At 39.8% G+C, this 139,038-nt stretch overlaps 5 protein-coding genes and 1 long non-coding RNA gene across 12 annotated transcripts; 5 read left to right on the top strand and 1 right to left on the bottom strand.

The window, feature by feature from the left end:
• The first annotated feature begins 40,191 nt into the window (after positions 1 to 40,191).
• On the top strand, positions 40,192 to 43,539 carry LOC146568726 (uncharacterized). The gene is made up of 4 exons (XR_014893638.1): positions 40,192 to 40,952; positions 41,311 to 41,463; positions 41,836 to 41,921; positions 42,524 to 43,539. It is a non-coding gene; the product is annotated as an uncharacterized LOC146568726 (long non-coding RNA).
• A 5,761-nt stretch (positions 43,540 to 49,300) lies between these two features.
• On the top strand, positions 49,301 to 53,965 carry LOC146568725 (uncharacterized). The gene is made up of 6 exons (XM_085284958.1): positions 49,301 to 49,739; positions 50,050 to 50,312; positions 50,508 to 50,698; positions 50,832 to 50,925; positions 51,107 to 51,300; positions 51,921 to 53,965. The coding sequence occupies exons 1-6, from the start codon at positions 49,542 to 49,544 to the stop codon at positions 52,106 to 52,108; spliced, it is 1,128 nt and encodes a 375-aa protein (XP_085141084.1). The 5' UTR covers positions 49,301 to 49,541; the 3' UTR covers positions 52,109 to 53,965.
• Positions 51,426 to 54,774, bottom strand: LOC146568724 (uncharacterized). Its single transcript, XM_085284957.1, has 6 exons — positions 54,314 to 54,774; positions 53,917 to 54,045; positions 53,517 to 53,710; positions 52,873 to 53,020; positions 52,573 to 52,777; positions 51,426 to 52,492 (listed from the first exon to the last, which is right to left on the bottom strand). Exons 1-6 carry the CDS (start codon positions 54,521 to 54,523, stop codon positions 52,188 to 52,190), a joined length of 1,191 nt encoding a protein of 396 aa, XP_085141083.1. The 5' UTR covers positions 54,524 to 54,774; the 3' UTR covers positions 51,426 to 52,187.
• A 14,480-nt stretch (positions 54,775 to 69,254) lies between these two features.
• LOC146568723 (melanopsin-A-like) lies at positions 69,255 to 101,154 on the top strand. The gene is made up of 11 exons (XM_085284956.1): positions 69,255 to 69,564; positions 75,568 to 75,704; positions 75,842 to 75,975; positions 81,501 to 81,704; positions 83,741 to 83,912; positions 84,146 to 84,307; positions 85,054 to 85,161; positions 87,926 to 88,097; positions 88,193 to 88,381; positions 93,654 to 93,725; positions 98,235 to 101,154. Exons 1-11 carry the CDS (start codon positions 69,442 to 69,444, stop codon positions 98,433 to 98,435), a joined length of 1,674 nt encoding a protein of 557 aa, XP_085141082.1. The 5' UTR covers positions 69,255 to 69,441; the 3' UTR covers positions 98,436 to 101,154.
• Positions 101,155 to 103,580: 2,426 nt separating this feature from the next.
• ldb3b (LIM domain binding 3b) lies at positions 103,581 to 119,103 on the top strand. 6 transcript variants are annotated; one of them, XM_085284952.1, is made up of 10 exons: positions 103,581 to 103,704; positions 103,925 to 104,247; positions 107,483 to 107,634; positions 108,103 to 108,178; positions 111,800 to 111,822; positions 113,779 to 113,976; positions 114,619 to 114,642; positions 116,668 to 116,834; positions 116,996 to 117,032; positions 118,478 to 119,103. In XM_085284952.1, the coding sequence occupies exons 2-10, from the start codon at positions 104,152 to 104,154 to the stop codon at positions 118,572 to 118,574; spliced, it is 870 nt and encodes a 289-aa protein (XP_085141078.1). In that variant the 5' UTR covers positions 103,581 to 103,704; positions 103,925 to 104,151; the 3' UTR covers positions 118,575 to 119,103. The 6 variants fall into 6 exon arrangements, with proteins under 6 accessions (XP_085141078.1, XP_085141075.1, XP_085141081.1 ...); XM_085284949.1 differs by lacking the exon at positions 111,800 to 111,822 and adding an exon at positions 108,553 to 108,797; XM_085284950.1 differs by lacking the exon at positions 111,800 to 111,822 and adding an exon at positions 108,553 to 108,797 and having other exon boundaries at positions 103,682 to 103,794.
• A 2,991-nt stretch (positions 119,104 to 122,094) lies between these two features.
• On the top strand, positions 122,095 to 133,452 carry sncgb (synuclein, gamma b (breast cancer-specific protein 1)). 2 transcript variants are annotated; one of them, XM_085284948.1, is made up of 6 exons: positions 122,095 to 122,460; positions 126,083 to 126,124; positions 128,007 to 128,134; positions 128,977 to 128,994; positions 129,775 to 129,816; positions 131,059 to 133,452. In XM_085284948.1, exons 1-6 carry the CDS (start codon positions 122,340 to 122,342, stop codon positions 131,065 to 131,067), a joined length of 360 nt encoding a protein of 119 aa, XP_085141074.1. In that variant the 5' UTR covers positions 122,095 to 122,339; the 3' UTR covers positions 131,068 to 133,452. The 2 variants fall into 2 exon arrangements, with proteins under 2 accessions (XP_085141074.1, XP_085141073.1); XM_085284947.1 differs by lacking the exon at positions 128,977 to 128,994 and having other exon boundaries at positions 122,195 to 122,460.
• The last annotated feature ends 5,586 nt before the right edge of the window (positions 133,453 to 139,038 follow it).

The following is a 139,038-nucleotide window of genomic DNA, read 5'->3' as shown; positions in this document are numbered from 1 at the left end:
TCCTGCAGTACTTGAAAAAAAACTGCTACAAATTTTTTTTTGCATCATATTTCTCTTAAACAGTGTTTAAATGTGTGTGAAACTGTGAAGCTATATTACTAATGTCTTCCATTAGGTCAGTCTGCAGTTAGCCTGCCTACCACTAGATGTAAGCAGTGATACGCTGGCCTGCCACTTGCATTTACCCGCTACAATCAGTCACTCCCACTCATGCACAGTAGTGTTGATATAATTCATAAGCACCCTCACAAACGCACACACATTGCACTTACCCAGGCAGCCTTTTATTATTACTACTGAACGTATGAAACTGTGTGTTGAGGAAATAAATATTTTACATCTTTAGCAAATGCAAAAGATTCAGAGTGAGATGAAGAGATGACGGAAGCCATGAACAGTGCAATAATCAAGAAGATGCACACTGATGATGAAGTGAATTTTGTATAAGTGATGATTATTTATCAAGAACACAACTGAGCTTCCATAATGAACACATGAAAAATATATTTTTATATAGCTACTCAGAGAAAGTTGATTGATCACATATAAAACACACAACATTGCATTAATTTGATGTCATGCCACTGTTTCTAGTTGGAGTCAGAATAGAAAGTGGGATCCTTTCAAATTTAATTAATGAGATGTTGCTAAGAGAAGTGTGTATCTTCCTTGCAAATGTCTTCAGCATTAGTCAAGCAGTCTGACCACCACAGCACTGCAGAAAAATATTCATGTAAAGATTAATCTTTATCAGTTTGTCAGGTAAACTCTGAGTTTTAATTTTCGGTTACACCTTGTTAGACTGCCTGCATCCTCTCTGCAGCACTTTATCTCTTCATTCTTATAAAACTAAACAATAGAACTGAAGTGAGAACCGCAGTTAGAAGTAATTTCAACCTGAGAACAGTAGTGAAAGGAAAAGTAAAGACAATAAGGCTGCACTAAAGGAAGTGGGTCAGAATAAAGAGAATAAATGGAGATGGTGCCTTCAACAAAGATACTAGCATAAATGATTCAAGTGTCTTTCAAGGCTTTGGTTTTCTGAAAAAAACAAAACAAAACAAAAAACACTGAAGGAAATTGCAGTGCCACATTTTCACCTTTTAAACAAAAGTGCCGCCGATGGATAACTGAAAGAAGGGGAAAACAGAATTGTTAAGAAGACTGATGAGCCCCTGGATGAGCAAACGCAAACACTGAAAAGGCAAAGCTAACTGCAAGTCAAAGAATTTGTTGTGAGCCATGAAATCTACATCAGGAATAAAACAAGACTGCTGCCAGCTTCCAACTGTGGATGACAATACATTTAATTTGGGGAAGATAATTGTCTGTAATGATAAAAGCTCTCACTTGCTCACACTCATAGCCCCACTTAGTGTTGATTCTTAACACCGCATACTGGTGTGAGGTTTTATGAAGTTACATGAATCCCATTTTGCAGAAGGCCAGAGCGAACAATTCAAAGAAGAAAAGAAAAAAACTGAGAAAATAAAATTACTTGACGATGGGCTGAAACTAATCCAGACAACCTGAAGGTAATTAGGAACATCTTAACTCCTGAATGCTGATCCGAGGTCAGCGCACAGCACTGAGACAAGAGGTGTGATGAGGCACTTCGAAAATGAGTGTGAACTGTTGCACCTGTATTAAAAAAACGCAACTATGACGTCAATACATCTGTGACACTATCAGGTCATCCGAGCTCAGCAGGAAGAAAATTTCTTTTGCTGTGCAGGGTAAAAATCCCAATCTTGGCATTTTCTTCACTGAGGAAGTGGAGAAACAATTCCACACAGCTGGGGAGAGAGGTGGCATGAATCATAAGTTTTTTTTTAATTTTAGGTTTTCTTGTTCAGTTCTTGTTTGGTTGGATTTAAGTACCAAAACTACTTGGTTAAGTCTAAGAAAAAAAACACAGTTTAGCCATTATCCTTTAGCATCTAATTTAGGAACGTCTACACACCGGAAAATGATACTTGGGACTTAGGTCAGTTTATTTTCCAGAATTTTCCTTTCTCACAATCTCCACAGCAGGAAAAAAAATCCACTTCAGATGAGTTTCCACTGCCGGACATATGGTTCGTGTTTAAGGTTTAGTATCGGTAAGACCTTCCAGGTGACATCACACAATGTCCACTTTGCTAGCAGTTAAATGATCTGGACTATTAGCTGCACTAATTGGACTACAGTACAAAAAGAGATCACAGACAGCTCACAGGTTAAAAACTGGCTTGTATGTGAACCTACTGTGCTAGACATTTGAGATCTCACATTCACTTCTGTCGGGTATGTATAACAACAGTCAGTGATAATATGTAAAAGCTGTTCTGAGCTCTAATAATGCTGCAGGCCTAAGCAAGGAAACAGCTTCAACCTACACAGGCTCTTAAGCCGTGCTGACTGTAAATACACAGGCTTTTTGACCTGCCAGGATATTCGAATAAACACCAAAGTGCCAACCTGTGTTGATAGTAGACAAGTCAAAGGGTCATCAGTCAACAGCACTTACCCTCTGATGACCAGAAAATTTATAGAAATTTCTCCAATACCTTTCACATATTTCACTCTGGCTCAAGAGGTCGACAGAAATTACCTTCCCTGGAAGGCAAGCTTCTATTTTGGATATAAGTTACAAGAACAGTGAAGGATTTGATTCAAGAGCCTAGAGTCAACTTAATTTTGAAATTTCTCATTCATGCTAAAGGAAGCACATAGTAATGAAGTGTGGGAACACGATACATCACCACAAATACAGATGACAGCAAACTCAATAACCTGTCAAAGCCAAGCTTAAAAATGTCTGGAGAAGCTCTTTACTGGAGAGATAATATGCTCAGAGAGAAGCAGGAGTCCTGTGGAAGTTAAAGGAACTACCGTGATACCAGGTCACACATAGTGCAAACTCCACATGGGCAAGTGCACAAAATAGAAAATCAGCTTTGAAAATGAATGGCCTACAGGAATTCCAGGATAAATCCAAGAACCCAAATCAAAACACAGTGATAAGAAAGAACAAATTCCAACCCACATCATGCAGAGAGACATGTGTGGTCCCCGGCTCAGGGAGAACCTCAAACCCTTAAGTGAGCAAACAGAGCTGCACTTTATTGTAAACAAACTTCAATCCACGGTTTGAGAGTAAGCCAGCTTTGCAACTTGATGCCCCCAAACTGTTAACTTCATAAAAGAGCTTCTTTTTACTTAAAATCCTTCTTTCTGATCAGAGTGCTGATTTTTGATTGTTTTTGTTGTTTTTCCAGATGCGGCAATGTTTTTTTTTTATTGGCATTTGTTGCCCGAAGCACCAACAGCTGTGGCATTAATGGCCCCTGAAAAATAATTTGCATATTTATTCTTTATTCATCCGCATTTTCCACTGATAATTGATCATCCGTTTGACTTAGCATTACCCAGTGTGTTCCAATCAAAATATAAAGGTGTTTCATTACAAAATCCTATTAAGCAGGTGTTGTCAATAACTGGCACTGTGGAGGCATAACCCAAGTGCGCTTGAGCATCTGTGAATGAACTGGTGGCCGGATATTCTGCTTCAGGAATTTCTTGTAGAGATCAGTTACAGCAAAGCAACCCCAGACCATCACACTACCACCACCATGTTTGACTGCTGGTATGATGCTCTTTTTATGAAATCACTCAGACCTCAGATCAGTCAACAGAATATTTTCCCAAGTTTTGGGGATCAATAAGATGTGTGCTCCTTTTTGTCAGCAGTGGTTTTTTCCTTGGAACTCTCCTTGGATTTTATTTTTGTCCAGTCTCTTCCTTATTGTTAATTCATAAAAAGTGACCTTAACTGAGACAAGTGGGTTATCTGTTATCTATCTTTCTTTCTTTTGTAAACCATGAATGACTTATTCATGTCTACACAAGGAGGCTGTTTTTATATTCGACAGCACGACATGGTATATTAGCCTCATACACCAGGTAGCCAGGCTCCAGCAATGTAGCTACATTCACAAATAGCTGCTAAAACACGGCTGAAAATGCCGGCTATATTTTTAGTTGTTTGCTTTCTTTGATGAGAAGTAATCTTTCCTCCTCTTCCTCCTCCTCCTCCTCCTCGCTGTCTTTCTTTTCTCTCCCTTCTCGTCTGGCAGCGGTGAGAGTCGTGTCTGACGCCAAAGCTGCCTGTCATAGGGAGAGGTGCACGTGCGGAGGGCTCACGTGCGGTTATCGGTGCGGTGGCAGACAGACGCTCGTGTCATCGTGAGCTAAAAATAGCGCAGAGCGGAGGAGGGAGAGGAGCCTACACGAGAAAGAAATAGAAACTTTGGGGTATTTTTACCTCACGCGTCCCTGTGCTGCACCCAGGCGTGACTTCTTCTCCTCCTCTGTAAACCCCTGTGCCATAAGTATTTATTTATTTATTTATGTTGCTGGTCTATTTTTTTTTTGTCTTTTCTCAATTACATTCTTTTTAAAGTTGAACTTGTATTTTTCTTTTCGTGAATGAAGCGGTGACTCATTCTTATAATTTCGGACAAAACACTGTACTTTACCGTAATGTGTGTGCGTGTAGTTCTGAATGAATGAACGTTAACAAGGGGGTAAAATACGCAGTTACAGTATGCATGCAGCTGACAGCATTGTTACCATAGCAACCGCGACTTAAACCCATTAACTCACTACACGTGCACAGACTCAGCCATTCATTTCCAATTTCCTCACTCCTCAATTATCCATTCATCAATAAATGTAATATTTAATGCACTGATGCATTGAACTGTTCATTTGTTTTTGTTTGTTTTTCAGTTTTCGTTTACTTCTCTCTTAAAGGTTTTGTGTGGGTTTGAGGACACTGGGCAAGAATAGATGACAATCTAATAAATAATTCAAACGGTAGCTTTGTGAAGAAGTGTCAGGAGGCTGTTCATTCATCCTCGTGCCTGCTGATCTGTTTGGGGGACTGTAGTATGCTGTTGTTCAGGTGCATTGGCTGTAAATTTGCAAAAGTTAGAAGTGTATTTGTTTTATCGACAGTTGCAGGAACTTGTTTGAAACAAAAGTGGAACTATATTAAACACGCAGCGATGTTGTAACTGTTGAAAAATACTGTAGGTTTATACTTACTGTCCAGTTTTGTGGTGCTATAGTGTCAAAAAAAATGGGATGACTTAAAGGGACATTCCACTCCAAAACCAAATATACCTTTTTAGTTATTTAGGTGTGAGTCAGGGTTACTCTTGCAGATGTTATATGTAAAGATGTCTTTCCCTTTCTGAAATATAGTGGAAATGAATCAAATGGTCCTCAAAGCACCAAAAGAAAACTCATGACCATCTTACACACATACAACAGCTCAACAAACCTATGAAACAGTTTCATGTAGGACCCATTTTTTTCTAATGAAATTTTTTTTCTAATGAAATCAACAAAATAAAGCATATTTCCACATGTGAGTAGAGGCTTATACTCATAATGGCGTCACAGAATGTAAAAATTAACTGCGTTCCACTTGTCTGAGTTATAATATTAGCAAGCTGCATGCTTTGGTTGGCAGGCTTAGTTAGATTTAGAGTATGGTAATCCAAACAATGGTTGAGAAGATTTCACCACCAAAATTTGGTTTGTTCTGCTGGTGAAAAGTTTGCAGGGCATGGTTTAGCTGGGCACATACAGTCTTATCACCATCCATACAACAACTAAACAGCATGAGAATCTACTGGGAACTACACCTAAGTTGTATAACTTCAAACTGTGACACCAGGCTTTTGTGTTTGACATCACGTCCCCAGCAACTTCTGTAGTCTTATTTAGCTAAGTGTTAGCAAACATCTTCTCTGGAAAAAATGAAGCCTTGACAAAAGTGTATTTTGTGTTGTAAAACAAAATGTGAAAAGCTTTTGTTAATCACCGACTCATTTTAGCCATCTAATCAAAAAACCCATGCAAAAAATCCTGCTGACTTCGAGATGAGGGAGAGCGGATTAGGAGTCGTCCCTGCAGAATCCTATTAGAGGCACATTTTGATATGATAAATCATGATGTGGGAAATAACTTGGGAACATTTGTCATCAGACCATTCAAGGCATATTCACTGACAGCTGAGTTATATTTCAGCATATCTCTATATCTTTTAAATTTGGTCCAGACTTCAGCAGACAGCGTTTATACTAAAGGTGCCATTCTGGAGAATTTTATCAGAGCAGAGTTTTATACTTCTTTGATTGCTTTATAACAGAGATAGGAAAAAGATATGTAAATGAGAACAGCTAAATGGTTAGGTTGGCTGTATTAGATTAGATTAGATTAGATAGAACTTTATTAATCCCTCGGGTGGGTTCCTCTGGGAAATTCGATTTCCAAAAAAGCACAGCACCGACAGAAGTTACAGAGTTACTGTCAAGGCGCGGCTGTGTGGCAGGCAGGAGGAGGACCCAAACGCAAAACTCACAGACACGGAGATGAACTCAAAATCACAGCTTTAATGCTGGAGTGGCAGAACATAGGAAATACAAAACTAAACTGGGAAAAGTAAACTAACATACGCAGAGACACAGGGAGATCCACACAACATGAGGGACGACGTCACGCTGAACAGAGGGAGACGCAGACAGAAATACACAGAGGGTTAACGAGGGGAGTGGGAACACACGGGGAACACAGGTGACATTGATAGCCATAACGAGACAGGGCGGGGTGAACTGAACACTGGCGGGAGAGGTGAAACAGGGAGCACAGAGGTTCAGACAGGAGGAGAGAGAGCACGAGTAGAACACCAACGTAACAGGCAGGGGAGACACGGAATAAACACGAAAGGGGACGAGGGCTCATAAATACATAGAGGGGCACACAGGGAGACATGAAGGGCAAGGGATCAAAACTAGAAGCCATAAAATAAAATCACACACAAGTACAATAATACGAAAATCACAAAGAACTAAAAACGCTGGGTCAGGAGACCCAGGACCGTGACAGTACCCCCCCCTCAAGGGCTGGCTCCAGACAGCCCAAACACAGAAAAACAAAACCAAACAGAAAACAACCCAGGGCGGGCGGCGGGGGCCCAGGACGGAGGGCTCGGAACAGAAAACAAAAGAGCACAGAAAACACCGGAGCCCAAGAAAACAACCCAAAACACAGAGCAGTTCAGGGGGCCGACCGTGCGGAAGGCAACGGCGGAGACGCGGAAACAGTTCAGGAGGCCGGCCGTGCGCAAGGCAACGGCGGCGACGCGGAAACAGTTCAGGAGGCCGGCCGTGCGCAAGGCAACGGCGGCGGCGAAGGAGACGACGGAGCAGTTCAGGAGGCCGACCGCGCGGAAGGCAGCGGCGGCGGCGAAGGAGACGACGGAGCAGTTCAGGAGGCCGACCGCGCGGAAGGCAGCGGCGGCCCTCCAGTCCCAGGCGTGCCGGCCATGGCCCGGTGGGCGCAGGGCCAGACGAGGCAGCTGATGAGGAGGCTGGACCAGACGAGGCAGCTGAAGAGGAGGCTGGACCAGACGAGGCAGCTGAAGAGGAGGCTGCGGCAGACGAAGGCTCTGAAGAGGAGGCTGCGGCAGACGAAGGCTCTGAAGAGGAGGCTGCGGCAGACGAAGGCTCTGAAGAGGAGGCTGCGGCAGACGAAGGCTCTGAAGAGGAGGCTGCGGCAGACGAAGGCTCTGAAGAGGAGGCTGCGGCAGACGAAGGCTCTGAAGAGGAGGCTGCGGCAGACGAAGGCTCTGAAGAGGAGGCTGCGGCAGACGAAGGCTCTGAAGAGGAGGCTGCGGCAGACGAAGGCTCTGAAGAGGAGGCTGCGGCAGACGAAGGCTCTGAAGAGGAGGCTGCGGCAGACGAAGGCTCTGAAGAGGAGGCTGCGGCAGACGAAGGCTCTGAAGAGGAGGCTGCGGCAGACGAAGGCTCTGAAGAGGAGGCTGCGGCAGACGAAGGCTCTGAAGAGGAGGCTGCGGCAGACGAAGGCTCTGAAGAGGAGGCTGCGGCAGACGAAGGCTCTGAAGAGGAGGCTGCGGCAGACGAAGGCTCTGAAGAGGAGGCTGCGGCAGACGAAGGCTCTGAAGAGGAGGCTGCGGCAGACGAAGGCTCTGAAGAGGAGGCTGCGGCAGACGAAGGCTCTGAAGAGGAGGCTGCGGCAGACGAAGGCTCTGAAGAGGAGGCTGCGGCAGACGAAGGCTCTGAAGAGGAGGCTGCGGCAGACGAAGGCTCTGAAGAGGAGGCTGCGGCAGACGAAGACTCGGAGGCCGGGCCAGGCGAGGTTGCAGAGGCTGAGGCCGGGCCAGGCGAGGTTGCAGAGGCTGAGGCCGGGCCAGGCGAGGTTGCAGAGGCTGAGGCCGGGCCAGGCGAGGTTGCAGAGGCTGAGGCCGGGCCAGGCGAGGTTGCAGAGGCTGAGGCCGGGCCAGGCGAGGTTGCAGAGGCTGAGGCCGGGCCAGGCGAGGTTGCAGAGGCTGAGGCCGGGCCAGGCGAGGTTGCAGATGGCGGCTGGACAGGCTCCTCGGGCCCTCCAGCTGATGCGGCGTGAGGCTGAACGGGCCCCTCGGACCCTCCAGCGGAGACAGGAGGCTGAACGGGCCCCTCGGACCCTCCAGCGGAGACAGGAGGCTGAACGGGCCCCTCGGACCCTCCAGCGGAGACAGGAGGCTGAACGGGCCCCTCGGACCCTCCAGCGGAGACAGGAGGCTGAACGGGCCCCTCGGACCCTCCAGCGGAGACAGGAGGCTGAACGGGCCTCTCGGACCCTCCAGCGGAGACAAGGAGGTGCTGGCCGGGCTCACTGGAACCCCCAGCGGACGAGGTAGATGGCGGCGTGGGAGCCGCGGAGTCCTGGATGAGCTCATCCGAGCTTCCAGCAGGAGCTGATGTAGAGCCAGAGAGGTTTGGGACCCCTGGCTGAATGTTAAGCCGAACAGAAGACCGTATTGCTGTCGGGGACTGGGCCAATGGTTCAGGTGCGAGCTGAGCTGCTGGACACACGGGGACCTGAGCTGCTGGACACACGGGGACCTGAGCTGCTGGACACACGGGGACCTGAGCTGCTGGACACACGGGGACCTGAGCTGCTGGACACACGGGGACCTGAGCTGCTGGACACACGGGGACCTGAGCTGCTGACGGTGGAGGAGTAAACGACTGCACAGGGGACTGAACTGATGTCTGTAGTAACGGTGGTGGTGAGAGTGGAGTAGGAGTAGATGACTTCACAGGAGAATGAACCAGAGGTGAGTGCACAGGAGACTGAGCTAGAGGTGGTAGTGGTAGTTGGGGGGAAAGTGGAGCTGGTGATTGAGTGGATGACTGTGCTAAGGGATGCTGCACTGGGGACTGAGCTGGAGGTGGTAGTGGTAGTTGAGGGGAAAGTGGAGCTGGTGATTGAGTGGATGACTGTACTAAAGGAGGCTGCACTGGGGACACTGGAGACTGCACTGGGGAAAGCAGGGCTGCAGGTGACTGCACTGGGGACACTGGAGACTGCACTGGGGACACTGGAGACTGCACTGGGGACACTGGAGACTGCACTGATGGTTGTAAAGTTGGAAACCGAGCTGACGATAAGGCTGATGATTCCTCTGCCAACTGAGCTATTGACTGGGCTAGGGATTGAAATAAGGTTTGTAGTAAGTCAGGCTGTGGATGTGACTGTGCTATGGGAAGCGAGGCTGAATGTGGTGGAGGTGGCGACTGAGCTTCGGGCCGGGCGGCTAACAGAGCTTCGGGCCGGGCGGCTAACAGAGCTTCGGGCCGGGCGGCTAACAGAGCTTCGGGCCGGGCGGCTAACAGAGCTTCGGGCCGGGCGGCTGACAGAGCTTCGGGCCGGGCGGCTGACAGAGCTTCGGGCCGGGCGGCTGACAGAGCTTGAGACGAAAATGGTGGTGGAGTAGGTGTCTGGGCTACAGGCGGCTTCTGAAAAACAGCGGACTCAGGAGCAGAATATTGTCCGAGTTGGTCCGACTTGGAAGTGATATGGAAGAAACAGTTAGTGTCACCCACCACCGGAGTTTGCTCAGAAACGTTAGGGCGGCGGCGGCGTGAGCGCCGTTTTCGCCGAGAGGGGGGAGGAGATGAGCCGGGCCGCGAATCCTCCAGCGGACCGGGCTGAACGTCCTCCGACCCCTCACACTGGAGAGGCAGCTCCGGGCGGACGCCTACGGTGGAAACAAGGAAGTCCCGGATGTGGGGGTGCAGCGCGCCGAACAGCCACGGGAGTCCGGACACCATCCGCTGTAGACGGGCAGCTACGACCTCCCGGTGTTCGTCTCCTGGCAGCGCCTCCCACTCCTGACAGTGGTACTCCACCGTATAGATCAAATCCTCCCGGAGCTCAGCGGAGGGGTTGTGAGTTGCTGGGTCCATTACTGGTGACGTCGTACTGTCAAGGCGCGGCTGTGTGGCAGGCAGGAGGAGGACCCAAACGCAAAACTCACAGACACGGAGATGAACTCAAAATCACAGCTTTAATGCTGGAGTGGCAGAACATAGGAAATACAAAACTAAACTGGGAAAAGTAAACTAACATACGCAGAGACACAGGGAGATCCACACAACATGAGGGACGACGTCACGCTGAACAGAGGGAGACGCAGACAGAAATACACAGAGGGTTAACGAGGGGAGTGGGAACACACGGGGAACACAGGTGACATTGATAGCCATAACGAGACAGGGCGGGGTGAACTGAACACTGGCGGGAGAGGTGAAACAGGGAGCACAGAGGTTCAGACAGGAGGAGAGAGAGCACGAGTAGAACACCAACGTAACAGGCAGGGGAGACACGGAATAAACACGAAAGGGGACGAGGGCTCATAAATACATAGAGGGGCACACAGGGAGACATGAAGGGCAAGGGATCAAAACTAGAAGCCATAAAATAAAATCACACACAAGTACAATAATACGAAAATCACAAAGAACTAAAAACGCTGGGTCAGGAGACCCAGGACCGTGACAGTTACAGAATATTATATATATATATATATATATATATATATATATATATATATATATATATATAATACACACACACACACACATATATATATATAAATACAGAGACAATATAAATAAAATATACGAAGGGGATAAATAGAATAAATAGGAATAAAAATAAAAATACAAGTGAATTGCACATTTCAAGTATTGAGTCTATTGCACCGTTGACTATTTACAAAAGTATTGCACAAGGTATTGCACAGTGAGGTGAAGAGGCACTACAGCTTAGTTGTTCCCCCCTCCTTTGTCCTCCTGTTTCCCCTCCCTCTCCCCTCCAGGGAGGAGTTAAACAGTCTGATGGCGTGTGGGACAAAGGAGTTTTTAAGTCTGTTAGTTCTTGTCTTTGGGAGAAGCAACCTGTCACTGAACAGACTCTTCTGGTTGTTAATGGCCGTGTGCAGAGGATGCCCAGCATTGTTCATAATGTCCAGCAGTTTCTTTAATGTCCTTTTCTCTGCCACTGTCACCAGAGTGTCCAGCTTCATGCCGACCACAGAGCTAGCCCTCCTGATCAGTTTCTCCAGCCTGGATGAGTCCTTCTTTGCTGTGCTGCTCCCCCAGCACACCACAGCATAGAAAAGTACTCCAGCAACCACTGACTGGTAAAACATCCTCAGGAGCTTCCTGCAGATGTTAAAAGACCTCAGCCTCCTGAGGAAGTACAGTCGGCTTTGGGCTTTTTTATACAGGTGCTCTGTGTTGCATGACCAGTATTACAACACATTATGGGTGATCACAGAGAACAGGACAAGGGCTGAAGGTTAATAGAGTTGAACTCATCAGAGTGCATCAGTATCCTGCCCACAGTTGAATGCAAAATTAAGAAGATGACCTAACTGTGATCACAGATTTTAATTGGTGTTATAGCCAGTCACACAGTAGCTGTGATTAACCTGTATTTATGCTGATTTTATTTTAAGATTAATAAATAAAAAATATTTGATTAGCTCCATTTGCTGTTCTGGTATTTCCTTCACCTTACCAAGTGTTGGCTCTGATCAGTACAGTAGTATTTTTCTCTTTGGGAAGAGGTCTCCATGGAAAAGAACTGGAAAGTCTTTTTTGACATGAAACCAGCATTTTTCATTTGCATGCAAAGAAGTGTTAAATCAATCCAACCTGATGACAGTTGAGCCAGTTCCATTTGCTGAATAAAGGTTCGTAAGGTTCAGTTTGAAGCTTAGAGAATTAGCAACAGGGAATTTGACTCAGATTATTTTTAACCTTTTTTTCCCCCAGGGGTTAGACTTTCATTCTCAAACGGCAAGTTGAGGCTTTGTGGTCTCTGCAGAAACTGAATATTTCATACAAGGTAGTGTTTACTGCAGGATTCTTGCTGTGGACTTGCTGCAGTCCCATTGCACAAGGTACAAGTGAAACCGGTAAATTTTCTATGCTGAATACACTGTAAACTACACACTTAAAACTTCACTTAATGTAAACTACACACTTAAAACTTCACTTAATTAATACTTTGTTACTGTTGTTAGGTCCAAATTTCTGGTATCTTTACTTCAGTATTTACTTTTTACTTTTACTCCCTACATTTTTAAACAAATATCTGTTCTTTCTACTCCTCACATTTTCAAAATAGGCTCGTTAAAGTTGGTGGGAAGGAGTGCATGTGTCCATAAGTTTTGTTTGCAGTACTTCAGCATTTAGCTAAAGCTCTACAGAAAAGGAGGAAACATGAAGGGAGGATGCCAATGTTCACATTTTGGACAGAGAGGACAGATGGTTTGAAAGAGGAGTGAAAGAAGCCATCTATGTCCACTGTGAGCGACCATCTTTGAACAGAGGCGGGGGTTTACGACACCAACTGTCTGCCATCTATAATCCAGTTTTGAGATCCCTTCCCAGACGCCTTAATGCCCACTCACACCCTGGGCCATCTGACCTCAGAAAATCACATGATAGGGTGGGTCCAGGTTTCACAATGAGCTCACCCGAAACCCTGGCTGATTGTGACCCACACCCGTTTTCACACCTTGGCTCATGTGATTAGGTAGAGGATCATCAGGGGGTCCTTTGTCCCTCTTTAGGGGGATACTCCCACTGGGTTTAAATCTGGGACTCTCCACCATTTGACCCTAGAACTGAAGAAGCTACTCAGATGAGAGGTGAAACGTCTTCAAGCAACTTAAAGAAGTCCAGACGCTTTTCTTTCCAAGCTCCTTAGAAAACATGAAGGGGGTGAGATTTTGACAAGTGGCAGGCAAATGTAACCTGTCAGCTCAACAAACATCAGAAAACACACAAACTGTTTGTGTGCAGTATGTTGGACAGTGTGTGACTAGCTAAAGGTACAGTTATTTCCAGGTAGAGAAAAGAAAGGGCGCTAACTTCACTCATAGATGGAGAAAGATAAGAAAGACAGGACAGGACAGGAACAAGAGTGGTTAGATTTAAAAGGTAAGGACCCTTCAGTGACGCTTGATAAACTGCAAATTTAAACCTTGCATGTAATGTCACACTTTTAATTACATATTGGTTATGTATATGATGTGTTTTCATAAATTCTGCAATTTTGTATTGTGAAACATAACATTAAACAAACTAAGCGATACAAACTTGTGTTATTCAAATGTTGCATGTAAATACAGGGTAGTTTAGTGCAGGTTAAAAAGGTTATTTTGCAGCACTGGGGTGAATTCACAATAAAGCACTGTGGTGGACTGGAGCACAGTGGCTGTGGTCCTCATGGTCAGATTTAGGTTACTTCAGGTGCAGCAGAGATGAATTTGCATTTAAGCTAATGATACTTAGATTAATTAACTGAATTACAACTTTATACCAACTGTATACTGTCTAGTATAAAGACAGTTTAAAAAAACTGGAGTGTCAGTGTAGAGGATGGACATCAGCCACGATAGTTTCTCAGTCTGCTGACATCTTGTTGAATTGTTGTGTAAATCCACAAAGAGCAAAAGGTCAGCTGATCACAGCATGTACACAAAGAAAACCTACTGAAGCTCACATGAGAAATTGTTGTGAGCTTTGATTCTTTTCAGTGTGCTGGGCCACTGCACTGATCTCAGGTTTCCCGTACCCACTAAACCTTGAATGCACTTTTAAAATAAAATCCCTTTTCCCTGCATGACAGATACAAGTTTTTTTTTCAGTTTTCCTGTTCCTACTCAATCAGCTTCAAGGTTTGACATGTTGCATGTTCAAAGATGCTCTTATATCTTGTGTTTCATATATTGTAGAGAAAATAATCCAAAAATGACAAAATATCCAGAAAACATCGGCTTTTCTTGGCAGAAATGCTTTGTAGATGCCAGACGTTGGTGGAAAATGGCCAGGCGGCATCAAGCAAATAGGAAGGTAACAGTAACTCAATTATCTCCAACAAGCACGCCATGTTCAACATCACCTTCCATCCTCATTCATACCTAAATGCACTGAGTTGATGCCATGTGAATGCTTGATTAGATACTTGTAGTAACAAGCAGTAGAAGAGGTGTACCTAATAAAATAGCTGGTGAGTGTATATAGTGGAGGTCTTGTCTCCCTCATTCCCGCTTTCCTGGACCTGGGCCGCTTGCTGCTGATACGACGTTGCCTGCTGGCCCACCGCTCACTTGCCTGCCTCCCCACGTCTCGACCGCTTCTGGGCCTTCCGCCCCACCTGTCCCCTCCACCTGAAACCAAGTAAGGCAACTCAGTTTAACTGTGGAGGATTGTTGATTGTCTGCTGGATCCCACTGACCGTGATCTCCTCTCATTCCAGTGCCCCGGCCCCTACATAGTCCTGCTTCCACCTCCCCGCTGCCTCTGCTGTTCAGCTGTCTCCTAGAGGTATCTAGGTCACCCTTAGTTATCCTACGCGTCACTAGTGTGGTGGCGTCATTTTTATTTTTGCTTGTGTTTGCCTGCGGGCGGAAATAAATCCTTTGTTCTCTTACCGTCTCGCTTCCGGGTTGGTTTCTGCACCTGTGTCCATCTCTGTTCCCTCGTGCCGCTGGGCCGTGACAATGTGTTCACAACAACAAGTTGCTGCTAGTTCTCACAACATAAGCAAATAATGTTGCACATACATTTCTATATCGCTCCTAATTTACAAAGAGTTCCTCACTAAAACCCTAATCTAAGCCTACTTATGAAGTACCTCAATCCTTAAAAACCTAACCCTCAAACATCCTTTGATGTTGGAAAGCAAGGATTTGCATCAATGTCCGCAACCCTAAGCTCTAAACCCCAAACAAGTCCTCACAATAATAGCAAACACACTGACACATACACACATGCACTGGACATTTATTTATTTATTTTACAAAATAAAAGTCAAATCTGCCCTTCAGGGGTTTTGATGACATTTTCTGCAGTCCATCTGTGATTCCAGTGCATTGTTTTTTTTTCTTTTCAGCTATCCCTATTGAGAGAGCGAGAGATATTGAGGAGATTTAATGGAGGCTATGCAGTTGGCTTGGGGGGAAAGACATTTGAATAAAGCCTGGGAGATATGCGAACAAGTAGCAATCACTGCGATTATTATCATCACAACTGCTGCTTTTGACTTCAGCCCTCGGTCACAGCAACACAGTCAGTCCTCTCTCTGCATGTGTGCATGATGTATTGCACTCTTCTATTGAGAGCCGCTAGTTGGATGTTAAACCCTTAACGTATCAGAACCATTCACTCCTGTACTGTTTTCTATTTTTGACTGATCTCTGTTGTTCCATCAATCCTGCTTTTATCTGTTTTCCACCACATCACCAAAATCCAGACATTTTATCAACATTTATTTTAATGGATAACACTGACATCAAAGAGGACAGCTAATCAATATCTTACCTCTGTATGGCTTATTGTCATTCGTGACTCCAGCAATCTCTCTAAGTCATTCTAAATCTTTTCTAAATCTCTCTGATTCTTAACACTTTTTTCATGTAACAAAAATCCTTCCCATTTCTCACCATCTTCAAACCCACATCCTGTCCATTATCAGGCATTCTCCAACATCTTGCACATGTCTGCACTTCATCCCCACAGAACAAGTGGGTTTGCTGTTTCCTGTCATTCACATTGCCCCAACAGCCAGAGATGTTACTATTAATATTATGAAGCCATCAACTAAAATTTGGCATGCAAAGAAATCTTATTTTATCATTAAAATTGGCAAACTGAGGAAACAAGTCAGGGGAGATCAAATTGAGTCTACTTTACGCTGCCAATATTTTTAACAACAGTAATTATTTCTAGAAAAAACACAGATGAGCTGCTGGGGAGCCATAAAAATGGATAAACAATGTATGATTTCTCCATAAACGAATACTGTGATTGCTAGAATTTAAATTAGTTTCTCCTGTCAAACAAAAAATATTTGCAAAGAATTTTTCTAATGTCTTCAAACAAAGAGGATGGGGGTCAGAAAAAAATAGGCAATGGGTCACTAAGTTGCAGCTTCCATTATGAAAATGATGCCTGTGAGCAAGCGCCAAAAACTGCAGTTCCTGGCATGGACACTTGACGCTCATTATAGAATCAAGTTAATTCTCATTGAATTAAAATGGTCAAGAAAATTAAGATTTTACATTGAAAATACTGCACTTCACATTTACACATGTATTGTACAGAAATAGATGATGAATATCAAGTGTGATAATTTATTACTCCAATATTCTCCTTCTCTTCTGGTCCACAGTTCAATGAATTGAACTCTGCTCTTCATGCAGCCTGCTTTTTATTTTTGTCATACTCTTTAACATCTCTTCTTCTCAAAGGAAATAAATAGGAAGTGGCTGTCTCTTGTAGCTCTGCTCCCTATCTTACAATTGTAAATTTATTCTGTGATTATGAACACAATAGATATTGTGCTCGCTCTGTGAGTTTGCAGATGTAAAATTATGTCTGGCAGAACGGCGGACATGAGTGACATTTCTAAAAGCACCAGGCTTCAGTAGTTTTTATTATCTTTGGTCCCATTTGTGTACTCTTAACTTCTTCTGTCATGTGGATTGCTGCCTGTCTGTCAGAGAGGCTTCAATTTGTACGGCTGGAGGGGCCTGCTGTCTGAAGGAGTGGTTAGAAATCCTGCAGCACCGCAGGGGGCAGTCCTGATTTGCACTATAACAGTGAATGACCCACCCACCTCTCTGATAACATTGCAAAAGAGATGATGGTTGACTTCTGGAAGAAAAAAATGTGACTAAACATCATAAGTTAGATGTTACAAACATTAGACAGCTAAAACAGGATAAAGACATGCTGTGGAAGAGAGACAGAGGTTAATAACAGATATGATTCGATGCAGAGAGGTCTATTAACACATAGTGAGTGAGAAAGGTGACTGGAAAGGAAAAACTCAATGCATCATAGGAATCCCCGGCAGCCTACATCTATTGCAGCATAACTAAGGGAGGATTCAGGGTCACCTGGTCCAGCCCTAACTATATGCTTTAGCAAAAAGGAAAGTTTTAAGCCTAATCTTGTATGTGAGGAGCAGGATTTTGAATTCAATTCTGGATTTAACAGGAAGCCAATGAAGGGAAGCCAAAACAGGAGAAATATGTTCTCTCTTTCTAGTCCCTGTAGAATCTACAAATTAATCCACAAGGCTGTAACCATCACTGTCCAGAATCTGGAGGCATTTGAGTCAGTGAGGGACAGGAGGTCACTGAGCAAACTGCTACACATCAAGAACAACCCATAGCACTCCACACGACAGAGGCGATAGAGCTCATCCATCCATCCAGTACAAATGTTCATTTGAACTCAAACATTAGCTGATCACTGTGACCCCCTTCGTTTTAGCCATAACCATGTGACAAGAACAGAAGGTTAAATTATTATCATATGTCATATTTGCTTAGATATTGAAGCTACAGTGCTGATATTTGACATTCACAATGTAAACTGCATCTTAATTGCTTGATGGATTCACACAAATGCCAAGTGCTAATTCTACTTTTGGACTGTTTTAAAACTATACTGGCACCTCCAAAGGGTGACAGCATCACTTTAAGGCACTGGAGGCAGTTTGGTGCACTAAAAAAGTTCTAGCTATTTCTTAATGACTGACTATGTTGGATCTTTCAGTCCAGAACATGCTGGCCAGTTCTTATTCCTCAAGTGACATTTATCTCCCCTTCTTACTTCCATCTTCCACTCATCTATGCTGACCAGCTTATTTGCCCTTATCCCTATCCCCCATGGCACAATCATAATTGGATGAGCAGCAGGACACCATCGAGACTATGTGCGCTTGCGTGTGTGTGTGTGTGCAGTGTGCATGTCACATATAACGGGCAATTTTTATTTGGATTAAGATGCCTAAAAGATTTTTGACGACATAAGGATTCCAGTGTGGATGCTTGTAAACCCCATTTAATACCCTCAGTGTGATATGTTTACATTAGAGCCCTAGATAATGTTGATATCACGCCAAAAACCAGATTTTACCCTTGGCATTTTTAGTTGACTCATCTGTTTATGTAAATAAAGTCAGCAGTCCGTTTACCCCACAAGGAAATGCTGTCTGATCCTATAAGAACACAAAAGGCATTGCATGCCACGTGCCTGTCAGTATTGTAAAGCGAGCTTTTAAATGAGTGATTAAAGAAATAATGGACCAAGTTGGAAAACACACCTATTTTCTTGCTGAGAGTTAGATGAGAAGATCAGTCCTTCTTTTATCTGTCCAGTACTTAAGAAGATAGATCCAGTGGCCTTTTAGTTCAGCTTTAAATTTGGAATTAATTAAAATGCTCACATTGTTTGTAATATGTCCTTTAAAGTCCCCTGAAAGTTATTTGGCCAAAAAATAACCCAAATTATCCCAGCTATAGAGCTCATTTACTTTTGTGGTCGAAAGTTTACAGACACGTGTCATGTAAATTAATGTAATAGTAATTTTGGTCTTGTGATGAAGGTTCTACAGTGTCTCACAGTATCTTACAGGTCAATTAACCTCTTGTTAGTGATCATGATTGAATACAACCGGTAGTTTTTGTTTGCCAGCATAGAAAGGATTTATTTGACAGTAGTCATTGGACTGACCGACATTCAGAACATCGAGAAAGTCCAAAGAATTCATTAAAGATCTAAGAAGAACTGTAGATTTGCACAAGTTAGGATGGTTTTTTGGTGTCATTTCTAAACAACTGCAGATGTCGAGGTCAAAAATACACATTATACAGATGTGTCGCCATGTTGCCATGGTGTGATTGATTGACCTAAACTGTCACCCTCCAATGAGAGGAAACTGGTTAGGATGATCAGGAACCACTAAAATTCAAGCCTGCCATAAACTGGAAACTGCTGGGACACCACTGTCATTGTCCACAGTGAAGGAAGTTTTACATCGTTTTGGACTGAGAGGGTATCAACCAAAAACGAAGGTCCTTCAAAAGTGAAATCTTCAAACTCAAACTGAAATTTGCGGCTGCCTACAAGACAAATGGCTTCTGGACAAAAGTTTCATGGTCAGACGAGACAAAGACTGAGCTATTTGACCACAATGACAAGACATGTGGTTGGAGGAGTAAGGATGAGGCTTGCGTAAGAACATTGTACCAACTGTCAAGCATGGCGTTGTAGCTGTGTGGATGGAATGCAATCAAATAGCAGCCAGAATTATGCCAGAAGGTTATTAATGGCTACCACAAGAGTCTGGAGAAAATGCATATTGCTAAGGGACATTTAACCAAATATTATTGGGGGTGTATGTGTATATTTGAGCCTGTATGCATAATTTTGATCTTTGTGTGGTTTAGATAAATCCTAAATGAATTAAAAATCTAATTCTTGGTTTTTAAATTCGTTAAAGATGTATGTCTGACCACAACTGTATATTCTCTTTTATTTATTGTCAAATGTTTTAGTAAAGAGTCCCTGAAGTTGTCACAACTGATAGTCAAAGGTTGACTCAAATAGGGGACTGTAGCGTAAACGTTCACAGGTTTACGTGCAACAAAAGAGTTCAAACATCCAATGGAGAAGCTTTCATGCAGTGAGGTTCAAGGCCGGGCGAAGCAGGTAAGTTCACTGTTTCCTTTTCTCCACAGGATTCTCTGCAGATTATCTCTTTTTTTTCCACACCAGAGAGATGGGTGAGCAAAGAGCACAGGAAGCAAACACAAGGGCTAAACTGCTGAACATGAGGAGTCAGCCTTTCACCAACACCACGGGGTTAGTTCAACAACTGGAACTGAAACAATTTCTCCATCTTAAACAGCACATAGTGACGGGTGATTACAAACAGGTGAGATGATTCCCTCTTGTTGCATAGAACCAGAAGGTGGGAACCAAGGTACTGAACCTGCCCCCTGAAATGCAAGATTAATGAACAGACACGCACAGACACACACACCCCGACGGGAAAGAGACATACAATGTTGTGAGCCAGCACAGCAGGACGGGACTATGACAAAGTGTGAATTTATTATAAACATATTCTATTATGTCGACTAGCCACAATGTTTTCTGCTCCAGAATGCTTTACTTTAGGGGTCACCTAGGGCAGGAAGGCTTATCGGGTAAGCCTCTTTTGGAAAAATCTGCGTGCCCTTTAACATATTATCAGTTTTTGCCTTTAACCTCACTGAAAATCAGTTTTTACTTTCCTGTTCATCTGTGTTCGTAAATTTAGTTGCCCACTCTTTTCTAAAACCTGGAGATTATTTTTTTCCTTTAGCTCATTCAGTCCCTCTCACCTAATCTCTTCTTTTCATACACACATACATGCAGAGAAAGAGTCCAAGGTACCGCTTGTTAGTTTCCCTTTTCATCTCAACAGCCAGCTGGATGAAATCTCTTCACCCACTGTTCCATTTTAATCTGTAGTACACCATTTTAAACGAATCTTCCTTTTATTTGCCCTGTTTGTGAGGAGTACAGAGGGTGGGCAGATGCTTTTTTTCTGGTAACACCATTAGATGAAGACACACAGTCCTCATGTAGTGATTAAGCAGTGTCAGCTGTTTCATTCACTGCCATCCTTCAAGTCAGTACCTCATTAGTGTTTCAACAAAAGGTGGTAATATAGGTACACAAACAGCTGAAAGCTGTGTAATAGTCTACCCACCTACACATCTCCAACAGAGGAGAAAATTACTTTATAAACAGTCAACCATCAATACTGCAATTTTCTTAAAATCATTATCAGGCACAATCTACACTCTTTAACCAACTAAACCCTCAGTTTCCTAACTTATTCTCAGGCATCACTCCTGCTCTGCCTATCCTGATGTGTTTTTTATTTTCGTCTTAACAGAATTCAAAGATAAAAAGCTTTTGTCCACTTGTTCTGCTTCGGTCATTTGATTGCAAGATAACGTAACCATCTTTCTGAGATAATTCCAAACCACAGACGCCGAGCAAACTATAATATATACAGGAGCACCACAGGGAACTGTGCTGTCCCCTCTTCTCTTCACCCTGTACACCTCTGACTTCTGCTACAACTCTGAATTATGCCATATTCAGAAGTTTGCAGATGACACGGCCATCATGGGGTGTATCTGGGATGATCAGGAAGAGGAGTACAGAAGTCTGGTGAGGAACTTTGTCGCATGGAGTCACACAAACCACCTGCAACTCAACACCTCAAAGACTAAGGAACTGGTTGTGGACTTCGGGAGGTCCAGAGAAGGTCCACTGCCAGTTCAGATAGAGGGGGAGGAGGTGGAGGTGGTCAACAAGTACACGTACCTCGGGCTGTGGGTGGACAATAAACTGGACTGGTCATGCAACACAGAGCACCTGTATAAAAAAGCCCAAAGCCGACTGTACTTCCTCAGGAGGCTGAGGTCTTTTAACATCTGCAGGAAGCTCCTGAGGATGTTTTACCAGTCAGTGGTTGCTGGAGTACTTTTCTATGCTGTGGTGTGCTGGGGGAGCAGCACAGCAAAGAAGGACTCATCCAGGCTGGAGAAACTGATCAGGAGGGCTAGCTCTGTGGTCGGCATGAAGCTGGACACTCTGGTGACAGTGGCAGAGAAAAGGACATTAAAGAAACTGATGGACATTATGGACAATGCTGGGCATCCTCTGCACACGGCCATAAACAATCAGAAGAGTCTGTTCAGTGACAGGTTGCTTCTCCCCAAGACAAGAACTAACAGACTTAAAAACTCCTTTGTCCCACACGCCATCAGACTGTTTAACTCCTCTCTGGAGGGGAGAGGGAGGGGAAACAGGAGGACAAAGGAGGGAACAACTAAGCTGCAGTGCCTCTGCACCTCACTGTACAATACCTTGTGCAATACTTTTTGTAAATAGTCAACAGTGCAATAGACTCAATACTTGAAATGTGCAATTCACTTGTATTTTTATTTTTTATTCCTATTTATTCTATTTATCCCCTTTGTATATTTTATTTATATTTGTCTCTGTATTTATATATGTGTGTGTGTGTGTGTGTGTGTGTGTGTGTGTGTGTGTGTGTGTATATATATATATATATAACAGTTCTGTAACTGTAACTTCGGTCGTTGCTGTGCTTTTTTTGGAAGTCGAATTTCCCAGAGGAACCCACCCGAGGGATTAATAAAGTTCTATCTTATCTTATCTTAATTTTCTCAGCACCAATAATTTCACTGTTGTGCAAAAACATGGCATTGTTCAGCTGTATTGTGTGTCCAGTCATAAGAATAATTATTGCTTCTTGTACCTTTGTGGCAAAAACATATGTTTTATTCCGCAAACAACTTAGGAGCAGCATGATCCAAAAATGGGAAATGCTACTGACCACTGACCACTTAGGAACTATTAAAAGTACGTTTTGGGCCTTTTTTTGTTTGTTTTGTTGAAACAAAATCATAATTTTTCCCTAAATTATGATTATCAATTAATATTCAGTTCTTGTGCCTAAACCATTGCTCATGAGTTCTGCATCAACCTAATCCCTGAAACACAAACTAATCTGAATCACTGTAGGGTGGCAACAATTTTATGGAATTCCATAAAAGCCACCTAGCAACACTCATTTTTTACTGTCTTGTTTTGAAAAATATTTTAGTGAGGTTCAGATGTCTGGGACCTCACAGGTAGTTATGTGGATGTGAAAAAGGGGTGGGATACCATAGAAAGATCTTTAATCTGCTGTTATTCTGTTGTTAAAAGACTGAGAGGAAGTTAAGGTAGATGCACAGGCATTTTACTCCTCTATTCACATCCTGTCGTTCTGTCAGTTGCAACGATACTTACAAGGTCTCCTTTTGTCAGATTTAATTAAAACAGGTAGACTCAAATGCAGACATGGAACAACTGAGACAAGTTGAAGAATTTCTTACTAAAAGACAGCAGAGTGGAGGGCAAATAAGTGAGCATTTCAAGTCCTCCTCGGAGTGATAGTTTGGATCTAGAAACTCAATTTGTCTGAGCAGGCCAAGGAAAACTGTCCAACACATTGAAAGGAAACCCAGAGAAGCAATGGAGACTCCAAGTTGAGGACATAAGGTAAACAAGAACCAAAAAGCAAGATGAGCCTAATTTACTGAAGCTGTACAATCTTGCACAGAATAGAGGGGAGAACAAGTCCTTCAATACACTGCAGCTGATGAGGGAACAGAGAACAGGTGAAACACTGTTAGCAGCTGATTGAAAGCCACACCCCCAGGAAGACCACACTAAAGTGGGAAACTTGCCACTCTTGGTGCATTGTATTTGAATCAAAAGTCAGACTTTCCGAATTCCCAATCAGAATTGTCACTTGATATGGTTGATCTTAACGTACTGCTTAACAGGTTAGAGCAATGGGTGGGACTCTCAGGAACTGTGCTTATTTGGTTTAAATCTTTTTTTTTTTTTTTTTGCCTGTCCCGTTTGGCTCTTTTGCCATCAGAATTGTTGTCTAAAGGCAAAGAAAGATGCCCAACGGATTTACTTTACCAAATTGACCATCCCAGCCTTGCCATAATGGTCCATTTGATTCACCTTTTATTGTTTATTTTATTTTCACTTACTGAACATGGGACAGACTTGACTGGGGGAAAGAAGGGGAGAAAGAAAGAGGGAAAGAGAAACAGCTGAGAAGAGGGACGGGGGAGAAGGGCAAAAACCAAAAACCAACAGAATGAGCAGAAAAAGAAAAAAAAAGAAGAAAAAAAGAAAAAAAAATGCATATATCAATCACCTGGGTCACCTGCTGAGAAAGAAAAAAGAAAACAAGCAGAAGAGAACAAGAGTAATAGAATAAACAACATCACAATGATATATGGGAATATGACAGTAAATACTAAATGTTAAACATTATTGTGCAGCACATAAGATCAACAGAACACAGTGTGCTTTGAGGTAGGAGCCAAAAAGGGTGTAGTTTGTGGGTGTGATCACCCGTGTGTACACCTGTGAGCATGGACGCGCTTGTTTTTTGTTTTTTAAAAGGTTCCTTCATGTAATGATCTGCTAGAGGGTGTGGGGGGGCCACAGCCCCGTCCTCCAGGGCGTGAAGCAGGTATGGAGGAGATCAAAACTCCAGACATCCAGAGGCCCCCAGAACACAAGAGACCAAGGAAGACCAACAGAGGGGCAGCCGCGCCACTGTCCCAGAAAGAGCTGAGGAGAGTCCCAGATGAGGGCTCACTCAGCAGCCGCGGAGCAGAAGCCAGGGGGAGTTGCAGTGACGCGCCCGTGAGCTCCGCCGGCAGCCAGCCGTGCCTGAGTGACCGAGCCCCAGGCCGAGAGGCCGGGGGCACCCCACCTCCGAAGTGGCCCGAGCAAGCCCCAGGCTCCAGGCCCCGATAAGCGGCCGCCAAGGAGTGAGCCGGTGTGTACCTGGACGCCCATCCCCAGACACAAAGAACCACCAACGCACCGACGTCTGAGGGAGTCCGCCACTGGCAGGGGAAGTGGTGGTGGGGGGAGATAGGCCTCCATACCTTGGAGGGCCTAAGATGTCCCCAGAGAGGTGGCGCCTGACACCCAACCTGACATATAGACACAGAAATACAGGCACACACATATACAAACATCCATTCCCACCCTCATGCTCTCATTTACACTTACTCCACACTCAACCAACGTGGAGACAGACATAAAGAGACGCTGTACACACGATCACACTCCCCAAGCGTACTCTACGAACCGGGTCTAGGTACCCTTGCCCCTGGAGGGGGGGGGGAACTGCACCCAGACCCAGGTGGTGTTACCCTTTTCCCTGCGGTGGGGGGAGGCAGACCGCCCCGACTCCGCAGCAGCAGGGAGGCCCCACACTCCAGACCGCAGTCGGACGGCCAACTCCTCCTCCTAGCCCCCCCGCTCCAGCAGGTCGCAGAGAATGGGGGTGAGAGAAGACTCCAAACCTCCCTCCACCCGCTCATTGTAGTGTTGATGCATGTGTGTTCTAAGGTGCATTTATTTGGTTTAAATCTTATTTGACAAATCGAGATTATTTTGTATCACTTTGCAACGACAGTATAATTCTGACCAAAGAAAGGTTTCGTGTGGGGTCCTCTAGGGTTCTGCTCTTGAACACCTCTGTTTAATATTTATATGCTTCCTTTAGCTTAGATTATGGAGCATTATAATATCTTGTACCGTAGTTATGCTGATGATACTCAGCAGTATATTTCAGTGTCACCTTATAACTTTGGTCTTTTAGACTTATGAGGTTAATGTATTTAACAAATTAGAGTATGGATGAACCAGAATTTTCATCAGCTCAATGCTGAGAAAACAGCAGTAAAAAAAATGCAAGGCTTGAAGTTATTTCCCAAATTTCTTTAATGAATCTCAAAACTACAGATCAAGTTAAAAATATGGTTAGCCATATAAAGACCATTACTAAATCAGCCTATTACCATCTTAAAAGTATTGCAAGAACTAAGGGTCGCGTGGTAAAGAAAGATAGTGAAAATCTTACACATGCATTTTTTCAGTAGGTTAGATTATTGTAATAGTTTAGAGTTTTTACTGATCTTAATAATAATAAAAAAAGATTAATCAGTTGCAGCTTATTCAAAATGCTGCTGCTAAGGTCCTGGCCAAGGGTGTACTTAATATTCCTGGGACTGGGACCAAACAAGGTTAGTGTTTATGTGTCTCACTTGTGGAATAATCTCCCCTCACAACTAGAGATGGCACGATACCACTTTTTTATGTCCGATACCGATATCATAAATTTGGATATCTGCCGATACCGATATGAATCCGATATAGTGTTTTTTAATCAACAAAACTGTTTTTAAAATATCTTTCTGCATTTTGTATAAGTTCATACTCAAGTTTAAAACAACAACTACACTAAAGCTATTCTGTTATACCTGTATGCAAAAAAAAATATTTCATAGTTCAGCAATACTGATCAATCTAATAAACTTAAACCTACACCATCCTCCCTATTCTGGTATTTTAAAGAGTACTTAGCATAAATATTAAGCAACCTAACTAATAGGGTTCCAACTCCCAGCAACAACAAAAATAAATAAATAAAAAATAGGGACCCACCCCTCACGCTCCACCTCATGATGCTTAATCGACGTAATCAACCTTAATTTGATGCAGTGTGAAAAAAAATACACAGAAATCAATTCTTTTTCAAGAAATATTAAATAGATTCAACATCTTTCTTCAACAAAATTGCAGACTGCACAGATGGTACCTTCCCAAAGGAAAAAGTACTATAGCTTACTAGGGTATATTAGACTTAACAGTTACTATATACAATAATGGACTTCTATACATTTTACATCAGATTAAAACTTTGGGTGTAAGATTCAGATAAATATTAAATAATTAAAAGCTAGACATTTTAAATGAGAATAAGAAAGAAAAGTATGTCTGTGTGCCCCCTTTTCCCTGTTAATGCCCTATCGGCCCCCCTGGCTAAACTTTGCTAGATCCGCCCCTGCACAGTTACCAGCGTCAGCTACGTAGAAAAAGATCCTGGAGTAGAAAGTAATAATAAATAAATTCTAACAACAGCTGATCAAGCTTAAACGTGCTGCTGTTGTTTATCCACTGGTTTCCTCTTTCTGGTGCAAAGTGGGCCAAAAGCAAACAAGAGACACGGACTCGCGACAGAAAAGCCGATCAGCTGATCATTAAGCAGTTTCATGATTGAAGTAGCAGCAAGAAGAGGCAGTCGCTTGTTAAGCTTAACGCAGGAATGCTTTACAAACATTCAGAGATGGACTTACACACTTGCTTTACTTCTCTCGGGGATAACTTTGTCGGAGATGAAATGCCGGGTTGCTAGCGAAGCTCCACATGCTATCCAGACCACCGACAGGTCCTGCATGCCACAGCCGCTCTATCACGTGATGCATACTGCTCCGACGTGCTAACGTTCTGAGGTGAGTTATGGTGTGTTGCAAGTTTTGTGAGGTGCTTTCGTGATATTTAATGGATCGGATTACATTTTTTATTTTTCTCCGATATCCGATCCAGTAATTTAGGTCAGTGTCGGACCGATACCGATACGTAATATCGGATCGGTCCATCTCTACTCACAACTCTGGTGTGCAGACTCTAGTAGTTATTTTAAATCAGGATTAGAAACTTTTGTATTTTCCGAAGCCTTTCCATGATTCCATTCCACAATTTTATTGTAATTATCGTATTTTTGTTTTGTTCTAATGCTTTAAAGGAAGCAATTTAAGGGTGTTATATCTATATATATATATATCTATATATATATATATATATATATATATATATATATATATATCTATATATATATATATATATATATATATATATATATATATATATATATATATCTGACTTTGACTCTGGAACACTATCTTATGTGTGGCGAATCAGACTTGGCAAGTCGGAGCAGCCCCACCAACCCCAACGTCACAATTCAAGATAAGGGCAGTACACGTAAACAGCAGTGAAACTTTCAAATTTCAAATTTTCACTGTTACTGGCTAAATGCGCCACACACAGCACACTGACCAGGGTCTACCCATGAACATGCAGCAGTGTTCTGAAGTGCAGAAAAACAGGTACCAGGTGATGCATGAATGGCTCTATCTTGCTAAGGAACAAAATTTTCCTTTTTTTTCCGACTTTACTAGTGGAACGTCCCCAGTTTGGGAGCCTTATCAGTCCGAGTTCCAACACCCAACCATCGAGGTAAATAAAACGCAGCATCTCCCACATGCATATAGCAAGGAAAAGAGGGAATGAGAGAGAGAGCAGCGGAAGATACAGTGGGGCAAAAAAGTATTTAGTCAGCCACCGATTGTGCAAGTTCCCCCACCTAAAATGATGACAGAGGTCAGTAATTTGCACCAGAGGTACACTACAACTGTGAGAGACAGAATGTGAAAAAAAAAAATCCATGAATCCACATGGTAGGATTTGTAAAGAATTTATTCGTAAATCAGGGTGGAAAATAAGTATTTGGTCAATACCAAAAATACAACTCAATACTTTGTAACATAACCTTTGTTGGCAATAACAGAGGTCAAACGTTTACTATAGGTCTTTACCAGGTTTGCACACACAGTAGCTGGTATTTTGGCCCATTCCTCCATGCAGATCTTCTCGAGAGCAGTGATGTTTTGGGGCTGTCGCCGAGCAACACGGACTTTCAACTCCCGCCACAGATTTTCTATGGGGTTGAGGTCTGGAGACTGGCTAGGCCACTCCAGGACTTTCAAATGCTTCTTACGGAGCCACTCCTTTGTTGCCCGGGCGGTGTGTTTTGGATCATTGTCATGTTGGAAGACCCAGCCTCGTTTCATCTTCAAAGTTCTCACTGATGGAAGGAGGTTTTGGCTCAAAATCTCACGATACATGGCCCCATTCATTCTGTCCTTAACACGGATCAGTCGTCCTGTCCCCTTGGCAGAAAAACAGCCCCATAGCATGATGTTTCCACCCCCATGCTTCACAGTAGGTATGGTGTTCTTGGGATGCAACTCAGTATTCTTCTTCCTCCAAACACGACTACTTGAGTTTATACTAAAAAGTTCTACTTTGGTTTCATCTGACCACATGACATTCTCCCAATCCTCTGCTGTATCATCCATGTGCTCTCTGGCAAACTTCAGACGGGCCTGGACATGCACTGGCTTCAGCAGCGGAACACGTCTGGCACTGCGGGATTTGATTCCCTGCCGTTGTAGTGTGTTACTGATGGTGACCTTTGTTACTTTGGTCCCAGCTCTCTGCAGGTCATTCACCAGGTCCCCCCGTGTGGTTCTGGGATCTTTGCTCACCGTTCTCATGATCATTTTGACCCCACGGGATGAGATCTTGCGTGGAGCCCCAGATCGAGGGAGATTATCAGTGGTCTTGTATGTCTTCCATTTTCTGATGATTGCTCCCACAGTTGATTTTTTCACACCAAGCTGCTTGCCTATTGTAGATTCACTCTTCCCAGTCTGGTGCAGGTCTACAATACTTTTCCTGGTGTCCTTCAAAAGCTCTTTGGTCTTGGCCATGGCGGAGTTTGGAGTCTGACTGTTTGAGGCTGTGGACAGGTGTCTTTTATACAGATGATGAGTTCAAACAGGTGCCATTCATACAGGTAACGAGTGGGGGACAGAAAAGCTTCTTACAGAAGACGTTACAGGTCTGTGAGAGCCAGAGATTTTCCTTGTTTGAGGTGACCAAATACTTATTTTCCACCCTAATTTACGAATAAATTCTTTACAAATCCTACCATGTGGATTCATGGATTTTTTTTTCACATTCTGTCTCTCACAGTTGAAGTGTACCTCTGGTGCAAATTACTGACCTCTGTCATCATTTTAAGTGGGGGAATTTGCACAATCGGTGGCTGACTAAATACTTTTTTGCCCCACTGTAAAGGGGTGGAGAATGTCAGGCACATGCCATTATGATTAATGGCATGTGGGACTATTCATTTTGTTGCAAAGACAGATGAAATGCCAACTAGCCAAGTGTTTAGCAAAAATTTCCCCCAGGAGTTTAGATATCTAAAGATATCGCTGCTCCAAAGCATCCGAGAAAATCTATTAATACAATATTAAATTTACCCAAAGCATAGCATCAGCAAAACAGAGGTTTTACTAAGCGTGCAATGAAACTAAGGCTACGGCATGAGCACTTGTGGATACTGACCCTTGATTAAATGCGATTGTTCTCCTGGTTTACAGTAGGTAAGAATTCCGGCCTTTATAAGAGCATCTCTGGGAATTGTAAACTGGGAGGAGACACTAATCCTTCGCTCCCATTTTAATGGGTTTTATTTGGGGGTTTTTTTGGTTTTCTTTACACATGACTATAGCTGTTGCATAGATTTATGTTGTGTACACCACTTTTAATTATATCAGTTTCACATGATGAATGCTTATGAGCATTATGACACCCATCAGGCAGAACTGACCCACAGCTGACTCAAAGACTTAATAGATCCTTTTCAACACTAATACAATACTACTAATAATAATCATGATAATAGTCCATGAACACTAATAGATTCTTTAGTTGATAAAACCAAAAAAAAAAGAAAAAAGAAGAATTATTTTACAGGTACAGAAGAAACAGATCTTTTACACATAAATGTTATTATCACCTCTCGTTTTCATCTTTGCCTTTTTAAATATCCCCACACCTCTTTTCTTCTTCTCTAAACCTGAAAGCACACCTGTTGTTTGCTTGTTGCTATAAGTGAGAAAAAGGATTGCTTTCTAAATCACAAATGCACAAATTTCACCATAGGAAATATCGGACTGTGTGGTCTCTGTCAATACATCACACGTGTGAGTGTGTAGGTGTTTTTATAGGGAATATAGATGTCTGCGTCTTTGTCGCACAGAGATGTGGACGGTTTTAGCTCAGGATTAATGACAATTCTGATAAAATGCACAGATCCCATCTTGCCATTCTGCTGGTAATCCCTGGACTTCCTAATCCCCTGTGACGACCCTGCTGGTGAGCTCAGAGACCTTAGTAACACTTAGTAACAAGTGCATTCCCAACTCTTTATCAGTCTTCTTTGAGTGCTCGTCCCAATATATATATATATATATATTCATACATTTCCACACATACCTACAACTCAAATCCATGCAAAATTACAAACCATGGCAAAAAAAAGCATCTATATTAAAGATATAAAATTGAACTTCAATAATTTAACAGCTAAAAAAAGAAACACAAATGTGGGCCATGTAACAGACAGGTTAGAGACTTCCCTGTTTCTCGTCTCTTTTACATTATTCACTTCTCTGTTGTTTTTTTTTTTTCAAACAATCTAATGTAACATGAGAGAGTATAGTATCTTATATTTCCTCATACAATACCCATGACAATCAAATTCACTATAACTCAAGTCATTACTACATTATTTTATAGGTTCTCAGTAGTCATGACTCAGACCACATCCCTCTTCGACCTTTATTTTGATCTTAACTGCACACTTGTCAAAGCCCGTGTGGGTATCTCGGATGGTTCTGACATTAAATCTGTCCACAGGCAGACATATAAGTATCTGTCAGAGGACTCAAAACCACCTTTGTGATAATTCTCAGGAACACATTTGGCATCATCGACATACAGCACTCTGCAAAGGTCTTGAGCAATGACTCATTTGTTTATATTTTGCTTCCAAGGAGCTTGACTTTCTTGGAATTTTGACTGTCGTCTTGTGCAACAGTTCTCCAGGCTTTCTGAAGGTCGTTTGAAGTTTTTCTTTGTGTTTTTTGATTCATTTAGTCTAATAAGTGCATTTTGGTGCCTTTCAACACAAAACAATAAGAACACTATTAGAAATAGAAATAATCATAATGTCAAACATATAGACCATATAAAAGAAGGATAAGAATAGATGACATTTTTTTGATCATTTTGAAAGGGTTATGCTATCAAAAAACTTTTATCTTTAAATAGGCTTATTTAAAATTAATATAAAGGTTTGTAAAAGTCCCAGAAAGTGTTCTGCGTTCTTCCACGATCATATACTGTATTCCCACTTAAGTCTTTAACAGAACATGTAGTTGTTTCTTCTTTATTTATTTTTAACTGGTTAGTTAGAAATCAACCTGATTTTTTCTACTGTGTTCAAGATTTTGCAAGCGAAGTCTTTGTACTAAGAATTAATTTTTTTTTAAATCAATAATTCAATTAATCTAGTTTTGCTTTATGTATTTTGCTCAGCATTCCAGCAAGGAGCCATAGGCTAAGGATTTAATGGTTTCCTCTAATTCCTGAATACGTTTTGTTTTTCTTTTTTTCTTCTGTGATGAGACTGAAATTATTGGTGGAATTACCTTCTTATTTCACAACTTTCCCTGGCTCTCAGAGAGCAGATTCTGATGTTCCAGGCAGGTAATTATAGTCTAAATATAAAGTCCATGCTTATAAAATTTTTTTTTAATAAAGTCTCCAGTTTTTACTTGGCGTAATGACCTTCTTATTTCCTAGAGCTAAAGATACAAGACCATAATCTTTAACAGCTATAGGGAGCATCTCAGTGTCTGAAATGTCACTGAACAGTGAGCTGCTGACTAGGAAATAATCCAGATGTACGGCTTAACTATATTTGTGGACTGACAATTGCAGTGAGTTCCTGCTGTACTGAGCCTGTCCATTTCTTCATTTAGTCTAAAGTTGAGGTCGCCCTTAAGAACAAGTGAGCAATTTAGGTGTTCAGTGAGTGTAATAAAAAAATCGTGGTAGAATGAGTTGTCATCAACGTTTGGTTATATATATGACAAAAGATAATTTTTTTAGAAAGCTACCCTCTGGGTGTATAACTGGGTGTATAGCTGGTTAACCTCTTCTCTCTGGAGTGGTGAAAGGTTCAGTAAGAGTGCAATATGTAGACATGAGTGGCGCTTAGTATCGTCTGACTATATGTGTGCTCATGAACTTATATGAAAGAGCAGTTGCATGCCTGTGTGTGAGCCCTATATGTCTGTGTGCACTGTGAGGCTGCAGTGGATATTCCAGACAGGCAGGTTATTCAACAAGTACGTTTTCTCCACAGACTCTCTTTCACCAAACTTTTCTCTCAGCTCTATGATCTTGCAGGGATTTCTGCTCAGAAGAATAAACAAAGTAAGTAGCTTATTTGGAACGGGCAGGGTGGTGGTGCCAGCAACAATGGCAACAGCAGCAAGAACAAAGAAAGCACTAAGGAGAGAGCAAAAGATAGAAAGGTGGTGAGCTGGCACAGGTGGATTGAGGGCCAGTGATATTTAGCCTCCTTAGTTTCTGAAGTGTGACTAATACTGGCCGAGCTATTGTCATGTCACAACACTAGGAATTAATATGTGTTGACCTTTCTGCTGTATATCTGCTCAAATTGACGATTAAACAGTTAAACTTACTTGAAGCCTCCAATACTGACAGTCTGTAACCATGTGGAATAAAATACACTTCTTAAAAAATGTGCCTAATGATGACAGTACTGCAAGGGGTGAATATATCTAATGACTTTTTACTGAACTGTGGCATATTTGTGGCTGTTATAAACCCAGTAAAAAATAATAATGATAACGTATCACAAATTAATATTTCCATCCCACCCGTCTTCTCCACTCTCTCTCATGATAATATTTTGCCACATCCTCTTAAACACACTGCAAACTTTTAGGTTTTTGCATATGTTTGACTAATAAGACATTAGAAATGAGTTTGTTTTATGTTGAAATGAAAAGAAATAAAGACTCAAAGCTTTTTTTAAAAATGTTTTTATCAGGGAATACTATCATGAAATGAACTGTAGCAGTTATTACCAAAAGTCTGTAATTAAACTGTGCCTGTGTCAGTAAATGATTATGTGTTTTTACGGTGTCTTGTTTTCCCTTTTTGTAAAAAACGATCAGATTTTGATCAATAGTATGTGGTGTACAGAATACTGTACACAGGCTTTATAATACTTTATTATAATAATAACAGGACAGAATAATAGAATAATATGAAAAATTATGTTCGACAGCTCAGATTTTTGTTCATCAGACTTGAACTGTCTGCCTTTCCCACTTGTCTTTTGTGCATAGTCTTACAGCTTATCTGCCTCAGATGTTGCAATAATAAATGGTGCAGAGAGATAGTCTGCAAATGCCAGCTTGCCTATGGCTATATCCCTCTCATGTCTGACATTAGACCACCGCTGTGATTCTGCTTTGTTTCACTCATTCTAAATATCCGTGCATTTTTCGCAGCAAAGTCTCGAGTATTTGTGCCTGCAGCCCTGTTACAGTAATGGTAGCTCCTTTCATCCAGTTGTGTCAGTCAGCAAAAGCCACACTAACAAAGCTCTGCAACAGCACAACAAAAGGAAATGCAGGTATAATTAATGCTGTCACTCATTCATGAAGCAATTAATTTCGAGTCAAGAGCGTGCTCTTGTGCTTATTTACTCTTTTTCTACACCCCGTTTAACAGACACTCAATAATGTCTTTAATTACAAGTATGAAAATCTTAATTTGTGTTATCACTGAGGAGTGCCACATCACTGTAATTTGCCCGTCTATGAAATGTCACTAATGTGCACGCCACTTGTTTAGTTCATAGTTGGGCCCTGGCTTACTTTGACATGCACTATGCTTCTGTGGCTTAACAAGAAAGCAGAAGCACCCCAGCAGAATAACATGCCCTGCCAAAACACAAAAACAAAACAAAAAGAGTCTGAGGTTTTGACATGGCTGCAGCCTCCCACATCCCACTCCGACCAACATCCACAGTAGCACCAAAACAAAGCTGATCCACGGAGGCATCAGCCTACAACCCACAGGACCCAGTGGACGTGATGACAGACAGCTTTGCCTGCAGCCTATATGATAACGTTCAACTAAAGCAAACCAGAATGATGACAGCGATAAACAACCATAACAGGTTTTTATGCAATATATTGGAATGATGATGCTTGACACTGCAGTTGGACACTAAAGTTCATTCATGGAGTTTTAAAAATGTCTCCAGATATTTACTGATTGGTGGTGCTCTTGTTTCTTCTAATGAAACAATGTTTTCCACAGTTCCTGTTATGCTATTAGATGAGATGTTGTTTTATAATCTCAATGCTTTTAGGAAATTTGCCACTTCAGCATGCTCTCACTCCCACATGTTGTGTATATTGTAATGCACTGAAGAGAGCATTATGTAGCATCACTTTGTGTCCAGGGCAGATTGACAGGGTTCAATAGCAATCTGTCAGCATCTGAAGGAGATGCGAGTCCCTGTGTAAAAATGCTCTGTTAGTATTGTCACCAACGCATAACCATTGGATATATACATATATATATATAGATAGGGATATATGAGGATCTCAACTTGGATACACTTTGAGTGCTCACAATAATTTTAGGTGAGAACAAACAGTCTGTTTTTAAAAATTTATCTTTAATCTGTTTAATGGTTTTTTAAAAAAAAAAAAAACACCCACAGATGGAGAATCAATACATAACTATTTTATTTTAAGATAGACTGGTTCTTATATAATGCTAATCTACTTGACCTGATCACTCAAAGCGCTTTATACAAATTGCCTTCACCCATTCACACCCATTTATACAAGCACTTTTTCTATGTAACTGCGTTCTGTCTAACACCGATACACATTCATATTCAAGTGGATGCATCGGACAGCAACTTGGGGTTAATATGCTGCCCAAAGATACTTTATCATGCAGCCTGGAACAGCCACGGATCCAGGAAACTACCAACCTTCTAATCAGTAGATGACCTGCTCTTTCTCCTAAGATACAGCTGAAGCAGTAAGCAACAGTGTTTGCCTAGTTTGTCATGTTTCCTAAACTGTAAATGTATGAAAGAGAAGTTCAGACTTCTTTATTGTGACTGCAGATGCTGCTTTTCTGTCTTTCTGCTACTTCCTCTCTTCAACACTTTACCCCTGTTGTGTTGGCGCTCTCTGTTTCCATATCAACCTCAATGAGGTGATTGGCCGGCACTTGCGCTGACTTGTGGGCTGGACTTAAATAGACTAGCCTTTTGTTTAGCTGTGCTCAGCATTCTGCAGCAGCATCCATGAGGCATTTGATATACCTTTTAATTTATGTAATTATCTCTTATCAGTAAACAGTGGCTTGCAAACTTCACTGAAGCTAATCAGCTGAAAGTTAACCAATCTTTCCAGGTAGGCAAGAAACTGGAAAGGTTCTACAATAAGATGGCAGACCATGTCAAACATTTGTTTAAGTGTAGCATGTGGTAGCACATGATGATGTAAATTTTAGATAAAAGTATTCAGGGATGATTTTGTGGGAAAGGTCCAGCAGATCTGCAGTTTCTGAAATATTCAGAACAGCCAATCTGACACTAAGGTATGCCACATTCAAGGCCACTTAAATCCTCTCACCAGTTCTAATGCTCAGTTCAGCAGGTCATCTTAACTACTCCTGCCATTTGCATCACTGATTTGTGTTAACAGCAGTTAAATAGTTATCCCTAATAAAGGGACAGGTGATTGTGTTTATCTAAGTAAAATTCTATGCATGAGGCCCAGATCCTGCTGAACACATGAGGTGAAAACAGTTTGAAGAAACAAAAAATGATTTGCACAGTTTGTTTTTGAAGAATGTTGCTCTATTTCACAGAAACGCTGTCTTACTGAGAAAGATTTAAATGTTGTTTTCCTTGAATTTATTTTGCCCCATCTGTAGAACTGAAATGAAAAAACAAACAAACAAACAACCCACACACCGCTGTGGCTTAAGAGGCTGTGAGCCTCGGAAACACTGTTGGTCAAAAAGAAGGCAAAACAGTTTATATGACAACCTTGGATACTTAGAAAAAAGTATTTTTTCTAAGTACCAAAGTTTTTAAGCATCAAGAATTTGGCTCTAGATCTAATCTACAATCAAATTCTTATGCAACATTGACGTATTTCTAAAAAATACAGTAATTTATGCGTTGAGTTAGATGGACTTTGAGGCCGTGTGTGTGACAGATCAGATAATTCTGTCAATGTCAGCTGTCGTGTCCTAGAAACTCGGACATCATCGCTGGTGTGTTGTTGAACTGGTTGTTCTGGACTGATTCCAGGTCCCAGAGCAGCTTAATAGTGTCAGCATCTATCTGCTGCCTCTGCCAGATCCACTTATGCAACCACATAGGAATACACGCACAAGCGTGCACACATGCAAGCACACACAACAACCAAATACAGGTCAGTTTTACTGTTAGCATCTGGCTTGATTGTCTAAGTCAAGAATGTGTGAGCAGAATGCACTAGATGTCTGTTTTAGCTGGTTTATCTAATACCAACATTCTGAAAAAAGGGGGGCACAGATAATTACGATCAGCCCTAGAAATTAGTAAATTAAATCCAGCTCTCTGTAGGCAAATGCTGACCTGCATACTTCAGAATTTAGGATCCAGAACGATTGCTTAGTAAATCCTCACTAATGCTGGGCAGGAAAGCGAGCAGATTTACACTGCAGCATAATTTGTACAATACTTAAATTGTTGACAAATACAGGAAGCTTTGAGTAATCTAATCAGGTCCAGTACTCATAAGGTTACAAGTAACGAAAAATGAACCCAAGGGACAGAAATGTAATAAAATGGTCATAATCTAATTTTTTTCCCCCTGAGTTACGTAAATGCAGTCAGTCAAGTGCACATTGTTGTCTTTACCTGTGGCTTTTTTCAGTGTGTCCATTTCTAAACATACACATTTCATTAGTATGCGCACAGCTCAGTGTCAAAAGGGTCAGTGTGACATTCAATGCAGCAAACATAATTGGGTTGTAGCAGTTTTGAAGAGGGTTTATTGAGATTAGGGTTCATTTTAGAGAAAAATTAGCCCAAAATGTAACAAAATGGTTAGTGCGATCTTTTTTTTCAGCTGAGTGCATCCTTTTCTAAACATGATCATTAATCCTGAGTTTATTAGTATGTATGGAGCTGAATGTGAGCAGTCCAATATTGAAAAACAGATACTAAACAGTGTCGAACACTTCATACACTCTACATAAATTCATCACAGACATACAAATGAAGCATTAATCACACAGTGGGGGAAATAAAATTATTTGCTTTTGTAACATCCAAAGAAATGAACAATGTCTATTTTATAGTAGTTTAATTTTAATGGAGAGAGAATATTATATTCTTTCTCTCTCCAACTCGATATTGCCAAAATATGTAATAGAAATGCCTGTCCAGTGTGTCCATTAGTGTGAAGTGAACATGCATGCGGAAATTGCATTGCCGGCAGGGGGAGATAATATATTTAAAGCCACAAAGTTGGTAGTGGGCAAAAAATTTATGAAGTGCATTCCAGGGTCCTTAATCGCTGGAGGTGATTAAGCTATACGGCTAATACGTATTTATGTGTAAATGTGTCAATAATGTCTGTTTAAACACTTTCCTGTGATTATTTTCACGTTGGACTGAAATAACATATCCCCCTCTCATGTTACTGCAACTTCTGCATGCGTATATTTTCACCATTTAGAGAAGCAAAGGGAGAAATAGACACAGTGGAACTGGCGTGTCTATTGCACGTTTTGCCGTGAAACTGGGTTGCTGTCGCCATTAAATCGAAAACTACCCTAAAAATGAACAAGTGTTCATTTCTTTGTAAGTAAGAAAACATACAAATTCAGCAGGGGATTAAATAATTACTTCCCTAACTGTACAAGCCTTGCACCACATCATCCAAGTTAATGGATGTGCACATTAATTTACTGTAAACTGTAAGTTTACAACTGCTTTAAAACTGTCAAGTCATTTGTGCTAAATTACACCAAAGGTTCTTTATTAGGCAGCAAACAGACCCAGTAATACATCAATTAGACACAAAATTTATGATCTGTTAAAGTGGGGATAAATTAAAAAATATGATATACTTAGGCAGTATAGTTTCACTTTGCTGCTCATTTGTTGCTCATTAGAGGGAAACATTGTTGCCACTTGTCATGTTCCTCACAGCCTGGATGTTGGCCTGTGGAGTCAAACACTCTCCTTCCATTCAACTTAAAACAACTTAATTAAAACCAATACACCAATAATGTAGCTACCGTAAGTAACTTCATAATTTTGGAGACACTTAAATAAAAGAGTGCTATTAAATAAAGTCAAAGCCACTGTTAAATCAACAAGGGCAATTTGTCCATACGTTATTATTATTCTGCTAATTATTCAGTTATGAGTTTTGGTATGATGCTTAAATACAGATGCACAAGACACCCACATAAAGAGAAAGTGAGAAAAGGAGGAAGATCGCAGCTGTACCAATGTTAGTGCAAAGTCCAATTATGTGCTCCACAGAAACTCTATTCAATAAATGATAGCTTTCTTTCTTTCTGTGGCTGAATGTGACAGAGGCCTGTAAGAAATGATTCATTTAGGAAAGAATGTCATTGTAGCACTGAACATCTCAACAAGGCATTGTCCACGGTGACCTTTCACTTCAGCTGCTGCACAAACGCTCCGTGCTCTGCATCCTTAAGACTAATGGAAACGTTGGTGCTGCTGGAGAGCTGTGTTAGTGCACTGGCACCAAAGGTGTTTCACTGAGGCAAACAAACAGCTAAAGCTCAAAAAAGCTGACATGAGCGAGTGCTTAAGTTGTTTCAAAAGGATGTTGTGAGGATAAGGGGACGTTTTTGAATCCCTAAGAGCAAACTGCTTTCTATCACCATTATTTTTTATCGTCACCGAACAAACCGAAACACGGTTTCTTTGTGTAATATATTGCCTGTACACTGAGTGAAAGATGAAGGGTAGCTCACAATCTAGCATTTGTGGGATATGCAGAAAATTTGAAGTTTGTGGTAAACTTTCAGCAATAAACAAAAGTTTTACTATGATTATTACTCGTTGTGTTCTCAGACAATATTAAACATATTCAGTGACTGATGTTTATTGGATAAAGCAGCAAAAATGAGAAAAAAAAAGCAGTCGAAAAACAGGAATTACGCAATTCTTGAAGTGCCAAGTAGCACCATATTTCAGTTTAAAGAGGTGAAGCATAACTAAGGCTGCCAGTGTAACTGATAATTAATTTGCATATGTGGCCCCGATGAGTGTGTTTGATTGCTCTTATTGTTCATGCCACCTGTGAAGCCTCTCAACCCACCTACAACTACATTTACATGACTGAACTAGAGCAGAGGTGGTGGCACAGAGCAAGGGGAAGCACGCTGAAGTGTCTTTGCCCATTTGCTCTGTGAGTCTGAACGTGGGGAATAGCAGCAGTGAGCTATTATCCACACCTGGACTTTCCTTTCTATTGCAAGACAAAGCGTGAAAAATGTGAAAGCCTCCAGGCAGATGTTTGCATCATTGTAGCTCTGTAGCACCGCTGTAGATTAGATGCAAATTAATAATTTAAAGTTGCTAGAGAACAAAGAAGCCATTAATAGAGCTATTATAAGAGAGAAGCATGGCACTTAAACACTGAAAAAAAGGGACTGGCCATCTCTTGGATTTATGTAAGCATCTTGCATGTATTTAACACAATTGCCTCATGTTTTAAAGTTAAATGTAACTATATAGTGTAAAAACTACATGATATGCAGAAAGGGTGTATTAAATTGTTCATATCATGTTCAGGTGAAGTAAGTCAATAAGATAGCAACGTTAAATCTCGTGAAACCACGCGTGATTTCATCTCGCGGGCTTTGGATCGTGGTTAAAAAAGGCATCCATCTCAGTCAAGTCGAGCAGCCAACTCTACGTTTTTTGGTATGTCTTGATTTTTTGAATTAATATTTACCATATTTCAGCCAAATGTAGTTAAACGTCTAGAGTGTCGCCATGTAACATGCTAAAAAAGAGCCGTTAGCTTATTTGCTGTTTTATCTGTTGTCAAAGAATTGGCGCTTTTTCATTTGAATTTGTCTTTGGCACAAGAGCCGTAATATCACATTAAACCTAATTACGAGGCACTCATAACATAATTTGGTTTTCTGTGTGAATAGATTTGCCAACTGACTCTTCAGTTACATTGTGTATTTACTGCACCGTGGTGTTAGTGAGATTTTGGACATTGAACAGCTTTAGCTAATATCATCAGCGGCATTATGCTAGCTTACATCCCTACCCCTCCTGCCCTCACCTGCTGTCCTTTTGTTTTTGTTTTTGGGTTTTTTTGCTGCACATTGAGAGACGACCTCTATTCTGCATTTCACCAGGAGTCAGCTGATGGATTGTGGGTTCAAGGTGTTATGGTAAGAAAGTATATTCTATTTTCGTTTCTGTAACTTAATTATAATAGGTTTTTTATAATTATTAGGTGCATGCATACTCACCCTATTAATACAACTGAGAAATCCAAAATCTGCCATAGGTTTAACTTATACCTGTATGTATTGCCAGAAAGGTGATTACTGGACTCGCATTAATGCACACTTGAACTGAAATGAGGTTGTAACTTGTGGGTTGTTGGGTTGCAAATCAGAAACAAACATCTTTGGATTTTTTTTAATCCCATAAGATCTGGAAACACAGTTTTTATTCAACAAAACATTACTGATTAACCAAGCACAGTGCCTGCTGTTATTTCAAAATAATTTTATGTCATTTCAGATAAAATGCAGCATTCCAGTGCATCCCAACCATGCCTTTACAGTCAAGGTTTCTGACGGAGCTGAGTTTCTCTCTGACAGTCTGCTGAAAGTGTTTGCAAAGTGATCGGGGGAACAGGGCACAAAGCTAAAGGATGTAGCTGCCATTATGACAGTAAGAACTTTAAAATTCTTTAACTACAAAGTGTATATGTATTGCATTAGGTCAGTAAAAGATTTTTATGCTACATCCATTGAAACAGTCAACTATTACCTGTGAGTAATGATTCCACTAAAAGGATGCCATAATTTTCGTCATGCATTTACTGGCCCACTGAGAAAAATTTATCTTTTTTTTTTAAATAAATGTTCTGGAAACTATATATCCATAAAGTTGATGTCAAACAGGAACTTTTGCTATTGCTTTGTAGATGCTGGTGTTGCATATTGACTGGTTTAAAAAGTCAAGAGTTTTTGTCTGGGATCATTTTCTTCTGTGCTACTGAAAAGTTCACAAATCTTTGTTTTCTTTGTTATAATACTCAAGGATGACATTAATGCTTGAAGTCCCTCATCAAAGTGCTCCGCATCTGTGTGAAAGACAATTGCAACATCTTGGTGCAGGAGTTCATGGTGAGTGTTTTATGAGTAGATTGTGGATTTGCAACATTTAAAAATGCATTTAGTTATCCACTTGATCCTCATTGGACTGGTTAGGACCAGTAGTCCTCTTTAATAATTTGAAGTTCACATGAGGCCTGGTAGTGAACTCGGCCGCCGGCCCTTGAGGCCCCACCCCCACCCCTGTATTAGGGGTCACATCAGTGTGAAAAAACTTTAAATTTGTCATTCTAATGAACAAAGGAAAATCCCACCAGTATTTACATTAGCTTTTGTTTGAAAAAAAAAAAAAAAGACCAACTGACCAACAGCTAACCAAATTGTGGGGCTGAAAGTCTAAATTCTAACATCTTCTGAGTGACATAACCTGGATTTCTGATGGGCCGGTGTCTTTCTAACAAAAACTAATGTAAAGCATTTGAAATTATTATGTTTTTCACCCTCTCTTAGAAACTCTGTTAGACCATGAATGGCAGCATGGCAGGCCACTCTTTGGCTATAGCTATTTACTATGTTGCTTGCATTGGTTTAAATTACTCTAACATTAGAACTGGTAGATTCAAAAGAGATGAGTTTAAAAAGGAATCTTAAAGAAATGTTTTGTGTTTAACCAGGACTTGCCTGAGGCCACTGCACAGATTGAGAAAACCACAATGAACATCTGTCTCCAGAGATGCGCCAGGCAATGACTTTTCTGATGTTGTTCTTCAAGATCTGGATAACGTGACCTTTGCAGTAGCCATGCTGTTTGGACCTTTTTTATTCCTTCAACATGAGTTACCCATCACAACTCTGCTACACTTTTGAGGTGATTCAAAGGGTGGTAATGGAGTTGGATGCAACTCAGCTCTCAAGAAAAGCTCACAACTAAGACAAAACTGCTCCTGTAACGAAGCTCACTGTTATGCATGTGAGGTGATCAGCTCTAGGTGAGAGGACATTTAAATCTCACACTTGTTCTGCTGCATTTTTGAAGCTCAATTCCAGGAACGGATCGCAGGGTTCATTTTTATATACTCTGCAACTGCCATGAGGATGAGCTGTTTTTTGTTGTTGTTTGTTTTTCCTTTTGCTCTGTACAAGTTCTGTTTGTCTGTTTGGCAGCATTTTTAAATTTCTCTTTGTATTTTTTCTTTCTTTTACTAGTGAAGAGATGTAGCGTGAACAGTTATACAGTCTAAATATCCCATATGGGTCGTGTGAAATGGTATTTTCAGTTTCATTCAGTTGAAGTAAAGAACGTTGAATATTTCTAAGTGTGCTGTTTTGAACCAAGATGTCACAGTATGATCAGTGCTGTATTTTTTGACAGTCACTGTATCAATGTTATTTTTGCGTCTCTTGAATAAAGGTTTTGACCTGCAAGTGCTAATTTCTTTAGTTATTGGGGTAAAATGGGTAGTGTTAATAGGAAGGTGTTTGCCAATTCAGTAACCTAATTTAATGTTAATGGAAACTAACATTACCTCAAATTGTTTAGTTATAATTGTTGTTTAACTGAATCTTGATGTCAGAGGCCTTAAATAGAATGTTTTGTATTGTTCTTTCCCAACATTTTTCAAAAGAAACAGTCTAATTTCTTTGCTGCGATTGATTCCAGAGAACACGGAAGAACTGACATTATTTAACTGTTGATTTATGTAGATTCAGTGGAGGAGTAATGTCAGTTTAATTCTTTACCTAGTGCAGTGAAATTAGACATGTTGTTTTGATGTGACCAAGTAGTATTGGGTAAAAGTTATTGAATGGTGTTGGGATAAAGTGAGAAAATTGTGAAGGATTAAAATATTTCAAGAGCTCAAATTACTTCATCAAAACATGTTTAAGTCACATTTTATCAACACAAATTGCACAGATTTATTGAACATGAATAAATTGTGTTAATTTAACTCAATTGTTTAAGTTGCTGCCAAAGCAAAACATCTGTGTGCAACAAATGTCCACCATTGAATTAAGTAAATCCAACAACATATTTTTTTCAGTGAAGAATCCTAAACAGAAATGTGTAACGAATGCCAGTTCTAGATATAGCCATGGGTGACAGCTCATCTAAACCTATTCTAACCCCCCAACGTAACGTTTGACTGGGTGGAAAGTCTACATCTGTCATGGTCTCCGTGCCTGCCCGGTCGGCCCCACAAGGCTACATTTGCTGTTTCGGTTCTCTCCCTCTCTGCCTGGGCGGAGCTCACTGTGGGCTCCCGCCCTTGGCCCACACACCTGACAACAATCACCTGTCATCACCGGGAGCACTATTTGAGGCTGGAACACAGATCCTCTCGTCGCTGGATGATTGTACTACTGACGTTAGTGTTCTCACAGCTCCTGTGGACTTGTGCTTCGTGATTTGTGATTAGTTTGTGACTTCCCTTCTCTTCTGCTTCAGACCTTCCCCCCCGGACCTGCGACCTCCCTGCCGTGTGAACATGTGTGAGTGTGGGCAAGAAGACATGAGCGAGTGTGAGAGAGCTACCCTGTGATTCCCTGGAGTTTTGGATTCCCTTCACTGTATATATATTGCACTGGAACTGTAAATAAACTGCATTTTGGAGACAACAAGTAAAATACCTGCACAGTCCCACTACTTTTATATATCTTAAAACAAACAACAGAATTAGAATGAAAACAACGGAATTTGAATGAAAACAACGGAATTAGAATGCATAGAACAGAGTTTGAATGAAAGCAACAGAATTCTAAAACAAACAATAGAATTTGAATAAAAAGAGTGGAATTAGAATGAAAACAACAGCAATTGAATGAAAACAACAGAATCTAAATGAAATGAACGGAATTAGAATGAAATGACTAGAATTTGAATGAAAACAACGAAATTGGAATGAACAGACCAGAATTTGAATCAAAACAATGGAAATAGAATGAAAAGAACAGAATTTGAATGAAAACAACATAATTTAAATGAAAACAACAGAATTTGAATGAAAACAATGGAAGTTTAAAACAAACAACAAAATTTGAACGAAAACAACGGAATTTGAATGAAAACAACGGAATTAGAATGTACAGAACAGAGTTTGAATGAAAGCAACACAATTCTAAAACAAACAATAGAATTTGAAGAAAAAGAGTAAATGAACGGAATTAGAATGAAATGACTAGAATTTGAATGAAAACAACGGAATTGGAATGAACAGACCAGAATTTGAATGAAAACAACGGAATTTGAAAGCAAACAACGGAATTTGAATGAAAACAATGGAATTAGAATGTACAGGGGTCCGTTCTTCGTACCTCGCTATAAGTTAGCTGGATCGTTCGGTTCTCCGAAGCCCATCCGGGACTTGCTGTCATAGCAACAGATCCGTAAGCGTAAACCTGCTGGGGAGCAGGCTTACTTTATGTAAACAGGATTAGATCGCGGCCACTCAGGTATGTCCGCTTCATTTATACGAAAGCAACAGCGATATTTTACCACTGTTTTTCCATAAGTAAATATTATCAATGTAACTAAAGATAATGCAGTACTTGATTCTTTTATTGATTTCATACAGATACATACTGGTCATTTCCTAAAAAAAGGGAAATGTACTATTAATCATTCTATTTCATGTATTTGATTCTTTCAGATGTAATTCATATTTTAGAGTTGTAATAGTAAATTACTTCATGTAATCAAGATGAGAGACCACGGCTATAAAAGCGAAAGTGGATTTGGGAAGTCTGTCGCAGCCATGTCCTGTCCGTATACGTGAGCCACCCATTGCGGAAGGTGCAAGATTGATAAGGAGAGTTTTCAGAATTCAGCGTATATTGCGGGATACACAGGATCCTTTAGCTCAGCGCGACAGTGTGCTCATAGAGAGATAACGATTTTCCCGTGAGGGTATTATTTACTTAACCAACTTGTTGGCGAGGGGGTGCAGGACCACCACCTGTCTTTTTTTGCCCTGCCCTTTTCTTGGTTGCTGTTATAAACAAACAAAGAGATTATTTCAGGGTCTCTTTTCAAGAGACTAAAAGCAATATAAGTGATAAATATTACCATTCTGTAGAATATTCTTATATTGCACTTTTACTTGTTCCCATGTTCTAGTGGGTCCTGTTGTGGCTCTAATGTGAAAGAGGATATAATGTAATATAATATAATATGATATAATGTAATATAATATAATAAATTTACCCTACCGCCTACTGGTGTTGGCCAGAGGGGCCGATGGCGTGATATGGCAGCCTCGCTTCTGTCAGTCTGCCCCAGGGCAGCTGTGGCTACAACCGTAGCTGCTTCCACCAGTGTGTGAATGTGAGAGTGAATGAATAGTGGCATTGTAAAGCGCTTTGGGTGCCTTGAAAAGCGCTATGTAAATCCAATCCATTATTATTATTATTATTAAATTACTTACGAGTTTAATTTGTCAGCACCTTTCTGCCAGCCCTCTCTCCTTGCTTTTGGAGCCTTTGCAGTGTTCCCTTGCGTTTTCATTAAACTCTGAAACTCCTGAAATCCCTCAATCAAGAGTTCTTGCTCTGCTGCCAAAAAATACTGAGCGCGCTCCTTCGACATTTTCGCCGACCAATCACAGGGTTGCCAATCAATATTTATACTATCGATGCGTAGCCCCTGTTAAGCCACCCAGTGATCTCACATTACTTCATCCAGCTATACTAATCGTCAACAACAGGTGTGTTCGGAGAACCGGAATAGCGAGCTCAAAGTTGGCGCGATGATTTGATCTTGGATGTGTCATTTGATCTTGGATGTAGTAAGCGAGGTACGAAGAACGGACCCCAGAACAGAGTTTGAATGAAAGCAACAGAATTCTAAAACAAACAATAGAATTTGAAGAAAAAGAGTAGAATTAGAATGAAAACAACGGCATTTGAATGAAAACAACAGAATCTCAATGAAAGGAACGGAATTAGAATGAAATGAATAGAATTTAAATGAAAACAACGAAATTGGAATGAACAGACCAAAATTTGAATCAAAACAATGGAATAAGAATGAAAAGAACAGAATTTGAATGAAAACAGAATTTGAATGAAAACAACAGAATTTGATCAAAAACAACGGAATTTGCATGAAAACAATGGAATTTGAACGAAAACAACAGAATTTGAATGAAAAACACAGAATTAAAATGAAAATGACGGAATTTGAATGAAAACAACAGAATTTGAAAACAAACAATGAAATTTGAACGAAAAAAATGGAAACAGAATGAAAACAACAGAATTTGATCAAAAACCAAAGAATTTGTATGAAAACAACAGAATTTGAACGAAAACAACAGAATTAGAATGAAAACACCGGAATTTGAAAATAAACAACGGAATTTGAATGAAAACACTGGAATTAGAATGTACAGAACAGAGTTTGAATGAAAGCAACAGAATTCTAAAACAAACAATAGAATTTGAAGAAAAAGAGAAGAATTAGAATGAAAACAACAGCATTTGAATGAAAACAACGGAATTTCAATGAAATGAACGGAATTAGAATGAAATGAATAGAATTTGAATGAAAACAGAATTTGAATGAAAACAGAATTTGAATGAAAACAACAGAATTTGATCAAAAACAACGGAATTTGAAAGGAAACAATGGAATTTGAATGAAAACAACAGAATTTGAGAACAAACAATGAAATTTGAACGAAAACAATGGAAATAGAATGAAAACAACAGAATTTGATCAAAAACCAAAGAATTTGTATGAAAACAACAGAATTAGAATGAAAACACCGGAATTTGAAAATAAACAACGGAATTTGAATGAAAACACCGGAATTAGAATGTACAGAACAGAGTTTGAATGAAAGCAACAGAATTCTAAAACAAACAATAGAATTTGAAGAAAAAGAGTAGAATTAGAATGAAAACAACAGAATTTGGATGAACAGAACAGAATTTGATCAAAAACCGAAGAATTTGAACGAAAACAACGGAATTAGAATAAAAACAACGAAATTTGAAAACAAACAACAGAATTTGAATGAAAAAAACGGAATTAGAATGTATAGAACAGAGTTTGAATGAAAGCAACAGAATTCTAAAACAAACAATAGAATTTGAATAAAAAGAGTAGAATTAGAATGAAAACAACAGCATTTGAATGAAAACAACGGAATTTCAATGAAAACAATGGAAGTTTAAAACAAACAACAGAATTAGAATGAAAACAATGGAATTAGAATGAAAAGAACAGAATTTGAATGAAAACAACGGAATTTGGATGAAAACAACGGAATTAGAATGTACAGAACAGAGTATGAATGAAAACAACGGAATTAGAATGTATAGAACAGAGTTTGAATGAAAACAACAGAATTCTAAAACAAACAAAAGAATTAGAATAAAAAGAGTAGAATTAGAATGAAAAAAAAGTATTTGAAAGAAAACAACGGAATTTCAATGAACAGAATAGAATTTGAGAACAAACAATGGAATTTGAATGAAAACAACAGAATTTGGATGAACAGAACAGAATTTGATCAAAAACCAAAGAATTTGAACAAAAACAACGGAATTAGAATGAAAACAACGGAATTTGAAAACAAACAACAGAATTTGAAAGAAAACAACGGAATTAGAATGTATAGAACAGAGTTTGAATGAAGGCAACAGAATTCCAAAAAAACAACAACAATAGAATTTGAAGAAAAAGAGTAGAATTAGAAGGAAAACAACAGAATTAAAATGAAAACAACGGAAATTGAATGGACAGACCAGAATTTGAATCAAAACAACGGAATTAGAATGAAAAGAACAAAATTAGAATGAAAACAAAAGAATTTGAATGAAAACAATGGAAGTTTAAAACAAACAACAGAATTAGAATGAAAACAAAGGAATTAAAATGAAAACGATGGAATTTGAATGAAAACAACAGAATTTGAGAACAAACAATGGAATTTGAATGAAAACAATGGAATTCGAATGAAAACAACAGAGTTTGAGAACAAACAATGGAATTTGAATGAAAACAATGGAATTTGAATGAAAACAACAGAATTTGAATGAAAACAACGGAATTAGAATGAAATGAATAGAATTTGAATGAAAACAACGGAATTAGAATGTATAGAACAGAGTTTGAATGAAGGCAACAGAATTCTAAAGCAAACAATAGAATTTGAATAAAAAGAGTAGAATTAGAATGAAATGAATAGAATTTGAATGAAAACAACAGAATTTAGATGAACAGACCAGAATTTGAATCAAAACAATGGAATTAGAATGAAAAGACCAGAATTTGGATGAAAACAACGGAATTTGAATGAAAACAATGGAAGTTTAAAACAAACAACAGAATTAGAACGAAAACAACGGAATTAAAATGAAAACAACGGAAATTGAATGGACAGACCAGAATTTGAATCAAAACAACGGAATTAGAATGAAAACAAAAGAATTTGAATGAAAACGGTCCGTGTACTTTTCGGTATTTGAAGTTTTGTTTCAGAAACCAAAACGAAAAAACGATATTTAAAAGAATTTTCATTTTTTTAATTTTTAATAAAGAATAAAATGGGCGAAAATAACTTGTTTTTTCATTCGGTGGTAACAAATAGCCGTCATACACTTAAAATTAGACGTGCTTTTTTGGATTTCTTCGTGATTCAAATAATGAAAGTATACTAGCGCAAAAACAAAAAAATAGACGCATTTTCAATGTCTGAAACGGGAAGTACTTCTTCTGCGCGTTTTTTTATGGCGCGCGCACACCGTCCCCCACACAAGAGATCGACGGCCTTAAAGTTACACTGGAATAAACAGAGGATGGACCATTACGTTGTTTTTAGGAAAACTAAGAGAGTGACACTCCGGGACGAAGACATGACTGCAGAAAAACTGGGTCGCATCTTTCAGGTAGATATGTAAACTTCGCAAACTTTGCTTTCAGCAGTTTTTTTTATGAACGTTATTGTTCTTCCTTACTGCGGAACGGCTAACGTTAACATTTGGTGATTTCATGTAGGCCTACTTTTACTAATACTATGTCTAGCCGTCTTCATTGTGCTAATATGTGAATTGTGCACATGTGCTAATGTGTAAATAGTTATTCATTGACTTTTACCGGCTACTAGCTAATAAGTAAGCCTTTAGAGCCTATTAACCGTGTGCACAGGAGTAACACGTTAGCAGAGCAACGTGATTTACGGAAACTTTTCTTAAACAGGTATCCGCGCATACTCTGTACATCACGGATGATTCAAACGTGGCTATGTTCCCCGGTGCGGTCTCTGGTGTTTTCAGCGCATTAGACCTTACACCCAGAGGTCACTATGAAGTCCACGGAGAAGACATGGAGTCAATTCCAACAGCAGGTTCCAGCGGGCAGCGTTTTGCATTTATGCGAGCACCAGCTGTGGCAGCGTCTGCACCTTCACGTTCACAGCAGGTTACTTCAAGTTCCCCTATGTCCTCCAAAACATTTCAGAGGTAGGATGAGTCTGTGTTCTTGAATATTAAATTACAGAACAGGCAAAATAAAAAGAAACATAAGGTGCATGGATAGTTGAATTGTTAAGAATAGCAAAGCTGTTTTAGTACAATTTGCCTATAGCAATCACTGAATGGATTTGTGGCCTGCTGTCTTTTACAAGATATGTAAAATTATTATGTTTTGTTTTACAGATCAGTGTACTTTGCAGATGTAGTTGGTGGGAGGTTGATTCCCAATAGAATGGTGGTTGTACGATTCCTGGAGTCTGAGGCTACGCTTCAAGGGATAGTAGGAAAAGTGCAAGATGCCATTGGTAATTACAACCCAATAATTTTGACAGATGCACAGGGCAATGCAATTCTGGAGTCGGAGGGCACAACAGGTGAGCCATAATATTACAGCTAAAGCCCATATCTTATGGAGAGACATGTCTTACCAGACTCTTTGTAATATTTATTGGGTAATATGGTATTGGCTTCTAAACAGGTTTCTTTGGTTTTGTTTTTCATCTGTAGGGTCACAGTACTGGAGACAAAATGCACGAAAAATTCTTGCTGTGCCTGAACAAGACTTTAATTGCCTCCAGGGAACAAAGAGGAAGAAACTGAGGTATGTGAATAAATATGTATATACTATAGGATGAACATCAATATAGAAGAATTAATTTGATTTAAATCCTATAATAGCAGTAAGACATCACTACATAAATCATCATCTATCAGTAAGTGATGTGATGTTTCTTTAAGCCAGTAAGTAGCTTTGACATCTGATTATCCATTTTTATTTGTAGCAGCCGTAAAGATGATGACAGTGCCAGTTTGGGAGAAGTGAGTGACAAAATAGAAGAGTTGGTGTTGGCATCTCAAAGTCTGCCAGCTGTCACAGCAGCAATCAAAGAGCTCACTGATCTTGCAGTTGCCCAGAAAGTCACAACCCCCAAGCTGCAGACACTCAAGGAGGGATTTAGCTGCGTGGTTTGTATGAGTATGTTCAAATGTTGCTTAGTAAATACATTACATCTACACTAACATTTTAATTACAATTAAAACAATGTCAAACCACATTCAATCATTACTTTGGACAAACATTTTTTTACCAAACATAGGCTCTTTATTCAGCAGTGTCCATTTAAATACTTAGGCACAGACAATCAAGATGCAGGTCTACTGTAACATAACATTCAAAAGTTTACATGCACATTTAATTTGGGTTCTCCTTGCAATCTTGACTATGAAAGTATAGCTTTTCAAATTGATTACAATGTCAGTATGGGTGACGGTACACTGTTCACAGTAATGTAAAACTAAAAAGTTCACATTTAAAATGGGACTGTAGTTGCATATATTGAATCAAGTACCTGTAACTTTTTCATTTTTCTTGCTTGCTAATTGAGAAAATGTACTGATTTTGCCCCTCATCAATTATAGACAAAAATATAGACAGGGACTTTCTCAGAACAGCGTGAACAAGAGGAATTACAGAATAACCAAAAATATTCTGCATGCTGTCTGTAAATTTATGTCAAGACTGACTTTGAACCTATAGTTTGAACTAAATTCAACATAAATGGATAACAGTCTCACTTATCTGATTTACTTTTGCAGACATCATTGAGGATCCAGTGTTCTCACTGTGCTGCAGAAGCATTATTGGCTGCAAGACATGTGTGGAACAGTGGCAAGAGACATCACAGCACTGTGCAAAATGCAGGGAGAGTAACAACGGAGTTCTACAAATTACTGGTCTAACAGCTGCATTTTCTGTATTGAAATCTTTTTTTGCAGAGGAGTAATGTAGTGTGTACACACAAATGTTTACAGTCAGTTGATTTTTTTTTTTGTCTGTTCTGTACAGTTTACAGATGCAGTGGTTCATACATTTCTCTGAGTTATGTTTATGAGACAGAGCAGAGCTTCTTTGTATGGCATAAAGTCACCATTTACGGCTCTAAAAAACAAATGTGAAATATCAGGATATTTTTCTGCAAAATGACTCTCTGTTCTAAGTTTGTCCTGTTCGGTTGTGAAGGGATCAACTCCAAAAGTCGAATATTCTTTGAGTGCAGATCCCAAGTGCTGCCTGTAAAGGTCTGCTGCTTCAAGTGCATTTGGCAAGAGCTCTGGAGAAATTCTTCTTTTACACCCATGTTCTGCAAAGTGATTTGGTATGCCTTTTCCTGTAAAAAATAGAGGAGGTGTTTAAATGTTCATTATCAGGGTTGTAAGCAATCTGACTTTTTTTTTTTTTTTTTTTTACCTGGGATTCTATGAGCATTCCATGATTCTACCACACTTGCAAGACCAATGTTACACAGCTGACAGGTTAGATTGGACACACAGTATCGCACAAGGTTATCCTCCATATCTATCTCCTCCTGGTCCATCAGCTGGAGTAGGGCAGTTTTTAGTGGGTAGTTGACACGGTTGTTGATTTCAGGCCAAATCCTTTCAACTGTGTGGTTCTAAAAGAGTTAAAAGAAACATGTCTTAAATGTACGTAGTAGTACACGTAATAGTACAAGAATTTCAGCTGATGTTAATGGTACTTAAATCTTACTCTTGTGGATGAGGTCTGTAAATAAGGCAGTCTCTCCTGATTGAAGCGATGATGTGACAGCATCTCTTGCATGAACAGTGTTAAATAAAATTCCTTTCCATGGTCTACTCGCACCTGGTCCCACATACCATAGGTGATCACTGCAGGTCTGGTACAGGAAAAATAAAGAACATTTATTAACTATTTTGCTTTAAGACCAGCAAAGGTGTTATTATTTTGAATGTATTCATTCATGTTTTTTTTGGGTAATATTTTAGTTGTAGTAGGACAACATATATTTCTTAAGTTTCTTTGCAATGTCACTGTCATGCTCAGACTTTAGATGTATGTCAGAACAATTGAAAGATATGTGGAAATCCAAGAACCTTGTTCCATTCATAAATGAACACTGATTAATTGCAATAAAGTAGTTAAATGATTCATGTGCAATTCCATTTTATTTATTTTTACATTAATAGAAAATGTTGATCAAAATGTTTGGTAAGTTCTTAATATATTATATTCAGGAACATAACCAGACCCATCTGTTGCATGTCTAATTTAAATTCAAATATTGTAAATTTGGGTGCAGCTCATGTCCAATATGACTAACATGTCCATCAAAACACTTAAGATGAAATAAATGGTTTGAGAGGTTGTATTACCTGAAAACATATTCATAGATGCTCAAGTTGTTTTTGATTGGCATTGTGGAATGACTCACAATCTTTTTACTGAATCCATCTACAGCTAAAACATGGGTGACTCCAAACATTACAAGTTTCTCGTTTTGGTCCAGGTGAACCTTGTGCCCCATGCATTCAGCATGGTACGGTGTGGGATTAAGATTCCGAGCTCCCTTACAAAAAAATCACAAAAATAAATGACAGCTGACTGGATAAAGGCAGATTTGATCATACGTTTGAGGAAGAGTCAAGTAACTGTTAAAGCAGGGCGTACATCTGTTAAACAGAATTAGGCCCTACCATTACATGATGTATATCACAAATATGACAAAGAACATTGGAATACAGTTCTAGTGGAAGATTAAATAACATAGGCTACCTGGCGTCTTGCTTCATGATAAGGTTGATGCACCTCTCTTAAAATTGACCCAATTCGTCCGTCTGCAGCATGTACCCCTTTTGTGGACAGATAGCCCTTCATCATTTTGCGGCCATATGTTGGGCCCACCTGTTTAAAATAAAAGATCATGCTACTACTAGAACAACAAATGTAAAGTAGCTTATTCTGAAAGCAAATGTGTAAAGCTAAAGTATTGTGCTAATTAACTGTACAAATACCAGTGAGAGACATCTTTAAAATAACTAACGTTACCCACCACCCGCAAGACGCTAAAACGCGCGGGCGCGGGCGCGCGCACACAGTCTAGACTAACCCCCTTACAACCCAGTTAAGACAACCATACACAGTCATAAGGTGAAGGAAGAAAGTACCTTACCTCATTTATAGCTTGTGTCACCTCAAGCTCCAACCGTGTGTCCGAGAGTCGACAGCTAGTGATTTGCTCAGCACAAAACTTTCTAACATTTCTCGCAGAAAATCCTCTCACTTCCCCGTGTTCATATGACAGACGCTCTGATATAATTTCCGATGACAGGCCTTGTTTTGCCATCTCCATGATCACGTCTGAGTATTTTTCCAACGTCATGATGTCCACACTACAGTGTTTGCCATAAGTTTGCGCATCACTTGTACAGGTTGTTGACCTACTAAAACTTCCGGTTCAGACAAAATAAATAAAGGGCCCTTTCTCGTTCTTTTTTCTTGGGTTTTTCGTTTCTGATGTGCGAAAGGACAAAATGAAAAAAACAATTGTTTTACGTTTTTCATTTTAGCTTTTTAAGTTGAGAATTAAATAAGTGTCTCATTTTCTTTTTTAAATTATACTTTCTGAAACGAAACTTCAAATACCGAAAAGTACACGGACCGAAAACAATGGAAGTTTAAAACAAACAACAGAATTAGAATGAAAAAAAAAGGAATTAAAATGAAAACGATGGAATTTGAATGAAAACAACAGAATTTGAGAACAAACAATGGAATTTGAATGAAAACAATGGAATTCGAATGAAAACAACAGAATTTGAGAACAAACAATGGAATTTGAATGAAAACAATGGAATTTGAATGAAAACAACAGAATTTGAATGAAAACAACAGAATTAGAATGAAATGAATAGAATTTGAATGAAAACAACGGAATTAGAATGTATAGAACAGAGTTTGAATGAAGGCAACAGAATTCTAAAGCAAACAATAGAATTTGAATAAAAAGAGTAGAATTAGAATGAAATGAATAGAATTTGAATGAAAACAACAGAATTTGAATGAACAGACCAGAATTTGAATCAAAACAATGGAATTAGAATGAAAAGACCAGAATTTGAATGAAAACAATGGAAGTTTAAAATAAACAACAGAATTAGAACGAAAACAACGGAATTAAAATGAAAACGACGGAATTTGAATGAAAACAACAGAATTTGAATGAAAACAGAATTTGAACAAAAACAATGGAATTAGAATGAAAACAACGGAATTTGAAAACAAACAACGGAATTAGAATGTACAGAACAGAGTTTGAATGAAAGCAACAGAATTCTAAAACAAACAATAGAATTTGAAGTAAAAGAGTAGAATTAGAATTAAAACAACAGCATTTGAATGAAAACAACAGAATTTCAATGAACAAACGGAATTAGAATGAACAGAACAGAATTTGAATGAAAACAACGGAATTTGAATGAAAACAACGGAAGTTTAAAACAAACAAAAGAATTAGAATGAAAACAACGGAATTAAAATGAAAACGACTGAATTTGAATGAAAACAACAGAATTTGGGAACAAACAATGGAATTTGAATGAAAACAACAGAATTTGAGAACAAACAATGGAATTTGAATGAAAACAATGGAATTTGAATGAAAACAACAGAATTTGAATTAAAAGAACAGAATTTGATCAAAAACCAAAGAATTTGCATGAAAACAACAGAATTTGAACAAAAACAACAGAATTAGAATTAACACAATGGAATTTGAAAACAAACAATGGAATTTGAATGAAAAGAGTAGAATTAGAATGAAAACAAAAGCATTTGAATGAAAACAACGGAATTTGAATGAAAAGAACGGAATTAGAATGAAATGAATAGAATTTGAATGAAAAGAACGGAATTAGAATGAACAGAACAGAATTTGAATCAAAACAATGGAATTTGAATGAAAAGAACAGAATTTGAATGAAAACAGTGGAAGTTTAAAACAAACAACATAATTAGAATGAAAACAATGGAATTTGAATGAAAACAACGGAATTAGAATGTACAGAACAGAGTTTGAATGAAAACAACAGAATTTGAATGAAAACAATGGAAGTTTAACACTAGGTTTACTAACCTGCGCTGCTTGACTACAGCACAGTGCTGTGCATAAAAGCAGACTGACCCAGACGGGAAAATCATTTCTTATTCGCATTTCTGAAAAATGCACATCAGGATGGCCTCCGTATCACTGCCACGCAGGAAGAACCTCTCCGCGCAACAGGCTTTGGCCTTGCTTCAGGAAATGGATGAAGCAGATTCTGATGGAGGAGAGGTTTCATTTGTCCAGCAGGCCACTGATACCTCCTCAGAAGAATCTGAAAAGGAGACGGAACAAGAACCCAACATGCCACCACAGAAGAGGCCCCGTGGTACTGGGAAGCCCAGCAAAAGACGGCAAAAGACGGCACTGTGTGGGTTGAAGAGGACATTGGAATGCCCAGTGCAGTAGCAAATCGTTTGTGCTTCACTGCGCAACCTGGACCCACAGAGTCTGCTAAGGTTTGTCACTGCCATAGTAGATATGATATTGATATAAACCCATTTAGAGTGAGATTCATGTAAATTTACCATTCTCTATTTGTTTATCTTCCGACAGCGTAAGATTACAAGTGTGCTCCAAAGCTTCCTTTGCCTGTTAGATGTGGGAATGCTGCAGACCATCAGAGAGTGCACGGTACATCAAGCCCGCAGAACAGAGCCGGACTGGAATTTGTCAGTTCATGAACTGATGGCATTCATTTCAATCCTGTTTGTAAGAGCAATCATGTGTCCTGTTGGTGCCATTGTGGATTGCTGGTCAGAAGGATTTCTGGTGCCAGTAATCAAAGAGACAATGCCCCGAGATAGATTCATTTCAATTATGCAACACCTTCGATTTGATGACAGGGACACGCGGGCAGAACGGGTGAAAACAGACAAATTTGCGGCGATCTCCGACATCTGGACAAGCTTCAACGAGAACTGTGCTAAGAGTTTCACTCCAGGAGAACACATGACCATAGATGAACAGCTGTTCCCTACCAAGGTTCGTTGTCCATTCACACAGTATGTTGCAACCAAGCCAGACAAATTTGGGATCAAGTTCTGGATGGCCATGGATTTGGACACCAAATATGTCTGCAGTGCATCTCCTTACTTGGGAAAGGACCCCAGTCTTCAGAGGGGAGAGAGGCTGGCAGAGAATGTGGTCATGAAACTGATGGAGCCCTTTTTGGATGATGGGAGAAACGTCACAACGGACAATTTCTTTACTTCACTGTTACTGTCGCACAGACTGCTGCAGCGCAAAACAACGTTACTGGGCACGGTGAATAAAGTCCGGCGTGAACTTCCTCAACTTACAAAAGATACTGCAAAGCGAGAGGTATTCTCCACTTCAGTGCTTAGAAGTGGCGGTGTCTCCTTGACAATTTATGCACCTAAAAAAAACAAAACTGTGTGTGTTCTAAGTTCCATGCACCAAGACGTGATGATCGGTGACGGCAGAAAGAGGAAACCCAACACGATAACAGACTATAACCACATGAAGGTATGTGAATTTGTGTACAATTTTACACCAGTGCCACAATGTTTTCTGATGTGTGCTATACAGGCCTACAGAAAAAAATAGATACTCATGACTCTCTCTCTCTGCTTTTACAGTGTGGTGTAGACGTGTTGGACCAAATGGCATAAGAGCAGCAACACGCAGGTGGCCAGTAGCGGTTTTCTACAATATGCTGGACCTGGCGGCGGTGAATGCCTACATTTTGTACAAGGCATGTACAGGGTGGACAGGCAAAAGAAGAATGTTTCTGAGTCTTCAAGCTCAGCAACTTCGTTGCCGATTCATGCAGCACAAGGAAATATTAGCACAGAGGCAGGCTGTTGAAGCTGCTGCAGCTGCTGTGCCAGGGACTGTAAAGACAACGCAGTGCCAGGTGCAAAAGAGCTGCAACAGGAATCGCAGCAGGTTTACCTGTGCAACATGTCAGAAATTCACCTGTGCCAAATGCAGGGATGATGGACACTGGGTCTGCAAACGCTGTAAAGTTTGAAACACTTTGAAATAAAACAGACTTGTGTACCCATATATTGTGAATGTGTGTCTTTTGTATGTAGGTTGTAACACAGAGGTTTGGCCTGCCTTGGATCTTAGTAAAGTAAGTAAGTAAGTAAGTAAAATTTATTTATATAGCGCTTTTCACAGATAAAAATCACAAAGTGCTTTACAACACAGAAAATGGGAATATAAAAACAATATAACAGTAAATAAAACAATGTAAAACAATAAAACTATAAAAACAGCATAAGAAGAAATTAATCAAATGCTTTTCTAAATAAAAATGTCTTCAGCTGTTTCTTAAAAGAATCAATGGAGTCCGTGCAGCGAAGAGACAGTGGGAGAGAATTCCACAACCGTGGTGCCACAGTCTGAAAGGCCCGATCACCACGAGTTTTAAAACGAGTGCGCGGTACCACCAGCAGTCTCTGATCTAATGACCTTAAAGCCCGAGAAGATGTATGTGGTTTCAGCAGGTCAGATAAATATTGAGGAGCCTGACCATGCAGGGCCCTAAAGGTTAGAACTAAAATTTTAAAATGAAACCTAAAATTTACAGGCAACCAGTGAAGGGAGGCCAAGACTGGAGTGATATGCGAACAAATGCCAATGTTGCACAAACACACACACACACACACACACACACACACACACACACACACACACACACACACAGCAAATCTGCATTTATTTGTCCCACAAGTGGAAAATCTGCATTGTCATTGCAAAAAAGTGGACAGTGCAAGACAAAAGCAGCTAAATAAAAACTGTACAAAGAGCACGGTATAGAAAGTGCACTATACAAACAATCTGGAAGCATAAATATGGACACGTGTATTCAAAAATATTGGTGTGTGGATACACACACACACACACACATACACACACATCTATATCTACATATATATATATATATATCCATCCATCCGCTTCCGCTTATCCTTTTCAGGGTCGCGGGGGGCGCTGGAGCCTATCCCAGCTGTCATGGGGCGAGAGGCGGGGTACACCCTGGACAGGTCGCCAGTCTGTCGCAGGGCCAACACACAGGGACAGACAACCATTCGCACTCACATTCACTTGCACATTCACACCTAGTGGCAATTTGGATTAATCAATTAACCTATCCCCACAAGCTGCATGTCTTTGGACGGTGGGAGGAAGCCGGAGTACCCGGAGGGAACCCACGCAAACACGGGGAGAACATGCAAACTCCACACAGAAAGACCCCGGCCTGATGTTGGAATTGAACTCAGGACCTTCTTGCTGTGTGGCAACAGTGCTAACCACCGTGCTGCTATATATATATATATATATATATATATATATATATATATATTATGTAAGGTGTGGTAAGGTGTGGCTATATAAATATATGTACAACTCTGTGTATATGTGTTTATGGACAGGCATGCAATGTAGTGACAAGGATTGACAAGAACTAACATGGTGCAGTGTACGCTGCAGGTAAGGAAAGAAAGTAGCCTTGCAGGTAAGGAAAGACCTGAATCTCTCAGGGTTGGGGGAGGGTGTCTTTGCACAACAAAAGCAGGAGAACAATAGAGCTGAAGACCTGTGAAAATCTCAGCGGGGTGCCAAGAGGTGTTAGGGTCGGGGGGAATTTACGCAAATTTGCGCAGGCTAGTAAATCTAGTAGTAGGGACTTGCACCAGGGAAAAAAAGGCTCAGTAATTCTAGTGTTAAATATCTTGTACTTTGTTTAGAGATTTTTGTTGACATCCTGAATTTCTGTGTAGCTTTGGTTGAACTGTTGTGGCAGCTTTTCTGCTGATTAGATGATGCCCTCGCTTTTTCTGTCTCACTTTCATTTGTTTGAGTTAACATGTAATGATGTAATGGTCACTGGGTCTGCAAAATTTTCCCTCAATTACATAATTTCTGACTAGCTAAAGGTCACTGAAAGAGTGCCTACTGCTGCTGCTCTGTGCATCTATTAACTTTTCAGTTAGATAAGTGTTATGATGATGAATTGTTCTTAATAATATTCTTGTATAGTATTATGGTAGGACATCAATCGAGCAACCTGTAGGTTACTTAGACAGCTGCTCTAACCTAAACTGCCCACCTAATTATTAAACTGCGCACCCACATACCCACACCCACACATGATCTAGATCTGACCCTGTGCATAATGGTAAAGATGGCGACTGTCCTACCCCTGCCCCCAAACAGCCAATCAGAAGCCAAAGTGGGAAACATATGAGCCATACTTTTTGTTACACTGATGCACATACACAGTAAAAGGTCATAGCAATTTGACTTGTGGATGGTTGATATATATAATAATGAAGTCAACTGTATTTTGTTTATTTCACGTAATGTATCCATGCCTTGAATTAGCACGGCATTTGTTTTGTGTGAGGCTTGAGGGACACTTATCATTGCTGGTGCTCATTACAGTGTAATGTATATGTAGTGTAATTCTTGCATGTGTACCAGGATATTAAAGTTTCTTAAATTTCATTTGTTGGCAGAGTTAGCGTTGATAAATGCAAAGAGATTTTATGTCCTCGTGACCAATGATATTAAACTAAATAATATTTGGATAGGGGCTTTTTAAATAACTGACATGTGAGGCTTTATTTTTTCTATCAGGATTTTGCTCTATAAAAGGTAAATTAACTGGTAGTTATATAGCACTTTTCTACTCAAGTATTCAAAGCATTTTAAACCACATGTCTTGTTTCCAACATTCACACTTAGAAGAATGCACACACCCAGAGAGATTTTCTAAATATCAGTCATTTTAGATCTCTCGTTTCAAATGACACCAAGCTCAGGTGTGACCTTAGACTTGGGCACTTTCAACACACCTGACTGCAGTTTTGTGTCGGTTGCTGTCTTCTGAGTTTGTAAACAAGCGCCGACGTCTCAGAGCTGTAATTTCTTTCCTCTTGAATCGAGAAAAGAAATTATTTCCCATGGAATCAATTTAGCAGGTCCAACAGGGAACAGGGAGGAAGGGTTCTCTTCCATAACCCTCGAAATATCAAGCACTGGGTTTGAACAACATGTCAAGAAGCAGCCAGAATTTGGCTCGGTTATGTTTGACAGAAGTGGCTCGTTGTCCTCTGTGGTTCTCCCTCCTCAGCACTGCAATAAACATTTTTCATTTCTCCATCTGGAGGCTCCTCTGTTGGACAGAAACAGATGAGAGCATCTAGTAATCAAACTGTCAGGCCAGTGTTGCACAAAAGCCCCATTGTACAATATGTTGAACTAAATGGCCCACATGATCATTGGTCATCCTATCGGGTCTCTTGTCACACACTATAAACAAGAGATCTTTAGGACCTTATATACATACTCCTCTGCGCTTTTCATTGCTTCTGTTCTATCTTAATACACTGGCAGTTTGTGTATCTCTATTTATCATGTATTCCTCCCTAATCTATAGCTGTTTAAATTTTCAATGCATCTCAATCCTTTTACAGCAAATCTTTATTTTACTTTAACCAGTGTTTAACTGCCCCTTAGAGACAACAAAGACTCAGTTTGGAGGAAGTATCCTTGCCGTTTTTCAAGGAGATAGATCTTTAATGCTTTTCCTTTTATCCATCTGACATCTGTATACTAACAGACTTCAGACTTACTGTGCACCATCAAAATGAGGACCCAAACCTGGTGTCAGCAGGTGAGGCAGACAAAGGGAACTTTAATGGCACTTAAAACAAAGTGGGAGCAAAAAATGGTTCAGAAAATTGGCAAACAACCCAACTGAAGACTAACTACAGTTTATCCAACAAAAAGATGAAACACAGAAAAGGGACTTTACTAAAGGAAGCAAAAACAAAGTCAAAAGGAGGTATGGATGGAGATGTGAATAGCAGCTGGTGAACAGACAGACTGTCAAAGCAAGCAGGATTATAAATATGGTCTAAGAACAAAAAGGACACAGATAAAAACTAATTAGAGCGTAGCAACCAATTATAAAAAGCAGGAAGGAAACAAAGATGGGAAATAAACCCATTGGAGACCACATATATTCTATGGTGTGTATAGTCCAATTGTTGCTGTGAATTGTATAAATAAAGCTGATTGGCAGTTATTAGCTAACAAGTCTTGCCACACTGAAGTCATCTTGATGAAGCCTCTGGGCAGTTATTTTGAAGCTGCTGTCTCCAGAACCATAATTGTAAGCTACAGCTACAAAACTGAAGGTCAAGTCTGATAAAGAAATGGTTTTTGGTGATTTTTCCCCAGAATAAGGTTTAAAAAGCCCTTTTTCCCCAGCACTTAAAATTCTTCCTTTTAAGATGTACCATTAAGAGAGGACTCAAAAGCAGCATGCAGAGGAAGGCTAAAGTGATAACAAAGAAATAAACTTTCTATAGCTTCAGTAGAAAAAGAATACAGTAAGAATAAAATGCAAAGTTAAGTAAAAAGCAGTTTTGTCCAGCTCAAAATGAACTATAGACTAAAATCTTTTTTTAACCTTCAGATCTGTAAAGGGTCATGCTAGATTTTACTATTGTAATGCACTGTGTACTGTTGTTAGTCAATTGTCTCTTGCTCGTATACAATTAGTTGAAAATGCTGCTGACAAATTATTATAAATATAGCTTTAGGAAACTGCTGATCTCTGGAACTGTGGTTGGGAAATAGGTTGCTGTTGTTTTATTTTATGTAAATATTGAGAATGTGTGTAGCATCAATCTCTAGTAAATGTAAACTCCAGATGTGACGAGGAAGAGCTGACTTTAAATGACGCAATCATTGGGGAACAATTTGTGATTGTGAATGAGCGCTCTTTACCGGTTTCACACTACGGATAATCCTCCATCATAAAACATCATACGGCCGAAATTGACTTACTTTTTAATTCAGAATGACCCAGAATGAGTGAGTGACCCCATAAACTCACCAGAAAAGTGTTCAAGGAATTCAAGAGAGGTGTTTTACGCATGGACTGTAGACATGCGACCACTGTGCATGTGATGCTAACTTGTCTGCCATTTTGAAAATGCAACAATCATGGTGATTGTTGCAAGTGGGGTAAAGCGAATAAGATCCCAGTAACACAGGCATAGAAACCGGTCTGCGACCATCTGGCAACCACCAGTCATCATAAAGGAACAAATGAGTACTCTATGACTGATTGCAAGTGGAGATTTATGGCACTCGCTGGGAAAATGATTGCTAAAGTCACAGTTGTACAAGCTTGCAAACCAGACCGTAAGCCCCTGGCAGCCACCTGGCTCTAGGAAAAATGTGTATTCACTGGTTGGCAAAACCTCCTTGGTCACAAGCATGTTATTGAAGTTGTAGTTTGAATGAAAGAGGCAGATTGTCTACAAACACTGTCTAGTTCCTCTCAGAGCTGCAGTGAAAAATGTGACACTAACACATGGAGACCGCTTCGTTTGTTAAAAGTTGCGCCCTTTGAAATATTTAGAATTTTCAAAAGGCATTGAATTTACTTTGAAGGCAATCTTTCTCCATTTATGTTATACTCTTCCAATCTGTACTACTGCTCAGCTAGTAGTTAGCTAGCATTTGCTGGCAACCAAACTTGGAGGTATTTTGGTGAAGATCTTTTTTGTGTCCAATTTCATCCTGCAAGAACCAACCTCCACAAACTGCCGCCAACCACTTGGGGAACACATAAGGAACCAGCCTTAAGTGGGATTAGAATAACTTTGGTGATTAGAATATTCTTTCTCGTGCTTACGACATAAAGGTATTTTTTATCTTTAACTATTTTTAATCATTTTTCATACAAGAAAGAGAAAGTGAACCTTGAACCAGGGTAATAAACACCCTTTTTGACTTACTATGAAATGAAATAAGGTCATTGCTACAAGCTCATTTTTATCCATCTATTTTCCGCCGCTTATCCAGGTTTGGCTGTGGGGGCACCAGTTAATCTAGTTGTTCCCAAGCTAGGCAAGAGACATGATCTCTCCAGTGAGTCCTGGGTCTTCCCCCTGAAGGACATCCTTAAACAACTTATCTAGCAGATGTCCAAGAGGAATCCAAATCAGATGCTCAAACCACTTCAACTGACTCACTATGATCTGGAGGAGCAGTGGCTCTGCTCCAAGTCCCTCGAATGACCAAGCTCCTCCCCCTATTTCTAATGGACAGCCCAGCCACCTTTCAAAATAAATTAATTTATACTTGTATCTGTGACCCCATTCTTTCAGTCACTACCTAGAGCTTGTGATTATAGGTGAGGGTAGGAACATAGCTCAGCCATTGAATTGATAGCTTTGTATTTACGCTCAGCTCTCTCTTTACCACAGCAAATCAGTAAAGCGTCACTCCTGATGTTGCACCAATCCATTTGTCAATCTGATGCTCCATTCTCTCCTCACTCATGAACAAGACCACAAGATATTTAAACTCATTCACTTGGTGTAGTAACTCGTCCCAGACTCAGAGTGGACATTTCAGCCTTTTCCACACGAGAGCCTTGGTCAAGGTGAAAGTGCAGATTCTCATTGCTTGAGCCACTCCTGTGCAAGCTGGAAGCTACCACCTGATCAAGGTCGAGCTAAGGATGAACCTCTTTGCCACTGAGCACTTTTTTAACTAATCAGTCATGCCCCATGTCCTTAGACTCTGCTTCCATTACAGAATGGATGACAGTGGGACTGAGGAGATCCTGGAAGTGTTACTTCCACTGCCTGACTATATCCTCAGTTGAGGGCAGCAGAATCCCACTACCACTGTATAGAGTATGAGTAGAGTGTCACTTCACCCTCTTGATTTTTCTAATGTTTTATGAGAATCTTTTTGAGGCTAGCCAAAAGTCTTATTCCATGGTCTCACCAAACTCCTCCCACACCTGTGTTTTTGCATCAGCCACTGCCAGACTTGCACTCTACTGGGAGCACCTGTCAGCAGCCATTGGAGTCTCATGGGCTAACCAACCCTAACAAGTCTCATTCTTTACCTCCAGTGTCTACTATCTGGTTCTAAGATTACCGCCACAAAAGGCACCACCAACCTTGAAGCCACAACTCTTGCAGCCATCTCAGCAATGGAGGTGGGGAACATGGCACACTCAGACTTAGTGTCCCCAGTCTCCATGGCGGTATCTGCCAGTGGTTCCCAGTGCACCATCACTATATGTGTGGGTACGCCAATGCTGTCCAGCAAATTGCTTTGATTTAGCATCACTCTTTGTCTTGCCCCCCACTCAGGACCAGTTTGCCTTGAAAGACCCTATAAAGGCCAAATAACAGCAGAGCTCCTTGGATTACTGGAATGCACAAACCCCTCTATCACGATAAGGTTGTAATTCATTGAGGGAGCTTATGTTTATACTTTAGCTTATTGTTGCACTAGCAGTTAAATTATTTGTGTTTGCTTATTTGCAATGTACTGAGTTAGGTTTACTTTCACTGGATGCTGCCTAATAGGATTTTGTGGTTGTCGAAACTGATATATTGTTTATTTACATGTAAAACAACAAGCAAATATGTAATATATGCAATATCCTGGATACAATGGGTTGCCTGATCTAAAACCAGGTCATTTTAATGTAACCTAATTATTTTTGCATGTGAGGAGCCTAATGGATGACATGGAGAAAGAATAACCTGTATAACCTGAGCAGGACTGAGCAAGAGAGGGAGGAAGGGCAAGGATCATGCCACACAGAGCGGTACTGTTTAGTCCTGTGTATTAAATGTGTTATTTGTATAATGCTACTGTTGTGTGAGTCCAGACCCACATTCTGATCCTCTTAATATCAGCCAGTACTCTGAATCCTGGGACCAACGATTCTGTGGGTGTTACAGCAGCCAGAGGGCCTCAAATACACTCTCATAAATACACACGGTACACATAAAATCAAAATAAACAGCAAGTATGCAGGAAGGATGAGTTTATTTGTTAGAAAGTTCAGTGCAAAGTCTAGAAGACAGAAGTAAAATGTTTAAACATCTTGAAACCCTAAACTTGTATGTTGTATGAATGTGTGTGGACACTTGGTTGCAAAGAAAGATACAGAAATGTATAAAGCATGATGCCCTCAAGCCACAGACGTCCGACCCGAGAGAGGTGGTAGATACTCTTCACATACAAGATTGTGGTATAACAGAGGGGAGTTAACGTAAGTAGGGTTAAGACAGTTAAAAGGGCACTTATGGTGTATTATAGAGCATTAAAGGGCTTTAGTAAGTATTTTCAACATGTTATTGTTGAGAAGTAAAGACCGCAGCAAAGACAGTTATATAAATGTTAAAATGGGTTACAGGGGAAGGATTTAGTCTGCCTTAATGTGCTAAAAAATAATTAAAAACAAGTCCAAAGGCAAAAAGGGCAGTTGAGGTAAAGAGAACAAAGGGAGGAAGGGTTTCACATGAAGAATCTCTTGACAAATTCGAAGAAACACTCGAGAGTTTCTACGAATTTGTCAACATTTTTCTTTTGCTGTATCAATGAGTGCCTCTTCCCTTTCCCTGTCCTGAGACTGTTTTCCCCTAAATGTCATCTTGGATCAGCAGAGATGCAATGAATGCTTTATTGTTCACCCCGGAGCTGGTGCAGACGAGGCCAAACATGCTCCTGCATGGTAAATGTATCGGTCTTTACCACTGTAGTATCACTGCTAGCCAACATTACCGTCCCAGGAGTCATAAGACAGACAAATCAGTGCACCCCTGACCTTTCTCAGAGCTTCATCTGTCTTCCCATTAGTACCACAACTGTTACATTTTGTTGTTGAGCAATCTAAATTTTGGCTTCCAGATTTATCAGCTATTATGAATATCTAAAAAGTGATCTTACAGATACGTTGGTTTATACAGTTTTTGTTCACTCTGTCCAGTGTGATAGCGCTCTGCCTTCACTGAGCCTGATCTATGCTTCCCCCGTTTGTCCTTAAATGCTGTCTTGCAGGTTCCTGATATGAAGAGTTAATTAGTGCAGCTAGTAATACTTCACAACACATGCTGAACATTCAAACACTCACTTAACTCATTTAGCACACTGCAACCTCAATAAACACACTGCATGAAGTCATTGTGGCTTCTGCTTTTTTGCTATTTTGGGTAATAAATTGGTAAATTTTGGTGATAGCTACATCTTTCCTACTATTTGTCATGACTCATAAGGCAGACACTGACACCACCAACAAATGGAAGACAAACCAAACATTGCAACAGTGGGAGAACACCAGATATCATAAAAACAGTTAGCATCACTTGTTGATTTCTAGATGCCGCATTTTAAAGCCTCAAAAGTGGCATTTGTCCACCACCATGTTGGTTCATACTGTGCATCTGAGGTGTGACTAGCATTACTGACCATGGTGGGAGTTGCACCAATCAGACATGGCTGGAGTCATCCCCACTCCATCATCAAAGCTTTCTTTCTTAACCTGGTAAAGGATTTATTAAAGCCTTTTTCATACTTTAATTCCTCTGCATGACACATGTTAGTAATAAGAAACGTATTTGTTAAGGTGATAAATTACAAAGCGCCTGTTTACTTGCAGAGTGAATATTCATCTTTGGTCACAATAATTTAATAGATGCCACAAACAGGCAATGAGAGAAGCATGTGGGAAAGAATGCTGTTTGACATGGAAGGACAGAGGTTGCTTTCACTTTGTTTTTAACTTCTTTTGATCTACTACTAGATGTCACTGGACAAGCACTGCTTGCTTTGCATGCCAAGTCAATAAATAAACTATATGGGTGCAGTGCACACACCAAAAATCACATATTGTCTCTATAATGTATAATAATTGCAGTAAAATGATCCCAAAAGCACAAGTAACTGCAGCTGAGTGGCACAGTTCATTGACTTGAATTAGCAGAAGCCAATAGTAGACAGCTAGGTGTTGCCACAGTGGCAGCCATGCACATGGCCACAATCCAAAGCTTAACAATTACACTCAGAGAGAAACTATTTACAGAGATCAAGACTGGTTTAAATGGTATTTAGGCATTTTAATGTTATACTTTGTGTGAATGCACCTACTTTTGGAGCTACCCTCAAATGGCCAATGGATAAACTTCAGCTTTTGGGGCTTCCGCACTGGCTTCATCTTTCAGCTCAAGACTTGAACAACAACTCTTTTAGTAACATTAGTAAAATAAAACAAAAAAATATAGCTTTATAGCAAAATAAAGCTAAAAGGCTTCAATGAAGAGACTTTGAAGCAACTGCAGAGCAAGCCTCCAATCGCTTTCTTTATAAAATTGCAATTTACAAATATTTCTTGAAACAATGATCTGTAAGTCATAGCTAAGTAGGCTAATGATAGCAATACACCTCCTTAGTTCACTATTTCCCAAGTGCACAGGAATGTGCTTACAGGAAACCAACCAGCCAGTAAATCCAAACAATTCCAAGTGTGATTCACAGTAGGATTGGACACAAAAATGAGAAGATTAAGAGGCAGTCCCAAAATCTCTTTAAGTCATCATATTTCTTTAATACTTCATTTTTGTGTGTTTTTTTTACTTCACTTCCTTTACAAGTACAACATTAGAATGAAAATCTAACAAGATCAACTCAAATACATTTTTCTTTTCCTCATCGATTAATGTATCCCTTCATTCTTTAGTGTTTGCAATTGGGTCATTCACAATGAATCATTTCTCAGCAACGCAATAAATACAGATTTTTACTTAATGTTACCTAAATGCATGTATTTTGCGAGCTGTAGCTAGCCAACATAAAACTTGGTTCTCCCCAACAAGAAAAGCAATAAATGACCATTCAACGCCATATGTGGAGGAGGCAGCTAACAATCTAGTGAATAATTCTTCTTTTTGTTTTTTCTTACTTTAACTCTTACCAGTAGGAACGACATATAATAATTCCAACCCAGGAGGGAGTAGGAAGAGAAGCTGTGCAAACAGGCAAATCTGGAGAAACACTACTTCACTCATTCCTCGAAGTTAAATAAACAAACAAAAACTAAAGCCCGCTTGTGTTCCTGTACATATGCAGACCCACTGACACACTCCGAGGCAATCCCGGGAAGGGATTGGGCGAGACACACGCACAGATAGAGAGAGAGCAGGTCTTTCCCACCCTATCAACAGCTGCTGTACTAACAGCACATTTCTGTTAGAGTGGGATATGAAAGCAGGGTAGGAATAATGACTGGCCACTTAGACTCTTAGACCACCTCATATATAGAATCAGCAGTTGACAATTCCACTTTATCACACACACACATCTTTATTTTTTCCATTAACCACCTTGGATCTTTAATGGATTCTAAGCTCCTAATTGGACCGGTGTTCCCGACACCGGACCCGACTTCCCGTACACCCTGGAATATCACCTCCATCAGCCCTCGCCGGCCCATGGAGCTTACATCGATGGCTACAACTGTAAGTATCGCGCTACAACTCTTGATTTCTCCTTTCTTGTTTAAATGACTATCCCTCGACTGTACTGGAGAGCCCCTGCGCGTTGCATCGATGCGTAAAGGAGGCGAAAATGTGAACCAACCCACCCAAATGGGGAAAAAACGGGCAAAGGAACTCGCTATTTTTTTCATTCAGAAAACGTGAGATGTTTGAGAGTGAGAGTGCGCGAGGTGTCACCTCTCTGTGAATGAATGAATCGCGGCATCCTCCCCATGCATGCGTATCTGCGCTCTGTTCATTCAGCGCGGGACCTGAATGAAAGCAGGAGCGCAGCGCAAATCCCGTCATCACCGGTGGTTCTCTGGCTTGCTCCGCTGAGGCTGTAAAGAGATGCTGTGGGTGTATTTAGGGTTTAACTTCTGTGGTGAGAGCGCGAATCAATTTTAACCTGCTCCTCGTGTAGTTTTCTTATAATAGTCCTCATATACCAGTTTGCAGGGACATCATCCACTTAATAACTAATAACAGTTCTTTAATATTCCAGGTGACTTAACGTAACTTTACTGTTTTTTTGGGGTTTTTTTTTTGTAAATTCTGTCCGCACAGAGGCACATGGAAACAAACCGATAAGTGATTTTAATTGTTTTCTTGTAATTGCTTTAGAAATTTGTTTTAAAGTCGTCCACACCTCTGTTACCTTATTTACAGTTATTTTCAAGCTGGAAAGCATTACCCAGCCTCAAGTATATATCAGATTCTATTTCTCTTTGTCTCCCTCTCTGATTCAGAGTAGGATTAGTTTACCCACCGCATCCAAAAAATCCCAAACAGATCTGTAGCATCGTGATCGTCTAGACGATCTGTGTGTACTGAATATAGAACACAAGATACTGTTTAACTTTGCCCCACATGAGCCCATTTTGACCTTGACTAAGAATGATTTATAAAAGGAGATTTAAAGATGTACTGAGAAACACATGGGTGAAGTGATACACTGGATGTAGTTCAACAAGTGGGAATGGTATAGTTTGGATTCTGAATTTGAAGCTCAGACTTGCAGCCTTTAACCACTGTATTTATGTGGTCTGGTGTTCACGGGAGTGCTGGGAAAAGCTGATAACAGAGCCGTGCCTGGGGGTAGCTTCTGGAGAAACAGATGGGATCTTCTGATCAACCTTTTCTCTGCCAACATGCTGATAGGCTGATTAACAACTTGCTCTTGAGGTGTGGCAGATTCAGTGAGCAGATAATCAGCTGAGCAGTTACTGCAGCATTTATCAATCCCGTTAAGCCTCAGAACAACTGAAGGAAAAAAGGCTATTACCACTTAAAAGAGATAGAATAGGCTGCTGGATTGGAGTTACTGATTATTTGTTTATGTTTGCATTCAGTAGATATGGGAGTGACAGGACATGATTAAAGTTAAGTCAACTAAGCCCTAGAATAAATCCAGAATATGAGGTTTTAATTGTGCAAATATACAACCTTAACATATTTTTTAAAAACTGGATGGACGTTCCTTGCAGCAGCCTGTTGGTCAGTTGTGGTTGTGAATGTCCAACACACATCAGTGCACTAACATCAACACAAAACAAAATCCAATAACTAATTTTCTTAGATGATCTTTTATTAATTCCTGACAACCAGATTTCACCCAGATATTTTACTCACAGAAAAAATCTTTTAAGGGATTATGCCAATATTGTTTTTCTGAACTGCTAAACAAAAGCATCAAAGGCGCTTGATTAAAGATGAACTTATAGTATTGAACTGACTATAAGATCCTCTTTAAATATAAGAGATGGTTCCTATTTCCTAATATGTGCAGAAGTCTATAGCTCACTGATATCTGAGTGGCTACAGAATTGTTTTTAATAAAAACATAGAATCTCCTGCAGTTATGTTTATCATATATGGCTGCATCAGAGGGATGTTGATTTAATAATTTTTGCACACAGATTCATCAGTGCCTGTGCATGTGTGTGGGGAAGATACTGAGCTTGAAAACTCTTTATGTTTACAGATATTTAAGAGGGACCTACAGTGCTTTTTCTTATTTTCGTCAGTACTGACTGTTACAACTTCACATTTTCAAATTAAACAAATCTTCAAAATTGAGGTTAGCATTTGTAAGTAATCGGTGTGAGCCAAAAGCTCATGCTTCAGAGCTCAGTTTTTTCTACTCTTCGCTCATTGTCAAAGAGAGGGGATATCCCTAATATGGTCATCTGGAGCACACAGCTCTGTCTGTGAGCACAGCAGCTCCACCCACCTGCTGTTCAAACATTTTGTTTGTATGGAGCGCCCAATCAGAATAAAACAAATACTGATATAAATATGAGCATCTATGTTCTTCTTATTTTTATTATTATTAAAAACAAAAGAAATGTCTTAATTTCATTCAGATTCAACTCCTATAATTTTTCTTCTTCGTGTTCCTCTTCTTCGATGTCTCTCACAATCTCATATATCCCTTATCTTAATTTTATGCTTCACTTCATTTATTTTTCTTTGCCTGTCTTATCTCACTGTTCATTAAACAGTCACTAGACCACTACATTTGTATTAGCTGTTTTTCAGCGATGAGGAAAAACTCAGCGATGCTGGTGCGTCTGGCTTTAGTATGCGTTCACAGACATATTAACTATCAAGAGTATAAAGATAACATTTTAGTCTGTAAGTCTCGTAGGAAAATGCATAGAGGACGAGGAGCCTTCCGTGCTATGCAGCTCGCTGTTTCCTTCCTTCCTCGTCGTCATGTGATCGGCATTAATCTGGTCCTAAGCTGCTCAAACTGGGAGAATGGTGACATCAGAGGACATCAGAGGGAAAGAAAGGAGTGATTGAGAGATTTGTAGGAAAAGTCAGGAAGGTGAGAAATTATGCAAATTGGGAATCATCAGTGGCCATGGAGGAGAAGCAGATCCAGCAGAGAAAAACTGAACTGTGTTATCCAACGCATCCCTCATGACAGCATCATGCATGCATGCAAACTTCATTTTCCACCACATTTTCACTCATTAGCCTCCATAACTGTGCCTCAATTTTCTCACTCTACTGTTCCTCCATTTAAAAACAAGAGCTTGTGACTCTGCAAAAAACCAAACAAAAAACAGCTGAAACAGATGTCAAATAAGCAGAAAAAAACAGATGCACACTTAAATGTGGCGTCCAGGATTAATGAAAAAGATATGCGTGTTCCAGTTGACCGGTAGGGCAGCTGAGGAAGATTTAGTTCAGCAGAGCTAGTTCTGGGGACCGTGTGCATATGTGTGTGGGTGGGTGTGCATCTGTCTAAAAGAAACACAGGGAGAGTCAAAAGGGAAGTGTTCATGCAGGCGGGTGTGTAAGGATTTCTGATATGAATTCTGAAGTGGAGCTGTGTGCTCTCAGGTGAAACAGCATCTCAGAAAAAATAAGGTGCTGTCAAATGAAAACCTTTCATTAACACACAACTTCTTCTTCTGAGGTAAAAAAAAAAAAAAACCCAACAACAAAAACCCCCCAAAACCCAACCTTGGTTTATTTCAGTTCATTTAAAATGGCAAGTGGTTGAATATAACTAAGTGCATCTTTTAGGGATAAATTTGTGGCACTTTCTTTAAATTGATTCTTTGTATTTGACTTTAAACCTTAGGACTCAATGTAATGTATTTTAATATAGATAAAAGGGCTTCTTGTATAAAACTGCACAAATTCTGCAGCCCTGCTGAATGTTAGCAACTGTAACAAGATTGCATCTCGTTAAAAGTGCATCCAGTTTTGAAGATGCACTGACACATTTGCCTGCTAATAAGTGCAAATGCAATGTTATCAGTTAAGGTACTTAGTACTGACCAAATCATAGCCAACCTTGGCATGAACTGAATCATGGATTTGACCAAAACTGCTTTTCCACCCATTTTTAGTCTAGTCCACGTAGCTGACCATTTTCAGAGGAATACATTTTATTTTTTTAAAGTCATTTAGCACTGACCTATGGATTATTTAAGAAAGAAAGAAAGGCACTTAACTCACGTTTTGCACACTCACACACACACACACACACACACACACACACACACACACACACACACTATCAGGTTGAATCTGTCATAAATAGCAAAGATATAGTAATTTGTGTCATGGCCTGTGATTCAGCCATTTTAGGTTCTTAGTTTCAGTTCTTGATTATATTAAAGTTCAATAAGGAGCGATCAATAGAAGAAACTGAACATGATTTATTGATATACAGAATTCAATTAAGGTATTTGTTGATTAAACTCTGATGGCCCATCATAGCAAAACAGAATCCCAACAGTCATATCAATTAGGGCAGGACCCCCGTGTCAAGTTTACCTTTGTGTCCAAGTTTTTTGATTTAATTGTTGTTACTCACTTCCTGTTTCACGTTGCTGTCTAGTTTTCTTGTGTATTGTATTCAGTCTCACATTTTCCCCTGAGACTGTGCTGATTGTGTGCACCTGTGTCTTCCCCTCAGCTGTGGTTCATTCCCTTGATTGGCTCTTTGTGTGTGACAACTACATCATCCTTTAGTCCTTTATTTAGTCCTTTGTTAAGTCATCTGTTTAGTCTCCCAGTGTGCTACTTTGGGTCACTTTTCTTGCTGGATTTATAGGAGTTTATGTGTTTATGGACTTCATTATTGAACTTTTATCCACCAATGAAGGTGTGCTTTTTGTTTATTCCACCTGTCTCCTATGCCTGCATTTGGTTCCTTAACCTGCAAACGGTAACAGTTCAACGGGCATAAAATTGTATTTTTGCACAAGAAAAGTAATTCCCTTTTGGTGCATATGTCAGCATGGTGTGCAGTGTGTCTTTAAAGAATGAAGGCAGCTAGAGAAGTGGAGTACAAAAGAACAACAAGAAGAAGAAAAAACTATCTACAGCAGGTGAACAGCATCTAAAAGTCACGTTCTTAAGAAATAGGAAAAACATCTAGCAAGGACTTAACAGCGGATATCTGGCCCCTCAGCTGATCCATCTACTGTTCACTGAAGCCTCACCAGAAATGGTTTCAGTAAAAGGGAAGCAGTCCGTCTTTAAAAGAGATAAAGGGAGAAAAGATGGAGATATGCCAAACTACATAAGAACTGGACTGAAAAATAGTGGCAACACTGACTTTTTATCAATAAAAATCAACAATTTGAACAGATGTTTAGTCCAAATTGTTGCCAATATGTACACTGAGTGTCTGCAGCCATATGTAAAACACGCTGGAAGCTCTGTCATGGTGTGTGGCTGCATTTCAATCAGTGGTGTTGGGGATCTTTGTCAAAATCTATGTAATTGTGAACAAAAAAAGGGTGCAGCAACATTTTGATCAACCATGCAATACGATTTGGAAAGAAGTGTTGTGGCTTCATTTTTTTAACATGACAATGACTTTCTACCAATGCAGTAAAAGCATACCTGGATAAAGAAAAAGAAACACACATACACACACACACACACAATAGAACACTATCAGTCAAGCATGGCCACCTCAGAGCCCCGACCTAAACATTTTTGAAGCATTGTGGGATCATCTTGACAGAGAATGGAACAAAAGGCAGCCAACATCCAAAGAAGAGCTTTGTCCTTCAAGTAACCTTGGCAACTGTTCGTGAAGACTTCTTAAAGAAATGAAAAGAAAACTTTAAAGATTTCAGCCTGTGTTTAAAAATGTAGGTGGTCGTACCAAAAATGTATTTCGCACATTTTGTGCCCATTTCCTCCTTTCTAGCAATATTTTTTTTTTTTAAATGAGGGGTGGCTCAAGACCTACTGTATACATAGTTGTCTATATTAATTACAGCTGAATAACAGCTTAAGCCCATTTTTTACATGAGTATTTGTTTTGTTTTCCTTTCCACTGCAAGCTTCTATTCCTCTCCATTTAAGATTTAATGAGATTTAAATCATCCCAATTACTACAATAATTATTATTTTCCTTTTCTTTTTCAGTTTTTCTTTAGATTTTGAATTCTTCACTGTCCTTTCATGAATTAAAAGCAATTGCTTCCTGTTGTCCTGTTGCAGGGTTCCATGGTCAGAGACTACCCATTTCCAACCGTAGATGTTCCAGACCACGCTCACTACACTATTGGTGTTGTCATCCTTGCTGTAGGCATCACAGGCTTGCTGGGAAACTTCCTGGTCATATATGCTTTTTGCAGGTATTTCTTTTCTGCTTATGTGACTGATTTAAATGAATGTCCCACAGTTACTTTTGCATATCTCTCTGATAATAGAATATGTTGTGACTTATTTATTCCCAGTTCATTAAGCATGACAGCTTTATGTTTGTATGCAGGAGCCGAAGCCTGAGGACACCATCCAACATTTTCATTATTAATCTGGCAGTCACAGACTTCCTCATGTGTCTCACGCAGACGCCCATCTTCTTCATCAACAGCATGCACAAACACTGGATCTTTGGGAAGAAAGGTGCAACACTGTGCACATACAAAGCTTAACATTTTTAACTCAATTACGTAACATGTTGCACTTACAGACTTTACAGACTCAATTACGTAACATGTTGCACTTACAGACTTTACAGACTTTAAACAGTCTTTTATATGTGCAGGCACGCACACTTTGAATTCCACCTGTAACCTTAACCTTTTCATTGTGACATACAGTTCAGTGAATGTTCTCACACAGATACACACACAGAAACACAGCTGTCACCCCGTATGATTGCTTTTCTGTCACAGTTTAAAATAAAAAACACTGTGCAGTAGGGTTACTCATAATCAGATGTGCAGGATGATAGCGTGTTTTACATGAATGCATTCGGAGGGAGGTATCATTCATTAGCAGATGTCGTATTGAGAGGTTTTTAAAGAGGCAACACACTCCACTGATCAAACACTGGTAGTCGAGGTGCCTTCAGGAGGTGTCCTGACCTTGATGAAGACAGCCAATGGCTGTCAGAGCTGGAGCTCAAGTCTCAGCGGTGGTTACTGCAGGGGGGCGTTTGCTTCCTTTTTTTTTAATTCTAGCCTTGGCCATCCTCCTACCCAGTTATCCTTTGTAAAAGACAGAACAAGATTCAGATTATGAAATGAAAAAATAAAGCAAGTAAACCGGGTGAGTCTTGCAATTTATGTGTGTTTTTTTTAAGGTGCAGTAAGTCATTTTTTAAGATAATTTCACGTGAATAGAATATCCATGTAAAATTAAACCTAATGTGTTCTAAAATAAAATAAAATGAATCCATTAAAAATACATATGAGTGAGCACCTGTTTGTTGAAGCCAAATCATTGCCCCATCATCTTAAATATAGTGAGGTGGACATTTTTTGGTAATAATGTTTTATGTATGTGGCTAGAGAATCGAGCACATACATTGAACACTTAATACGTTTATTTTATTTTAAAGATTACAGATAGCTCTGTTAAACTGTATATGAGTTTTTGACATTTTTACATGTATAGTTTCATCATCGCTTTCTCATCACGGTTATTTCCTCCCCCACCATTGCACTCTCTTCTTCCTCATCCTCTTTCTCGTCAGCTTAAGCCTCATCTCTTGAATTTAAATCAGGGTTTTAAGACATGACAATGTGCATGAACATGCTTATTTGTTCTCAATATTTTTGCAATTACATATTGTCAGCAGAAAGCTAACAACAAGCCAGCTAAACAACAACAGCTGGTTATAAGCTAAAGAAAATATAAAAGCTAATGTTAGGCTTGAGTGTCCCAAAGATTACATTTTCCATCTGATAAACACATAAATAATTTTATTACATTCTCACATCATTGAGAGTTTATTTGCTGCAAGCCAGAGTCCATCAATGTTAGATCCACTTCAAAGAAAGCTGGCTAACAGTGTCAAATATACTCAACAACTCATCTCAGGATTGGTGTCACTGGTCAGAAGTGAGCTTCACTGATACATCAGCTCATATCAGATTGCTTTCAAAAGGTTTTATAGTCTCCTCTGAAGTAAATATACCGGAACACATATTGATAGCTGAAGTAAACAGTGGCCCAAAAACCTACACTCACTGCAGATGAACAATGGCTAGAGGTGTTTGTCCCACAGCAGACACAGTAGCTAAGATTATGCATTTGACCTGGGAGAGGTAAGAAAGCTGTTTTTATTTTGGGTGCAATCTGTAATGTACTGACATCTAGTGGCAAGATGTTACACACTGTACCTTTAAACAAAATCTCAATACATTAATTAATAATGGGATTTTTCTGTTGTGCCTTAGGGCAGATGCATGACAGATGTAATTGGGAGAGGTTAAATTAATACATGGAGTACATTTATTAATAGCGTTAGGGTTAGCCCGAATTGTAATCTGTTGTTTGCAAGCTGCATGCGGCTCTTTAGCTGTTAAAGAGCCATGGGTTGCCAACCTCTGCTCTAGGGATTCTGTGAGTGGCAGTTTTAGGAGGTTAGGTGGATGATCTGTCAGTCTGTCTATTGCAGGGACATTGATTTTCCTCAAAGAATAAACTTTAGTGACCATCTGGTTTCTTCAGTTCAGGCAACAATTATACACAATGAAATGATGTCATCTATTAATTCATTTTCTTAATCGCTTGTCAGGGTAGCAATGTGGTACCCTGCCCATCCTGGGCTGAGAGGCAGGGTACTCCCTGGACAGCTCACTAGTCTATCACTAAGAAAGATCTAAGATAGAGACACAGACACTGAGTAACCAATGTGTCTAACAAGCAGGAGGAACCCACACAGGCCCATGGATAATGTGACCCCAGCCAGCTGCTGGATTTAAATCCAGGACCTGCTTGCTGTGAGGCAAACACTGCCCCACTGATGAAATGATGTCACATAGATTTGATTTGATTTACTAGAAGACCACAGAGGTTGAAGTTACCCATATTATTCCAGTATGTTTATATTTGACACACATTTATTGACAAGCTTTCAAATGCAACATTCAAAATGTTAGAAACAATAGCACATTTAATTTCTTGCACACGATAACATGCTGAGTGTTTGCCACTAAGCAAACCACAAGTCTTCAATGTTGTTTGGACAGATGATACCAAAGTAATGATGTTTGGTCATAACAGTTAACAGTCAGCACCAGTAACCAGACTGAAGTGTTGTGGCAGAACCTTAAGAGAGCAGTGAATAGACAAATGCAAACCCCATGAAAACAAACAGGCTAAAATTCCTTACCAGCGATGTGAGAGATTAATAAAGTTATACAGAAAACAATCACTTCAAGTTATTGCTGTTAAAGGTGTTTCAGCTAATTCATGGGGTGTTCTTGGTTTTTCACAAGATTGTAGGAGACCACCTACTTGTGTCAGTCAATAGATCGATAACATTCAAACTGGGTGGTATTTTTAACACATTTACCCACAAGTGTGGGTGTAGAGTCGCTATAGTTTAGGGCTATGTAGCTATCACCTGAAGCTTAAAACTGCTTCACAAAGACTGATCCTATACAGCTATCAAGGCTTTTCAGTTTCTTGTTATCGATTTAATAGCTTTTACTGGTGTTTGTGACATGTTTTTATACATGAATGAATGAATGAATCCAGGGGCTTAAATATGAGAAATATGAAAAATGTGACTGATGGTATATTTTGATTTGAGTATCCTGTGATATAAATAAGCTGCTAGGGGAAAAAAATCAAATGAAAACAAGAAGAGCAAATGAAGTGAAACTCAAAGCAAGCAGGTTTTACATTTGATGGACTGTTGGCTGGTTGTTAGAGTGAATTGTTGTCTGTCTCTCTGTGTGGAAACCTTATGATTGACTGATGGGTGTTCCTTGGCTATCGCCCAGTATCAGCAGGGATTGGCTACTGTACACCTGCAACATTATTTGGTGAAGCGACAAAGAAAATGGATAAAGATAAAGTGTCACAAGATGCCATAATTAAATGAGCTCCAGCCAAATTCCAAACACTGCAAAACATTTTAGATATCATAGATTATTCAGCATTTAAAATTGTTGAATGTATTTATTTGTCCACCTTGGTTCTAATGAATCTGATGCTTTCACATGCCATACTTTTTCTTCTTCTGGATATTCACTGGACGTTGTAGTTTAACTTATCTACCATATGCAAATGACAATTTTTATTATTTTGTTTTTAGATTTAAATGTCGGTTTTTATTGCATATTTCCACATTTTGCATAAAAACAATCTCATAAATTTTTTCCCCTCTTATAAAGCATTTGGACTTCACTATGCTCTCAGCATTGTTGTTACAGCAAATGCCTCAGGACTTAAAAATATTGTTCTTCTTCAGAAAACATCTGCTGTTTATTGTGAACCAGTCTGGAATTTATTAGCTTCAGCATTTGGCTTTTGAACACACGCACACACACAGATGTGTTGATGTACACTATATTAAACTGCCTTAATCGCCTGCATTTGTTTGAGTTTCATCACAAAGCCAACACAGAGTTTGTCATATGCTTGGACTTGATGTTGTGATTATATGACGTGTGACAGGTCAATGGTAATTACAAAACTACAGCCTGGAGGAAAAACAGCTGATGAAATGATGAGTGAATGCTTGTCGTTTGTCATGCGTGTCATCTGCATGAATATATTTCCACAAGTGTATCTATTAGATTTCCTCATGGATACATTAAGTGTAAATATGCCAACAATGTGTCTCTCTAAAAAAAGACAGCATGTTAAAATATTCTGACACATTTTTCATTATATAAACATTAGGTTTCACACTCCCTGCTTTCTATTTCCCTCACATTTTCTCTCATTTCTAATTCACCACATACACTTGTCTGCAAATGATGTTAAGTGTAATCGCTAACCTAGAGCTCTTTTCCAGCATTTCATATCTCATTTATCTCATTATACTTCGAAATGTAGCATGAAATTAAGTGCCAATCAAATTATTTAAATAAACTGTTTTGGGTCTTTTTTTACCGTGATAATTGAAAAAAAAAAGGATCGAAAAACTATGAATTTCATGCTAACGCTGCATGTGACAACAAACTGTACATAATAGATGGAAATAGCCATCATGATGTCAACCACCTGTTTGTGAGGTTCCCTTACTACCTACTGCTGCTTGTGTTGGTATCCACTTGTTAGTCATAGCGACCCTTAAGACATTCCTTATCTTTCACCTGCTCCATCACCAATCAATCACCTGCCTCCATCTCACCCTATTCCTTCATACGCTCTGTACGTCCTCCTTCACAACATCCAAAAACCTTCCCTGTGCTCTTCATTTTTTCCTCCAGCCTGCCTTCAAACACGCTGTCTCCTCTTTCTCTTTACTCAGCAGTATCCTAGTTACAACAAGCACCTTGCCGGTCAACAGCACTCGTGTCTGTCATTGCTAACACAACAATGCCTGCATGATAATGGCTATTTTTGATTTGGCAATTATTTTATACCAAATGTTCTTCCTGATGCAACTCTCTCCATTTATTCTGCCTCGAGACCGTCACGAGGAGTACATCTGTTTGCAGTCCTCATGGCTAGGTTGTGATGTGGAAGTTCCTTCCCACTGTTGCAAAGTTCTTCTTCATAGGGTTCACTATAGGGCCTATATAAGATAAAGCACTGTAAAGGAACTTTTGTTGCAAATTGGTGCTATACATTTATAAAAAGGGAACTGAACACTTTACATGTTATGAAGCTACAGAGCTTTTAGCTCTTTTCCTACTTGTACCATGCTTTTTGGATTATTAATAGCTGGGAATTTCAACAGGGAGCAAGCCTCACGTGGTAATTGAAGAATGCAGTTTTTGTCACTTGACTCTAAGAAATTCTTACAGTCCAATTGTATAGACTATGAAGCATAGATCTCAAATGGTCAACCAGCAAAAATGTTCCCCTTAGGAATAGAAAGCTAAACCTAACTAAACATTGCAGTTAGAGAGTTAACCACTTTGTCTGCTATCACTGTAGTTTTTACTACAATTATTTGTGATTATACAATCAGATGTGGTCAGTATTAACATGAGCACATGTTGACATTTCCTACCGAGGTTGTGAGCTGTACGCCTTCTGTGGAGCTCTCTTCGGTATCTGCAGTATGATGACACTGATGGTGATTGCAGTGGACCGGTACGTGGTGATCACCAGGCCTCTGGCTTCCCTCGGGGTGATGTCTCGTAAGAAAGCATTCACCACTGTGGCTGTTGCCTGGCTCTATTCAGTGGGCTGGAGTCTGCCGCCCTTCTTTGGCTGGAGTGAGTACAATTTTATTCAGTGACCTGGATGTTTAATAATGATTATCAGTGTGATATAGCGATATAGTTTTTGAATCTCTGTCTAGCTACTTATTTCCAACTGATCTAACTAATGGCAGCATTTGTATTTCCTGATGAAAAGTGTGGCATTATTTCAAAGAGATCTTGGTTTGCCTTTTCAGCATGGAAAAAAATGAACATTTCACGTGAATCATTAAAACACTTGATGGATATGATAGTGGAACAGTTTTACTGAGGCTCTGCAGCCTCACACGTTTTATGGTACCACATTTGCATCTGTTTGTGAAGGTACTCGCATTTGCAGAGTACACACAAAGGGGGATGCTACCAATGCAAATATGCTTGTGTGCAGTCCTCCAAGGACCTGACACCTTAACATTGATTAAGCTATGCGAAGGTTAAACGCTGACTGGTTGAAAAGTGGACCATAACAAGAAAAAGGAGCGACAGCCGAGTTCAATACAAACAAGAGAAGAATGGGGGCAAAAATTTAAGACAAAAAGTTCAACATGAGAGGCACAGATGGTGGACACTTTCCACTGTTTTTAGCTGTTTCACTATTTTAACTCTTTGCATGTAACTTCTCTGGCTAGGCCCAACAACATCCCAAGCAGAAGTATGGTTGCTTGTGACATTGCCACCTGGTGAGAGTAAACAGCTACAACATGTAGACAATGGTCTGCAAAGCTGTGTGTACCACCACAGAGCTGTGTTTGAGCCATCGCTCTCATATTAGCTTTTGGCTTTTCCTGTACTGTGTTTGATTTAGGGGAGGGGTATTTCTGTCCACATCTTGTTCAAGTATCACAAAGTACAACTCCAGCTGTGAAAGCAACTGCTGCAACCCATGAAGAACAAGTCTACATTATTAAAATCATAGACACTTAAGCTTAGGCCTGTCCAGAAAGTGTGTGAGGACTGATTAAGACAACAAAATACAGCTAGCAATTATGATTGATAGAGGTGTAGGGTAAGAAAAAAAACAAACAAATAAATGCATACAATAGTAAGATTTAGACACTTACATAGCCTGTCACAGCATGATGTCGCCTCCACAAAGGACTCCATGGTGGTAGTACATAATGGGTTACATGGCAGCACCATTGAAAGCCTTCTCCCTTTTCTTAATCTCAATAAATCCAAGCTTTTTCTGAAAAGGTTGAAGGTTTTAACTTAAAATCTACAACATGGCTTCTTATTAAGCCTAACCATAACATAACCATGGCTGGAAATAAAAGTAAACTCGAACGTGTCACTAATACTGATTGATTAAAAATAAAGGTGCTTTTGGACAATGTGCCAGAAACAGTGGAACCACAGGGGAGATGTGTTTGACTTGAATGTGCATTGACTCATTCTTTATCCAGTGCCACCACCACCAGGGAGTGTGTATACCATGGCAAGGCTCTTAATTGAGTTTCCATTGGTATGTTATGCATTCTTAAGAAGCTGTGGTCATTTTACAAATTCAAGTCTAGTCTCAGGGAGTGACAATCAATGGAAAGCCCCACAAACAATGGCAAAAAAAAACCTCTTCAGGATTTCAAAGAAATATCTCAGTGACTCCAATAAAATACAGTGAGAGAGGATAAATTACATAAACAGTACAAACCAGTAATGCAGCTTAATTCTGTATTCCCTATTTATGCTTTGTTACCTGTATTTCCAAAGGCTATTGGCTCTTTCATTCATTGTCTTCAAGGTTGTTTAGGTGTTTAGCAGTTATAGGATGGATTTCCTTCCATACATCTTATATAAAACAGTGTTTTCTTCCATTTTTCTGTCCACTGAATAGACAAAATAAATCAATGTGGTAAAAGGTTGGCCATATAGTAAACTCCATTCATACAAGAATCACATACTCTACCGGCAGCCCTTTATTGAAGTAGTAGGCACAAACATGTTCAAAATGCAGAAGTATGAAGTCAAAGACTTTTCAGGAGCAAAGAGGCAGGAGAGAAATGTCAGATTTAATGATGTGGAAAATGACCAAAAGAGTTTATGTCCTCCCAAAGGTGCCTACGTCCCGGAGGGTCTGATGACGTCTTGTTCCTGGGACTACATGACGTTCACCCCTTCCGTCCGCTCCTACACCATGCTGCTCTTCACCTTTGTCTTCTTCATCCCTCTCTTTGTCATCATTTTCTGCTATTGCTGTATCTTCAGAGCCATTCGACACACAACGCGGTTGGTACTGTTCATGCACACACGAACATCAACACCATTTATGGCTATTATTCTCGAAGGTCTCCTCCTGTGACACACTCCCACAGCTGTGTGAATATCAACAAGTTAGCCATAAAAATGAATTACAAACGAGGGTCTGTTATCACAGTAAAATTACAATTTATATTATTTATTATAGACGACGGCTTTCGATAACTATTTTTACTGGTGGTGGGCATGTCTGTGCATCACAGGGCAATAACAAAGATCAACTGCGAGGGGACCAGAGACTCTGCAAAGAGGTTCCATAAAATGAGGAGCGAATGGAGGATGGCTAAAATTGCACTCATCGTCATCCTCCTGTTTGTCATCTCCTGGGCCCCTTATTCCTGCACAGCCCTCACTGCATTTGCTGGGTACGTGCACAAGTGTGTGTGTCAGTGTCTGCTAAAGAGACATCTTTTTTCACAGTCCAGTGACGTCTAAAATTCTCCATTAGGACGAAAAAACCCCAAAGTTGAACACTTTACTCACAATAAAGTACTGAGTTTATGATTGAAGATGCCATTAAAGCTGTTTCAGCCAAAAGCTATTTATCTATGGCTGCGTGGTTTTAGTCGTAGCAAGACTGTCAATATTCCTGTAGGAAGTGAACTCCCGTGATGGATTACCTAGAACAGAGTATTCATCAATACACATGCATGACAGAACCAAACCTTTGTTTTTTTAAGTAGATTTGTTCCAAACCACCATATTTCTCTCAATACTTGGTAGACCAATAAGAAACTAGGAAAGGCTGCATACTGGATTGATCAGGTGGACAGTGACACAACTACCTGCTGCCTGTTCTTTTGCGATGGACTGTGCTGCCTGTCCAAGAAGTACCCCATCATTGTCCCAGTGTCACCTGAAGTATAGCCTCCAGCCCACCGTGACCCTGGCTGAACAAGCAGTTAAGAAAATGTTGGGGTGAAGTGAGGGATGAATTGAGCACTAAATGCAAGCCCAACTGTGTGTCCCAGTCCTGTGTCTCTGCACTAATTCTGCACAAGACAACACACGCCCACCCATGCCCTTGTCACACAAATGTGTCTCATTTCCTTGTCTCATTTTTCTTCCTGCCACCATCTGTCTCATCTCTCTCTCCCTCTCTCTCTCTCAGGTATGCAGACTTGTTAACTCCTTATATGAACTCTGTTCCTGCTGTGATTGCCAAAGCATCAGCTATCCACAACCCCATCATATACGCCATAACACATCCTAAATACAGGTAGGATGTAGCTGCAGTAACAGTTAAAAAATAATGGTGTTCTTTCTCAATCTCCTCGCACACAACAGCGGTGAAGAAGCAGACGTTACACAAGGTGTCAGAGTAATAATTAAGGACATAAAAGCAAAAAACTTTTTGCAGCTTCAGTATGTACACAATGGCACACCACAGTAAGAATGTAAGAAAAGAAAGAAAACATCAAGCTACAAAAAGGAATAATAAAGCAGTGTGACAGAGAAGTATAATTGGTATACAGAGAAAGTAAAGAAAAGATACAAAATAATCATTTTGAAGTATTTTAGTAAAGGTTCATGTTGTCTCTGTGTCCCCCCCCCCCCCCGGCTCAGACTTTTTTAAAGAACAAATTTAGCTGCTTCCATGCTCATGTTAGTTATCTCTCCAAGTAAATATTTCATCTTATTTGGTTTGAGAGTGTGTCAAATTTGGTATTGCTCTCTCTGCATGTGTGCATAATTGATACTATGTTGCCAGGTTTGTCATCGTCACCCATATAAATGGCTGGGATGTGTTTCCTTGGTCTATAGTCAGTTACATCTGATCAGCTCTGATTAGAAAGGGAGATTATTTTTGGAGTTTTAGCAAAGATGTTGCTCAGTAGTTGATACTTTAACCGATGGCACAACCACAGAATGATTAACATGTGTGGTTTACATTATATCAGAATAAGGTTTCATTGTTCTTTAATTATTTTAAAAGGGTATAATTTTAGCTTGGGGTGTGAGAGGTCAGCCCCCAAAAATCTACAAATCTCTCAGGAGCCCAGCATATACGATGTCACAAAGTTTCTACAGTTCAAAGAATTTTGAAGAATACAAAAAACAAACATTAAAAAAGACAAATAAAGGAGATTGGAGCGCCAGAAACAAACAAACAAAAGAAGGTTGAAGGCCACCCACCCAGTGTGTGATTCGATTAAATCGCCTTATCTAAACTTGTGTTAATAAACCAAACTAATGAAATTAAAACGGAAAACAAGACAACCCACAACATTCAACTCAGTAGAATATTGAACGTTTACTAAGCAGCTGAAGTCAAAGGAGGCCAATGTCAGACCAGAGAGAGAGGCACTCCAACCATCCTGACTTCATATGCAAGCAGATGAGTCTTCATAGCTAATCACTACTCTGCATGAAACAGAGAGTGCTAGAAAGCAGGTTAATAAAGATGATCAAATACAATAACCAGAGGGTAAATGTGCCATCGCACAGAGGCGCATGACACTCCCAGTGACTCCTTTGCACTTCTTTAATCACATTCTAATATAAAAAAAATTGCGAACAAGCTACAAGTCTGGCCATGAACACTGGCCATGTGTTCGGCACCTCCTGCAACCTCCTGCAACACATGACACTCACACACACACACACACACATACACACCGATCCCACAAGAAAGTCCGATGCAATAACAATTTGGAGGGATTTAGATATATGTTACTCTGTAGAACATTTCAGTTCCAATCCTATTTTTCAGACTTTTGACCATATTTTCTGATTTGTGGGATGGTAAAAGCAGAAATTCAAAATCTGTACAAGAAATGAACAATGAAAAAGAATGCAAATGACTTCACTTTTGTAAAAATTTATTTAAATATTCAACTGGGGAAAAATTCTGATAATATTCATTAGCAGGCTATACTTTCATGTACACAATGCGCTTACTTTTGTTTTTGGCAGTAGTACGAGGACATTTGGCAGCAAATATCCTTGTATTTTGGAACTTTTGGAATTACTAACTTTCCAATTAGTAGATGACCTGCACTACCTCCTGATTTACAGCTGCCCCTAAAATTGTTGCCATGCTTACCATGAACATGCCTACGCACTAGTGAGTGTAAGTTCAAGCAAACTTGATCTGAGCAGACACTATGATCCCGTCTCCCCTTAAAGTACTCATCATGTCCATTTTATCATAACTTTGCTCCTTATCAAATTATTATTTTAAAGCTAATCCTTACATGGGGATTCATTCTGCACCTTAGCAACGGAGCCAATTCGTGTTGATTTTAAAGACACTACAAAGTGCTGGGTGAACATCAGCCTCAACCTACTTTATAATTTATTATCATTATTTTATTACTACTGTTTATTATTTGATCCTGCTTTTGTGTGGTAGTTGGCACATTCGCTTAACAATCAAAAGGTTCCAGCAGGAGACAAAAATCCCTTTCAGGTTTTATCAGGGAGAGAATTCCAGGTGAAACCACATCAAACATGCCAAGCTACCTGCTAACAACCCTACCCCACCCCTCACCCCCAAGTGAATAAGGCTGAAAATAGCTTATTTGGTTTTGTTTTGTGTTGTTACATGAATCACCGAAGCAACTAGAAACTGAATAGTAGTAAATGCATTAGTAAGGCAATAATTAAATAGTAGTAAAAGAGCAGTACACTGAAATAAAGGAAAAAACTGACTACAGTGACAACATGGGCAGTCTTGGTAGTTGTACCACAACCCCTTAAATGCACAGCATTAATCAAACTTGTATAGTGTAGAAAAGCACTATACTGTATATATATCTAGTTCATTTACCATTTACCAAACTTTAAGGAGCCAAGCCTCATGACTACTTTATTTTTTGTGGTATTCTCATCTTGATAACTTTTTAACATCCTAATTAAAAGCTGACATTTGTCTAATTCAGCTCCAGCTTGTAAGGATGTCATGCAGCCCCACACTTCACTATCATGTAATTAAAAAAAAAAAGCAATTATGGATTGGAAAATTTCTCTGTCTCGTTCAGGTCAGCAATCAGCAGGTACGTTCCTTACCTCGGGGTATTGCTGTGTATGAAGAGCAGAGACCGTTTCAGCAGCAGCAGCTTCCAGTCCATCCGCCGATCAACCCTCACCAGCCAGTCAGAGTTCAAAGGCCCCAGCAGGACTCACAACTCTTCCCAGTCTGAGAGTGAATCAGTGAGTGTGGCTCATATTTAATATGTTTTGTATTTTATGTCCTTGTACAAAGGTTTAAAATATGGATTGCTGATTTCAGTCCTTTTCCATCTCAGGCCCAGTTCTCAGACACGGAGGAAGACTACTCTTCACGAACTCCTGTTAGTCGTCACTTGTCCGGTGATGCCAAACAGGTGCGTCACGCTAGCCAGAGGTCAAAGGTGAGAGGGTATAACACAGAGTACGAGAGAACCTCTGCTCACAACGCCACTGATCCAGCAATATGTCACCTGTCACCAATCACTGTGAGTATAAAAGCCTCACTTGTGTAAAGGTATTGCTGCTAACACAACAAAAAGTTCCATGATTCCAGTCTACTTGATTTTAATTAGCTTTGTCTCCCCTTCATTCTCATCTCCTTTTTCACTTTGAAAAAACCTTTCAGTGCTCAATAAGTGGAAGTCTCTTTCTGATCACCTGCACAGTGTCCTTCATTGTATTAAAAGCCTTCAGCCTGTGTTTATTTTGGGGAAGAGAGTTGCACAAGGTAAAATCTGTAGAGTAAGGTAGGGAGTCATTGCAAATTATGTTTGGCTCCTGAAAGAAGTAGAAAGAAGTTTTGATGCATTTTGAATGGGTGTACAATGGCCGGCTGACACAACACCACTGTTGAGGTACTTTGTATTGAATATTCCCTCTAAGTAAAACTGCACTGAAAGTCTTTCCCTTGCAGATGAATTCATAGCACACAACCCGTCGAATGACAGTTTAACTGCTTCTGTGCTTGCTTGTGACCAGATGTCCCTGTTATTGGTTCAGACGTAACAAACTCGTTCACTGACACAACTGTTTGGACACAGCTCTAATCACCAGAACTCTGATGTAAAAGTTGTTTCTCGAGGACAGAGTTTACTTTCTGTGCAAATTTGAGGTCTGCTGTGAAACTGCGGTTAAGCTTGTGCTGGTAGTCTTGAATCGGAAGTGATAACTTTTTCAAATTTAAAACAGCTAAAGTGTTTTTCTTTCTATTGGCAGAGTCGCTGGATTTTTTGACAGCACACATAGAATATATTTACTATATAGTAAACCCAAAGATTTATTTTTACACCATATGGTATTTCTAAGTATATTTCTGAAGTATAGAGTTAAAAAGGGGTGAAATAGGACTCAGGCGATCATTTCTTATAATATTTTCATGATACTTTTGATGGAAGGTTTTGCTTCTTGTTTGTCCATCAAAGCTGATCTAAATCCTCTTAAATTGTTGTTTGGGAGCTCGAGACATCGTCGATGTCATCATTGTTTAATTGCATATAACTTAAAGAGGACATATTGATGGGAGTCCACTTAAAATCCAGGCTAACTCAATGTTATGACCAGGGACTGTGTAATTGTGTTTCTGTGGTGCCAGAAAATAACGCTGATCTTGCTGGTTTGACTTTGCATTTCAGTATCACTCATATTGTCTGGTTACCAATGGGAACAGCTTATTTGACTTTTTAAAACAAATTCAAACCACAGAAAGAATTTCATAAAGAACAAGTACCTCGCGGACTGCTATTGCTTTTAAATGACTCTCTGAAGCTGACATTTGCGAACTGTCTCAGTCTGAAATCTTCATGTCTGGAACTTTATTGTGATCACAGCTACTTTAAAATCAACCTGCATATAAACTCTGCCATCAGAAATACAGTAAAATGAAGAAAAGAGTGTCATGTTGGAATCAGCATGTATTGATGTCTACAACTCTGCATTATTACTCTATCACTAGTGACAAAAATGTAACTCACAGTTTCTCCACTGAGGGACATATGGTGTAAACAGCCAAGTGAAAGTGAATGTAAACCCACATAAAGTTTGTTTTTTAGACAGTGAGGGAGAAGCCAGCGACATTGAGGATAGAGAACAGGGGAAGATAAACAGTGGGTGTCATTGGAGCGGATTCAAACCTGGGCATATGGGTCGCTTGTTCAAGCCAGTGAGCTAAATTAGCACCCCACAAAGTGCCACTTTTAATTGCAAAACTCAGTAAATGAACAGCTGTAAGAGTTCACAGTGCAGGCAAATTTCTAACAAATAGGCTGTTAAATGGACTATAAACTCTCACAGTTTACAGCACATAAAGAACTCAAAGGAAAGTTTTATCCAAAAGTTTAACCTCCATCAATGTATTTATTGATTCAAAGGCTGGAAGTCACCTGTGGGTCAATCCATGTGGTTGTCATAGTTACATACTGTAAGTCGATCTGTTTGAGAGTAATAAACTGTCAAGGAGCATAAACAACCACCAGGTCACGACTCAGTTATACCACCATGGTTTAAAGAAGTGGAACATGCCTAGCATCCTCTTCTTCTTCTTCGCCTTTTTATTTATTGGCTGCTTCCTTTAGGGGTCACCACAGTGGACCGTCTGCTTCCATCCTGTCATATCCCTGTTAACCCTACCTTCACTGCATCCATGAATCTTCTCTGTGGTCTTCCTCTTCCTCTGCTGCTGGAGAGCTCCATCTTCAACATTCTTTGCCCAATATATCCACGATCCCTCCTCTGCACATGTCCAAACCATCTCTAACTCTAACTTCCTCTGACATACCCATTTCTAATCCTTTCCCTTCTGGTCCTATCACCTTTATTTTGGAAGATTGTCACTAGTACATTATTAATCCTCTGCATCTTTCCTCCATCCTCGAAGCACCCCTACTATCTTCTCAACACACCCTTCATTTGTTAGATGTCCATCTCTCTTGTACATGGGGGAATACTTGTATTGTCATCATATTGGTTTTATACTCTAATTCAAACTAGGGAACAACATAACTGTGGGAAGGCATGAAAGGAGTCAAATGTTGATGCCTTTGTCACGTGAACGATTGCAGAACTGGGAATGGACCATTTTCAAAAACTATTGCATCTCCTCCTCTCTATAAAACCCTGCTTTTCTCTGTGCCTTTGAACATGTCAGCCTAGAACGTCTATAAACACTTTGGATTTCTGATGTGGACAGACAGCATAAAGCGGCCCTCACAATGCCATTCACACATCCTTTGACAGACAGCTCAAAATCCACAGTTTAGGAGTAATTTGTGCTAACCCACATGTGACCTCAAATACTAAATGCCTGAGCCTCCCCACCAGACAATCACAGTTCTGTAAGCCTTTCTCTCCCCCCCCCCCCCCCCCCCCCTCTCTCTCTCTGTCTTTTATTAGTGAAGATCAGCTTGCAATGGCATTTTGTCATTTTTAGCTGGCTGTGACCTAACTAAAAATGACAGAAGTTGCTGGCAGCAAGTGAAATTGGCTGTCGAGTATCTTAAAAATAAACCCAGCATTAGTTTTCATTCATATCACATCTATAATTTAAGCTTTATCGACTTAGTCACTTTATCAGCCCCTTCAAGCGTCACACATGTGTTTAATTTGCATTTATGTTGTTTAGGATGTTAGAGTAATGTCATAAAATTTGTCCAATAAAATTTGAACACGAGTAGATAATTTTGCATGGTAGTGTTCACAAACTAAGAAACCCAGCGTACACAGAAGTTACCAGGTGTGTAATAGTTTCTGGTACTGGAGGCCATCCACACCAGCTGTCAGCGATTGCTCTAGCTTTTGGCAACTAAGTGGCAGAAGCCAACTGATCTTTTTATGATTGATCACTCTTAATGCACTCACATGCACAAGACCACCTTAAACTGAGAGCTTCCATTGTCCTGTGTTACCCAGTGTTGCAACTGAAACCACCATGTAATTGAATCATCATGAAAATCTATATTTTAACTCATAAACCATTTTAAACCATTTTTAATTAAAATAAATTAATGTTTAGTGTTTAGAAATTAATGGCTCATTGGCTGGTGTAGGAAAAAAATTATAAACCTCTCAATTCTGACATGTTCAGAAGCTGATTAACAACAATTTATTATTTAACAGCTTGTTCTGAATAATTCCTCAGTATCATCTCACATTCTTGTGTCAAGTGTCGCCCAGACATTTTATTTGTTTCATAAAAACCTGAAAAAAAGCCTCATGCTGTTGACAGGCCAGTGATAGCAACAGGTCTTTTTATGTGGGACATGCAGTATATGGAGCATTTCCGTCTCCCTCTAATCATCTTAGTTCACAGGAATAAAAATAATACAAGCAATCCACATGTATGCATGATGCAAACACACACATGCAGGCAAACCGCCACGCAGGTCAGGTTCACTGAGGACTCTGATACAGAGGGTGCAAACACTAATCCAGTAATCTGGGACTTTCAGACTTAATCCACAGTTTGCATGATGCGGCCCCGTGTTTAAAAGTACTGCACTTGTTGGCAGTGGAAGAAAGCCCCTGACTGCTACCTCCATCTTTAGTCAGTAGTTTGTATACATGTTTACATGACATATACACTCACACACTGTTACCTATACACAGTCATCATGACTGTCAATTTCAATTTATGAGAGTGTTTAAGAGGGCTGGCATTTTAACTGTACGATTATTTTTGTTGATATAGTTTGTTGTGCTGTTAAACTGCACTGAATTAAACAAGGTCCTGTTATTTAGCCTAGCATCAGTCAACATAATAAAATTTAAGTAAAAGACTACTTTGAACAGATAAGTATAAAGACTGAATTGTTTCTTCCATTTTCCTATTGAGCTAGCCAACCTGCTGTTTTACTGAGACATCATGAGCATCCAGCTCAAATTAAAGATGTGGATTAATTTTGATGGTGAGAAAGAGCATTGAAAATTACAGGGTTTTTAATAATTTTTGAGACATTCTGATGACACACTGATTCAGATTTCAAAGGGCAATAAAAAAATAAAAATAAATATATAGATAGATAGATATATATAGATATCTATATATATAGATATATATAGATATATATATAGATATAGATATAGACATTTATAGATATATAAAATGTATTAAAATTTCATAGCAATCATTATATATATCCAAACTTAAAAAAAAAAAAGAAATTATGAGTTTCTTTTTTGCATTGTTGTGAAATATAACGTTTTCACATGTTATAAAGACGAATATTCAGAAATTCTAAATAAGAATAATAGTTTAGTGTGTGTGCACAAATATGTTAAATTGTAGGAGTGATGGCCTTTTTGTTCATATTTTAATGAGCTAATACTTGTAGATTATTTTATGTATCTGTCTCAAATTACAGATCCTGATTCAATATTCATGGCAAGAAAGACCAGTGAAAATTTTAGGAATTTATCTGTGATCGTTTTTGTGTTATTCATTTTCTGAGTGCAAAAAAATGGTCTGAAAGTGGGTTGTCTGACCATTTTTAAAATATATTTTTACCAGTGGTTTGAATATTTGCAATTCTGGTTTTATATACCCATATTTAGACCGACTTTAAAACTTTTTTTATGCAATTGGGGCTGCTTAATTAGAAGACGTTCTAATAATTTGCTGATTTGAGAGGGACCGATCCTCATGTTTTCCTGCTTTTTTGGGGCGGGTCTGCATTCAGTAAAAGTTACCTGAAGGCCCAAATAGCACAAAAGCTGTTGTGAGTATAACTGATAATAAATGGCTGTGTTTATGTGCACACTCTTCAGGCTCTGACAGAACCTGAAGGCATCTCCATGTCGGACATCAGTCTGCAGCCAACCAGCAATCTGCCAGCTTCTGTAAGAATCCACCGATCACCCTTTTTCTTTTTGCCACACATGTAGTAAATAGTTTTTTTCTACTAATAAATAGTATCTGTGTACATTAAACATACTTAAACAACCTCCATGATCCAAAAACTTCTAGAAATGTTCTTTATCCATCCTCTCAGAATAACTGTAAGAACATCATATAGTACAAATCATTAGTTCACCTTTATTTTTTAATGTTGTTTTTTCTAGCATGTGTACTTCCGTCCATTATGGTTTGGTCCAGCTATTAATTTGGTTTATCACAAACTTCAAACTAAAGTAAGTTCAACAGTATGAAGCACATTCTCAGGGCAGTGGATTCCTGCCAACATAACAAAAAAAGCAATCTTCATGTTTTTTATTAAACATGTTCCACATTATATTGAAAAATCTTGATACATACTCTGCTAAATTATTTCACTTTACCAAGATTCCTTTCCTCTTACATCACATTAGCTTTTCATGTTGCTGCAACAAGGACAAGACACAGTCAGGATGTTTTTGTGTATCATGGCTTTGGACTGCTTTCATACTCTTTTGTGCTCCTGGAAATCATTATTGTGTTTGTATTTGATGTCAGATTAGATCAGTGGCTATCAATGGGAAAAGGATCCAGTCAACACATCAGTTGCTTTCATCAGATTAAGTCTGTATGTTGTTACAAGCACAAGTACTTATAAGCTGAAAATGCATAACAGTGCTGCATGTTTCCCTGTGCCTGGATTGTTTTTTCCCATGTTAGGTTAATTGAGGTTCTAGGCCAGGGGTGCCCAATCCCAGTCCTCGAGAGCTACCGTCCTGCAGCTTTTAGATGCATCCTTGTTCCCACACACCTGAATCAAATGAATGGCTTGTTATCAGGCCTTTGCCAAACATGATGGCATGCTGAAGAGATCAAACCATTTGATTCAGCTGTGTTGGAGTAGGGATGCATCTAAAAGCTGCAGGATAGTAGCTCTCGAGGACCGGGATTGGGCACCCCTGTTCTAGGCTGTAGGTATGGATTTGAATGTGAATTAACAGTCTCTGTGTTGTTGCTGTAGATGGTCTGGTGATCTGTCAGACTGGCATTCAGCAGTTCAGTACGGTGATTAGTAAATGTACAGTTTTCTTTTGTCTGCTTGTAAACTTTTCACTACATGATTCAGTAGCCGGTGCAATCACCATTAGCAGCAATAACTTGAAGTAATCATTATTTTGTATTAGTAATTCGGTTTTTCACATTGTTGTGGAGGAATTTTTGCCCCCTCTTCTTTCCAGCATTGCTTTAGTTCATTGAGGTTTGTGGGCATTCATCCACAGATCTCTTAATGTCCTGCCACAACATTTCAATCGTTTTAAGTTCTGGACTTTGATTGGGCTGTGCTGCCTTCTTTCTAGAGAAAAGATATTACTTTTGGCAGTTCTTCCAAACAAGACATACTTTTTCAGTCTTTCTAATTGTACTGTTATGAACTTGAACATTTTACATGCTAACTGAGTCTGAGTCTGAGATGATCTTTCTCTGAGCATTGAATTGCGTATCCACTGGTCTGAATGTTCCAGACATGCAAACTGCTAAAACTTCAGCTGCTATAGAGGTGTTCACACTGATGATCAATTAGTTGTGTACAACTGATTAACAGCGCCTGACTGACACTTACTTACCTAATTCCTACAGAAGAAGTAATGGTTTTAAATTTTCTTTTTCATCGTGGGGCTGACTAGATTTGTTGCAGCAGATGTATTTTTCTGTTCATATTAAGTTACTTCAGCATAACAGTATTTCACTTAACGTTGTTTGAATGTATGAATATACACAGATTAAACCATAAAATGACATTCCTGCCAGTGCCAGTGTTTATGCACAACTTAACCTTGTTCAAGGAGTTTTCAGTATTTGTTGCTGTTGAATGAGAAGCCACTTCTTGCTCAATAACTTTGATTTAATTTTTTTTTTAAGTTTTAAGAAAATCAAGAACGCTTTGTGTTTTAGCCTGACCTCTCAACAAGTAACCTTCACCATTTAAGCCAACTCTGCAGTAATGAGGGCGGAGGACAAGAGACGCATTATGCACAACATCAGTGTGCATGCTTAAGTATGCTTGGGCAAGATCTGAACTCTGAACAAGATCAGCAACTGTGTGTGAAAGTGGCCGATAGAAACAATTATGAGGCATTTTGTCTAAAGTGCTTTGATTTTTTTCAAGCCGAGTAGCAAAGTGCTAAAAGATAAAGATGAAAAAATATTGCCAAGAACAACCTGAGTTTGAACAAGTTACTGAATTACATTCACAGAGAAATTTTTAATGGCAACTTTACAACATAAAGTATATAAAATGTCTAAAATGATTTACTTGTTACATGTGGTGTAATTTGAGTGTATTTAGCTCTTTCTCATGTTGTAGGTGTCCAATACAGCTATTTGGTCAAAAGTAAGGTACCCTTTGGCATTTATACTGCATTTGGACAATGTAACAACTTTTTTTCCCCTGAATCATATCTATCCTATCAAAGTGAAAGTAAAAATAGACTGACTTGTTCCTCCAAAATCCTGCTAATTTTGTATCCATTTAACCATTACCAAATTTTATGGATACAGTAGAGAAAGTGAAAAAAGAAAAAAATACTACTACTATGAGGAATATAAATGCTCGATTCAATTCATTTACTTCAAGGCACTTTATATTGTCAGGCAAAGACCCTACAGTAATACTGAGAAACTCCTAAGAATCAAACAAACCCTTATGCTAAAGCACTTGGTGACAGTGGGAAAGAAATACTCACTTTTAAAAGAAATAAACCTCCAGCAGACTCAAGGGTGGACAACAATCTGCCACGACCCTTTTAGGGGTGAGGAGAGGAAGACAGAACAAAAGATATGCTGTGAAAATGCACAGAGGGGTATAAACACATAGAAAACAAAAAAATTGGAGGAAGAAGAAACACTCTGGAAAGTTCCCAGCAGCCAAAGCCTAATGCAGCATAACTGAGTGAAGATTAAGGGTTACCTGATCCAGTTCTAACTATAAGCTATATCAAAAATCAAAGTTTTAAAACTAATCTTAAAAGTAGAGAGGCTTTTTGTCTCCTGAATCCAAAGAGTGAACTGAAAGCTGAAGGCTATGCCTCATATTCTACTTTTAAATGCCCTAGGAATCACAAAAAAAGCCAGTAGTCTGGGAGCAAAGTGCTCTATTGGGGTGATGTGATACAATGAGGTCTTTAAGATAAGATGGAGCCTGATTATTCAAGACCTTTTATACGAGGAGAAGGACTTTAAAATACATTCTGGATGCAATAGGGAGTCAGTGAAGACAAGACAATGTGGGTGAAATGACCTCTCTCTTTCCTGTCCCTGCAGCAGTTTTGATCAACTAAAGGCTTTTCAGGGAGTTTTCAGGGAGTTTTTCAGCACAGCCGGATAATAACGGATTACAGTAGTCCAGCCTAGCAGCAACAAATTCATGAACTAGTTTTTCCTTACTATGTTACTGGAGCCTAAGGTAATGCCATCCAGAACAAGTATCTGGTTAGACATGATATCTCCAAGTTTTTTAGGGCCAAGTGCAATAACCTTTGTTTCATCTGAATTTAAAAGCAGGAAATTTGAGGCCATTAGAGGTCTCTGAAACAGTTTAACTAATTAGTGTGTGTTTTCTGAGTTCATGGATAGATAAAGCTGGGTTACATCTGCATTGTAATTCCTTTGAATGACACTGCAGATAATCATTTAGAATGCAAACAGAACTGATCCTCACATAGAACCCTGTGGGACTCCATAATTACCTTTTGTGTGTGAATATACCCCTGTGGGTAAACTGCCCTATTTTCTGAAAACACTTTCCCGATGAGTTTATGAGCCCCGTCGCGCTCTTCAGATAATACTGAATAAAAAAACAAGTCCATACAGGTCTACTCAATTGTCAATTCTGCAGTACACACACAGGATTGAAACATTGTTTCCCCCACTTATGGTGTGCAACTACAAATTAAAAGATCTAATCAAGTCAAGAGCTATAACTGCTCTGAACCTCTATTGTGCTCCTGGTCGGGCTATTGCTTGGAACAGGAACAAGACAACTGCTATCTTTAGTATTACAAAATTCTCCCATTGATTTCTTTTTAGTAATAGTGTGCACTTCCTATACAAAAGCACAATTATACTTAAATATACTCAGCTACACTACTTTGTACCTCTAGAGAAGAACTATTGATTTCGTGAGGTTGACCAAGTTAAACTATCAAACTTCATTAAGGGCTCTGTCAGAAAGCCATTCATCAATCTATCCAATCAATACCTTTGATCAGCCGTGTTGCTCTAGCAGATTAAGTGGAAAAGAGCTGTGTTAATGTAAACTGGACAAACATCTGATAACATTTTATTCAGTGCTTTCTTAACTAGCAACTCTCTGTTTCATTCCGTTATTCAAATTTCCAACCACTGACTGACAATGGGAATGATAATACGTGAACACCTGAACACCTCTTCTTGTCTCTCGCTCTCTGTTTGCACAGCTGGACAATGTCATGAGGGAGTCAGGGCCAAGGACTGTGTGCAAGACCACATCGTCTGTCATCGTCACCTCCATATCCAGCCCGTCAATATTGCACAGTCCCCCAGGTTACCATGGCAACTTCAAATTGACCAAAAGTCACAGCCCAGTTGCCAAGGAGACCCTTGACATAGCCATGCTGGAGACAACAGCTTTACCATGAACAGCCAGAAAGGAGTGAAAGCGTGTGAAAGTGTGCGTATGTATGCTTCAGTATTTCTCCCCAATTGGGAACTTTTCTTACTAGCATGCTGTTTGCGGGTTATGATAACTGTGGACCCTAGCATTGTTTTTATGCATGCAGTGTACAAGTATGTGTGCGTGTGTGCCCAGTAAATTTATGCATGTGTTTGCACTCATTTGGATTTTTGTCATTTCTGACATATCATGGTGGCTGGAGATTGTTTACCTCAACTGTAAGTAAACTAGCCTTAAACACAAAATGTGAAAGGTGGAGTCGCACTCGGATCACACCTGACCTTTCTAGACATGCTTTCCGGTCATACTTTGTGAGATTTGCCATAAACGGAGATGTTCTTTCTGAATTATTTCAATTTCAAAGTGAAATGTGAATATTCTTTATCTTTACATACAGAAGTCGAATGGCTACTGATGTCATTACAACTGAAAGTTTTAAAAAATGTTGAGATTTTATTTTGTGCATAGCGTTTATGTTAATGCGTAGCTACGGAAAAGTGTCAGAATCCTACTTTTGAATTAAGAACCTATTCATGCAAATGAAAAGCATGTTTTCAAACCAATTCTACAATAAAATAGAATCAGAGTTCTTGTTTTTCTTTTACAGTGTTTGCCGATTAAAGAATGTACTCTAAATGATGTATCTAGTATAAATAATGGACCAGACATTTTGTATATTAAAACTGATTAAAATGACTGCTGATAATGTGGAAAAACTGGGCGCACTACTGATCTCACACGTTACCTATTTAAGTCACGTTAAAATTGTAGTGTTCAGCTCCTGCTCCATCTGTACCCACACAGTGTTTGCTGAAAAGCTCTACGTGTTGAAACCTGCTGAAATTTCAGAATGACAGAAACAAAGTACAAAACTTTAATGAAAAGTGTAAAAAAAGATATACAAAGGTCCTCCACAGTTAGGAATTCACCTATGAAGATTAAAGCATTTTTTGTGACTAATCAAAATCGAAAACCTCGCCCACACCCACCAATATTCCACTTCAAGGTTATCCCCCTTGAGCACCAATGGATGGCTTTGAGCACTTCTGCTATTTTTAGATTGCTCTATGCAATTTTTGTATGCCCACACTAACTAGTTAACCACTTCTATTGTTCAAATTAAATTTCACTTTGAACAACACAAGTTCACAAAAAGCCAAATCTGCTGAGTTAGGCCTCACGCCGAGAAACTGCTAACAACTGTTTGGCAACCAATGGAAGAGCAAAATAAGTAACCTGGCAAATACTTGCCAGGTTAGAGAATACCTACCTACTTTTCAACCAGTTAAGTGAAACTGGTTGAACAGAGATATATGGTACTGCAAGAAAACCTCCTAGGAACTGCTAGCAGTTTTAAGTCAAAGATGTAACTTTTGAAACGTGTTGATTTCAACAGTAAGGCACAGCTTTAACTTTGAAGATGAACATTCTTTGTTTCTCGTTTGCATTATAAGGTTCACTGCCACATGGTTGTTAGTTAGCAAGTGTTTGCAGGCAAATCAGCGCAAAGCAGCAACAAGGAGGTTTTTTTCAATCAAAACCCTCTTAACAATTTATTTCACCTAACAATTGCTAGCAACCACAAAGTCATTGGGGTAGTACAACCAAGTCTGAAAAGTTGAATGTGGCTTGTAGTGTAAAGTGCTTTGAGTGGTTAGTGAAACTTAAAAAGCACTATTTAAATGCCAACCTTCTCCACATGATAGCTAGTTTAGTTTTGCACAGAATTTGAGGTCTGCTGTCTCGAGGCCGTCAAAATTTGATTTCTGGGGACAGAATGTAGCAGGAGTGCTGGAACCCATCTGATTGCACACAAGGACATGGCCTTAGAAGGATTAAATTAGAAACCGATTAATTAAAAAACAAATTAAAATGCACCTGCTGGATTTGTACCACTGATTCCATCTTTATCTGACTTAACATTAAAAAACAAGTAACAAAACTTTTATTTGACATGTTTCTAGACTTGGCAATCAGACACACATATACACACATGTAACAGGACAGAAGAGAAGAGTAACTTTGTCATTGATTTTTCCATTCATGGTGACATCAAGCAATACAGATCATACTCAGCAGGTCACAAATGGGTTACAACAGAACAGCAGGTCACCCAACAACACAGTATGAGCGTGTTTGCACGTGTACTGGATGTCCTAGTGTATTTTGCATCACCCCAGATGCCATAATTTAACATATAGATGTATAGGTGACAGTTTGTGAAATCATTCTTTCCCCTAAACATGTTTAGTTCACTTTAGTTTAGTACCGTTATCTCACAAATACAACACTGTTTGTCCACCTCCATACGTGTCCAGTTCCTTTTGAGAGTCCTCAGGTTGCTGCATCATTGACTATGATTGTAAAAACCTTTTTCTTCATGCCTCAGCATAAAATCTAACTCTTTCTGTCAAATAATGTATTGCGGATTCAAATCTTAGCTAAAAATGCAAGACTTTTTAAAATCTGTTTTCATTATTGCTCATTTGTCTTGTAGTATCTGTTAATGAATGTATTAAAAAAAATACATATTTGAAATATTATGACATGAAAAATGTAAATATTATAAATATGTTGACTTTAAAATCTGCTTTGATGAAGTGAAGGTAAATTTGTTTTCTTTGTATAAAATGTTTTGTGTTGTTTTTATTTATTTTTCTAAATAAAAGATCTCGCTAAATTCTGGAAGGTTGGTTTTGTGATCTTTAAACTTAGTATGTCTTAACTCTTATAGTAAACCATATGCTCTTAAAAATTGCCATTACCAAGTGCTGAAGTGATTTTGTTCAGTTTGTTAAATCTCCAAGCGTCAGATGGTTTTATTCAGTTTTAAAAACTTGGTCTCAAAAGGCAAAACGTTTGTAAGATATTAAAGGTATTTCACATGCATTAATATGCCCATGTGCCCATGTTAGTCTTTTTTCAGTTTAATTTCAGTTGTCTTTAAACACATTACTTAAGTCAACATAAGATGACAATGATGATGATGGATACTTTATATATCATATATTTGTGAAATTCTTATGTTAAGTGAAATTAATGATTAAATGTGGGTTAAAAGAGTTCCGGAGATCTCCCTGTGGACAGTTACCAGAACAGGAAGTGGTGTAATAAAGGTGCTCTGTTGCCTGTCCACTAGGTGGTGCAGTGGGTGGTCAAGATTATGCATGATGGACAACAGTTTGTTCCGTGACCTCTTCTGCACCGCAGCTTCAAAAGTGTCCACTGTCCAGCCAATCACTGCTAATCCTGATCAGTTTATTAAGTCTGTTGGCATCATCAGCTCCAATGCTGTTCTCCCAGCAGATTGCAGCAAAGTAAACTGCACTCACCACAACAGACTGACAGAAAATCTCCATCATTTTCTGGACATATTGAAGGATCTCTGATTAGTAAACAGAGCCTGCTCATCCCGTCTGGTATACAGCCTCTGTGTTGTTCATTTTAACTCCACTTAAAGACTTAATTTTGTCCAGTTTGCCCAGAATTTCTTGTGTGTCGGATCTCTCAGGTGTCTCTTAATGGTGCCCTTCAATGTGTGTCTGTAAGCTGTTGTGCATAAGTGGTATGAGAAACAAACAGAACAAATGAGCTTCAATGACATCTTTGCTATGTGATCATGCTTGTTATTCATTGCAGGAAAGTAATTTCCGAAAAGTGTTCACACTCATGTGAGTGTGTGTTTCACACTCCTCTGAGACATTCTTAGTCAGTTTGTTTTTCATTGCTGACACATGCATAGGATTCATCACACTGTAGATAAGCCCTAATTATACAGTAACAAGTGTATTTACAGCTCATGCACATCAAGAAAATAATAGAATACATAAATGCGCACACATTTGCATGACAAACTAGCCAATCCCATTCACCCATTCCAAATACAAGAACGTTCTCCAGCGGCATTTAAGACACACTGCACAGCCAACAACACTTCACAACAGTATAAAAACACTTTTGGTGTAAAGTACTCTAAAAACACAATGAATAAAAATACATTTATAACAACAGCGGGCAGTGAGAACCCCTCCAGAAAAAAAGTGTGTGTTCAGGTCACTTTAATTTTTTTATATAAATGCTGCAAAAGCCAGTATATTGAGCTTTATTCTGAGATAAGTATACTTAAACTCTAGTGTCTCTTCCATGCCCATTGAGGACATCCATCCATCCATGCATGCATACTCTTCTGCTTGTCCTTATCAGGGTTGTGGGTGGTCTGGTGCCTATACCAGGTATAGGCACCAGACCGCCCGCCAGAGTTAGGCCCTCTGACCACCGTATACTGGTGGCAGTATAGGAATAAAAGATCGCTGACTGAAAACTCTTCCCTGGAACTGAATGTGAGCCCAAAACTTTCAGCTGTTTTCAAATATCTTATTTCTCTTTTTTGGACAGGTGTCTGGGATAGATTAAAACCAGGCGTGATTGTGCTCTAATTCTATCAGAGAGGCCCAGTATGTGACCACGCCACATACATGACTAAGAAATATGATTTAATCAAGTGGTGTCAAAAATGTTTGACAGATTTGTGCGAGTATCATCAAGGTGAATCCATAATCACTGCTGAGCACTGCCTCGAGGAGTAGATTGGCCAGGCTGGCTCAACTTCACTTATTGCTGTTTTTCCACACCACATGCACATGAAACCAGGTGTTTAGTCTCACACCACTGCAAAAACCCTGCCAGTTTGAAGGTGTGTGACTCAGAACTGATTCACAAAAATAATGGGATGTGGTATGTGAAATTAGAAAAACATGCAGTCTGTCACGACCTATTTAACAATGCCTACGTCTGTTGTTTGTGTTTGGTTGTGAATTAAATTGCTTTGTATCACACACACACAAACACACACACACAGAGAGTGTCGGCAACTTAATCAACTGGGTTGGTGTGTTGCTAGAAAATTGGCCTTTGGTAATTTGTTGTTTCCTCTCTCAAACAAAATGAAAGACTGAGAGCCTGAAAGGCAAATGACATCAGCCCACAGACACTGATTACAGACAATAGAGTGCAAGCGGCATGTACTCATAGCACTGAGAGAGAGAGAGCCAAAGAGAGGCAGAAAGAGAGAGAGAATGTGTTGCAGTAAGAGGGGTCTATATTGGCGATATGAATCGGCAGTGAAGCATTCTGGGGCTTCGTGTTACAGGCCTTATACGGGCCAGGGCCCCTGTGTCTCTGGCTCTCTCAGCTATTCTTAGGCTGTCTGTCCCTCACCCTCAGCAACCCTACAGGCAAGAAACTCTTCTCCACATTAATACTAATTTAAATGTTCATTTTTGCCACTTTGCATTTGAGTGTTATTGATATTTTTTGATTTCGGGGTAAGAAGTCAGACTTTACTGTTTTCTGCAGTAGCTCAGCCCGACTCTTCTGTGTGTGTACCTATCTGCACGTGTGTGTCTGTGTGCACAAACATATGCGTGTGTGTGTGTCTCCATTTGTGTATCTCAGTGGTTCCATAGCACCTGACCCACCCACCCCAGGGTGTTTGTCCTGAGAGCTGGGAGCAGAAGGGTTGTGAAGCCAGGGCCAAGGGAGGTAAGAGCAACCACCGAGGCACCGAGCGGGACAAAAGGATAGCAGGGGTAGGACGGAGAACAAGGGCACAGCACACAGGAGGGGAAACCGCGCAGCCAGCAGGAGTTGTTTGCAGGAGGAGTGTTGACATTTAGCCGAAGATGAGTACATACACAGTGACTCTGAATGGCCCTGCTCCGTGGGGCTTCAGACTACAGGGAGGAAAAGACTTCAACATGCCCCTCACCATCTCCAGGGTAAGGACAGAGCGACCCTCACAGATTTGTTGTGCAACATAAAGAGAAAGTAATGAGAAATGTGACACTAACGAGACAGCCTGTAATTAGCTTGGAAAGGGAAACCAAAACTTCAGACATCTCAGACTGTGTGCACTGATTGGCTGGCTTAAAGCAAATTGAATAATTCAGTGGTGATAAAACACAAAATACACAGTTCACAATACTGTAAGCAAATGATTAACACCCTCAAACAAAACCTCTGTAACCTTTCCCTGCTTGGATAACTTAGTAAGCATCTTTTTATTTATTTGTTGTTGTGTCAGCAGAAAACCAATCACACAGCACATTCTTCAACTGTTTAATAAAGTGCCCTTAAACCCTTAAATGTAACCTAAAAAGCCTAAAAATCTTTTATTACGCAGCGCAGATTAGATTATTTTTTCCTGCTCTGACTATATTTGACATCTAGCTTGTGTTTGTGTACGCGCATACTGTATATCTGTGTGAGCAGGTGTGGTTTGTGTGTGTGCTTTGGTTATGTAATGTTGCTGTAAGCAGTGATGGTAGGGAGCCTCCGATGTAACCTCCATGGAGACTTCGAGAACAGCAGCAGTGGAAAGATGGGAATAGTTTCACTGCTGCCTGACTTAACGCTGAGTGCTGCTGGCACACTTCAGCTAATTTTCAAGAATACCTACATTTCATCTTGATTAATCACTTTTTTCCTCATCCAAGTCATTAGTTAAGCAAGTGACTATTGAAGTTATTTTAACTGTCAAAACTGTTACTAAATTATTTAAAATAAAAGTTAAAAAAGTTTTATAAGAACTTATAACAAGCATAATTTTCTTAAAAAAAACAAAGCAAAATCTAAAATTCAAGTTAAAAGGAAGGAAAGACTATAACCACTTAGTGTTCAGCAGAGAGACTTTCTCCCTTTCTGATTCTCTGGCAGGCACCACTGGGGGTGTATTTACAGCATTCCCTTTAAATAGCTTTAGGGGAGAGGTGGATGGATGGTTGGGAATGGGACAGGAAAGCAGCGAGCATTGCGAGGAAGCTAACGGCAGCTTGTGTTACCTTTAGTAAGCTTTCTCGTGGTCAGTTTCAGTTTCCTCGTTTGGAGCTGCTCCTGTGGAGAAACAGATGGGCAGGGGGTCGATTTAGGAAATAACAGAGAAAAGTAGGAATGAGGTGGATGCTTGCCTGAGAGTAATCTCTGCTCCCCTCCCACCTCGAGCCCTTCATTCCTCAGGCCTGATTGATGCTCAGCTGGTAATCAGGCTCTGTTATATTGATCCAGACATCTGTTACTTCATTGTCTTCTGATCCCCGTCTTAGGCAGGCGAGGGGAGCTTTGATCTGTGTCCAGGGTAAGATTGTATCATTGGATTTGTTCAGGTTACCTGTGATTGGTCCTGACAAGTTAACATAAAACACTGCAGCTTGACATGTCAGCTCAGGGTGACATTACAGTTTGACGTAACACTGCAGAGGTTTGGATTTCGGACTTTTGCCAAGAACTAATAAAAGGAAAGAGGAATGAAGACATTGGATTTCCTTACTTCTTGTTATCCAAGCCAAAGCACTTGCCACTAAGAGTGATATTTATTTATATATCTATTGTTATTAATTAAATATATTGATGTTAAAATGTTCTCATTGTGCTTGCCATAGCTGAAATTGTTTTAAAAACTTGACTCTCTCAGAGTTTCACCCACACCACTCTGGTCTATGTGCATGCTCTCTTGAGACTGACATATTTCTAAAGGAGTGAAAACATCTCTCACCATGAAAGCATCTCTCGTTAGTGCATGTGGAAAAAATAACCTAACAATAGCAACATTATGCCTAATATTTGTCCAGCTAATTGATTCAGTGCAGTCTGGCATGCTGTATAAAACCTGCAAGTAACATTTTTTTCCACATGAATTATTCATCGTTCATTTTAAAGACTCTTATTTTGAAGGATGAACGTGTTATATCTAAGGAAAACATGCGTGATGAATTGTTTGGGTGGTGTCGTGCGCTTCGCTGAACTGAGGCAGCAGAAATATTACTTCTCCTTCACCTTGCTTTTCTGGCCTCTTGCACACACGCACACACAAAGACTGAAATGGAAACACTAAAGCAGACAAAGCAGACGTAAAGAGGAAATAAAGACATGACAACAGTGTGAAAAGACACAGCAGACCAATGATAATGTGATCAAATCTTGGGGGAAAAAATGCTTTGTAGTGAGTTTGTAGAGGCTATGATTAAAATAAACAGAAAAAAAGAACAATCAAAGAAGTTTTGCATGAATGTCAGTAGTAGGTGTGTGTGTGTGTGTGTGTGTGTGTGTGTGTGTGTGTGTGTGTGTGTGTGTGTGTGTGTGTGTGTTTGAGAGATAGAGAGGGGGCTCACAGGGGTCAATCACTGGCATCAGGAGCATCGCTTATTTTCAACTCTTTAACGAGTTGCCTGTAAGCCTAGACCCAATACTGTATAACCCAGACCGCTGAGCTCACTTAAACCTCCTCTCTGTGTAGTTTAACAGCTAAAACGAGGCTTTGTTGCACAGCTAGAAGTAGGAATACTGCGTTGAAGGTCATACATGAAGGATAACTGAAAGTGACAAAGAAAAGTGATGTAATGCTTTACATAATCTGAAGAATAAAATCTTTTTTCTTGTCATTCAAATTCAAGAAAATCTTCCCATCCCTCTGTTAAGGACCTTCTTCTCTTTCTCTCTTGTTCTGTGTTCTCTAACCGACATGAGACATGTCAATGAAATAAGTTCAGTGTCAGGAATAAAAGTATTCTGCACGCTTTGTGGCTCTGAAATGTTGCTGCTTTTATTTCACTGTTTTTTCTCTGCTGTTGACACTCATTAGACTCGTAGATAACAGTTGGTTACGCTCTGTCAGTTAACATAACTCATCTCCAGAGCTGAAGGATTACTTTAGTTTGCTTCATCGGCTTTTCTCTCCACTAACTTTAAGGCTTATTTACTGTGCCGCTACACACACACAGCATTAATAACTGAGTGAAAAGAGCAGCTACAGTGGAAGCGGAAGTAACACGTCGGCTGGGCGGTTTAAGGCCAACATTAGCAGGCAGATGAACAAACTGTTTGAATCGTATCTTGTGTTTGTAACTTTCTTAAATGCAGGTCAATTTGTACTAAGTGTAACTGCATATGTTTGTCAGTTTTCTGAGGAAGGTGTATCAGTGGCTCTAGCGTGACCTGCTCTGCTGACCCTTTCCTTAGATAACTCCGGGCAGCAAGGCAGCGGGAGGCAGCTTGACCCAGGGTGACATCATCTCAGCTATTGATGGGGTCAGCACCGAGGGGATGACGCACCTGGAGGCCCAGAACAAGATCAAGTCTGCCACCATCAAACTCAACCTCTCAATGCAGAAGTAAACAAGCAGCACACTTATATCTTAACACCCACCCCCACAAACTAAAGTAGGTGATGAAGAAGAAACTTTTAAGGGACTTGAGTTGGATTTGCCTTGTCAATTTGGGCGTTTAAGGAGGAGGACAAAGTGATGAAAGTGATACTTCAGAAAATTAAGGTTCCACTTCACACTTGAGTAAACTAACAGATCCGGGATTGGCTCTGTAACTAGCTGTGATTCCGCGAAATCCCTCTATGTACACACTCAGTTCAAATCAGTTTAATTTTATGAGAGTCTCTTCAATCCGCCTACACAGTTTCCATTTAGACTAAAGGTGAGCACATGAGATTTTTCCAACTTCTAGTTATGCATATGAAAAACTGGCTGATTCTGCAGCTCTAACACCAAAAAAGTGACATGAGGAAAACACATCTGACGTTTTCTCCCTGAACAGAATTTTTTATTTTTTTGCTGTATAATCTACAGATCAAGACGCCCGGCCCCAGTTCCCACGGCAACTCCAAGGATGGACTCACCTATGCCAGTCATCCCTCACCAGAAGGTATAAACACAGCCGCTCTATCATAAAAAAACATACCTAAATGACACACGCAGACCTACTGAATATCATATATGTTGTCTGTTAAATCCTGTGTGTTGGTAAATGTGTTCCGTATCCTCGTCTTATACGTGTTTGTAAGAATATGATTAACTATTTTATAATGGTGCCATCAGGCAGTGACCTGCTGCCCTCTAGTGTAAAATATTCACAGTGCAACTGAAGGGGAATCACTACAGGGAGGTCAGAGGTCAGCAAAAGAAAAGCAAAACACCAACAGAACAACTGCTAAACAAGCTGCTAGCTTTGGTTTAATTTAAAAGATTCATTTTTCATCTCTATATATCCATCTATCTTGACATTCTCCCATTTTTAAGGCATTACAAGAGGAACATTTTGCAGGAGAAGTTCAAAAGAAGGATCAAGAGTCTTGTGGAATCCTCCTGGACAAAAAACCCTGCAAAAGAAATCTCTTCCCAGCTTCAAGATCTCCACCAAGCCAACGGGGGCAGTACAATTCCCCAATAGGCCTTTACTCCCCCGAAACTCTCAGAGATATGATTGATATGCAGGGCAAAATAGGCGAGGGATCAGCATCGGCCAGAAGAGTTTCATCGCTGGGGTAGGTTAGCACACTTTAACCACCGGTTAAATAATACGGAGAGAAGAAGATAACTAATCTGGGGGGGGGGAGCCAAACAGAGCTCACCCAAGGAATGAAGCCACACCTCCCTCATTTAACCAAAGATTAACAGAAAATATACTCAGAACTTTCCACTGCTATTCCAGTACGCATAACCTCTCACACGTGGCACTATTTTAGGAGCGTGCATACAAATGCACCTGGCCTGCATCCAGGTAACAGAACGGGAGGAGGGCAGGATCATTTGAGGATATTTGGAGCCTCTTTACTAAAGGTCACATTCCCTCAGTACTACATTTAAATATCTCAGAACAAAAACTGACTCTTCAAGATGAAAACATAAAGCCAGTGAAATGATGCTGCCATCAGCAACATCGTCACCAAAGAAGTCTTTTTGCTGTTTCGGCTCCCCAAGTTGGTTTTTTGAAGATTTTATCATCTGGGGAATGCATCCCTCTTACTGCACACATGGGAATGAAAGCCCACAACAAAGGTTTTATTCTTGTTTGAAGCAGAGACATGCTGTTTTTGTGAGTGTCGCTGATGCGAAGGTAAAAGCTCTGCAGGTATAGCAAAAACAAACCCGCTGTACAGGTGCTGACTTACGGTTCTCTGAGCTCATTCAAAAAACCAAAAAACAAAAGGTGTCAGATTCTGTTTGTTTTTTTATTCAATAGATCTAAATAATTAGGTATTAATTTTGTTGTTTTTTGTTGCTTTTTTATCTTTGTTTTCGCCTTCTGGCTATCTGTGTGTTTAGATTCAGAAAACAAACCAATAACATTTATTTTGATTAAACAATTCTAAGGGAAAAATGCAGAAACATTCATTAAAAATTAAAGTCAGAATTTGTAAAACTGTTTTGGTTTTTCACCCCTAAAATAGCAACAATGTTTTTCAGTGGATCACATATTTAATAACCTGTAACTGACTAATCTTTTCTGCTGTATTGTGCTGTTATCACTGAATTATTCAGCGTAATAGTGGCCATTTATTTCAGCATTGTGCTTTTCTCTTTCTAAATTTATCAGTTTTGAGAATATAACTGTAGGGCCCCACTATAGTAAATTTTAGAGTTGATATTCATGTAATGAAAGACGTCCTTATAGAGGGTGATTTTCAGCTCCACAGAAAACCAAGGGATTGACTCAAAATTAGTTCCAACGTCGAGGGAAAATGCCACTATAATAATAATTTTACTTCTGTGTTCACAGTGCATTATTGGGCTACATAATATATTTTTTGGACAAAACATAATATAACACATTCTGCACATTCTTATATATACTTTCTAAACAGATACCAGAAAAACAGCACTTTCTTCAACTCATATTTCCACCTAACAAAGCTCAGGTTGGCTCCATTTCTTTCTTATTCTTCTTTTTTGGTGTCCGTAAAGTCATATTCATGTTGCATATTTGATCTGGAAGTTCCCATACCTGGAGTCTGGTGGGAGTTGAATTATGGCCGCTGTTGAGCGGTCTCTTCTCAGAAGGATGGCATGTGTTTGCGTGAAGTCTCAGTCATGGAATACGTGTAGAGTTTAATTAAGGGTGTAACGTGTTTGGCCTCTGACATATCACAGCCACGTATCAGTCTCCCCCTAATCTGTTTCCCCTCTGCTGAGCCCTTACAGTAACAGCCAATGGGAAGTCAGGTGTCAGAAAAACGTGCTCCATGCATAGCACAGGATGATGACGGCAGCGTCATGCCAGCAGCCCCACCTCACTGAGTACATGCGGACACACACACACACACTCGGAGAGGACGAGCAGCTGTTGTACGCAGTTATGGAATGTTCCGCTCTGGTTACACACCATCATCCTGAATCCCCTGAAGGCCAAACCTGAGAAAGGACACCCCGTCTATAGGGAGATGCCTCATACGTGATATGTTTCACTTTACTGTATCCTGAACACATCCATGTACTGTAGAGACAAACATTTATGTGTCTCACCACTGTGGAATTGAACACATTTACACTGACAATATGAAGTTGGCAATGATTCCTCGCATAAGAGGAAGTCAGTCTCTCTGAAGATTGAAATCATTCAGGCTTAAAATCTCACACGATATTGGTTATGCTGCACTATGTGTAGCTCATTAAAACTATCAGGCACTCTGTTTGTCCTCTCAGTTTATTTTGAAAACAGCAACAGAACTCACAAATACTCACAAACTCAAAGCACATTCAAACTGACCTCTGCAGTAGGTGAAAATTTAATAAAACTATATAACTGTGTCTGGGATAGACCCCAGTCTATTAGCGGTTTATAAGCTAGATGCATGGATGGATGGACAGACCGAACTATTGCCATATCATTAGCCTTGTCTTGTGCCCATATTAAAAATGAAACAACACTGAAAACCACCATTTGTTCCAAGTAACCCTGAGAATAAGAGTGAAATGGATGCAGATTTATGAAGGTGAATTTGTGTGAAACTTTACAAACTCCTGTTTTAGCAGGTTTTAAGAGCCCAGAGTGTAACCTTTTATACATGAGACAGATTCTTGGCAAAAGCTAAAGTGAAACCAACATAAATATTTCCATATGCAGGGTTAGAAATCTGCAGTAACTTGTCTGTGCCAGCCTGTGTTCATCTATCTGTAATGTCTGCTGTTCTGACATAAGTTGAGCGGGTGGTTTGCGTTCTGTTTTGTGTGGTTGTGTATATTTTTGTCTGTTCTGCGCTAAATGTGTCTACATCCCTGTCGTCCTGTGTCATGTGACTGAAACACTTCTGCTCCTGTCAGTCACTCCTGAGGTTTCAGGGGTAGCAGGGAAATATCCCAGTGATGAGAAAAAGGCTGCTATTTTGACCAGTACATGGGATTACACATGAGCACTGTAGCCGGATGGTTTCCTGCAACGCACATAGAGCTATTGTTATCCACAAAAAATACTTGTAGTGATTCACCACATTCCCCCCTTTTGTCTATTTGTCTCTCTTTGTGTGTCGGTTCCTCTGGTGTGTTACAGGTTATTGCAAACACAGCTGCAAAGTCAGTACCTTAATTTATTTTTACAGCATTTCATGTGCATGAAGTGAAGCGCAGCAGTATTAGCAATTTTCGATCATCCACTCGTAACTTTGGTGTGAGGTTGTGGGATTTGTGTGTTTGTGGTTGAACTAAAGCTTCCTTGTAGCTGTTGGGCTGCACTGAGCGTGGCGTTCACAAGCTAAAAATTCAAGTCATGTTAAAATCATCTGGTCCCCAGAAGTGGAAAATGGCAGACTACCACATTACTTTGGTGACTTTGGCCAGAATCTCTACTTTTCTCCATGTCACAAGAAATGACTGTGCATCGTTCTTCACTTTGTTTATCTGACAGCTCTGTTGCCATTTACTTTATCATAAAAATGTAACATGCCTGCCAAGATTACATTGTAGCCAAGAGACGAGTTCCAACGTTACTTACATTTTGAGACAAAGAAACCAAAACAGACTGTAAATTTTAGCGCTGACACAATTTTATTTCTCCCTTAAATAATTATTTCATTTTCATTTCATTTCATTAAGTTTATTGATCCCAAAGGAAATTGTTTAAGGCTGCCAGCATTCCAGCATCAGCACTGAACTCATAATGTACTGAGACATTTACCTGCATTTCCACTTCTGCTGGTCCTTTTAATCAGTTTTACTGTGTGTGAAATTCATAACAGATATGTTATGTATTTGCAGTACTATGCCTATATCAGTATAACTGAGTGCATCATTTTAAACATGCCAGTGATGACCTGTCAGTTTGGCCTGCTGGGTGCCTGAAACATTAGCATGTTTGGTTTTCTTTGGACTTGTTTGTTTGTCAAGTAAAAGCTAAGAGTTTAGAAATGTTCAAGAGATGATGTCAAAGACCTTTTAGTTTCTGTTGACATGCTGTGTCCCAATTCCACAAATATTAGAAATATTAATTCACTGGTATTAAATATTTATCCAGTAGGATCTGAACATTTGCCGCACATAGTACACGAATAATGCTGTGTTTAGTTCCCCTCTAAAGTTGGGTGTTGTAGCTTGGAACAACGTGATTCCCGATTTGAGCATTTTCAACTTGGAAAATCAAGAAACACTATTTTATTTATTTATTTATTTTTTTGCTCCTTAGGTAAAGCCTGTCATGTGTGACAAGCACTTAAAAGCCACCGCAGCCCATAATCGATAGAGCCCGGTCAGTGATCTGTCTGTGGCTTATTTATTAGCAAGTCACAAATATGCAACAATACAGATGAAAAGTTTTACTGTTTACATTCGCTGCTGCCATCTAGAATAGTTTCAGTCGAGATGGTGGGGTTGCTCCAACTTTCCAAGTTTGAAATCCGATTTTAAGGCAGAGTTCCAGGTGAAAGTTCCATTTCTGAACTTGGAAATTCTGACTTCAGCTGGATTGCACTGTAAGAAGTTAGCATATGACATATGCAGCAGCTAATGTCCCTTCCAAACAGTGACAGCAGGATGCAATGCTCCCTGTGTCAACTAGATTATTTTAAAATATACTTCATTGTGGCTTCAGCATTAAAAGTGAAAGAGCTGTTAGGTTGTCTCTATGTCTATGGGCACTTAAATACTGTTAATAAATTGTGAACTTTTAAGTGATGTTTGTAGACAATCCCAAACTTTGATGGTGTAAGTCAACATATGTGGCATGGTGGTGCAGTGGTTAGCACTGCTTCCCCACAGCAAGAAGATCTGGGGCTCGAATCCAGTCTGGAATCACACATTTTTCCATGTTTTGGATCTGGGACACAGCTACAGTACAGAGTGGTGAATATTTGCTAACCACTACAGCGGTACAACAGCCCCCCCTTTCTGCCGATTGCATGACTACACCTTGACCTTGCCTTTTCGTTCCCCTCATATCCCCGTCTGTTAACGCCTCATGTTTAAACCCTTCACCCCACACCTGAAACCTTCTTCTTTTACCCACTGACCTTTCACCCTTTCCACCTGCTCTGACAGTGTGGAGTACACCCCCAGCTTCAACCCCATTGCTTTGAAAGACTCAGCCCTGTCCACCCACAAGCCCATTGAAGTGAAGGGTCCAGGAGGAAAAGCCACTATCGTTCACGCTCAGTACAACACACCAATCAGCATGTACTCACAGGACGCCATCATGGACGCTATCGCAGGGCAGTCACAGGCAAAGGGACACGACAGGTGAGGACACACAACTAAACCAATCCCGCCCCCAGGTGTTTTATACCTCTTTTGCACTCACCATTTGATGACATCACACTGACTGAACAAAGCCACGTGTTTAGAAATTAAAGGGTCAGTTACTCAAATGACAAAAATCCCCATATTCATTCACTCAATCTTCACTTGCTGGTTATATTAAGGCACTAAAATCTACTTTGATTGTCAGATTGGTTTAAAATATGCCTCTGTGTGTAAATGACACACCAAAAAGTAGTTTGCAAGTCAACTTGTGAGTTATGAATGAGAATCCCATTTTACTGTTGCCATAACGCAGTAGGTCACAGCATCACTGCCACTATGAGATGCCAATGTGTCTGATAAAACAGCAGTGGTTGATGAAACTGACCTTTTAACTTTTGCCTGAAAAGCTCCAAATAAGGTGGAGCTTCTGAGCATACGTTAAGCCTACGCTGCTACAAATAGGGTGTCTATAGTGGTGTAGTGTATGCCCGGGCTTTTCCTTGTTGTCTATGTCCATGCCGAGTACTCCTCCGTGCCTTCACCCACTTTCCTCTGCTCATTCCATCCAACCAACCAACCACACCCGCGCTGTCCTCCACCCATCTCTCCCCATCCTTCCTTCCTGGTTGTGACATGAAGTGAAGAGGCAGGCTCCCCCTTGGCGTAAGTACAGCAGAGCTGCTTTTCCGTCTCGCCTCTCCTCATCCGTGCGTCTCCTCTCGTCTCACGACTTCATAATAGCTTGCGCATTGTGCCATGTGTCTCATAAACTAATGCCCGACTGAAAAATGTCTGAAAATCCTCCAGCCTCCTGTATACAGAATTTATGTTTTTATGTGTTTGTCTGAAACATCACATCAAAGTGTTTGATGCACACTAACCATGAGGTTGTCATGGTTACGTGTGAGGAAGTACCGTGGGTACTTTGGCCTTAGTGTGAGAGTGCAAGTCGAGTTTAGAGTCATACTCTGAAAAAAGGAGCCAGTATCATCACAGCTTCGGGAACCTGATGGGATTTCATCTGATGCAGTTTTATGGCATGGGAATGTTCTGAGTATCACAGGTTTTTAAAACATCTACTGCCCGGACCCGCACTGAATCACTTACTAACTGCTGTGTACATGCTCCTGAGTATTTACTGTCATGAAGACTACAAGACAGTAAATACAGGCACTTAAGGTAAAACTATAGATCAACAGAACAGAATTGAATATGATGGATTAACACATAAACTATAAAAATGTAATAATTAACCTTAATGTAAAAAATGCCCATGATTGTATAAAATTCAATATTTAGTGGGTTTTCAGTGGGTGTTAATACTGCAGATTTCAGCAGGTCTTTCCAGTTTCAGGTCTGTTACACACTGAGATTAGAGACTTTCAAGAACTCCTAAAAAGCAAAGAATTATAGACACATACAAATATGCATACAGTGCTGTGAAAACGTCTTTGCCCCCTTCCAGATATCTTCATCTTTTTCATATTTGTCAGACTAAAATGTTTTAGATAATCACAGAAATTTTAATGCTAGACAAAGATAACATGAAATGATGCAAAACCCTTGGCAGAAAGAACTGCAATCAAGTTTTTTTTGATAACTTTGAAGGTTTTTTTTGTATTATTATTAGCATGAATAGCCTGTTTAAGATCATGCCAAAGTTTTTCAGGTCACTGCAACCTTGATTTGGGTTTTTTGTGCCATTCAGAGATGGACTTGCTGGTGTTTTTCGGATCATTGTTCTGCTGCAGCCCAAGTCCGTTTGAGCTTAAGGGTCCAAATTGACGGCCAGATATTCTCCTTTAGGATTTTTCATAGAGAACAGAGTTCATGGTTCCATCAGTTGCAGCAAGTCGTCCAGGTCCTGAAGCAGCAAATCAGCCCCAGACTATCACACTACCACCACTGTGCTTGACTGTTGACATGATTTTCTTTTTATGAAATGCTGTAATGGAACTTAAATCTTGCAAAAACTTTACGTTTTGGCTCATCAGACCATATATTGTTTTCCCAAATGTCTTGGGCATCATTAAGATGTTTTTTTTAACAAATGTGCAGAAAGCTTTTGTGTTCTTTTTTTGTCACCTGTTATTTTCTCCTTGGAAGTCTCCCATGGATGCCATTTTTTTTCCAGTCTCTTTTTTGTTGTTGTTGAACCATGAACACTGACCTGAACTGTGACACGTGAGGCTTGCAGTTCTTTAGATGTTGTTCTGGGTTCTTCTATGACCCCTTGGATGAGTCATCATTCACTCTTGTTGTACGTTTGGCAGGCAAAAGTTTCACAACTTTACCACTAATTGATGATTTAACAAAGGGCAATTAGTTTTTCACACAGGGCCTGGTAGGTTTGGATATATAACTGTATTTTGTATTTATTTGGGTTTTGTCTAGTATTAAAATTTGTTTAATAATTTGAAATATGTCAAAACTAAATGTAAAAACTAAGAAATTAGGAAGGATGCAAATAATTCTTCACAACACTGAATTAAAAGAGTGATGCTTTAGGCAATTTTACTTTTTGTTCCAATATTTGTTTTTGGTGTACAAATATTCTACTACTCTAATATCGTTAGGTGGTAGTGTATCATGGGCACTTAATACATGATCTAGTTTCAGCTTTTAAAGGTTGGGCCTTAACATCCATCATTGTTCCGATGACGTCTAACTGAACTCTTTGTCCTGCAGTGGTGTTCTGCCCATCAAGGAGCCTGTGGTAGATTGTGCATCTCCAGTGTACCAGGCAGTGATCAGGCCAGGAGAGCCCCTGGACATGACTGACTGGGCTCGCCGCGCTGCCAACCTGCAGTCTAAAAGCTTCAGGATTCTGGCCCACATCACTGGCACCGAATTCCGTCAGTACACTGACTCCACCTTATCTTCTTGTCCTTTCATCCTTTATGATTTCATACCCTCTCCCTGAATGTGCCCGATACTTCTCCTTCCAAATCCTCAATTAGTTATCATCTCATTGAGAGATCTTACTAAATGCTCTTGTTTATGTCTGTCAATGCAGTGCAAGACCCAGATGAGGAAGCCCTGCAGAAGTCAAGGTAAGAGTGGTCTTTTAATGGTGCGTGACCAGTCTACTGACAGTTGGAGACATTAGAGAGGTTCAGATACTTTAGCAAAATTGAAAAATTACATCAACTGGCATCAGCTACCTTGTCTTAAAGAAAAATGCATAGAAAGCTAAGCTGAACTGAAGTGGATACTTCAACTTTAATTAAAAGGGTTTAAGAAAGGTATTGCATTAACTGTTTATTGCAGCCATTTTTATACATAGCAATCCACTTTCATATGCTCAAAAGTAACTGGACAAACCAACATAACTTTTAATGGAAGGATTGTTTCTAATGCTTGGATCCCTGCTTGAAACCCTGCTCTGCCAGGCCTTTACTGCAGCCAGCTTTCCTTCTGCTTTAAGGGTCTCTTTGACTTAACTTTTATATCTAATAACCTATTTTGACACTAGAACATCATCTTTTGAATTTTGCCTCAGCTAATTATTCATTTGCACTGTCAGATTAGTTTTGCAGCACTTGGTTGAATCTGAGCAGAGAGCTCAGCTGCTTCTATTAGGAACGTATCAGCAATAAATACTAGTAAACCAGCTCCACTGGCTGGCAGCTATATACGCCCATGCTTCAGTACGCTGGCATGCTTTAGATCATGACTTGCTCTTTTCCTTCTTCATACTCTTCTCCTTCCATCATTTTTGTGCAAGTTAATCTTGTACGTCTTGAGAGTTGTTTTTTGACAACCTCTAAAGAAACACTTTACTATCATCAGTTTATTTCAGAAAGGAGAGACACCAAGATACAGAATACAATTAATCTATTTGACGATTAGACTCTGATGACTCCCAGTGATAGGAATTAGGATAGGACCCCCTGGAGTCTAAGCCTCCATCTTCATCTTCATCGTCACCGGTGTTTAAATGAAGCTCTGAGTGACAAGAGTGGGACAGAGTGCAGGCTGATTGGCTCAGAGAAAGTGGGCAAGAAGATGATTGGACTAGAGCAAGGATGTTGCCATTGAGTTTGATAGCATGGAAACCTGACAGTGATCGAAACAATATCCTCCTGAGACCCAGCCTATTCATTTTTGTCCTCTGTAATGGACATTTGTTTTTAATCTGTATCCTTTGACTTATTTGAGCGACCCTACTAAGTCTCAATGTGCTCAATAGAGGACATTCTGGCATTTCCAGTGATATCTCATGTTTGGGTGGTCTCTTTTACCTCCAAAGAGGAAGGAAATCACGAAAACAGAAAAATACTTTTTTCCTCAGTTCTCTGGAATCCACTTGGAAAAGTGGTGCACTATGTTTAAAACTGGCTTTTTCTTCTGTAATACACTTTGATTATGTACAGATGAAAAATTATAAAGAAGTGTGTCACTCTCCAAATATGCATGCACCTAACCGTAAACTAAAAAGTGTTATTTATTTAATTTCTTTCCCCACGCACACACATATTGTTTTCCCTACCATCAGAGAGAAGTTTGAGTCGGAGGTCAAAGGGCCCCGCTTTGCCAAGCTGAAGAACTGGCATCATGGACTGTCTGCACAGATCCTTAATGTCCAGGAATAAAGAGGAGAAGGTGAAAACAAAGGGAAAGAGAAAGAGAGAGAGGGGGGAGGAGGAGAACATGTAAAGGACGACATGGACAAAAGGAGGAAAAAGAGATAAATTATGGAGAGAGATAAGGAGCAAGAGGAGGAGCAAAGTGCTCGGGAATGTGACATAGTATTGTAGCCCAGATTAGTTTGATGAAAGATACTAAATGTTAGTGTAAGAATGCTAAATGTTAAATGTCAAATATATCTGTCAGCTGCTAAAACCTGATCTAGCATTTGGGTTTTTCTTTCCTTGTTTCCTTTTTGTTTGGGTTCTGTCTCTCTTATGTGAAAGGGAAATTGTACAAAAAATGAAGTATTCAAGTGAAAATGCAGAAATTATGTTTCTTTTATGCACCAGTACGTAAACAAACATATGAATTTTAACACTATGTGCATGTTTGTGAGGCAGCACACATAGAGATGTATCTAAATGCACCAATACAGTATGTAAAAAAACAAATGCACTGATATGAATGTGAATAAATGTTTTCTTAAAACAATACGGCTGAATGAACTGCTGTAAACCGCTGGAAACATGGTGTGGTGCTATGATTGAGACGTTCATCAATCGTGTTTCCTGTCATTTCTGTTCCTGATGGAAAAGCAGAAGCAGTCTTTGACTTTGCAAACCAGGATAAAAACTAAACCAAAAACAAAAGAGCATCTAACAGCTTTTGACAGGATAATAAGATGATTGTTTATTTGCTTGTGGCACCGCTGGCACTGGCACAGCTGTGATAACAGGGCTGACAAAGCCTTAGATATGAACACAGCATGTGGAGCCACAATCTTCAGCTTTTATTTTAAGGCAACGCCATTAAACTTTTTCTTATTTTCTAACATTCACTTCTCAAAACAAATTAATAAAACACTGAAAACATATCAGATCTCAATGGAAAAATGGAAAAAATGGTGCTCAGTAGTTTGTATGGCCCCCATGTGCTTATATGCATGCATAACAGTGACAGCTCCTAATGGGATGATAGGTTTCCTGGGGTTTCTCCTTCCAGAGCCTGGGCATTGTCGTGCACCAGGAGGAACCCAGGACCCACTGCACCAGCGTAGTGTCTGATATTGGGTCCAGAGAGTTCATCTTGATACCCACAACAAACCTTTTGGCAATTGCATCTCCTGGAGGAGTTGGAGTAGTTGTGCAACCTCTGTAGGGTCCAGCTATTGCCTTATACTTCCAGTAGTGACACCGAGAACAGCCAAATGCAAAGCTAATGAAAAAACGGGAAACATGAGGTGGGAAAAAATATCAGTGACCTCCATCTGTAAAATCATTTCTGTCTTCGGGGGTTGTGTCATTGTTGCCTCTCTTGTGCACCTGTTTTTAATTTCATTGATACCAAAGCAGCAAAAACAACTCCCTCTGCTACTTAACTGACCAGATTGATTGGCTGGATGCTGTACTCTAAAATCCCCCTTTCAAATTTTTTAGCAGTGTATACTGTGGCAGTGAGTTAGCATCCAGGGGTTAACAATATTAACTCTTTGTTTAGTTCTGTTTCTTCACCAACACATGACAAAGATATTTGGCTGTGTTTTTCTGCTATTCGCTCCCCAACCAGCTACCTAATGTTTCTGCACTTTCTGGTGAAAACTGACACACCAAACATGGACTTGACCAGTGAGGCCACAACAAAAAATATTAAAATACAGAACCAAAAATTCAATTTCTAGAAAGAAAACTTCTGCAGAGCAGAGGGGAACTGCATGAAGGGGGGCTACCAGCAAGGCTCTTTTCAGGTAAACAGTTTATCGTTCATAGTCGTGCACGTTGACTTGGACTTGGCTACAAAAGATTTGCAAACAGCATCAGTGACTGATGATCATACATCTTATGACTTAACAGCTGAAGTCTAAATAACCCCCCATCACTGCCATAATGCTGCGTCATGATGCGATGAGTCCTGTGAACACCAGAGGGCAGTCAAAGACCTGAAGGAGGGACCCTCCGCCTCTGCAACAGCAAAACAGCGCTTCATGGATCACGGTGTTCTAGCTTCATCCCTTCCTTTATCTAGTATTATACAGTGAATATAATTATTTTCCTACTTGCCAACATTTTAATATCAAACAACTGTTTTGTTTTGTTTTTTGAAAAAAAAAAATGGAGCTTGTGTAAAGTGGGATTTAGCTGGTGAGGAATAACCTGTAGATAAGTCACATGACTCTGATATTGATTACTTTTCGTTGATTTGCAGATGTTTTACAAGCTGATATCCAACAAATGCACAATATAAAGTAGAATTCAGTGATTGAATCTAGTGTGCATCATCACCTTTATTAGAAATCGATGTCTGCTACCCTTCCTACAGCCTTACATGAATACCACAGCCTCTTCTGCACTAGTCCAATACAGTGAATCAGTGTATTCTTTATTACACTACCGCAAACCAACCAATGTAGCCTAGTATCTTCATTAAACCTTTGACTAACACAAAATTATTATTCAAGTACAGTTTATTTTGCAGGATATTTCACAAAAACAGCAAAATACCAAGTACGGATCCAATGTGTGATTTAAAAGCTAAACTTTTGAAAATAATCTCACATTTCTTCTCCTGTGCGTTTCACTGCATGTCACTCCAACTTTACATGTGCACCGCGAACGCATCACAGGGACGAGAAGAAAAAAGGATGTGTTGAGGGTGTAGCGGGTCGTGGGACGTTTTTGTTTTTATTACTGAGCAAGTATATCTCCATGTTTTCACTGGAAGCAACACCAGGCAGCAGCACACGGAAAATTACCTTAACCTGCCTCAGATTTAATGACTGAAGGTGCTGAAGGTTCCGGATCATTTCAAACCCTGGTTGTGATATCAATGTCACTCAGAATCACTGCACTGCTGAATCGGCATGTCTGAGTGAAACAGAAAGAGGAGGAGGAGGAGGAAGAGGAAGAGCGGGGCTGTTGTGACTCATTCAGGTGAAGATGACAAAGCAATTTCTCTCCAATCACAACCACAGAAATAGCTGTAGATGCTCTCTTTGTCTTTCTTAATGCATTCTGATTCAGCTCAAGTGGTAAAAATAAAAAAATCTGAGCTGATGGCAAAGCATTAATATAAACAGCAATACTATAAGTAAAAAGAATAGAAAAACATATAAATAAAGTATCAACTGAGAACATTTTGCTAAGAAATTAAAAACAAAGGAAGCAAATGTTTGGGACAAGCTCTGTGATGCAACTGCAGATTACATTGCAAAATTTAAGGATGCATATGATCTGACAAGAGGATCTGTCGGTTATGTAACCAGCGCATGGAGCCTCAGCATCTACAAAGGTGTGCCCAGAGCAAAGCGTGCCAATCAAAATATGCAAACAGATAGCCAGAGGCTGAGCTGAGCATGAGAGAGAGTCACCAGAAGAAAAGATGGACGAGAGTGGAGGGATGACTAAAGGGGCGGGGTTGCAGCATGACTTGAAAATGCTGCAGCATCCGGCTGCCTCTCCTCCTCCTCTCCCCATCTTTTTACATATTGGCTGTATCCGCCCTCCTGTTTCTCTCAGTCTGAGTGCTGTAGCCCTGCTGTGTGTTCCTCTCAGCCCTCTGTTGGAGCACCAAAGGGAGGAGGAGCCACCAGGAAACAGGCACTTACGCATACTCACCCAGCCACACACTCTGACATCTCACAGCATCACTTCTGCACGCTCACTGTAAGCACCAGCCAGCCAACCAGCCAGGCCCATTTGGAGCAGGGGAGCCCAACTGTTTCATCGCCCAACATGGATGTACTGATGAAGGGGTTCTCCATGGCCAAGGAGGGGGTGGTGGCCGCCGCAGAGAAGACCAAAGCTGGCATGGAGGAAGCAGCAGCTAAGACCAAGGAGGGGGTAATGTATGTAGGTATGTAATATATCATGCAGCAAAAAGAGTTTGGAGGGTTGTGGGGGGGAGGTGCACTCATTTTTTGGTCTATATGTGGAATTACTTCATGTACTTTTTGCATCATATGATTTGGGATCCATGTCTGAGACTTGTGAGAGGAACAGAGAGAGGAGGAGGAGGAAAAAGAGAAGAGAAGGCAGGAAGGAGGGGATGGAGTGAGTGCTGGTGGGATACTGCTGCAGGACTGGTGCAGGGTCCAGAGGGTGGACAGTGAGAAACAGCGAGGAAAAGACAGTGAGGGTTACAGCTTTGCAGCAGGACAGTGATCAGTGGATGTTTGGGGGGAAAGCAAAAGAAAAGCAAAAGAGAAGAGCAAAAGGAGGGAAAGGAGGTCACTGCAGAGCTCTGTGACGCCGCTTCCTCGGGCTTTCATCACCTGACCAGCGTGACTATATTAAATCACTGGTCTGTGAAGCAGTTTGGATGGGGATGTCCAGTGATGGACTGGTTTCCAGAGTGTCAATTTATCTGATTTTTTAAATTAAATTTACAGAATAGAGCTGACCTACATTCATAATTAAAAGAAAAAAATATATTTAGAAAAGTGTTATAAAAAGCATTTAAACACTTAAAAAGAATCATTTCACAGCAAGACGCAAGATGATGTAAGTGTAAGAGGAAATACAATTTTAAATGCCCAAGAAAAATGATTCATTTATATTTTACCTCGGGTGCTTTGCACAGATGCTGTTGTTTCCTGCACTTTAATTATAGCTCAAGCTGCCACTGCGTCACGTTTCAAGGTTATCCCAAGCAGCAGGCTTTCACACCACCTGGGACAGGCCAGAGGGGGTGCAAAAGTAAGGAGGGTGGGTGAGGAACGATCAGAGTGGAGGGCTCCATCGTTGTCTGCTGTCTATCCCGTCAGTGCTCTGTCTGACCGTCATGCAGCAACTACAAAATTTTAATCATAATGATGAAAAAAAGGGGGAAGTCAACGGCACAAGCTGGAGAGGGAGGGGTGAGTTAGGGCAAGGATCATTTGAGCACTGCAGCAATTTGCTCTCTCTCTCTATCACAACCCCTCCACCCCCACCCTCCTTCTCCCGCACGCTCTACCCTCATCGGTTTGTGCTGGACGCAAAAACATTTGTGTGCTTGTGTTAGTTTGTGGTGTCACAGCAGCAGGATTGGCCTCCCAGTGAGTGCTCCTTCCTTCCACCCCCCACAGCTCACAAAACACCCACCCCAGGGAGACATGGAAGAACGGAGGGATGCAGGAAAGAGAGACAGAGAGAGAAAAGAGGGGGTAAAAAAATGAAGGGAGGGGTGTTATGTCACCAAAAGCTTTGAGCTTGTAGTCTCGTGGCTCGTGGAGGAGAAAGACAGGTGACACATTGGGACAGAGGGCTGAGACTTGCTGGGTAAAGAAACCCTGGATCTTCCAGGAAGTAGACAGTGGTCACAAGCTCAAGGAAGCAAGAGAAAGGGGGTAAAGGTGAAGCAAGAGACAGAGAGGGAACAACGCAGATCACAGGGGGAGGATCAGAAGGGGGAGAGGGGATGTGATCAGTGAAGAGTGTCAATGGTTTCACTGTATCCACCTGCAGCAGAGTGCCTACGTCAGCATGTGGCTGTCAGTACACAGTATCAAGGTTTGCACGCCTGCTTTCCACCACATGGGCCAGACCTGGACAAACACAGCAACATGCTCAGTGATTTATTAATTTATTTTTAAAAGCTTCTGCCGCAAAACAGCTCCAAAACTTAAGTTTTAACTTTTAATTAAGAGATTTAACTTCATGTGATTTTATCAATCCCTTTATTTTTGCTTTTAAGATTTAATTCGGTGTTTTGGTAATCACTGATGGTTTCATTACAATCTTTTGTTTAAAGAGATTCATGAAAAATCCAAAATACACAATCTAAAAATTCTAGGTGTTTATTTTTGCAATAATATGAAAATATACCAACATATATAGCAATTATTTTAGAAAGAAATCAATTAGCATGATTTTTTTTTCTGCCCTGTAAATTTAACACGATGTATTTGCAATACGGAATATGAATTTCCTTTTTCATTTGTATGTATATGGTAATACAGCGTGTTGTTGATTATATATAGGTGTGTAAAATTGCATCTTTCTTTAGCTGAGAGCACATAAGGATTCACAGTTAACAGGATTTTTCACCACATCAGGATTGCTGAAGCGCAAATCCTCCTCTGGAAAAAAAGCTGTATTTCTCTGTGTTTAACGCATCATTTCATAATGGGTAAAAATGCATTCAAACGCTCTAATCCATGCCGTCTTTGTGTACTCAGGCATGCCTCCAATCAGGATTATAATTTATTACAAGGATTATTTCAACAATTGCGTTTTTGTTCTTATTCTTGTCATTTGATCAGCTGTGTCCTGTGCATCACCTTCAGCTGGAATCGGCGTTATTACAAAAAGATGTTTATGAGTTACTCGATAAATCATAAAGCAAAGTTTCCTCAGAAGTCATGTATTCTTTCACAGGCATGGCTTGTTTGGTGACAGGCAGATCAGCTCTTCAGCTGAAATAGTCACGGCGTGCAGTGACACTCGGGAGGGGGGCTCCCCCTGTTGACTGAGAAAGAAGCTGTGTCACTGCAGCCTGCGATGAGCTGTACTGCAGTACTGCTCAGTACCCCGCACGTGGCTCATGTACCACGGGGAACGTGCTGAAAGATGGAGGGAAGCAGAAGGTAGCAAGGCTGACTGGATGTGGGACACTGTAAATGGCAGCAGCTGCATCTATGTGACTATAAAAAAGAGTGCAGTCAGTTTACTCATCTGCAGATGTAGCCTTCCTTTCCTCCATTAGTTCCTTTTTACCTTCCTCTCACTCTTTCTACTGTTCTTATCTTTTAGCTCGGATACTTCCCTCCTGTCATCCCTAACGTTGGCAGATTACATAACCACAATTTAATCTGCTGGGATCATACTGTAATGAGCACAGGGCTGGAAAGCAGGAAGGCACACACAGAGACGTGCGGCTGTTGCAGCCCATTCACAGGATGACTTCCAATTAAATAAAATGTTTCCAAGTGAAAGGAGCTTTTTTAGAGCTAGTGGTAAAGATAACAGGATCTTTAAACAGTCCAGACTTTATTAAAAAAATTTAAAAAGGCAAAACCCTTTGAGGACGCAGGAAAGCGCACAACATACCAGTCAGACTGACAAAACTGTGAGCAAAAGTAGGTCTGTGAATGTATTTTTAGAAACAGTAATGGATCACGCTGAGCTGAGACTCTTGGGAATGTTATGTCAGAGTTTAAAGGGGCAACAGCAGCTGAGAAATGTCCAAAAATACATAAGCAATATCTGCCGTCAACATTTTATGATATTTCTCTGACAACATTTAATGCACTGGTGTATTAAATGTGCTACTATTAGGCTATTAATAATGTAACTCTCATTGCTCTTATTCCTACATTATTCATTAATAACAAATCTATTATATAGTTTATGTTTCATTTGACTGTTTTACTTACTGAGGAAAGAAACCATAGACAGGACAAACAGGGCGTGTGAAATGTGTCTCTTTATTTTACAGGAAACATGCATGAGTCATGTACATGAATATAAGTCTGTTTTTCCTTTTTGGTCTGCAGGGAGTAAGACAAAGGAGGGAGTGGTGTCATCAGTAAACACAGGTAAGAAAAGCTGCATGTTTGAGCCACTATTAAGATCATATAAATATAGAAACAGAAACCTCTGAGGGGAGAATGCAGAGGTTTGTTGTCTGAATATGAAGTGATTGCTGTCCCGAAGAGTTCGTTATGATCCCTTCTCTTATTACAAAAACAACATCCGAATATATTCATACTTCAGCACTGAATTCATGGCTACACCTTTAAGCACTGTGCTGAAACACTCTGGTTCTTAGAACAAGGAGCTCTTAGTCACACTTGAATGGTATAAAGTCCCAGATGGCTACAAGGGTATGTTTTGTAACATAGGTAGGTGGGATGGTTAACCGTCAGTTAATCTTCATTGTTGAAGTTTTTTTCTCTAGTAAAATCGAAAAAAATAAAAAATACATAAATAAAGTTTGAAAATATTTCTGATAAAGCACAGATGCCACCTACTGTATGTGTCACTCAATTTGATTTTGCAACTAGCAGGTGCAGATGTTGATGATGATGATGATGATGATAACCTTTTATTTTGAACAGATAAAGGCTTAAATGCTCTGTAGATGCTGATCTGATTTCTCAAATTACTTCTTTTTTGTATCTAGAAATTTAAGATATGAAAAGCATAAATATTGAATTTTGGTATAAATCAAATAAGAGCAGTATGTACAAATAAACTGTTCATTGGATACACGTTTAGAGGTACAATCATCAGAAATGTGTTTAAATACCAGGTGTCCTCTTCCAGGTGACCCAAATGTGGTTCATTGCTTATTACTAAAATAATACTATGGCCAAGTAGAAATAAGAAAAATCCTGATTTTATTCGAATCCATACAGATAATAACAGAGCTGCATAAAGCTTTAACTGTCATATAGAAAAAGTAAATAAGATATTTACTGAAGGATTTTAATGTTTAGTGCTGTTACTTTTAATATTACTTTAAATAATGACATTACAGTTGTGCTAAAGGATCTGGAGACTTCACTTTGTCCTCCACTGAGCAGGCTGATGTTGTTTGCTCTGGACCCTCTTATACAGCGTCATTTGTGTGTGAAAGACAAACTTCAGGTTTCAAGATGTTTTTAAACTTTGCTTTTTATAAAGAAAATAAAAGTGAATAACACTATCTTTCTGGTTTAGCAAATTATATATGTGAAAAGGCTCTTCTGTGATGAGGCCAATGTATCAACTTAGTTTCAGGGGTGTCTCCATAGGGGGGGCCATGAGGTGGCACTGCCCAAGCCTACTCCACACTAAAGTTAGGGTCACTGTGGTAGACTACTGTTCATGCCCAACACTCTTAGATGAAAGCATCAATAGGATTATAGCATAAATAGTACTGGAAAATACATTCACATCACTCAAGTGACGTACAAGCTTATCCTTTAAGTACTTCTTTGTTATGATACCATCTACTTCTACTCTGCAGTACTTGAAATAAAAAGCTACGTTATGTGATATAATGTATTTTATTGTATAGCTTACAACACACATTAATGAATCATTAGAGAATAATGAACTATTTTCAAGCAACACTGTAGAATGAGTACTTTTACTTTAGGTACTTTAATTGCTAAAACCTTTGTACTCTTAGGTTACTTTAGCAGGGTTATGAATTTTACTTGAGAAAAAAGGTGTAAATATTTATTTACAGTTCTACTTGGCAGGTAATACACCTGTATGAGGGCAGATGGTTACACACTAATCTGAATATGTTGTCTACACTGCATACCACTTTTCCTGATCAAATGTTCTGATTTCCTGTCCCATCCCCATCTGATCTTTTCAAAGTCCTGGAAAGAGCTTTGCACAGATTTTCACATTGAGGTGAAAATCAGGACTGTTTTCTCACAGTGCAGTTTACACACTAACCCTCTTTCGCTCTCCACGTCTCAGTGGCCAACAGGACCGTGGATCAGGCCAACATTGTCGGAGAAACAGCGGTTGCAGGAGCCAACGAGGTGGCGCAGGCGGGTGTGGAGGGAGTCGAGAACGTTGCTGCATCAACCGGGCTGGTCAACCAGGTTAGTTACCATGGTTACTGTGGGTCGCACCAGCACTCTTCATAGGTTTACCTCATTAGCATCTTTGCAGCTCTAGAAGGGAACCAGAGTTCTCATGCAGTAACAATGCTGAAAACTTCATTTTTAAAACGGGATCGGGGGTTGATTGAGCTGAACAAAGTGTCAGCTGGACATTTAAGTTAAATTGTGCCTGAAACTGATCTTTAATGCTAGTTTGAGGTTGAACACTAGATGGAGCCATTTCCCCTGAACTCACATCAAACAACTGCAGGACACCAAAGAAATCCAATTTCTTTACTGCAGCACTCTGTTGAGAAACTTTAATTACATTTATTTGCTCTGAGTAAATTAAGGTCATTGTGGCTCCATCTGCTTGTGAGAGGATTTTTCTGTCTGTCCAGTTTTCCACAGCCTGAAAAAATTGTACATTTTTAAACTTAATATTTACGGATTCAATTATTATTTATGTCATCACTGTGTTGTTTGCTTGTTTTTTAAGCAAAGAAATAATAAAATACATATAACTGTGACACATTTGCAAAAAACTTGTATTACAACTTGTATAAGAAAATTTTGAATTACCACTAATGTCATTTGGAGCTCTTGAAACTGATCGTCCTCCTTCTGCTCTTATACATTGAACTCTCTGTCAGATGTTAGATGTTCTTGCATTTAACATTTGTGTCTTTTCTGCATGTCTTTATTGTCGTGTGTTTTGTGTGCTGTTCTTTTGTTATAATTTTGTGCCAGTGCTTTTTTTTCTTGTGCTTTGTTTTTGTGTGTTACTGTTCTCACATTTTGTTGTTTGTGCTGTTTGTGTCTCATTTTTGTTTCCCTGATAGGAGGAGCCTGTATACGAGGTGCCAGTTGGACAGAACATTTTGGGGTCATAGGTCATAAAGAAATCGGGAGGGTTAGGAAAGCGGGGGGGGGGGGGGGGATACTGTGCATGTTGCTAACAGTCTGTTAGGTGTACACAATCTGTAGAAACCCTTTTGTATTGGATTGCGTGAACATTAGTTAATAGTGTACAACAAACTCAGTGAGCTTCAGGAGGAAAGGGAAGGAACAGAAGCTTCTGTAAGGCTTCCTGAATTTATTCCTGCATCATTTGGGGCTTTGGATTAAACCCTTCATGCTTCCAGGAAAAATCCAAGTTGTAATACAACATAAAAAATAACTTTGTGACTTCTTCCTCTGAATATTTGAGACATTTTCCTCTCATGCTCACTAAGTTGCGTACTTTAGGCTCCAGTGATACTAAAATTCATTTCTAACCGTGTAGCTTGTCTATGCAACATTAAGCCACATCTATAGAACATCAGACAAGGCAGTGAATATTCTTATGGCATGCTCTGAACTGCTTCCCTGTAAGGCCTGTGCATCAGAAGCCTGTAGGCAAAAGTGTTCCTCTGACATCTTAGAAAGCTATAATTAATTAACTGACTCTCCCTTTCCTGAAAAATCTTGCGCATGATGATAAGAGCTCTTTCAATGGCACTGCATGCTTTTTGGAAATATTGTAACTGCTTTATTGAATTAGAGGTGCCATCAGTTCATTCTTTGATCCTTGCTGAAATATTCACGCCACCTCTCTCGTGTTTATAATCCATCCACATTAACGTCTTCTCCTCCCACAGGGAGAATATGGAGGAATGCAGCAGGGCGGGGAAGGAGGAGAGGTAAGATGAAACAATTTCTTTTATTTCATGTATTTTATTAAAAACACATACATTAAAAGCGGTCACATACACCTTTGTTATACAGAGGACTTTCTTTCCAGTTTCCAGTTTCCATGATCCCGGTGAGACTCAACATATCTTTGTTTTTTTCCAACATGATGTTAGTTTTATCCCAGTTAGAGTCAAACAGACAATAAATAAAGCACTGTATGCTTGAAGGTGGGCATTCATTGTGATTTACAAGTTGCTAATAACTAACAGTGTCCCTGCATTTCTCAGCCTGATCATCTCCTCTCTTCTCACATTTACTTTCAAAACACAAAGAGTAATGGCCGAATTTGGATAATTTCATGTTGGTCACATTGATCTTTTATATACAGTCTATGATTCTTCTAGTGGTAACTAATGTGGAGCTGCTAGTGTTGAGAAGAGATGAGCTATAGAAGTTAGACAAAGCAGATTTCAGGCTTCTAGATTTCAAAACAAAACTGTACAACTTACAGATTAATTAGTTTATACAGGTTTTTACTGTACACATCTCCAGGCTTTAAGACACATACAATTATTTTAAAATGTATTTTCAGTTCTTAAAATGCATGGATAGGCAGATCAGTTGGAATCCATTCTCATTTTAAATACACTAGAGTAAGTTTCAGTATCACGTTGCATATCCTATACTATCAAGGATCAAGCTGCTACTGTGCGTCAGTTTAGTAATTTAGTAAAGATCAAACATCCAAGCAAAATGCATTTGTAAATTGAGTAAAACCATAATTTAGACAATAATAAAATCTAACCTAAAGAATCTGTGTACCAGTCTCCAGAATCCAAGGCCTAAATAAACACAAACCGGATTAGCAAAAAAAGAGAAGCACGCAAGTTTATAATGACAGCAAAACACTGAAACCAGGTGGGACATCTTAAAAGGAAGTTGTTTGGTGTTGCTGTGAACAAATCAGCGATTGCACAGATATGATGAGGATTTCTGGCTGCCTTTTTAAAGTAAGAGGTCACAAGCAGAAAAATGCTTGAAGCCGCTGGTTTCATGTTGAACTATGAATGCAAAACTCTAAATCGAATCATCTAAAATATGATTGTATGGAAATTTTAAGTAGCAAAAAGAGGAATACTGCTTTATGATCTTTAACATATGCTTGATGTTTTTTACTGTTATACATATAAAAAATGTCTTCCACTGTTGATATTTGTGTTTTTATGTTTTTCTTCTTTCCTCCCTTCCAGGGATACTAGTCATCTTCAGGCCCTCCCGTGCTCTCCACCTGCCCCTCGCCTCCCCCTTTGCCTCGCTGTACCAGACTCCAGATCTTCAACAATATTTTTTTGTGACTTTACGGAACCAAAATCAACTAATACAGACTCTTCCGGATGCTGCACAACCGCCCCTCTCTCCCCGCTCAGTCTCGTCACTCCCCGGTGCCTCCCCCTGTGGTCCTCACCGCCATCTTTCCTCCCCTCTAATTTAAAGCAGCCTGAAGCTTTCGTACCCCCGCCTCATCTGTGTGTTAGTGGTGTCCTGATATGATCCTGGTGTTGTTGCTCTGCCACATGAACCCATAGTAAAATCTCACACGCAAACACACAAAAAAGAAACACACCAACATTCGGCACACACATGAAACACTCACATACAGTACATGCCGTTACGGCACTGACTCGCACTTTGGGCGAATGAGTCACAGTTGGGGGAAATACGATTCTGGGTGCGAACAATAACACAGTGTGCGACTGAGGCAAGACATGAGAGGGTGGATGAGCTGCAGTCAGTGCGTCTGTGTACCAGTGTTAGCTCGTGTATGTGTGTGCATGTGTAGCTGCTGCTGTATAGAACAAATCTCCAGAGGCTTGTGCAGGAAAATGTGCTTTGATGATGTTGAAGTTACATGTGAAGTAGTTAGAGTAGACTGCATGAACAGATGTGTAGAATGACTCGTAACGTGTTGTTAAATCTAGAGTAGCAGCTGTTCTGTGTTGCTTTGAATGGCTTAGTGTGTGTTTCTACTCAGTGTTTAGGGTTAATACAGTGGAAGCAATAGACAATATTCATCTGTCAGAGCAGCAGCTTGAAATGTGTTCATGTGATGCATGAGAAAGCAAAGGCAACATTTTAAAAGAAACTCCTATAACATTTAAATATTTGAGGTGTGAGAAAGCAGACTTAATGAGAAGAAAGCTCTTATTACTTTGAACTACTTAAGTTAAGGATTTAGGTTTGATCAGATTTGACTGAGAGGGAAGTTTCCCCGCAAAAATAAAAGTAATAATAATAATTTTAGTTTAAAATTCGAGAATGTCCTTTTTCCAAAGCAGTTCAGACCTCAGCAACATCCATTGTAACAATGACTTCATATGTGAACAACTTTTAGCACTAAAGAAGCTGACTGGCATTGTTTCAGAAACACAGAACTGTATTTAAAATTGATTGATCTGCAGAAAATTCAGCAACTTCGAAAGAAAGCTACATACAGAGAAAAAAATAACTAGAATTGTTACCTTGCGGTTATATTTATCCCTCACTTATAGTGTTTCACTACAACTAAAAAAGAGCTTTTGTCAAGTATCACACCTTCATTATTTAATTCTGCTTCACATTTGTGTAAAACTTTGATAGAAGTTATTTAATTAGTAGTTATTAAATGAGTTATTTAGTTAATGCCAGAAACAAGTTTTGTATGGTGATTGTGAATTTTACCTTTGACTCTTAAATGAGCTGCAGTTCTTCCTTGACTTAAAGTGAATGATTGTGCCAAATTAAAAGAAATTTCCTCCAGGTAGTCCCGAGTTGGAAGACATCACAAAAGCCTGACACGTGACTTCTTCAAGAGTAATTCTCATAAAGAAATCTGTGCTGGATAGTGTGAAAAATGTTCAAAATAACTATTCAAGGAGAAAATAAGATCACTTTCTGCTATTGTGTAGCTGCTTTTTAGTCTCTGTAACACTGTTTGGCAAACCATCGAGAGAAACAAGCAGATGGGACATTTGTCAGTTGTTTGTATTGCAGTTGAAAATATTCTTATTCTTATTAATTCATCTTTAAAAGAGCATAATGAAGGTTTGGGTTTAAAAATTAGACCAGCTTTATGTGTAGTTCTGTGCACAGCTTGAATTCTGGGATATGTAGTAGCTTTTAGGATGGTTTTTATTTCACACAATCTAAATCTGACTGTTGTGAAGCTCCCACCCCTCAACTGTCTCAACCAATCAGATCGTTTCTTTCTGCTGTCACTCAGTGTTCTGACACGTTTCACAGCTTGCTTGCCCTGCAAAACTGTGTGTCTACATGTACTGTATGTGAGAGTGGACGTGTGTGTTTGCTAACACAGAACGGATTCAGCCAGCAAAATGTGTGTGTGTGTGTTTGTGTCTGGACCTGGTTTGTGTGTTCTTACTTTGAGGCCAATGGAAACTGATGACTGCATGTTGCCTTATCAAGCAATTTCACATTCCCACACACACGTGTACATCACAGTACACACTAAAAAACACACACAACCACGAATCCCTCCACAAATACACAAACACGGTTCACACACCAAGTTTAAGTTGGCATCAAAGCAGACTCGCTGATTTTTTTAAACAGTACCAATGAAATTAAAAAGGTTTTGTTGAAATCCAGCTACAGTGTCAAGTTTTGTTTGAAGAATTTAAAAAGTTTTATTAATTTTGATCTTGCAGTCGAGGCCACGGGAATTTTTCTGTTCAATTCAATTTTATTTACATAGCGTTGACTCATAATAACAGTTGCCTCAAGTTGCTTTATATTTGCCAGAATCCTTCAGTTAAACAGACAAAACAGAAAAAGCCCAACAGTCAGATGCTCTGCTATGAGCAACGGTTTGGCATAGAAAATCAAATTAAATTCAAATTCAAATTTTATTTGTCACATACACAGTCATACACCGTACGATATGCAGTGAAATGCTTAGACAACTGCTCTTCAGGAAGCGGAATCGAAGAAAAGAAAAACGCCCTTTTAAAAGAAAGAAACTTCTAGTAGAATCAGGCTGAGAGAGAGAGAGACAGCCATCTGCTGCTGGTTGAGGTTAGAGGAGGAAGACAGGATAAAAACATGCTGTGGAAGAGAAATGTGTAAAGGTGAGTGAAGAAGAAACATTCAGTGCATCATGGGAAGCCCCTGGGCCACCTGAGTGAGGATTTGGGGCCACCTGATCCAAACTAGAAGCTGCTCTGCTCCAAGAGTTGCTCTGCCTCCCATTTTACATTTAAATACTATAGGGACAAAACACACAGTCTGAGAGAGAAGTGGGATGATACAGTGCTATGAAGTCTTTAAAATAAGATGGGACCTAATTATACAAGACCTTGTGTGTGACAAGAAGGATTTTAAATCCAATTCTGTATTTAACAGGGACAATGAAGCCAGTGTGGGCAAAGTATGCTCTTTTTTTAGTCCTCATCAGAACCCTTGGATCAAATAAAGATTTTTTTATGGAGTTTTTAGGACATCCTGATAATAATGGAATACATAAGTCCAGCCCTAGAAGTGTTAAATGCATGAACTGACTCTTGTGTAGAGCTTTTCTCATCCTGGTAACCATCCAAAGCATTTTATCCTACAGCCACATTCACTTAATTCCACATTCCTGTGAAGGGACACTGCTAAGCACTGCACCAACATGCCACCCTTATTCACATCATTGAATAGAACCTAACAATGAGTGTGCACCTAATGAACACCATGGGCAAGCAATAAACTCCAAGTTGCTCTCTGATATATTGTAGAGAGAATGTGTGTGAATTTTAGATAGAAAGCGCTTATGCATTGAAAAAGAAGTGATTATGTGAATCAGGGTAGATGAGGCACGATGTACAAAGGGTTTTAAGTACTAAAGTACAGCAGAATAAGTCTATCTAGCAGCAGTGCTCACACTGCCTGGTTGCTTTTATTGATTCAAAACGACTCCATGTCTCTTCCTTTGCTCAGGAGACCCAAACGAAGAAAAGAGCACCACATCCCGGCAGTAAATACTTTGATGTGTCATAAAAACAGAATGCTAACATGATTGGTCCAAACAGTTGAGGATGGTGGTTTAAACTTCCTTTTTGGCTCTTCAGTCCATCCCTCAGGTCATCTTACACCCTGTATGGCGCAAACATCTCAATGTAATATGAAGAAAACTCCTCCCACTTCACCATGGCAACCTCCTCTAGTATTAAACATGCTACAGCTAGCAGGCAAAAAATACTCAATAAACTTTAATGTGTGTGTGTGTGTTTGGTTAAACTGTATGAAGGTGAAGATTAACTTGTTTTACAGAAACACATTTCTTTGTATTTATTTGCAGTCCCTGGTGAACACTGATTCTGCTCTATGATTGGCTGTTTGTAAAAATTAAATAAATAAAAAAAAGGGAGAAAGTATAAAAGGGGAAAAGAAGCCGTCAGCAGGTCATTTCTCTTGGACTACGCTCGAGAAACAGCAAAATCACAGACTCTGCCTGAAGCAGTAGACTGAGTAAGTAACAGATCCTTTTATATGTCTTTAACTCTCCGTTTGTTTATTTTATACTCAGAAACACTTTAATGACATCATAACCTAAAAATAATAGAGGATTAAAAAAAACCTGAATTTGAAAGTTTACCGTGGGAACACCTGAAAACAGTAAATGTGTAACCACGGGCATCATTATGAGGGAAAAGGTAAACAGGGTTGGAAAACAAATTCAATTCAATTCAATTCAATTCAATTTTATTTATATAGCGCCAAATCACAACAAAAGTCGCCTCAAGGCGCTTCATAGATACAGAGAAAAACCCAACAATCATATGACCCCCTATGAGCAAGCACTTTGGCGACAGTGGGAAGGAAAAACTCCCTTTTAACAGGAAGAAACCTCCGGCAGAACCAGGCTCAGGGAGGGGCGGCCATCTGCTGCGACCGGTTGGGGTGAGAGAAGGAAGACAGGATAAAGACATGCTGTGGAAGAGAGACAGAGGTTAATAACAGATATGATTCAATGCAGAGAGGTCTATTAATACATAGTGAGTGAGAAAGGTGACTGGAAAGGAAAAACTCAATGCATCATGGGAATCCCCCGGCAGCCTACATCTATTGCAGCATAACAAAGGGAGGATTCAGGGTCACCTGGTCCAGCCCTAACTATATGCTTTAGAAAAAAGGAAAGTTTTAAGCCTAATCTTAAAAGTAGAGATAGTGTCTGTCTCCCGAATCCAAACTGGAAGCTGGTTCCACAGAAGAGGGGCCTGAAAACTGAAGGCTCTCCCTCCCATTCTACTTTTAAATACTCTAGGAACAACAAGTAGGCCTGCAGAGCGAGAGCGGAGCGCTCTAATAGGGTGATATGGTACTACAAGGTCATTAAGATAAGATGGGGCCTGATTATTTAAGACCTTGTATGTGAGGAGCAGGATTTTGAATTCAATTCTGGATTTAACAGGAAGCCAATGAAGGGAAGCCAAAACAGGAGAAATATGCTCTCTCTTTCTAGTCCCTGTCAGGACTCTTGCTGCAGCATTTTGGATTAGCTGAAGGCTTTTCAGTGAGTTTTTTGGACATCCTGATAATAATGAATTACAGTAGTCCAGCCTGGAAGTAATAAATGCATGAACTAGTTTTTCAGCGTCACTCTGAGACAGGATATTTCTAATTTTAGAGATGTTGCGCAAATGGAAGAAAGCAGTCTTACATATTTGTTTAATATGTGCGTTGAAGGACATGTCCTGGTCAAAAATGACTCCAAGGTTCCTCACCGCGTTACTGGAGGCCAAGGTAATGCCATCCAGAGTAAGAATCTGATTAGATACCATATTTCTAAGATTTTCAGGGCCGAGTACAATAACCTCAGTTTTATCTGAATTAAGAAGCAGAAAGTTAGCGGCCATCCAGGTCTTTATGTCTTTAAGACATTCCTGCAGTTTAACTAATTGGTGTGTGTTATCTGGCTTCATGGACAGATAGAGCTGGGTGTCATCTGCATAGCAGTGAAAATGTATGCTATGTCTTCTAATGATACTGCCTAAGGGAAGCATGTATAATGTAAACAGAATTGGTCCTAGCACTGAACCCTGTGGAACTCCATAATTAACCTCAGTGTGTGAAGAGGACTCTCCATTTACATGCACGAATTGGAGTCTATTAGATAGATATGATACAAACCACTGCAGCGCAGTACTTGTAATACCTACAGCATGTTCTAATCGCTCTAATAGGATATTATGATCAACAGTATCGAACGCTGCACTGAGGTCTAGCAGGACAAGCACAGAGATGAGTCCACTGTCAGAGGCCATAAGAAGATCATTTGTAACCTTCACTAAAGCTGTTTCTGTGCTGTGCTGAGCTCTGAAACCTGACTGAAACTCTTCAAATAAACCATTCCTCTGCAGATGATCTGTTAGCTGTTTGACAACTACTCTTTCAAGGATTTTTGATATGAAAGGAAGGTTGGAGATTGGCCTATAATTAGCTAAGACTGCTGGGTCTAGAGATGGCTTTTTGAGTAAAGGTTTAACTACAGCCAGCTTGAAGGCCTGTGGTACATAGCCGATTATTAGAGATAGGTTGATCATATTTAAGATCGAAGAATTAATTAATGGCAGGACTTCTTTGAGCAGTTTTGTAGGAATGGGGTCTAAAAGACACGTTGCTGGTTTGGAGGAAGTAATTATTGAAGTTAACTCAGAAAGATCAATTGGAGAAAAAGAGTCTAACTTAATATCAATGGTACTAAGAGTAGCTGTAGATAATATTACATCTGTGGGATGATTATTGGTAATTTTTTCTCTAATGATAAAAATTTTATTTGTGAAGAAGTTCATGAAGTCATTACTAGTTAACGTTAAAGGGATGGTTGGCTCAAAAGAGCTCTGACTTTTTGTCAGCCTGGCTACAGTGCTGAAGAGAAACCTGGGGTTGTTCTTATTTTCTTCAATCAGTGATGAATAGTAAGATGTTCTGGCTTTGCGGAGGGCTTTCTTATAAAGCAGCAAACTATTTCTCCAGGCTGAATGATGATCCTCTAGATTTGTGACACGCCATTTCCTCTCCAGATTACGAGTCATCTGCTTTAGGGTACGTGTTTCAGAATTATACCACGGAGTCAGGTACTTCTGATTTGAGGCCTTAGTTTTCACAGGAGCTACAGTATCCAGAGTCGTACGTAGTGAGGAGGTGAAATTATTAACAAGATAATCGACCTCTGTTGGGGTAGCGTTCAGATAGCTGCTTTGCTCTGTGTTGGTACAGGGCATTGGAGATGATAACAGTGGGTGGATTATATTCTTAAACTTAGTTACAGTGCTTTCAGAAAGACATCTACTTTGATAAAGTCTACTCTTCACCGCTGTGTAATCAATTATTGTAAAAGTAAATGTTATCAGGAAATGATCAGACAGGAGAGGGTTTTCAGGAAACACTGTTAAATGTTCAGGTTCGATGCCATATGTTAAAACAAGATCTAGAGTGTGATTAAAGTGGTGGGTGGGTTCTTTTACATTTTGAGAGAAACCAATTGAGTCTAATAACAGATTAAATGCCATGTTGAGGCTGTCATTTTTAGCATCTACATGGATGTTAAAATCACCCACAATAATTATTTTATCTGAGCTCAGAACTAAATTAGATATAAAGTCTGAGAAATCAGACAGAAACTCTGTGTAAGGCCCAGGTGGACGATAGATGATAACAAGTAAGACTGGTTTCTGAGTTTCACAGCTGGGGTGGACAATGTTAAGCATCAGGCTTTCAAATGAATTAAAAGTCTGTCTTGGTCTTTCATTAATTAATAGGCTGGTGTGAAAAATTGCTGCCACACCGCCTCCTCGGCCTGTGCTTCGAGATTTCTGGTAGTTAGAATGGCTCGGGGGTGTTGATTCATTTAAACTAACATAATCATCCTGCTGCAACCAGGTTTCTGTAAGGCAGAGTAAATCAATTTGTTGATCAATTATTAAGTCGTGTACTAACAGAGACTTGGAGGAGAGAGACCTAATATTTAATAATCCACATTTCACTGTTTTACTCTTTGGTTCAGATGTGGATACTGTATTGTTCTTTCTTTGTGATTGTTTATGTTTAAGTTGTTTGTTGCTGGTTTTTAGTTTGTTTTTTGTCTTTTTGGAAGCTGACACAGTCTCTATGGAGATGGGTTTTTGGGGGGGTAGCAGGAGGAGAGAAGCTGCAGAGAAGCGTGTAAGACTGCAACTCTGCTTCCTGGTCCC

The sequence above is a fragment of the Mchenga conophoros genome, linkage group LG8, assembly GCF_057382185.1.
Source record: "Mchenga conophoros isolate Kocher_MC1m ecotype Shallow Benthic linkage group LG8, M_conophoros_male_GT1.1, whole genome shotgun sequence".
NCBI classification, from domain to species: Eukaryota; Metazoa; Chordata; class Actinopteri; order Cichliformes; family Cichlidae; genus Mchenga; species Mchenga conophoros.
This window is presented reverse-complemented; position numbering and strand designations above follow the sequence as displayed.

What these genes read in the sequence shown, in the direction of transcription:
- ldb3b (XM_085284949.1), top strand. Translation starts at nt 104,152, where the DNA reads ATGAGTACATACACAGTGACTCTGAATGGCCCTGCTCCGTGGGGCTTC. An exon ending in CTCAACCTCTCAATGCAGAA is followed by an intron (nt 107,635 to 108,102) that starts GTAAACAAGCAG and finishes TATAATCTACAG; the next exon opens with ATCAAGACGCCCGGCCCCAG. An exon ending in GAAGCCCTGCAGAAGTCAAG is followed by an intron (nt 117,033 to 118,477) that starts GTAAGAGTGGTC and finishes CCCTACCATCAG; the next exon opens with AGAGAAGTTTGAGTCGGAGG.
- sncgb (XM_085284948.1), top strand. Translation starts at nt 122,340, where the DNA reads ATGGATGTACTGATGAAGGGGTTCTCCATGGCCAAGGAGGGGGTGGTG. An exon ending in GGAGGGGGTAATGTATGTAG is followed by an intron (nt 122,461 to 126,082) that starts GTATGTAATATA and finishes TTTGGTCTGCAG; the next exon opens with GGAGTAAGACAAAGGAGGGA. An exon ending in GGTGTCATCAGTAAACACAG is followed by an intron (nt 126,125 to 128,006) that starts GTAAGAAAAGCT and finishes TCCACGTCTCAG; the next exon opens with TGGCCAACAGGACCGTGGAT.
- LOC146568725 (XM_085284958.1), top strand. Translation starts at nt 49,542, where the DNA reads ATGTCTGAAACGGGAAGTACTTCTTCTGCGCGTTTTTTTATGGCGCGC. An exon ending in GGAGTCGGAGGGCACAACAG is followed by an intron (nt 50,699 to 50,831) that starts GTGAGCCATAAT and finishes TTTCATCTGTAG; the next exon opens with GGTCACAGTACTGGAGACAA. An exon ending in ACAAAGAGGAAGAAACTGAG is followed by an intron (nt 50,926 to 51,106) that starts GTATGTGAATAA and finishes TTTTATTTGTAG; the next exon opens with CAGCCGTAAAGATGATGACA.
- LOC146568723 (XM_085284956.1), top strand. Translation starts at nt 69,442, where the DNA reads ATGGATTCTAAGCTCCTAATTGGACCGGTGTTCCCGACACCGGACCCG. An exon ending in TTACATCGATGGCTACAACT is followed by an intron (nt 69,565 to 75,567) that starts GTAAGTATCGCG and finishes GTCCTGTTGCAG; the next exon opens with GGTTCCATGGTCAGAGACTA. An exon ending in GTCATATATGCTTTTTGCAG is followed by an intron (nt 75,705 to 75,841) that starts GTATTTCTTTTC and finishes GTTTGTATGCAG; the next exon opens with GAGCCGAAGCCTGAGGACAC.
- LOC146568724 (XM_085284957.1), bottom strand. Translation starts at nt 54,523, where the DNA reads ATGACGTTGGAAAAATACTCAGACGTGATCATGGAGATGGCAAAACAA. An exon ending in TGACACAAGCTATAAATGAG is followed by an intron (nt 54,046 to 54,313) that starts GTAAGGTACTTT and finishes TATTTTAAACAG; the next exon opens with GTGGGCCCAACATATGGCCG. An exon ending in GAATGCTCATAGAATCCCAG is followed by an intron (nt 52,493 to 52,572) that starts GTAAAAAAAAAA and finishes TATTTTTTACAG; the next exon opens with GAAAAGGCATACCAAATCAC.